The 144,179-nt window shown below is 45.1% G+C and overlaps 1 long non-coding RNA gene across 1 annotated transcript; it reads right to left on the bottom strand.

Annotated features, from left to right (window-relative positions):
• Positions 1 to 80,174: 80,174 nt before the first annotated feature.
• Positions 80,175 to 128,154, bottom strand: LOC132542542 (uncharacterized). The gene is made up of 2 exons (XR_009553542.1): positions 128,004 to 128,154; positions 80,175 to 80,364 (listed from the first exon to the last, which is right to left on the bottom strand). It is a non-coding gene; the product is annotated as an uncharacterized LOC132542542 (long non-coding RNA).
• Between the last annotated feature and the right edge of the window lie 16,025 nt (positions 128,155 to 144,179).

Below are 144,179 nucleotides of genomic sequence, written 5' to 3'. Positions count from 1 at the left end.
GAAAGAGTCACCTACAGAGGAAAATCCATAAGATTAGCTGCAGATTTCTCCACACAATCACAACCAGAAGAGAATGGCAATATATATCGGACACTCAATGAGAAAGGCTTTCAACCAAGACAACTGTGTCCTGCTAGACTGTCATTCAGACTAGGTGGAGGCATAAAAACCTTCTCAGACAAACAACAGTTGAAGCAATCAGCTATCATCAAGCCTGACCTACAAGAAGTTCTGAAAGGTCTCTTATAAACAATCACATAATAAACATGTCACATATATCAGAACACTCTACAATTTTTAAATAGTGGCGTTAAAATATCTTCATTCTATAATATCAATAAATGTCAATGGCCTGAACTCACCTATTAAAAGGCATAGAGTAGGAAGATGGATCACAAAACACAACATAACCATATGTTGTTTGCAGGAATCTCACCTTGCTCAACAAGATAAACACAGACTCAAAGTGAAAGAATGGAAAACTACCATACAAGCCAATGGATCACCAAAAAAAGGCAGGTACTGCTATTTTCAATCTGACATAATAGACCTTAAAACAAGTAAAATTTTAAAAGATAGGGATGGACATTATTTAATTCTCAGAGGATCAGTCAAGAGGTCTTAATGATTATTAACATCTATGCACCCAATGAGAGGCCATCTAAATACATCAGACATCTACTAAAATGGCTACAGCAATAAATTAACAGCAACACAGTAATAGTAGGGGATTTCAACACCCCTTGGATTTTAGACTAGAAACTATCAAATACTTAGAGGAAAATATTGGCCGAACTCTTTTTCATCTAAATTTTAAAGACACCCTCAATTAAATAAATCCAATTTAAAAAATAAAGTTGTACAATAAACACAAAGCAGAACTTGGATTGGGTCTGGCATATTGAACCAAAATAAAGGACTCTGGGATAGAGGAGGGAAGGTTCTGGTCCTCAAACATGATGACAGAGGACCTAAAGGGGCATTGAATTGTTATATGGAAAACTGAGAAATGTGAACAAGGGTAGATGGCATAATGGTTATGCAAAGAGACTCTTATTCCTAAGGCTCCAAAGTCCCAGGTTTCTACCCCATCTTGGATGGAGCTCAAAGATATCGTGTTAAGTGAGATAAATCAGAAACAAAAGGATGAATATGGGATGATCTCACTCATAGGCAGAATTTGAAAAACAAGATCAAAATGGAAAGAACTTGAACTGGAACTCGTGTATTGCACCAAAGAAAAAGACTCTGGGGTGGGGGGATGTTAGAGGAGGACCTAGTGAGGGTAGTACTGTTATGTGGAAATTATTGTATTTTACTGTTGACTATAAACCATTAATCCCCCATAAAGAATTTTAAATAAATAAATAATCTATACCAGCTGTCTCCTTGGTCCAAAATGCTCTCTTTCCATCTCTTTATTCTTTCCCTCCAGTGGGTTTCAAACATCACCCCTCAGAAAGGTCGATCAGACAATCAAAGTGAGAGCCTCGGTTTCTCCCCACCATGTCCTCTCTGCTTCCCTGGCTTGGAATTTCATCATCTGGCACTCTGTTGTTCATTCCTTTGTTCATATGCCTAATGAGGGCTCCGTGAGGACCATCTCCTGAACTGGCTATAGACTGAGTCCCTAGTTCTAAACAGAGTGTCTGTGCATAGTAGGTCTTTCTGAGAGATGTTGTCACTGGCCTCCACTCCCTCTCCTTTTCCTGTACTGCTGGTCTTGAACTTGGCGGTGTCTTCTCCCTGTGGTGTCCTCTCCCTACTGGTAGGCACCTGCCTCTTCATTTGAGTTTGACAACATTAAGAAGGAGGAGGGGGTGGGGGCCTGCCAGCTTTAGGCAGAGAAGTCCAGTAGTCTTGTATGTCTTGCTGGCTCTTTCACTTTCTGCTAGGCCAGGCTATGGGCAGGCTGTCACAGTCTAGCCCACTGACTCAGAGGAGGAGACGCAAAACAGACTCCCCAGATCAGCTGGCCCACCAAACTGTCAACACAATCAGCTGTCCATGTTAGGACACTCAGTTTCCAGGGTGCCTTGTTAATGGAGTCGTTCTCTCTTCCTGTAAAATAAAGGGGCTCTGTGCTGGTTTGAGCATCTCTGTCCCTCCAGACTGTGGCATTTCTTCCACTATGAGGGCTCTGGGATTTTTCTGTCCTGCCCTCTCCTCTGCTTTGCCACAGTCCTCATGAATAACCATGTAGCATCCACTTTCATAAGGCCAACTTCATGACTCCTGAGAGCTCCACTTTCAAGGCTGCCTCTTTGTTGCTACTGCCTCTTCTCCAGTGCTTCACCTAGGCCCCAGGGCATGGATGGCCGAAAACCCTAGCTGAGTTCTGATATGCAAATCAGAGGGCCTGCAGGCAGCCCCAGGAAGAGCCTCACCTTTGCCAGGCCAGGAAAACTTGCCCCACAGCCCAGGCAAGCCCCAGGAAGAGGGACAGGCTAGATTTGCAGGAATGCAGGAAGTGAGACTGGAGGGAGTCAGGATCTGAAGTCAGGCCGTGCTAGGCCTGAAGGAAACCTGAGAGATTGTCTGGAGCCAACTCTCACCTAAGACATGAGGAAAGGATGCACAAGGGAGTAAATAGACTTGCCCAATCAACCAGTGTTTACTGAATTCAACAGCCAGCCCTGTGCTCATTTCTCTGCCCCCTGCTGGTCACAGGTGGGACAGCATAGGCAAAGGTTTAGAGGCTGGAATGGGGTCTATTAGATATGTCAATTCCTGTGTTGGGAGAGCTGCTGGGTACCAAGTCATGGGCTGATTAAGCACTCACTTTGTACAAGTTCTATGCTAGTGACCACCAGCTCAGTAGCAGATGGAATAAAGGCTCTGACTGAAATAAAATAAATAAAATATTAAAGAAAGAGGTATGGGGAGTCAGGCAGTAGTGCAGCGGGTTAAGTGCAGGTGGTGCAAAGCTCAAGGACCAGCAAAGAATCCTGGTTTGAGCCCCTGGCTCCCCACCTATAGAGGGGTCACTTCACAAGTGGTGAAGCAGGTCTGCAGGTGTCTACCTGTCTCTCCTCCTCTCTGTCTTCCTCTCTCCTCTCTCCATTTCTTTCTGTCCTATCTAACAATGATGACATCAATAACAACAACAATAATAACTACAGCAACAATAAAAAACAACAAGGGCAACAAAAGGGAAAATAAAAAAATATAAAAAAATTTTTTAAAATAAAGAGAGGTATGAAAAAAAGAACACAAGAGAACAGTAGACTGTAGAAGCCCCTTGAGTATAGGATGGAGATGAACTATCCAGGAAGAGGTAGAGAGATGGCTAAGTGACCACATGACTTGGAGTGTGAGAGAAGAGAGGGCCTCACAGAGTTCAGAATGGCTGTCAACAAGACAGGCCTTCAGCTTCAGATAGAGAGAGAAATCAAAGCACTGCTCAGCTCTGGCTTATGGTGGTGCTGGGGATTGAACTTGGGATCTCAGAGCCTCAGGCACGAAAAATCTTTTTCATAACTACTATGCTATCTTCCAGCCACCCTCCCCCCTTTTTTCTGTCTTTTTCTTCTCTGTCTTTCCCCTGCACCTCTGCGTCTCTATGTACCCCTTTTCCTTCCTCTTGTGAATGTCCCTGGCTCAGCCCCCCACTTCTCTCCTCCTTTGCACTGGTGCCCTGTGTTCTCTGAGACTCCATGGTCTTTCTCTCGTTCATGTTTTCTTGTTTTCTTCTTTCTCTGTGTTTCTATGCCACTGGGGCGATACTATCACTCTCTGGAACTCTATCCTTTACTACAAACCTGTCTCCTCATGCCCCCAATACCTCCCCCAGAACCTCCATTCCATATTTCTGTCCAATCCCCACACCCAAAGCCTCTCCACCCTCCCACCCACTCCCACCCCACCCCACCCCCAGCTCTGTTCTCTGCCAATTACAATTACAAGTGTGTCTGCTGAAGTAGTTCAGCTCTTCTCCCATGATGGGTAACAAGAGGCTGCGTGTTTGCAGCCACTGACGGGAAATACTGAATTGCTTTTCAGCAAAGAAAGACAAGCACCTCCTCAGTTTATAAATATTAATTATAGGCACCCGCTAATGAGAGAACAGGGAGGTTGTTGGCTGTGATCTCTGATTGTTTGACTAATCCTAGAGATAGTTCAAACAAGACAGTTACTACCTGACAGGAAGGGGAATTAGGGTGCCATAGTCCTTGCATAAGCATCGTTGGAAGTCAGAAAGAGACACGGACTCTCAGAGGATACTGAGACCTTGGGTCAAAAGTCCTTCCTCTCAGAGCCTCAGTTTCCCCTCATGTGCAAGAATGCCTTACCACTTCTATCCTATGTGGTATGGAAATCCACTCTGGGATGGGGTCAGGCTGATCTTTTCAGAACATCTGCCCAACTAAGATCATGGGCCAACAGAGATAAAGGAGGCCCCGAGAGTTACAGGCAGCAAGAGCTGTCTCTTTTAGAAACTTGGGATGATCCAAAGGTCTGGCCTAATTTAAGTCAACTCATATCCAGGGAAAACCCTGATTTGAAGCAAAAAAATTTTTGTTTTTCAAATTTAATTTTTTTAGTTTGATTTATTTATGTGTCTCTGGAATTTCACTGCTCTGGGCTGACTTTCTCAGATAGTAAGAAGGCAGAGTCATAAAGAGAGAGAAAAGGGAAAGATACCATAGCACCAAAGCACCCTCCCATGCCTGAGTGTGTGGGGGGGGGTGGGGAGAAGTGGGGGGAGTTTGAGCAGCTCAAACCAGGCCTGCCATGACAACACAGGCACCTCCCAGCTGAGCTATGCTATCTTGTCATCCCGAGGCAGTCTTGAGCAGGAACCAAAATGTACCCCACTCTGCAAGTCAGGCTTCCCAGACTAACCACTGGCTGGGCAAGCTTTCCCACACCCTTGGTTTGGCTTTTGGCAAAATGGGAGTGGGGGTGGGGAGCTAAATGCAGCTCTTTTTTTTTTTTAATTGCCACCAGGGTTATTTCTGGGGCTAGGTGCCTGCACTATGAATCCACCACTCCTGGAAGCCATGGTTTCCCCCACCCTTTTCTTTTTATTTGATACAACCATGAGAAATTGAGAGGTGACAGGATGATAGAGATACAGAAAGACACCTGCAGTGCTTGCTTCACCACTCAAGAAGCTTCCCCCCTGCAGGTTGGGTGCAGGGGCTCAAACCCAGGTCCTTGTGTGTGGTGCTGTGTATGCTCAGTCAGGTACATTGGATCAACCTTCCCGTGGTGCATCCCATGAGTACCCATTCATTAGGGGAACTGACGATCCTTCCTAGCCGACTGAATCCACATGGATCCCAGTCACTTTCAAAGCCAGCAACAAGCAGCTCCTGACAGCTTTCAACCTGACGCTGTTGACTGGCTATGGAAGAAGGGCAAACGCTAGAAGAAGAAGAAGAAGTCAGGTGCACCATCACCCAGCCCTCTACACAGCTCTTCTTGATGCCAGGGGCAAGAGTCAATCTAAACCAACTCTGAGAAGACCCAGCCTGGCTATACGTATTGCATTCCAACAATTGCCTAATCATTGAGCCCATGTTGCAGTTCAATAGCTGTTGGCGTTGTTACATGCAGAACAGAGAAATAAATACCCACGTATAGCTGGAAAGAAGGGGTGACAGTGGAGGACGGGCAACAACTGGAATAAGGAATGTCAACTTCAGAGAGGACCCTTGTCAAAAAAATAATAATAAGTAGGCTAGTCCTTCTAGAATATATATTTCCTACAAACCCCCTCTCCTCTGGGGAGATCTTTACATTGGAAAGACACTCAGCCATTTATCATCCCTTGAAAACACAGTTCAACTCGCAGCCAGCGTGAAATGTGTGCTGCTTGTGTGACGGAAACAAAAGCGAGTGAGGCCGCCAGGTCTCTGAGCACCGTCACCAGGCTCCCAGCCCCGTGAGCCTGTAACTCCTCTGAAGGGTACAAAGGCCCAGGCAGCATCCTCTGCTCACCACCATGCCCATCCCTCATCACCGTGGAGCCCAGGCCGGGCCTCTGGAAGGTGCCAACACATGTTTAGTCACTGAGTCCTTAAAGGAGTGTTCTTCACAGTCACAGCTGTGTTCCTGATGGTCACTTCATTCCCAACAGTTCCAAGAGCAGAATCCTAGTTTCAAGTACTGGCTCCCCAACCTGTAAATGATTTTCTGCACCTCAGTTTTCCAGCCTACAGAATGAGCCTACTATTTCCTGAGTTCTGTACACATGTTGACCATCATGTATTAATAACTGCCTCCTGCTGTGCCTCTTCCCAATATTTCTGAAGGTGGTTTATTCCACCAATTCCACTTGGAGGCAGATGAGGAGGGAGCACCAGGCTGCTCCTTCCCTGCTGCAGTGCTGGCTGCCTTCTGTGACTGTCCATAGGGGGCTGAGAGAGGGAGCTTGGCCCTCATAAAGCCAGAGGCTGGATGGGAGCCACCCCCACTGTGCTCTCCCCCACCCGACCCCCAAGACCTTGGTCTGTGGAAAGGCCCAGCAGACCCATCCTGGCTGACCCTGAACAAGGAAAGGGATAAAAGCCTAGGGCTCAGCCTTGCCCCAGGCTCTGCACTTCCCAGCACAGTCCTGCCACAATCCCACAGGGTTTGGGAGATGGGGATTCTCCACTGGCTTAAGAAAGCCCGCATTCTGGGGGTCGGGTGGTGGCACACCTGGTTGAGTGCACATGCTACAATGCACAGGGACCCAGGTTCGAGCCCCCAGCCCCCACCTATAGGGAGAAAACGTCACATGTGGTGAAGTAGTGCTGCAGGTGTCTCTTTGTCTCTCTCCCTCTCTGTCATCCCCTTCCTTCTCAACACCTGGCTGTTTCTATCCAATAAACAGATAATGATAATGAAAAAAAAAAAAGAAATCCCACATTCTGAGTGTCCCCACTACCCCCCTCCCCCTGTGAGGTGCTTCTCTTCAAGTCCAAGTAGAGCCTCTGGCTGGTCCAGGGGGAGCCATGGCTGAGCTTCCACTGCAGTCAAAGCTGCCAACAGGAAGAGGAAGAACTGGCTTCAGACTCACCTCTGCACTTTCTCTGCACTATGGCACTGCCAGCCTTAAGGGCCTGAGCTCATGTCAGACCTTCTCCAGCACCTTTGATGGCAGCGAGTCTTGCTCAAAGGCTAAAACATGAGCCCATTTTCAGACTGGGCTGCTTGAGGCTCCAGCCCTCTTTCCCCTGAGACCTTCCAGACGCTTTTCCTCCAGAAGTGAGTGACATGAGCAAAATCTCTGTGTGCAGCCCCTTCACACCTGTGCTCTCGCCCCTCTTCCCGCCTTCCAGCCCTTCTACCCCCACACCTCAACTGCACAAGACATAGAGGAGAAGCGCTCCTGCATCCACCAAAGCCCTCACAGCTCCCTTTAAAGATTTCCAAGAAAATTTCCCTACAGATTGAAAAAGAGGCTGAGCACCAAACATGCCAATTTTCTACCTGACTTCATCCAACTGGCATTCACTGAGCAAACACCCATGCTGTTAATAGTTAATCACTGGTGCCATGAGTAGCCCACATCTTGACCCCTTGGAGCCTCGGTTGCTTCATCTGTAAAATAGGAAGAATGATTGAGTGCACCTCTGAAGACAAGTAAGGAGCAATGAGTGGACCCACATGAATAGTTTAGCTGAATGCTTGTCACACACACACAGAGAAAGTGAACCACTGGTGATAACTGGTTGCCCCCCACCACCAACACCACCATACACTGAATACGCGCTAAGCGCCAAACCCTGGAGTCATGCAGATGAATCGAATCTACATTCTCACTCCACATGAATAAATAAAAAATACCAATATACTGGGATATGTTTGCATACTAAAAGAATATACACTTTGCAAGAAGACCTGGGATGGAGGTAGTGTGGAACTCAGGCATCTTTGGAAGGACCCGGAAGACTGAATAGAAGCTCAGTAGGAGATCAAAATAGAAAAGGCATTGTAAGCAGATGTTCTGCATGTGCAAAAACCCAAATCCAGAAGCAGCAAGGGTCATGGAGAAGGAGAGGACCAGAGACAGGGCAGGGTGGGTGGCTGGAGGTAGGTCACTGACAGGTGAGCCTGCCAGAGGCAGTGGTGCCAGCAGGGTTGGATGAAGGAGAGGACCACGATCACACTTGAATCTTAAGCTGCCTGCACTTTCAAGCCTGCAGGGTTTATATAACTTTTCTCTTTCTTCTCTAGCATTTATCAAGCTTGGAAATTTTAGAGCAAGCACTTTCCCTTATTTCTATTCAACCTGAAAACGGCAGTCGAATCCAGCTTGCTTCATATTGAAATGCAGGTGGCCTGTGCAACAGTGTTGCTAAAATTACCAAAACTAACCACAGCCAGGGAAGGACCATTATCGGAAACAGATTTTATTACCATGGAAACCAGTAGATAATGCCAAGTCCAGTCTTATTTTTTTCTCCTAAAAGAGAGACAAGGAGAGAGAAAAAGAGAAGCAGAGAAAGCAGCAGGAGAGGGGAAACTATTGAAAAGAAGTGAGAAGACCTACGCGGACAGAGCTGGGAATGGGACTGAAGCTTCTGGGCCACACATGCCTCTGGCCCAGCTATCCCTACTCTCAGCTAACATTCCCAAAACTCACACTATGTGTTGCAGGCTACCGGGAAGCAGCCAGAAAGGTTTTGTCAACATGGTTTCTGCTGCTGGTGAGAAATGCAATGCAAAAGAGGCTGACAGGCACATCTGACGGGCAGCCCTGGTGGTCTCTAGGGCAAGTAGCCCAAGTGGACTTAAGATTAGAGACCTCACTTTAGATACAGATTCTGCCTGGGTGACCTTGGACAAGGTCACAGAAAGTCTCCAAGCCTCCATTTTATTTTTCACGTATTTCAAGAGCCTTCCCAGTTGGCTGTGAAGATACCCAGATACAGTGTAGCTCTAGAAGGCTGTGGACATAGAAATCCCTGCAGGGCCAGGAATGACCACCCTTCTGTCTTACTTCCTGATTTAAAAAGCTCCTTCTGCCTTTCACTGAGCTTCCTGACCCCCTACCCCAATCTCTATAACCTAAAAGTCTACTGTGGAGGGTTCTGAATGGAGGAGGAGGGTATAGGAAAGAGGGGAGGGCAGTGAGGGGGTGTCAGCCGGGTTCAAATGAACCATCCACCAGCTCAGGCAGGGGGAAAAATAAACCAAGGACAAAAGGGGAATACAGTAGACAAAATGAGTATTTCCCAGAGACACCCCCCCCCCAGGAAAGGGCCACCTATAAGAGCTGTAGGATTCTGGGGGAGGAGTAGGATGATTTTGCTACTGAAGTGTATAGTTAGGGGGCAGAGAGAGGAAGGCAGTCGAAAGGAAGCCACAGAATATACCAGGAATGGAGATCCAGTGGCATAATCAGTTAGTGCGCTGTACTTAAACAGAATATACCAGGGGAAAAAAAGGCATAACAACATACATACAGACCCAAATGTTATCATACCTTTGCAACTCAAGGTGGGCAGGTACCACCTGGGAGCCTATGAGAAACACAGGGTCTGCCCCTGATCTCCTGGTGATTCCGTTGTCTGTTCAAGCTTCAGTGATGCTGGTCTCAGCCTTCTGTGCATCTCAGTTTTCCCATCTATACATCTAACCTCTCAGCCACACAAGACTCTTAGCAAGATTCTTTCTTAAATAACCAATGCCATCATGTGAATGGATCCCCTTGGATAAGTGAAGGCACCATAGGACTGTAAGAGATTATTATTATACACAGGGAGCATAGCCTCCCAGGGTAACAAGGCACTTTCATAACAAAATGGCTTGACTCGACTATTCTCTTAAAAAATGCTGCTCCCCAGCCAGCATTTTCCTGTCAGTGCGCTTCTTCTTGTAGCTGCATATTAAATCTCCATCCCATCAGCACTTGACTGAATTTGTAGAAACAAAATGGAAGGGGGAACTCAGGCATGAATTAGCAGTTTAAGACAGGAATGAGATTACAATAAAATCCCCACTCTCTCCATCCATCAAAATGTAATAAGAATAGAAAACTAATGTGAAAATATCAACATGACCTATTGCTTTGAGCCTGTCATCACCATCCCTTATGATGGAGCCTCGTGGGACAGGAGCAGCTCATTTCTCTGTGAGCATCACGCCTTCAGCAGGAGACACAAATGTGTCCAAGACAGGCTACCCACATGGGCAGACCCCTCCTGGTGACACAGGAAGGGACCAGAGAACATGTGGTTCCCTAATGTGGCAAGTCACAGTGAAGGAGACTGGAGCTGAGGTGGCTTGAGTGGATGGGTGCTTTGTGTTGCTTTCAGCTCTGTCTGAAGGTGGAGAGGCCCCAGTGCTGTCAGGGAATTATAGCTGCTGTTCTAGAATATGTCCAGAGAAGGGCATTTCCTATGTTCCAGATGTCTCCAGCAGCCTCTGTTCCTGGGGTGGCAGTAGCGATGGCAATCCCAGGAACCAGCCTTATATCCTGGCTGTGGGCAACCTGTCCACTGTGTGGGCACCACAGAAGACAGAACAGGTTCCTGGGGGGAGCACTACCACTACCATCAGTCCCTATATGTGTGGGTGAGGAGTAGTGGCTTGCTTAAGGACATACAGCAAGTGAAAATTAGACTCCAAGTCTGCTTTGCATGGCACCCATTGTCAAATGTGCAGTTCAGAGAGCTGAACTTGGGTTGAAGGTATACAAAATACGATTGATGTCTTCTATTCGTGAGGAACCCATGCCTTTGCTCCCTTCCTGAGTTTATTCTCCAACTCCCCACTTCCACTCTACACAGGCCACCCCTACATACTATCACTCCATGAAAGCATTGGATTGATTTTTTTTCAACTAGAGGCTTTGAACATTCTTTTCCTCTCTCACCCTGGAACACTTTCCCACTTGCTATTCAATGGGGCAACTCCCCTGCTCTTCAAGTCACACTCAAAAATATCATCTCCTCAAAGCAGACGTCCTAGATATACCTATACCCTCTTCTCCATTTCAGTGCCCTTGGTTAGTGCTCCTGCCATTTATTTTTCAGTAGCAATTACATCACTGTTAGTCTTAGTATTTACTGCATCACCCCCATAGGATTGCAAGCTACAAAATGATAGGATCACACTGCTATTATATTCTCCAGCACATTTGGCATTCATTCATTCATTCATTCATTCAGGAATTTTACTGAGCACCTCCCCTATGCCAGACACTGTTTGTTTGCCTGGTGTTATGGAAGCCTCACTCTAGAGGAACAATACATGCAATAAGATGACATGTGTCCAGGGGTGATGAATACAAGAAAGAAAGAAAAGCAAGATGCACTGACTTTTTAGGAAGCAATTTTGAGTAGGTAATCATTGAGCAGTACCTGGGCAGGGTCACACTGGTCCTTTAGGGAACTGCATTCCATACTGGAGAACCAGTAGCTATTAATGCCCTGAGGCTGGAGTGTGTTTGCAGTGTCCCCACAGTTTGGCCAGACGGAACAATGGAAGGGAAGCTCAGGGAAGCAGCCCATTAATGAGAATTTTGAACTCTACCTTGTGTGGAAGGGGAAACTGTTGAAGGGTTGGAGGCAGCGAAGTGACAAGATTTGGTTTCAGTTCTTAAAGGAGAAATCCACGTGCTATACAGAAGGCATAATAGGAGATGAGACAATGGCAAAGGCCTGGGGTAATTGCACAGAGGTTCACACAACAAACTTTCATGCCTGGGGTCCCAGGGGCCCAGGTTCAGTTCCTGACATCACTATAAGTCAGAGCTAAGCAGTGCTCTGGTTTAAAAAATAAAAATAAAAAGCTCTAGGCCCATCATATCTGGCTGGGAATCCCAGGATTCCTTGACCAGGGCCCCGGATGATGAGATGGCCTGATAGTGACCAAAAGGGTCATCATTAATGTGTGTCAGTCTCTTGCCCTTATCCAGTTTTCATAGTCCTTACTTTATCTGATGCAGCTGGACTTAGAGTGATTGAGGGAAATGAAATAGGAAGTAAGTGAGAAAGATTTCTATGTCTAAGTAGAAACTATTTGATTAAGTACTTTATGTTGTCTTTCTTTAGGTCTTTCTACTTGCTTGCTGCACTTACTGAGTCACAGGAGACTATTGCACACTTTTATTTTAAGGTCTCTATTTTCCCCTAACTTATGGATATATGTGCACGTGTGCCCTATCTCATGTGCCCTGGCCTATATCTAGGTTCTATAACACTGCCCAGAGTTATGCCACCCGAAATGGAACTTAGGAGTCCTATGAGCTAAGAAAGGTCTCACCTGAGTACTGGAGCTAGAGAGTTGACATCCTAAGCCTGGCATCTCTGGACATAGTCCAAAGTGGAATATGTCAGGGTGGCACTGGCTGCATTGACTTGGTTGAGCTCAGCAGATGCAGTATCAAATGGTATGGACCAAAAGAAGCATGAAGGAAAACAACCAAAGCTCCAGAGTTTCCATAAAAGACCTTACCATGATTTATGTCATTTAACGCTATTTACAAATACCTACATCTCATATACTGACAAGACTGGTTGCTCCTGTTCTCCCTGGTCTAAGATTATAGGCAATTTAATATTTAAAAAAGTTATTAACACAGATATGGTGGGCCTAGACCTCCAAAACATCACTTTCTCCACCATCACTGGTCATCTCCATCAGGAACAACATCATAAACCTTCTTGTGGGCCTCCGTAGGACCTTGTCCTCAACGTAAAACAATAATGGTAGAAATTGCCCCCCTCTGCAAACAGAGGCTAGGTCAACATACTCTGCCACTTGAGGAAGACTGGTCCTGAAATGAGTTTACCAGTAGAGATGCAGAGTTTGCACAGACTCCTGTGCTAAGTATGGATAGGCATGGGTCCTAGGTCAGATTGATGGAGTTTACAGTTAGCAGTATTTGTATAATTTCCCCATATTTTGGAGCTACTCTCTGCCCTGATCCAGCTTTTTAGTCTTATTTCCAACTCTGACACCATCTCCCTAAACAATATCTATAGCCCACATGCACACTAGCTGTTGGAATCAGGCAAAAATCAGTAAAGTCATAGACCCCCTTGGGATGTACCCAAAACAGACTTCCTAACTTCTTCCAACATGAAGAAACCAAACCTCACCTGCTCCCTTCTTACCTTTAGGTTCCTGATTACTAAACAATTTGTTCTGCTTTATATCTTAAAGCTTTTCAGCCACCAAGTTGCAGATGCTACCATGACACCAACCTGATCTCTAGGCAGACAATCTCATCAAAATGTCCTGGAATCCCACCTTTCCAGAGCCCTGCCCCACTAGGGAAAGACAGAGTATGGCTGGGAGTATGGATTGACCTACCAATGCCCATGTTCAGTGGAGAAGCAACTACAGAAGCCAGACCTTCCACCCTCTATCCCAAAATGGTCCTGGGTCCATACTCCCAGAGGGATAAAGAATGGGGAGACTTCCAATGGAGGGAATGGCATGTGGAACTCTGGTGGTAGTTGTATGGAATTTTACCCCTCTTATCCCACAGTCTTGTCAGTCATTATTAAATCACTAATAAAATAAATAAATAAAAAGTCTGGACCAGTAATAGATGGTGGGGGCTTAGGCTGGGAGAGTAGCAGTGGAAGTGGTAAGTGTGGGTTCCAAATGTATTCTGAACATTTACTCTACTAGTGAGTCAACCTGGCTCACTAGTAGAGTAAATGTGGCATCAGCAAGAAAAGAGCAAAGTCAGTGGATGACACTAAGAATATTGCCCTGAGCAACTGGAAAAATGGATTTGACATAAACCAATAAATTGTCTTTTATTCTAAGCTTGTTTGAGTTTTATCACTTGAAGTTAAGAAAAAAAAAAACTTCATTACTACTGAGACTGGTGGGTCAGAGGTAGCAGGATAGAGAGTGGAGAGGGGAAAAGATGGAGGAGCCAAGGGAAGAGGCCCCTTCAGATACAACAGGGCAGTGGGGTCTCAAGACAGAAAAAAGAGGGGGATTTACCCCCAGGGACTTTGGAGTTTGACAGCCTCATCTTGAGACACACAGGCTCAGGCTAGTATAAGAGACGTCTCCTCTTTAACATCTTGAATTTCAGTTGCCAGCTGCTAGAATTATGGGATCAGAGAGAGTTCTGGGATGGAAACCAATCATAGTTATTGTGTGTTTCATGCCTTCAATGTAGTAGCAAGTACTGGGCTAACTAGCCCCAACCTCATCAGATTAGTATGTCTGTTTCCATTGTACAGAAAAGGAAACACAGTTTCAGTGAAGCCATGGGGCTTATCCAAAACCACACAATTAAGTATACAGATTTGGCTCTATGGGTCATGTGAAACTTTCTCATATGTAATAAAATCATTCTTTATTTTTTACCTTTATTTATTTATTGGATTGAAACAGCCAGAAATGAAATGGGAGGGAATAATAGAGAGGTTGAGAGACAGACACCTGCAGCGCTGCTTCACCACTCATAAAGCTTTCTCCCTGCAGATGAGGATGGGGGTGGCTAGAACTCAGGTCCTTGTGCATTGTTACATGTCTACTCAACCAGGTGTGCCACCACCCAGCCCCCTGAAATCAATCTTTAAAAAAGGTATATAAGGACAAGATCTGGCTGGGCTAGTGGCTCTTTCTGTGGACTAGGAAAAAAGGTATATAAGGGAGTCAGGTGGTAGCGCAGCCGGTTAAGCATACGTAGAGCAAAGTGCAAAGACCGGTGTAAGGATCCCAGTTCGAGCCCCCGGCTCCCCACCTGCAGGGGAGTCACTTTACAGGTGATGAAGCATGTCTGCAGGTGTCTCTATTTCTCTCCCCCCTCTGTCTTCCCCTTCTCTCTCCATTTCTCTCTGTCCTATCCAACAACGATGACATCAGTAACAACAACAATAATAACTACAACAATAAAACAACAAGGGCAACAAAAGGGAATAAATAAATAAATATTTTAAAATATATATTTATTTTTTAAAAAAAGGTATATAAAAAGCAAAAGAGCTTTTGAGTGGTCAGGGAGATGGTACCATGACTAAAGTGCAGGATGGATAAGCATGAGCCCTGTGTTCAATCTCTGGCATTGCCTTTCTCTGTCACTAATAAACAAAGGTGGATCCTGAGATCCACGCCTAGTTCTGCCACCTGCTCCCCACATGAACTTGAGTAAGTCATCTTCTCACTCAGGGCTCAGCTTTCCTACCGGGAAATGCCAAGATTGAGCTTGATGACCACCTCAACTCTCTAACTCTTGTTCCTCCTATTGGGGCTTCAGAGTACCCCCAGGCCATCTGAAGGAATAATTCTAGCATATATGTTGAGTACCTACTATATAAAGCACCTTCTCCTGGAAGAAACCAGAGTAATGGTGGGCTGTGGGCTTTCCATGGCCTGATGCAGATCCCAGGGTGCACCCTCAGAGGAATTCCAGTATGTGGGGGCTGGGAGCACAGGGCTACAACAGACAGCTCCGCCAGCAGAGTCTGGGGAGCCAAGCCCAGCTCTGTGCATGAACTGCTCCCAGCATATGCTCTGTATTTCATACATCATTTGCAAAGAACTGCAGCCATTTCACACAGTCTCTTCCTGCTCCAAGGATAGTTGGGCCTTGGCTTCTGCCATTTCTGATCCAGCTTCTGTTCTTTCTACTATCCCCTTTTGCTGCCTCCCTCCCCCCCACATGCAAGCACATTATTTTCCTGGACGTGTGGGAGATCCACCTTGAAGTAAACTGAGCCATTTGCCACTGGATGGAGCTGACAATGTCAAGTGTGTGTCTTCTGTCTTCCCTCTTTCAGTTTCCCAACCCTTCCTGCTGGGTCCCTGACTGATGGAAGACAGGGAGCGGTCAGGGAAACTCTGTGTGTGTGTGTGTGTGTGTGTGTGTGTGTGTGTGTGTGTGTGTGTGTGTGTGTGTGTGGTGTCTGGGTCTTGGAGTGGTCAGGGAAACAGTGTGTGTGTGTGTGTTTGTGTGTGTGTGTGTGTGTGTGTGTGTGTGTGTGCGCGCATGTGTTGTCGTTAAAGTTTCAGGGGTGCCAGCAGGCCAGGCTAGCGTCGCAGTGGTAGACAGAGACAGACTCGGGGACACACGGCTGGGCTGGGAAGCTGTATATCTTTATTCACGAACAGGAAAATCACCACACCATGTGCTTCCCCATGTTTCTTCCTCCACTGCTGCTGCTGGGACTCTGGACGTCCTTAGCATACGGGGCGGGGAGAAAGAGGGACACGAAACTAGCAAGGACCAAACCATTTCTCTCAGAGGTAGGGGGAAGGGGGCCAAGCCAACACGAAGAATACCAACATATTCCCCCTTTTCTTTTTAACTAAATGACCACAGTAACAGGGGTGTGGGGTAAATAGAAACCTATATCATACATGCATTTTCAAAAAAAAGAAACTGGCACAAACATGGAGAAACATGTCAGCGGGCAACAAGAACCAGTGTGCTGCCAAGGGAAGGCCTGAGGGGGCCATTTTTGGCCTCTGTGGGCAAAACTTTATCAGCTTAAAAAAAAAAACATTTCCTGCCTCTGGGGGACGTACTTGCCTCAACGGGCATTTTCTAGCATGAGGGGAGGGTGAGGCCTAGAGTCCCAAGGCATGGCTGCAGTCAGTCTTTGAGAAACCCAGCAGCATAAAGGGAAGCCGCTAGTTTTGTGTAAAGTGTCCGAGGTGTACCAGTGAGTCTGATAGAAGTCCAAAGCAGATGTCCACTGAAGAATTTCCAGGGGGTGAATTGTTGTACGTCTGTCTCAATGGGGAATGTCAGCCATCAGAATTCTGCTTTTCTGTAGAGAACTTGACAGCTGCAATTCACTTACTTATGAAACAAAACTTGTAGCAGGTTAGAAGTTTACCACAATTGATAACTCTATCACAATTAGAAGTCTTTTTTGGAATGATTTTAAGGTTGTTTAAAGTTTAAACAATAGAATGTGAAAAGGTAGACATAAGAATCAAGGAAAGAAAACCTCAGGCATGAGAATCATTAGCATAGCCATTGTGTAATCTACCATTTCTAATAGAGAAGGTAATCGAGAGTTTTACATATCAACAAGTCTATCTAACCTTTTGTTACACCCATTCAAGATGGAGACACACCCTAGGTGTGCACAGGTTTTGTTTAGACCAACTTGGTTAAAATATATTGATTTTTAACTAATTTTTTACCTCAGACTTTAAATGTAAGTTAATTTTATCTTTATGAGAATTACGTTGAAAACCTTTTTCATTTAACTTTGTCTGGTAAGAATTTAGCCTTAAAGTTACATTTTTAACCTTAAAGTTACTGTTTACCAAACTTTAAACACACACATAAACATGGTCTTTAATACACAAGGAGAGAAACTTTTGTTACAAAGACATGTCATTTTTAAACACGAATTTAGATCTGTACTGTCTTAGTTGTTGTTGGGGGGGTCACCATCCGGAGGTGCAGCTCCACTTCTAGGAATTGCAGGTTGCTATCTCTGCACGAATCTCTGCGTACTCCAGCTTGTCTGCCTTCAGACCGGAGCTGAGGATCTCAGCCAGGGGGCCCAGTTTCGGCAGGGAGCCCACGGTCTCCGGGTGGTCCAGGATCTGTCCAGACTTCATAGCACGAGGTTGGGCGGGCCAGCCATGCAGAAGGCGTGGGCCGAGGTGCCCCAGGGTGGCGGCCATAATAGGCCGCCGCGACCCTACCCCACGGCCCTGCCATGTCTGCTGCCCTGCTCCCAGCAACCGAGCAGTGTGGAGGGAGCCCAAGCCCAATGCCCCGCGCCACGCGGCGGAAAGCTGGCTCATGCGGGCTGGTGTTGGGCTCCTGCGGGCTGGCGTTGGGCAGAAACCACAGAGTGGTCCAGAGATAAATGTTACAGAAACAGCAAAACAGTCTCATGAAGAAAGGGCAGAGGCCTTTAGAGATCTCTTCACAAGCAGAAGAGAAGGCCATACTACATAGGTAGCCAAATTGTCTTCACTTATCTGAGAGATGCGCAGGTCAGGTTCACGTGGGCACCATTTGTTGTTAATGTCTCGGGGGCGCCAGCAGGCCGGGCTAGCGTCGCGGTGGTAGACAGAGACAGACTCGGGGACACACGGCTGGGCTGGGAAGCTGTATATCTTTATTCACGAACGGGCAAATCACCACACCATGTGCTTCCCCATGTTTCTTCCTCCACTGCTGCTGCTGGGACTCTGGACGTCCTTAGCATAGGGGGCGGGGAGAAAGAGGGACACGAAACTAGCAAGGACCAAACCATTTCTCTCAGAGGTAGGGGGAAGGGGGCCAAACCAACACGAAGAATACCAACAGTGTGTGTGTGTGGTCTGGGTCTTGGAGTGGTCAGGTAAACGGTGTGTGTGTGTGTGTGTGTGTGTGTGTGTGTGTGTGTGTGTGTGTGTGTGTGTGTGTGTGTGTGTGGTCTGGGTCTTGGAGGATGTGTCCAACAAAGCTCAAACAGTGGTGGGAGGTCTGCATGGGGGAGGGACACTGAGCAGTGAGCACTAGGGTACCAGGCACAGGAGGGGGCACTGAGCACTGATAGAAATGCTGCAGTGGGGCAATGCAGATTCAGCCAGAGGTGGGCATCTGAAGGGAGCTGCTGCCATGCAGTAATGTGGAAAGATGTTGCAAGCACATGGATTTGTCCTTTAAGACCAGAAACCAAATTATGTCACTCCTCTGGCTCTAACCCTCCAAAGACTTACCCTCTCACACAGAGTCCATTGCTTTGCTAGGTCATGTCAGCCAGTGCATCACTATGGCACAAGAGCTGGGGCATTTTAGTGAAGCCACTGCCAGGAAGCCACTTTTAGTGGGTACTGTGTAAACAGGGTAAACCAGGACTGGGTGGTGACACACTTAGTTGAATGTTCACATTACAGTGTGCAAGGACCCAGGTTCAAGCCTCCAGTCCCCACCTGCAGGGGGGAATATTCACAAGTGGTGAAACAGGGTGTGGGTCTCTTTATTTCTCACTCTTTCTCTCTCTCTCTCTCTTTTTTTTCCCTCCAGGGTTATTTCTGGGCTCGGTGCCTGCACCATGAATCCACCGCTCCTGGAGGCCATTTTTCCCCCTTTTTGTTGCCCTTGTTGTAGCCTCGCTGTGGTTATTATTATTGCCATTGTTGATGTTGTTCATTGTTGGACAGGACAGAGAGAAATGGAGAGAGGAGGGGAAGACAGAGAGGGGGAGAAAAAGATAGACACCTGCAGACCTGCTTCACCGCCTGTGAAGTGACTCCCCTGCAGGTGGGGAGCTGGGGGCTCGAACCGGGATCCTTACGCCGGTCCCTGCGCTTTGCGCCACATGCGCTTAACCCACTGCACCACCGCCCTACCCCCCCCTTTATAAATATATATATATCTTCCTCTCTTTCTCCCTCATCCTTCTCAACTTCTGTCTCTATCCAAAATAAATAAATAATTTTTAATGAAAAGGTAAACCTACTATAACAATGATGAGATAAACAAGGGCAACAAAAGGGAAAAAACAAAAAATTAAAATTAAAAACAAAGGTAAACCTATGCCTTGTTCATGGTTATCTCCTGGGCTTGACACATAGCAGGCATTCAGTGCATAGTTGATAAGCATGGGGGTAGTTGAACTGAGTGAGTAACACAGTACCTAATACACTATGTATTGGGACCTGGTGTTACAGGTCCTACCCAGTGCTATTCCCAAGGCAGGCTCAAGACTTCAGGAAATAGAGATGCAGAGGAAATGGGCCAAAAGAGCCAGTAGAGAAACCAAGCACATCTCTTGTGGCTGGTTCTGTCTCTCCATCATTCACTCTCTGGTTTTGTGGTTAAAAAGATAATAAATAGGATCCTTTTTCCATATCAGGTCCCTCTCATGAAGCTAGAGCTTCCCAGAGTGCAACTTGTTATCTCCTGTTACCCTTCCCTACCTGGGCCAGCATCAATGCCTGGGGGAAAGTGAACTCTCTCAGCTTCCATTCACCCACCACTCCTACACTTGATCTTAGCCAAAAGGCCCAGAAGCGATCACCCACCACTTATAATCCTTATGGGCCTCCATAGCCATGGAACCTCTGGTGCTAGTGTCAGACTCTATCCTGACAGAACTCACACAACCGCTTCCCTCTTCTGAGACACTCACTGAAACCCAAACCCTAGGAGAACCAAGATGGTAGGAGAGCCTTCTCTCTGTGTTTCAAGCACACTGTGAATTCTTGCTGTTTCGTAATTCATACAACCCCTGAAGTCACCATGAAGCCACCTTGTGCTGGGTGCCCAGTTTAACATTCAGTCTCCACAGTGGTCAGGTTAATAAGTCTCCACTCTTGGGACACTGACATCCTAGTAGAGAGGAAAGACTGTAACCAATCAAGATGAAGAAATGAGAGTCTATCCAATGTGTTAAACACAACAAAGGAAAAACAAAGGTGACCTCAGTCCCATTGCTCCCCTCGACTGTGCTCTGGGCTCTGGGCTTAGGACACTAACCCTCAGCCCTGCAGACTGTATGAACCCTGTGGACTGATCTGAGAGCTTCCAGCCAGGCCCAAACCACAATGAAACCCAACAGGAAGTGAGCCTTCTGGGGCACAATGAGTAGGCATTTCTTCTCTGCTCTAATTGTGACCAAGCCCTCTCTGGTGCCAGCTCCAGCTGTCCTCAGGCTCTGGCAGCAGCCTTTCCTCCAGGGCCATCTCAAGCTCCCCACAGTCATAGTCTCTGGGCCCCCTCATCCTTTGTCTTCCCTCTTTCAGTTTCCCAACCCTTCCTGCTGGGTCCCTGACTGATGCAGACAAATGTGACAAAAGGTTCTGGAAGATGGGGAGTGGTCAGAGAAACAGGTTCCAGCCTGGGCTGTTCAAGGACAAAACACGTGGTGAGTGTGGTTGGGATATGATGAGTGGGGAGAAGAAAAGAAGAAGTCTAGGGTGGGAGGGTAACTGTTTAAGAATCAGCTCAGCACAGCACAGGCATCACTCAGTCAGAAGGGACCCCACACCCTCAGCTATGAAGAGCTGTCATACCTGGTAGAACAAGTGTCATAGGTGATCTCAGAGGTGGGCAGCGTAAAGACAGGGTTGTGCTTACAGTTTACTAAAGGGACTCTATGTAGGAGGGTGCAGAGCTCTGGGACAGTAGAAATCCCAACAACAGGACGAGGAGATGGCACTCTGGTACAAGGTACATTGTACAGAGAGGATGGCCTGGAAAGAAGTTGGGGCCTTCCATGGAGGAGTACATCCACGCTGCCATTGCCCTCTGGGGAGTGTCCCAGCAGAATCAGCACCCACCTTCTCCCTCTTTCTGCATCCTAGTCCCCAGCTCTTGAAACCCACTGGCCAGAAGCACTGAGGAGCCAGAAGTCATGCTAATAGATCACCCTACACAGACCTTGAACAGTGTAGACAAGAGTGAAGCGTGGATTTTAAGAAGCAAATGGGAACTGGCCAGCTCTCCCTTTGATTATGCAAAAACTTTGAAAGCCAAGAGAAGAGATCTGGCTTACAGTCCAAGCACAGTGGTAAAATACTAGAATTAAGAGTGATAGACTCTCACTTACTGCCTTTACCTCCATTCACAGAGAGGTGATAGAACAGGCTCTGCTCCTGAAAGCCTGGAGCAGACACCTTCTGGGAGCCTTGTGTGATGGTAGCTGGAGGCAGGAGCCAGTTAAGAGCACATCCTGGAGATGAAGAACCTTGATCAAGCCGCTGGCAGGCTAAGAATCCCTAAGACCTGCCTGCAGCCTACAGGAGGCAAACCTGGATCCCAGGGGTTCCACACAGGGCGACACTCTGAATGGGATGGAATCTGGTTTCCCTTCATGAAGGAAGCAACCCTAGAAAGTCAAAAAATGTCCAAGGTTTTCCTTAGAGGTCACTGCAGAGACAGAGTGTGGGCCCAATCTCAGAACCTTCACCAGGGCTTGCACAATGGTTCCAGGCTGGAAAAATGGCTCAATGACCTAGAGAACTGCCTTGCACACCTGAGGCTCCAGATGTTCTACTTTATGCCAGAGCTGGCAAAGTTCTTCTTCTCTCTCTCTATCTTTTTAAAATATTTTTATTTATTTTATTATTGGATAGAGACAGAGATAAACTGAGAGGGGGAGGGGAGAGATAGAGAGGGAGAAACAGAGAGATACGTGCAGCCCTGCTTCACCTCTCATGAAGCTTCCCCCCTGCAGGTGGGGACCAGGGGCTTGAACCTGGATCCTTGTACACTGTAATGTGTGCACTTAACCAGGTGCGCCACCTCCTGGCCCTCCCTTTCTATCTCTATCTCATAAAAACAAATGATAAATCTTTAACATAAAAGAGAAGGGTGCAGAAGAAAAAGGACTGTGTGTACTGATTGCAGGAGTGAGTAAGGGACAACATTATGACAAACTGTAGACCCATTGGCCCCTGATGGGTCCCTTGAGTGTTTGGAGTTTACAATCCCAAGAGTCCACAGAACTTCTAGAAGGACCTGAGGCCTGAAGGCCAAAGTCATGAACATCCCTATCCTAGCACACAGAAGCCCAACGTTAAAATCATAGCCTGCATGCAACAGGTGCACAAAAATAGTTTCAGGAGAGAGAGATAGAGAGAGGTGATATCTAACTGATCCCTCAGGGATTCCCTTCCTACCATACATATGGAGGTACTGCTCTGTATCACTGAATCCTTTTTCACATTCTCTCACCTAGAGCCTGAGCCAGGTATTATTATGCTCACTTAACAGAAGAAAAAAACTGAGGCTCAGAAGAACCACATCCTTTGCCCCCAGTGCTGCAACTGAGTTGACCAACAGTTAAGGCAGGAAGCAGGTCCAGTTCTGTGATAGTCGGAACTCCACCACCAGATTTCCCAACAAAGGGGCAAAGAATAAAGCCCCAAATCTGGGTTCCCTCTGCAGATGTTGGGGTCCATGAAGAGAGCTCAGTTCCTGTTCCAGCCTCACTAGGCAGGGGCTGGGTCCTACCTGATTCATGCCTTTAATCAGGGACAGAGAGGTGGCAGCAACTTCCTAAAGAACACACAGACCCTTATTAAAAGTAAGCCAGGGCCGGGTGGTGGCACACCTGGTTGAACACACATGTTACAATGCTCAAGGACCTGAGTTCGAGCCCCTGGTCCCCATCTGCAGGGGGAAAACTTTGCAAGTGGTGAAGCTGTGCTGCAGGTTTCTCTCTGTCTCTCTCCTTCTCTATCACCCCTCCCTCTCAATTTCTGGCTATTTCTATTCAATAAATAAAAATAATAAAAAAGATATCTGACCCATTTAAATTAAGCCATTGCTTTAATAACCACAGAGTGGAGGTGACTATTGTTGGAAGCTGAGGGCTCTCAGTAGTCCTGTGGAGTTGTTGACCTGGGCACTGCACCACCACACCCAGACATCCCTGGTGCCCTACCCCCTCCTTCCCCAGGGCCACACTGAGTGGGGCAGCTGGCTTAGCAGGTGCCCCAAAAACCAGTTCCCCAGGGAAAAATATGATTCCTTGGGGCACTTTTAACAAGCATGTCCACAAGGATTCTTGCTGCAGTCTCAGAGATGGAGTTGGAAAAAAAATACATATACATATATATATGGCTTGCCAATTATATCTTAGATTCTGTGAAAACTATAAAATGTATGAGGAGGGCACTGAAATGTTGGTGGTTGGTCTGCTTGTACACACACATATACACAGATGTAAAGCTATACCCTGGAATCTTACGATTTTATAAACTATTGTGGAACCGCTAATAATAATAATAATAATTTACATTTAAAAAAACAGTTCAGAAAAGTCACATTGTTTGCCCAGAATACCACAGCAGCTAGAGGAGACATGGGAATTTGAACCCAGGTCCATACAGCCTTTCCACTCTGTTGCATGACCTCATTGGACTTATGTGGGCCATTCCTGGCACAAATTCAACATTTGGGCAGATGTACTTAGCAGTGTCATTCACTGGCCTGTGATTTGGGGCAAATGGCTTCACCAATTTATGCCTTTGGTTCTGCATCTGTCATATGGGATATTAGGCAGAGAAATGAGAAAAATAATGTGAAATTGCTCTATGAAATACAAAGCAGGGTACAAAATTGGGGACCTGGATAAATTTGAGCTAAACCTAGAGCTGTGGGGGAAAGACAGATACTAGCTGAGGTAAGGGCAGGGGTTGGGGAGCCACAGAGAAGCAGGGGTGTGGGGTGTGGCCTGGGCAAGAATAAAGACCTCCCAGCAGTAGAAAAGTATGTTTTGAGGAGAGAGCCCAGATTCAGGGCAGTGGTGTCCAAGTTCAGGGAAACAGAGGCACTCTGTTTGAACCACAGGAGCCAGACCTAGGGGAATCCTAGCAGCAAGAATCAGAAGACCACACTTTTCCAGTACAAAAGAAATGTTCAGAGCTGTACAGAGAAATAAAAATAGGAGAGGAGAGAAATAAATGAAGAAACGAAGGAAGGAAAGAAGGAAGGATGGAAGGAAGGAAGAAAGGAAGAATGGATGGATGGATGGATGGATGGATGGATGGACAGAAAGTGAAGGAAAGGAAAAAGGAAAAGAAAAATGGAAAGGAAAGGAGGAAAGAAAAAAGAAAGGAAAGAAGAAGGAAAAAAGAAAGGAAGATCACCACCCCTAAAAACATCTAAGGAGGAGTTAGGTGACCATGTTTTAGAGGGGAAGATGTTAGATCCCTGGCAAAGGCTGGACTCAAGGCCAAAAGCCCTTGACACTTGCAGGGTATGATTCCATAGCTCTGCAATCTCTGCTGTCATCAGAATGCCCAGCCCAGAGCCACAGACAACAGAACCTTGAACTAGACATTAGAGGTCAGTAGGCCCAAGCCCAACTCAGTGTCTTCCATTTCCTCTGAACCTACATGTAGCAGATGAACCAAAAAGTCATTTCCCCTAAGGACTGGATGAATGGCTACCTCCTGCCAAACTCTCAGGAGATGTCTCAGCATCTACAGAATCACATAGTTCTCCCCTGAGATTTCCCCAAACTGGGATAAAAAGAGACACTCCTCCAAAATATGATACTCTTCATACTGGGATATACCTGAGGTGCTACTGCAGGGCACCACATAGAGAAAGAGAGAGAGAGACAGAGAGAGACAGAGAGAGACAGAGACCTAACAGGCACAGCCCCAGCCCTGGTCCCGGCCCCAGCCCCAGCCCCGGCCCCAGCCCCTGTCCCAGCCCCGGCAGGTGTGTTTAGAAAAGTACATCCCAAGTCTCACCCTGTACATATTCCCCAACTCAATTACAGGCTCAATTTTCTTTTCTGTTTAATCCCCAGATCAATATGTGTTCATACATATTTAATCGGGAGGCTGTTTTTATTAGAGTGGGGATTAGTTTTACATCTTTCTCCCCACCGCTTAGAAGACATCCACCACTCACAAAGAAGACAATTTGATTAATGACGAAAAAGCCCTGCCCGGTCCACCAGCCAAGTCAGAGGAGCTGAGAGCCTACACCAGAGTCCAGGGCTGGGGTCCTGCTGCCTCCTAGCTGCTCTTCTCTGGGGTCATACCCGCATTCTACCCTTCACCCCCAAGTTCTTCTGAAGGCTTCTGCCCAGAGGCCCTTCAGACCTGCCTATTGCCACCGACCAGCTAAGGTATCAGGAGAAAGAAGGCTAGCTGCCTTTTAGAGGTCAGAGAGGGGAGGTTACCCACAGCCTTGCCTTCCAGAAGTAATAGATTTCTCCTTCCAACTCCAATTCAAGGCTGAGCAGAATAAATTATCACCCTTTCACCACATAATCACTGTCACATACGGCCCCAGCTGCCATCTGCTTCTCACCAGAATCCCCCACCTAGCCAAGCTGGGAGGGAGGAGAGCACTCGTGGTCCTGGAGGTCACCGTGCTGGCCCGAGAAGGACAAGGGGAAGGACACCTGGGGTCTGGGACACAAGAGGAAGCTGGACAATGTTCTCAGACCCATCACCACTAAAGCAGTGCTAGAAGAGGAGTCAATGGATGGGCAAGGTGCCAAACACTGGGTACATGTCACTTCTTCCTACCTCATTCCATCTCTAAGAGATAGAGCCACCTCCTCCCATCTATATTTCACAGAGGAGGAAACTGAGGTACAGGGATCTCACAAATAGGAATCACATGTGCTGTACAGGGGAGGGGGAGGGAGAAGGGAGGCAAGAATGCAGGCCTTCAGAGCCCATGCTCTTAGTCTTTGTGTTTTGTTTCATTTAATATTTTATTTATATATTTATTATTTATTGGAGAGAAATTGAGAGGGCAGAGGGTGATTGAAAGGGAGAGAGACAGAGGGACACCTGCAGTGCTGCTTCATCACTTATGAAGCTCCCCCTCCACTGCAGGTGGGGACCGGGGACTTGAACCTGGGTCCTTGTGCATGGTAATGTGTGCACTCTACCAGGTGCATCACTGTCTGTCCCCCATTTTTGTTTTTGATAGAGAAAGAGCAATTGAGAGGGAAAAGAGAGATAGAGAGGGAGAGAGAAAGACACTTGCAACCTGCTACAATGCTTATGATGCTTCCCACTGTGGGTAGGTTACCAGGAGGCTTGAACCTGGGTCCTTGTGCATGGTAATGTGTGAGCTCTACCAGGTACACCATCTCCTGTCCATTCCTGTGGTCTTAGTTGTCTGCTGCACTGCTGCCATCCATCCTAACTTTCCCCTCCTCAACACTAGCAGGGAACCCTGTAAGGTGATGGCTAGAGGCAACAATATTTGGAAAGGAGTTGTCACTGGTAGGAAACCAGCAGCTCCAGCAGACACTGAAGACTGTGGGTGGGTTCAGTGGTTCAGCCCCTGGCTGCCACCTCTCTCCTCTATCACACTGTCAACTTGGGGTGGGGGGGTAGGCGGGGGCACCTGTATGTACCTCCACCTGCTCTGAGCTCTGAGCTCGGATCTGGCCAGCATGGATGCACAAAGTCAAGCCTGATCCCTCCTACATTTATGGCTGATGTGGACAGGCTTGCAGGCAAGACTGGCAACAAACCATGACTCCTATGGAGGCACATTAGAGAGGGAATCCAAGAGAGGGGGACTCTGCCTGCTATCCTCATCCCATCCTGAGCCTCTATCCCTTCATGTTCCCGCAGCCCAGCCTTCAGAAAATGCCCACAGCATAGTCTGGAATTGCCTTGTGCCTCTTGTTCCCAGAAGGCCCCTCTCCCCAAACATTCATACACCATTTGCAGTGATTTGATTGCAGAGATCAGGTCTGTCTTATTCCCAGCTGGAGCTTACTCATCTCCGTTTTAGAGAACAGAGATTGCAGGAGAAGAAAGTGAGCAAGTAGGACAGAAGGAGACTGAGAGGGAGAAAAGGAGAGAAGGTGGAATGAGAGAAATAACAGCACAAGGAAGGAGAAGCAAAGAGAAAGAAAAGAAGCTGAACCACTTTGGAAAGCAAACACACACACACATACACACACCCCAAAGGCTCTCTGTTTTCCTCCCTCTTTGGGCTGACATTTGGCCTGACCCCCACAAATCAGCAGGGTGATAGCATTTGGTGGCCAACTGCAGAAGGAAAGAGTTAAGTATTTTGAGGATTTCCTCAAGTGGGCAAATGTCAACTGAATTGACCCATTCACAAAAGCCAGACTTGACAAGGGACTGGAATGGAGCCCCTCAGAGAGTCCTGACCCCCTTGTGCTTAGGGACCAGCAGAGCAGCTCCAGAAGCTAGTGCTTCTCCTGCAAGTGTCTTTTCCAGGTGGGTTCTGGGGACTCCACTAGCAAGGGCCCCAGGAGGAGGGCTCCAAATCACTGGGGTTGTGTCATGTGGTGCAGTCAGTCTTTGCTCACTCTAACCATTTGGCTGTTTGTGTTTGATGATGGGATTCATTCCTGAACAAAACAGATAACATAGGCAATGTGATTTCTCATTTAGCTGTCAGATCGGGGTAAAAAATGTGTGCGAGAGAAAACTCAAGGGGGAAAAAATTAGATAATGATAAATTGTGACTGAGCACTCCAAAGGAACACAAGGCATTCTCCCCCCACCCCACCGTCGTGTTGTGCCCACTGTCACTTAATTTGAAAATATTCTAAGTGTGCAGGGCCTCTCCTTGGTACTCTGAGGCTCTGAGATGTGCCTGGTTCCCTTCTGCCCACCCTCTCCTGTCCTCCACTGATGCAGCAGGGCACCAGGCTTGGGCAGAAATACTAGCCAAGATGCCCTCCTGCCACCCCCTGCAACAACACCTCTCACTACCCCCCACCCCCAGAGGTCTTTGTCCTGCAGACATTACAGTGTTAATACAATGCCCATTCTCATGAGGAAGGAAAAACAGGGAAAAAATAATAATGTTTTTACCGTGACAGGCATTGACTTTGCCTGCTTCTAAAAAGGACTTGCTTTGCTGACTGGGACATTGCCAAATGTACAGAAGCAATAAACTGAAATAAGAAGGTGTCCACGACTAGATGCTGTATGGGTACCCCCAGCAGAGAATCAGAGCAAAGTTCATCTCTGGAGTGACTTCTCATACCACACAAGGACCAGTTGGAGAACTGGCAGCCTGTGGAGCATCCTGGGAGGCAGGAATACTGCCCTTTCCCCAAGAACAGCCTGGGAACTCACTTCTTTACCTGATAATCTCTAAGTTGCTTGTTGAATGAAAATGCATGGGGTCTGAGCACAGACTGTGGGACATGGTGAATTTTAGGAAACCAGTCTGCTTGAGTGTGTGTCTGTGGCCCCTGGACACTAGCAAGTGCAGACCACAGGGCTTCTCCTCTCTGCTGCTTCTGTATTCATCTGTGGATGCAAGGCTGGCCTGGACCACTCAGGAAACTGTTACCAGGGACTGCCTGCTAAGTCACTTAGGGAACACCTCACATGCCAGCCAAGCAGCTCAGAACCTCCTAGAGAAGAAGAGATCAGGATCTGCTCACTCAGTGAAAGAGGAAGAATGTCCACATCTTTACCTAAAGGAATACCAGGGGTGAACCTATATGGAGACTGGATTGGGTGGGCATAGATAACATAATAGTTATGCAGACTCTTATGCTTGAAGCTCTAAAGTCCCAGGTTCAATCCCTTACACCACCACAAGCCAGAGCTGAGCAGTGCTCTGGAGGGAGGGGGGGGGGAAGAGACTAGATATAATGACCTCAGACCAGCTTTAGAGAGTGACAATTGCCATCCCCACTTCAGAACTGGGGAAACCAAGGCCGGGAAAGGTAGACTAAGTTGTCAGAAAGCCAAGGGCTATGCTTGCTCTCTTTATTATACCAATATCTGGTCTAGTACTTTGCTCTTAACTGACTCTCCAAAATATCTCTGGGTTCAGTCCACACCCCTCCATCCTCACCCTGATCCAGGCCAGCCTGACCCATCCCTGAAGTTGCTACAGCAGTGCCCTTGCTGCTTCTCTGCCTCCAGTCTAGTCTCTTAAGAGCAAAGTGTTATTTCATAGGAAGATGTGAAACTAAACACCTGTGACAACGATCTTGAAAATCAACACTTTCCCAATCACTGTTTCTAATGCAGTGTTGCAGTGTTACATCTCCCACCCAATCAAACCCCTCAAAGTTTCCTCAGGTGAGATCGGCCTTTTTGTAGAACCATTCAAGTGCCTGCACAGTCCCTGCTCACCTGTATCATCAGCATTGCTACATTGTTTTTTTAAATATTTTGTTTATGTTTCTTTTGCTGGATAGAAACCGAAATCAAGAAGGAAAAGGGAGACAGAGAGACAGAGAGAAATTGAGAAAGGATAAGAGATAGGGAGGGAGGGAGGGAGGAAGGGAAAGAGAGAGAGAGAGTCCACCAGCACTATATCACCATTTATGAAGCTCCCTTCCTGCAGGTGGAGACTGGGGGCTTGAACCCAGGTCCTTGCACATGCTAACATATGTGCTCAACCGGGTGTGCTATCACCCCTGTCATTACCACTTTCCTGCTTCTGCTCCAGTCCCAGCCATCTGGAACACACTAGTCCCCCTAGAGGCAGGTTCTCTTAGCTTCTTGCCCTTTATACATGCTCTTCCCTCTGCCAGGTGCACTTTCTTTTCTCCCTTTATTTTGGTCCTACTGGGGATCCCTAAGGAGTCAACTTCTTCAGAGGCTTTCTCTGACCCCCTCCCTGGGCCAGGGATATTTCCCACCTGCCTTCTGCTCTTCCACGGCCTCCTATACCTCCTACACCACAGTCTTCTGAAACCACCAATGTGCTATCTGGGACCCTGACTGACTGACCATTCACATAAACCAAAGACTATACCTGTCTTATTGACCACTGCATTCTTGAGTACCCAGATCCAGTCCTGGAACACAGTAGGCTTTCAAGAACTCTTTGTTGGACAAAAGAGTGAATGAGTGAGTGAGTGAGTGAGTGAGCGAGCGAGCGAGTGAGTGAGCGAGTGAGCGAGTGAGTGAGTGAGTGAGGAGTGACAGAATGAATGATGTGGCCAGAGTGAGCTCCCCTCTGCCGTATATCCAAATGTATAAAAAGCAGAGGCAAGTCCATCAATAAGGCGAGTGCTCACTGCTCACAGCCTGTCCTTGGCTGGGAGTTGGGTGATGGATTTCCGGAGGTGATGCATGGGAGCGTGAGGAGGGCGGAGTGGACGCATGGAAGAATAGAATATAGATTTCTATAGATTAATCATTTGTCATTCCTGCCACTCGGCACACTCATGCACCCACCCTCCTTCCCTGCTCAGATTCCCCCCTCCCCTGGAGGAGCACAGCTCATGCTGCCCTTGGAGCAGGCAGTAGAAACATGCATACTCACAGTACACACACCCAGCAATACAGACGCACTCACAGGGTCATCGTAGAGCTTACACACCACAAACACCCTCTAATAGACATTTTCAGACACATGCTCTGCAATGAATCTTAATTCATTACTAGCTAGAACTCACACACAGTGGTGCACACCTGCTCGGAGACATACCAAGACAAGCACACAAGATACTGTTACACATGCAAAGAAAGCAGCACTTGCACACAAGAGAAACTCACACAAGGAGCACACACTTACACATTAAGAGAAGTGCACACTTTCTGTAACACACTGATGCACACAGAAGTACACACACACTCCTCTCAATGCCTTCACCATTTTCATTTTGTTCTCAAGTACCCATAATATATATTTCAGAATCCTGAGTCTCTCTGGGACTGAGTCTGGGGTCCTAAGCCCTCCTTTGCTCTAGGGGAGAATTCAGACACTGGTAATCTGACCTTTGCTCTAAGCAGCTCTTTCTCTGAAGTGCTTTGCCACCATGTGAGTCTAGCACTGTGCCCACTGTTTTTTTATTGCCACCAGGGTTATTGCTGGGGCTCGGTGCTGGCACTATGACTCCACCACCGCCAGAAGCCATTTATTCCTTATTTTTTTCTTTTATTTGACAGTATGGAGATGAAATTGAGAGGGGAGGGGAAGATAGAGAGGGAGAGAGAAAGATAGACACCTGCAGACCTGCTTTACTGCTCTTGGAGAGTCACCTCTGCAGGTAAATACTGGGTTCTCGATGCCAAGTCCTTGTGCATGTTGATGTGTGCATTTAATCAGGTGGGCCACCGCTGGTCCCCCTGTGCCCATGTTTTGTTGTGTTAAAACCCCCACAACAAAGGTGCAGGACAGAAGGAGTGGCCAGGTGGGCTTTGAGTGAAGAACTAAAGACTAGTTGGTGCACATCATTTCATGTGTGCCCTGTGAACTGCTTCCAGGTTTATTCAGTTACTAAGGAGGACCTGCCTGGAAAGGAGACAGGCTCTCTTTCATCCCAAATGAAGGAGGAAGAGTTCCAACCTAGTCTCCCCATGATTTCCCTCTGATTAGTATTGGGAAGATAAGAGTCAAAGGAACTTCTCTTCCCCTTAACATCCTGAAGACGTGCACCTACCCTCTTTCCTTTTCCTGGTATCCCCAGAGCTTCAAGTCAAGGTACCTCCTCACCCCTCTACCCTAAAACCTCCCAAATTCCCCCTCCAAATTCTTCCTAGGGTCCAAAATCCAGAGTCTGCAAGCATATCCCCGAATTTTAGCACCACTCTGAGGCATTCAGAGAGGAAGTTAGAGGTGGGTGGGCACCAGATTGCAGGGGCAATGAGTTGGGCTGCAGGGTATTCCTCAATGCACCACACTGGACTCATGCTGGCCTCAGTTTATTGTAAACTCTGTTCCCTCCTTGGTGAGTCCTTGCACACCATCATTTCTGTAGAAGCCAGGAAGGGGAAGAGAGTGGCACCACATGCCACTGCCTTTGATCTCAGTCACATTCAAGTGATTCCAGCATCCAGCTGCCTCTCTTTCTCTTCCCATCTCCCTTTGAAGTGCTGGAGTGAAGATGACTGTAGATTATAGCCATTTCAGCTACCTGAAGTGAGACTTTCTCAGTCTGCCTCCCTTTCCCTGTTAGCCTGTTTGCTCTGTCTCTGGGGAGCCATGAAACTCTTGCTCCAATTGAGCCACTCACAAGTTTCTGCCTCCCCCCCCCCCACAAACACACACAAGTCTGGATTTTTGTGCAGAAATATCCCAACATCTCTCCACCTGCCATGCTCCTGAAAGACAGCTTCCCAGTGACCTTACTGACAAGGACTCCTGGAAGCATGGAGCTGAGCATCCCTGGGAAAAGCACTATGGTTCCCAAGAACCATACAAGGAGCTCTCCGTGGTGCTGAAGTCAGGATTCACACCACTGTCAACTGAGAATTAAAAATCAATCCTATACATTATGGTTTGGTCAGTACACACTGAGAAGAAGATAGCCAGCAGTTCTCTTCCCTTGCTGTGGGAATGGGATAGGGCATTTGTTTCATTTGTATGTGTGTTTGCAGGAGGTAGTACTCACACTTGCATGATTTCATTGCTCTGGAGCCAACTTTTTGTTTCTTTTTATTTCAGAGAGGCACTGCCCCCACCATCTGTGGAGCTTTCTTCAATGTCATGGTATCCCCATGAGGAGTCAGGACCTGAACTGCACAGTAAAGCATTTACACCACCAGGTGAGTTATCTCCCTGTCTTCTCCTCCCTTGTTATTTATTCATTATTTATTTATTCTATTTATTTTGGAGAAATAAATAAATTAGAGATAAAAAGAGAAGGGGAGACAGCAAGAGATAGGGAAAGATTGGCAGCTGCAGAACTGCTTCAACACTACCCTGCAGGTAAGGGCCAGGGGGACTTGAACAGGGGATTTTGCCCACTGTAACATGTGCATTCTACCAAAGGTGCCACTACCCAGCCCTCTCTCCTCCCATGTTGTCACAACTGTGTTTTCCTTTAGGAAATTGCCTCTCCCCATCCTTCTCAAGGATCTGTTTTGGATACTGATCTCCTCTCTATAGCCATTCCCTCACCTTCTCTGGAGTTCAAATATTCCAGGATTATTCTGTCAGTAGACAAGAGAATGGACTTTTCAAAGCACAGGTCATGCCATCCCACTGCTGTTAACTCTCAGTGGTTTTCCACTGCTCCTATAACACAGACTAAACTCCTCAACTTAGACTAAACTCCTCAACTTTTTGGCATACAGGCCCTGCCTGCGTGGATCCCAACCCACCATCATGGGCCCACCTCATTGTCCTTTTGAAGACCTCTGACTGTCACTTGGTCCTTCCCTGGGGTAATCTTTATTCACATTCTATCCTGCCCTTCTTAATCTAATGCCTTCACCATCCAGAGCTCAGCTCACATGTTGCCATCTTCTGGATGTCTTTCATGGCCTCACAATACTGGTTAGGTCCTCCTAAGACCTAGGTGGAATTGTTTTCCTTTCCTTTGAAGTGCTTGCCTTGACCTTAATTAATCACTCATCTATGTGACTATTTGACTAACATCTTCCTTGCATACCCATTAGACTCTAAGGTCCAAGAGAATACAGCCTTTGTGTATTTTTCTTCAGTCATCACTAGACTAACACAATGTCCAGACCTTCATGGGCATTTGAAGTATTTATTGGATAAGGGAATGAATGAACTAATGAATTAATCATTTGAGAAAACATTACTTGCTGTAGGTTGGGAGGAGCTGGTAACCCCCACCAGGTAGATCATCTCACCCTCTCATTTTATCAGCCCAAAGATCAATTTAATTTCTAACAGGAAGGAAGGTAGGTAGGAAGGAAGGAAGGAAAGGAGGAAGGAAGGATGGGAGGGAGAGAAGGAGGGAGGGAGGGAAGGAGGGAGGCAGAACAGAAGGAAGGGGGCTCCTTCTCATAGTCTACACTCCAACTGTTCAGAATAGTATCATTGAATGTCAAGAGCATAGGGCCAGGCTGCAGTGAAGACTCCAGTCCTGATCTGAGAGGTCCACACTTTATGGAGTGAAACACAGTGACTGCAGAAAGGCCTGGGTTAGTGACCCATAGGGTGTCACATATCAGCCATCTTTCCTTACTCAGTTTAAATAAACCATCTTTGGGTGATGGTGATTTGGTGTCGGTTAGGTGTGCTGACACCTGCCTTAGAGAGATGTCAAACTGCTTCCCTATGACAACATCTGTCTTGTGAAAACAGTTCCTAAGAATACTAAGTTCCTAAGAATACACTTTGTCTAGAACCAAGGCCAAAGGAATAAGTAGGCCAGGAAATTATCAGAATCCTCATCAGATGGTGTGTCGCTAGATGAGGTCAGAACCTGGATATCCAAACTTTTGGCTTCAAATCTCATATTCACTCTCCCAATCAGGACCTGAGCTGCCCTCTGAAGACCCCTGTTCCTAGCCCTAAGCCCAGACCCCAGTGTCTTCATTCTGCAGAGCCCAGCACAAGGCCTTGGGCTGTTTCCCCACCCCTTTGAAGGTGGCAATGGCATCAACTCATGCCTCAGGCCCCACCCACATGCATAGCACATGTCCAGCCCTGCTCTTCTATTTTGCTAGAAATTAAGAGGTACTTTTCTTGATTAGTCACCCATGCCTCACTAAAACCTGAGAAAGAACCTCCTTCTTGTCTCCCAGCCCTCTCCTCTGAATGCCAGTTCAAAGGGAAGAAGGAAAAAACCACACACACACACACACACACACACACACACACACACATACCCTTGCCGCTCCAGGCATTTTAATGAATTTCAGCCTTCAGGGAGAACGACGGCTATGTTAATGGTGCTGGTGAAAAATGAGGGGAGGAACAGTGAAGCAAATTTCTTTTTATTGACTTTTAGTGAGCTATTTAATCCAAACAGCTCATTATCTGCAATATAAATATACTATATAATGGATTTTGCAATAAGAACAATTAGTTTTGCAATTAGCATGAGAATAAGCTCTCCCCAACTGCAGAGGAAGCAAGGCCCAGACATTTGGAGGCTGGGGAGAGGCTGTGGGAGGAGAAGTCAGAAATCAGCCCTCCAGGTGGGGAGGGAAGCCCCACCTCTACCCCATCCCTGCTTCTCAGAGGAGCGCGAGATCTGCAGAAATTTTGCAGGGCTGGAAAACAGCTTCATTGGTGGGCTTTCTGCAGATCTGGACTCAAGGCTGAGGTCCATCACTCACAAGCTGTGCAACCCCAGGCAACTCACTTAAACTCTCTGAGACTCATGATATGCCATATTCAAAGGTAGGCATCATGCTAGTACCTTCCCATGGAGTTGTTAGCAGATGACAAGTGGGGGTCAGGGCTGGGGGATGCATCCATCCCTGGCAGAGGAAGTCCTCTTGCAAGGTGTTGAGCTGGAATTTCCTTGTTTCTTCTTGGCTCACCTCCAGGGAGGAAGGAATCATGTCTTGTCTTACCTCCCATGGAATCTCAGCCCCTGGATGGTGCATATAGTGGCCACTTCATAAATACGTGCTGAATAAACATTGCTAAACAGATGAAACTCAACGGCTGCTCCACTCTGAGCCTTGTATATAGTAGGCACTTCATAAACATTCTCTGAATAGATGTTACTAAGCAAATGAGATTCCATGCTTGCTTCCCTCCTGCCAGGTGGTATCTGCCTTTCAGATGAGCCCAGCAACAGAGGCCAGACAGTTAAAAGAGCACCCTCTATAGGCTGCATTTCTTGACTGTCTCCATGCTAGTTTTTCCAGTACACTATAACCCAGAGGCAAAGGCAGATATTCAAGAGAAGCACTTTAGATGGTGTTCCCGGGGAATGGGGCGGTAGCACAGCGGGTTAAGCACATGTGGTGCGAAGTGCAAGGACCGGCGCACACGTGGTGCAAAGCACAAGGACCTGGGTAAGGATCCCAGTTCAAGCCCTAGGCTCCCTGACTGCAGGGGAGTCACTTCACAAGCGGTGAAGCAGGTCTGCAGGTGTCTATCTTCCTCTCCCCCCATCTTTCCCTCCTCTCTCTACTTCTCTCTGTCCTATCCAACAACGATGACAACAATAATAATTACAACAATAAAACAGGGGCAACAAAAAGGAATAAGTAATTTTTTAAAAAAAGAATTTATAAGTTTAAGTAGATGGTGTTCCGAAGACAAGAAGAAGAAAGGTATGAGGGGCTGGAGGGATAGCATAATAGTTATGTAAAATACTTTCATGCCTGAGGCTCCAAGGTCCCAAGTTCAACCCCCAGCTTAGTAGTGTTCTGGTTTTTTTTTTTTTTAAAAAGCATCAGAATTTTCCAAGAGTCCCAAATACAGCTGAGTGCAGCAGCTAAGTCACAAACTCTCAAGCAGATATCCTGGTTTGCATCCAGAACCTCCATGTCGAAGTCCTATGACAATGACAAGCTCCCTGGCCTCTTTAGCCTCAATTGTCTCATCTGTAAAATGGGAATAACAGTCATTACTAAGTCCTTAGAGCCTGGGGAGAATCAGATGAGACACCCATGGGAGGTACCTGTCACACAGTATGTTGCATCTGAGACAGAACCATCAGACAGCAGGCTCACCTTGGCACATTTCACATGTGCAAGGTCACGTCAACCTCACGCTTCTCTGAGGCTGGATTAGGTAGTGCACAGGTGAGAAAGTTGAGGTCCAGGTGAGGAGCCTTGTTCAAGGTCATGCTGCTGGAAAGTGGTGGAAGCAGGATCCAACCTGGTGCCTCCCTGAGCTCCCACCCCTGCCCTGGGGCTGCATGAGATTCAGGGGTGGGGGGTTGGGGACCAACTGCAAGGAAAGAAGCCACCAGTTCTCCAGCTGGAGTCTGCAAAAGTTCTTCCTAGCCCCTGGGGGGACAGTGTCCATGTGGCTGGAGCGGGACTTGTGTGAAGGAAGGGAGGGGGCACTGTTTGCTCTGAGCCCCTGGATTCTCCTGGAGTCAATGCCAGGAACAATCTAAGCAGTGACACAAGATCTCCTGATGTTGGGCTGAGGCTGATGTGACCTTCAGTCCCCCATGAAGCACGGATGTCCCTGACCTATGCATAGCACATGGGTGAGGAAGGCTCAGCTCTGACCCTACTTGAGAAGGAGGGTCACATGAGGATATGCCCCAAAAAGGGACAAGGACCCCCAAAGGCAGGGAATCACCAAAAGGCTGATGGAAGTCTCTCTAAACTAACAGGCAGAAGCACTGATCCTAGAGGCTCCCTGTCCAAGGTTAAGTCCCAGATCCGTCGTTTGTCTGCTCCTTGACCTTGGATTGTCACATGTTCTTTCTAAGCATCAGTTTCCTCATCTGTAAAGATGAAATAATGGTAAAACCCCACCTCTCTATACCAACTAGAGCAGGGGAAACATCAGGTGCAGATCCCAGCATCCATCAAATAGAAGCTCCCCTTATCAGGGGGTGTCTGCTTTCCAATCTGAGATGGGTCAGGAGATAACTCACCCTGCTGGGTGGACACCTCCCCACAAAGCCCTGGGTCCAAACTCTGGCAACACATGGGAATCACCATGACATCGGGGAAAGCTCAATCGATGGCAGTCATACTGTGGGCCAGAATCAAATGCTGCCCAAGGCATGACAGAACCATGTATCCACAAGGCCCTGGTGCTGCAGAATGAAGTAAAATAAAATATAGTAAAATAGGAGGCTTTTGGGAAAGCCCTGGAACAGAGCAAAATCCAGGCATGTTGCAGAGGGCACCCCGCCCTCTCTGGTCTGTTTCCCCATCTGAAAGGCAGGGCCCTTCCCCATCACTGCCCTTGGCCTGGCTTCTCACCTGCAGCATCCCCCAGAACTGCCTCGCCTGGTGTCCTGGCTGGCCAGGTGGCCCTCCTCCAGGAGAGCAGAACGAAGTGCTGTTAGTCACAGTGTGGAGAGGTGCAATCCATCCGGGAGGCCAGCGGGACTCGGGAGAGGTCATCTCCATTACAAACTGGCTGTGATTAAGCCATTACTTACCGTAATGGGATCCTTTCAGTCCGAGGTGATGCCTGCCACAGCCGATAAGGCGGGGATGGCCACTGCAGCCCTGGCAGGCTGTAATAACACAAGCTCTCCCCTCGGTGACAGGTTCAAGCTCTCACGCTCATTGGAAAGTCCATTTTCCAGCACAACTGGGTACACTTCCCCGTGACAAATGCCTGTTCGCTTTTAATCTGTTGCAAACTGAAGAGGCCCAAAGGAAGCACTCCATCACGAAAGGAATGTTTTCATAAGCCTGCTCTTCCAGGGCCTCTTTGTGAGGGTGGTGCTTGAACAGGGAATCTGTGCTTTTGTGGGGGGCGGGGGGCTCAGGAGGGCACAGAGCTGAACTGAGGAGGAAGGGGAGGGGTGAGTCTCAGCATTTTGACTGGGGAGGGCTCACACATATATGTACAGGCTTGAGGAAGAGGTGGGTTGTGCTGCAAGTCCTTTGTGTGTGCATGTAGTGTGTGTGTCAGAGAGAGAGAGAGAGATGGAGCAAGAGAGGCTGTAACTATCTACCATATGCAAGAAAGGATAAGTTGAAGGTGGTGCACCCAGGCTCATCGCTCCATTTTCCGCAATAGCCAAAACCTGAAAGCAACCTAAATACTCACCAGTAGAGGACTGGATACAAGTTATGGGGCATAGACTTACTAGAGTACCACACAGCAATAAAAAACATAATACTGGGGCCTGAACGGTGGCACATCTGGTTAAGTGCACATATTACCAAACACAAGGACCTAGTTTAAGCCCTCAGTCGGCACCTGCAGGGGAGAAGCTTCACCAGTGGGGAAGCAGTGCTACAGGTGTCTTTCTCTCTCTCTTTTACTCTCGCTCAGCCTCTCTATCCTCCTTCCCTCTCAATTTCTCTCTGTCCCGTCAAATTAAATAAATAAAATTCAAAATATATTCTTTTAAAAGATAATACTGTGTCTTTCAGGACAAAATGGATAGAACTGGAGGTGATTATGCTTAGTGAAGTCAGCAAAGAAATGAAAGATGACTACTGGATGGTTTCACTCATATGTGGAATCTAGAGAATTGAAACACATGAATGCACAAATAATAATAACAACAACAACAGTGATGGTGATGATAACATAGCCAACTTATCTGTAAGACCTTGGGAGAACTATGGTGGGAATTCTTGGGAGAAGGGGAGGCATAGAACGTTGGTGGTGCTATATTTCTGTTATCTTACAGTCTTATAAATTGATATTAAATCACTAATTTAAAAAAAAAACTTTTAAAAAAAGATAAGTTCCAGTGTGAGGCAGCTGTTACTCCATAGCTATGCCTCTGGAAGGGCAACAACAACAACAAAAGATAACTTGCAGGTGGAGGCTATTCAGATATGTGTACCAGGCAAGAAAAAAAAAATCAGGTATGTGTTCTTGGTGCATGTGTTTGTGTGCTTGAACCCCTGTGCACATGATGGAGAGTGTGTTTGTGAGAGCACTTGTGTGTTTACATGAAAAGAGATAAACTGGGGACTGGATAGGACCAGCTTCTTCTCTTGGAGGGATGGGTAAGGGCGTCCAATGCTTAGAGTCGATGCCAAAGTTGTCCCCAACACCTGGGAGGTGCCTGAGAGGCTGAGGAGCCACACTGAGCCCCGTGGGATGGCGTGAAGGGGTTCAGAAGCCAGAACCCCCCAGCCCCTCAGTATAGATTCTGGGTATGAGTCAAGGTCTCAGGATGGGGACTAGCTGAGCAGGAACACTCAATTCCAAGTTGAGGCCAGAGATTTTGAGGGCCACGTGCATATGAGGGTGGTGGAGGGGGGAAGGAGCACAGAAGCTTCAAGGACAGAGCAGAGGACACTGGAGACATAGGGGGCCTGCAACCAGCCCAGGACTCAGGGCTGCAGAGAGCCAGCCAGAAAGCCGGAAGTGGTGACCTTATGCTCAGAAGTGACTAAAATAGACCTTGAAACCTGGGGTCCCTGCTTTTCTGCTTTTTTGAGGAAGACAACAGCAGAGGCTGACAGCAACGAGGAAGAAATGTGAAGTGAGTCTCCAGCACTTGACTCTGCACCAGGCTCCATGTAACCACTTGTATTAACACAACTAGGTGCTTGGCCCACCATGTGAGTCAGGTCCTAGGACACTGGACCTTCTAAGTCTTCTTTGTTGAGCACCCACCAAACTCATGACTGGCACCATTTATTCTGATCACCCACACGGTTATTACAATAGCCATTCTGTCAACACGTTTATGTGCTTCACACACATGACCTGATAGTAAACAGAAATTAATAGTGACAACAGGGACTTATTGCACCCTTCGTGTGAGTTGCCCGTGGTCAGGCACAAGCTTGGCAGAAGTCTGTGACAATAGGGAGACTTCCCTGAGGACACCAGGGGACAGAAAGGGCAGCCAAGAGCCCCAGGGAGAAAACTAAGAAGCAGAAGACCTGGCATCACACTGGAGCCTGTCTCCAGGAAGCACCCCCAAAACAAGTCCCCAACAAGGACCTCTCTGGTCCCATCTCCCCTCCAGAAGCCTCGCATGGGGTGCACAAAACTCGGTGCTTGGGGAAGCTTCTTCACTGGCTGAGGGAAACAAGGCAAAACTCACTAGACCCTCAGGTCCTCATGTCAAGAGAACAACATGAAATAGGAGAGCGCCAAAATGAACCTCCCTGTCACTCACATCTGAAAGCATGCTGCTGGGGCCAGGCAGTAATGCAGCAGGTTAAGCACACATAGTACCAAGCACGAGGACCCACAAAAGGATCCGGTTCGAGCCCCTGGCTCCCCACCCGCAGGGGAGTCGCTTTACAAGCAGTGAAGCAGGTCTGCAGGTGTCTTACTTTCTCTCCCCCTTTCTGTCTTCCCCTACTCTCTTGATGCCTCTCTGCCCTACCTAACAACAACAACAATAACAGCAACAACAACCATGGGAAAATGATGGCCATGTTGCACATTGTCGGGCTGGAGTAGTGGCCCTGCCTGTGGACTCTGAGACAGAAAGTGATGGCCACCAGGAGCAATGGATTCTTAGTGTACGCACTAAGCCCCAGCGATAACCCTGGAAGCGAAAGAAAGAAGGAAAGAAAGAAAGAAAGAAAGAAAGGAAGGAAGGAAGGAAGGAAGTGAGGAAGGAAAGAAGGAAGGAAGCTGCAACAGTACAAACAGCAGCACCTGTAACGCATTTCACTGTCCCAGGCAACCTCCTGCCCAAAGTCAACAACAGTGAGGGGATGTCAGAGCTGGGGTGTAGCTTCCTCCCACTACCCCCTCCCCCAGAGACCGCAGGTTAGGAACCAGTGTGCAGTTTCTGTTGTTGTTGTTGTTTTGTTTGTTTTTCAGTTCCACGTAGTATATATACATTGGTGGAAATGTATGTCTCCATCTTCTGCTGAATATTCAGTATTTTTATCATTTTATTGGGTCTCATGGTTTACAGTGTAGTTCTTGGCACATGGGCACAATTTCTCATCTCCCCGTGACATATATCTGCAAAACACCTTTATCCCCTAACTTAGATCCGTTCTCACCAGGACCACTCAGCCTATTTTTGAAAAAGAGACTTGTGCAAAAGAAATAGGCAGGAAAAGCTGAGGATGGAGAGGAGGTGCAAGCCTGAGTAAGGAATGGTGACCTAGAGGGTAGGGCTCTGCTCAGAGGGGCACAACCTCTGCCAGGTGTGACCAAGGCAGGAGCTTCCTCACAGCAGTTACGCTGCTGAACAGGAAGAAAGGGGCCTGGATTGAGTGGACTGCCCACGTACCAGGCACTATGCCAGACCCACCACTGCTACCCCATTTCACACACACTGGTATCCAGCCTCCCAGAGAGGATGCTGCAGCTCAGGGCTGGAGTTGGTTTGCCTGAGATTTGACAGCTCATCTGCAGGCAGACAGCCGGGGCAGTCAGGTCTGCCAGTCTTTTTCCTGATCACTATCTCCCTCCATGCGATTGGTGTTCAGCCCTACTTTGAGTCTCACCGATAAGTTTGAGGCCCCACAAAAGGAACCTGAGACTTGTTTGCCTGGGAACCAAGGGCCTGTGTCTGTAGCCTCTTCCCTGTCCCTCCCCAAAGTGCTAGCCTGAGGCCTTCTCCCTGCTCTCAGAGGGAACTAGTGGCTCCTCCTGGCCTTTGCTGAGACCTCTCCTTTGTTGCCTTGGGGCTGGCTGCTGGAGAACAAATGCCCCAGATTGGATCAGGAGAAATCCTCTCTCCCTCTTCATCCTGTCACCACTGGACTTCTGCTCTCTCCAGTACATCTTCCAGGGGAAAGGATCCAAACCCAAGTGCCTGGGACTCCTCCCTGAGAGGTGGCCCGTTCCCCAGGTCCTGGAATTGTCCTAGACCCCCCTCAGCAGGTACTGAGCTTACTTCCAAAAAGGAGAAGGAACAGGTGACTGGCGTGGAAAGTAAACAGAGAAAGTAAACTTGTGGCACCCAGCAAATGGCTCCACGGGTGAAGCACGTGCCTGCTCATGTGCAGGAGGGACCCGGGGTCTGATTCATGATGCCACGTAGGAGCACGTGGACAACACCCAGGGAGCTCCAGGGGTGAGAGAGCAGTGCTGTGTGTCTCTCCCTTGAACTCTTTTCCTCTCTCTTGCTTTTCCTTTCTCTCAAAGCATAAAATAAAAATTGGGTTGACCAGGGTAAAACTCGGACTCGGGGTGGCATATTACACCAAAGCAAGGGACTCTAGGGAGGAAATGGATACAAGAGCTGGGGGGAGAGGGGGCTTGAGGTCCTTGATGGGAAGGGAGCAAGACTATTGAGCAGATACTTGTTATATAGAACAGGGACACCATACACATGTATAGACAAGTGTGCTGTAATTCACTAACTCCCCCCAATAAAATTTTTTTTATATTTATTTTATTTATTTATTCCCTTTTGTTGCCCTTGTTGTTTTATTGTTGTAGTTATTATTGTTGTTGTTGGATAGGACAGAGAGAAATGGAGAGAGGGAGGGGAAGACAGAGAGGAGGAGAGAAAGATAGATACCTGCAAACCGCTTCACCGCCTGTGAAGCGACTCCCCTGCAGGTGGGGAGCCGGGGTTCGAACCGGGATCCTTATGCTGGTCCAATAAAATATTTTACATATATAATTTGGATTGAGGAAGTGGCACGGCGGTATCACCTATGTGTGAGGCCCTGGGTTCATTCTCAGGCACCACACTGGTCACCATGATCAACATCTCCCGTTCACTCTTCCTAGCTCAGATTGAGCATCTCTTCCTCAGAGAAGCCACCAGCACTCTCACTGTCCCCCTGAGAATGCAACATAATTGACAATGAACCTATAAGCAGCATCACACCATGTTGGCAGTGTGTCTCCTCTCCAAGGCTGTACAGACCATGGAGAAGGGAACTGTTCTAAGCCTGCTCCTGGTGTTGGTGAGGCAATAAGTGTCTGATGAATGAAAGAGTGCATGCATGCTCTGGACAGGGTTGGGCAAACTCCCCCAGGCTCCTACAGCCACCCTGAGTGCAATATCCCATTGGCCGGCCTGTAACCCTTCACCACCTCAAGCCCACAGCCCAAGAGCTAAACACGGCCCAGCAGAGATTTCAAGTAAGTGATCTGATACAGAAAAATCAACATACTCATTTCTTGTGAGGAATAGAAATAGGCTGGGAAGACAGTAGTACACCAATAGCACACCAGACATTCATGCTGAGGGTCAGAGGCCCCAGATTCAATCCTGGCACCATAACCTAGAGCTGAGCAGTTATCTGGCAGTTATCTTCTTTCCCTCTCCCCTCCCCCTCCACTCACTCATTATAATAAATAAACTGTTTTTAGAGAGAGAAATATAAGCAGGAGACAGTTTATCCAATAGAGTGTATATTTTACCATATGCAGGTACCTGGATCCAAAACCCCAGCACCATGTGGAAACACCACATACAGAACCAGGGAAGCTCCATGAACAGTCAAGTATTGCCATGGTGCCTCTTGTCTCTCTTCCAGTTCCTATCTAAAAGTATAAGAGAGAAGGAAAGAAAGAAAGGAAGGAAGAGAGAAAGGAAGGAAGGAAGGGAGAAAGAAAGAAAGAAAGAAAGAAAGAAAGAAAGAAAGAAAGAAAGAAAAAAGTCTTCCAGGAGCAGTGGAATCATGTATTCATGATGCCCCAGCAAACAGTGAATTGATTTAAAAGATGAGGAAGACCTGACAATTCAAAACCGCCTTGCCACCTGGCAACAAGCCTGTGTCCCAGTAACTGGGTCTCAGGTGTCCAGAGGGCCAACCGCCCCCCACCACCACACACACACACACACATATACACACACACACACACACACACACACACACACACACACACACTCCCCATTCTGTTTCTCTCATCTCCCTCCCTTCCCTGGACACTGTAGAGATGTGAGCCTTGCCCTATTTTGTATCACCCTGCCCTTTTGAGGTCAGCATATACCCTGCATGGTATATGCCTGGCACAGGGCAGAGAACAATTTATTCTGGCTGAATGAATGGATGAATGAATTAATTAATATAAATCAGAGCAGAAGAGAACTACAGAAAGTGGTGAGACTAAGTGAAGCCAGCCTGGGTGTACAGAGAAGCAAGTCTCCCGAAGGAATGGGTTCACCAGATTAGATGCTCTTTAAGGATTAGTCAAGAAAAGATGATTGTGTGTACGAAACACTTTAAATTTTGTCTCATTAGCAGCTGTGATGCTTGTCATGCTTACAGGCGGGTGTAGTAAGTGGGTTAATCTCACTGAACTGGTTTAATAAATAGAAAGTCGGTTTTCTAAAAACTTCCAGGCTATGACTTGGCTCAAGAAAGCGGCCTGGGCCTCTACTGCCACCTTGTGATGAGGAGTATATATTGCAGGAAAAGTATTCTGAAAGGGAAACCCTGCCTGGAGTGACACAGAAATGTTTTCTGACAGAGGACCTCCTAGGAAAACAATCTTAACTGAGAGTAGCCATAAAATGAAACAGAACTACTTACTTAAAAAACAGAAATTATATTTGGTACAATTCAAGATGCAAGTACTGAGTATTCAAGATACCTGAGAAAGGTGACGTAAGATTGCCCAACCCTCAACAGCACAAATCTATAATCAGGACATATATGAATAACCAATCCTAACATGAAACAGAAACCTAGAAACACTGATATTTGTCAGGCCAAGAATCAAGCACAGGGCCTTAGGCATGAAATTCCTGTGCTTTACTGTTTCACTGAGACGCCAGGTTTATCACTGGGACACAGTGCCTGCACAACAAATCCACCACTCTTTTTTTTTTGGAGGGGGGGATTCAAGACAGAGAGAGAAAAAGAGACACCTGCTGCACTGCTTCACCATTTGTGACGTTTCCCCCATGCAGGTGAGGACTAGGAACTTGAACCCAAGACCCTATCTATGGTAATATGTTCACCACCTGGGCCCCATGACAATCTTCTGAAGTCAGTTCTGCCACTACCTCACTCTTTGGATGAGGAAACAGGCTTAAAAATGTGAAAACACAAAAAAATAAAATAAAAACATAAAAATAAAAATGTGAAGTCACAGGCCCATAGTCATCAAGAGCTAGTGATTGGCAGGAGAAAAGACTAGTGTCTGGAGTAAGGCGACTCTAGAATGTGCCATTTTTGTTAGCTCCAACCTGTTATAGCCTCAGGATGGATTCTTTGAGATTCTAGAACCCACTCAAAATAAGCCTCTCCCCTCCTGAGATCTTGGCAGGTCTCTGGAAGGTCCAACAGACACAAGTTTTCCCCTGTCCTTCCTGACCCTTTCCCAGGCTTTGCAGTACACCACTCCCTACTTCCAGCAGCCAGGCCTTATCTGCAAGGGACACTGGCCGCCTGTCCTGAGCCCAGAGCCTGACCCATTGTCATCTGTCTCCTGAGTCAATAGCACATCTGGACAGCGTGGAGACTTGTTTGCTGTTCACAGTATGGACCTGCATATCCTGGAGAGAAATACAAAAGCATAATTGTCCCCAGATAGGCTTGTATTATTTGTGAGATAAAACAATACACAGTCTTTGTGTTTAAGGGGGGAAAAAAAAGGAAAAGAAATTGCTGAAACAAAAAATTTCCAGTTCACACACTTTTGAAATGAGGGAAATAAGTAAACACTATTTCCAAAATCTATGTTCACTGGGAAGCCTCTTTTTATTATATTTATGCAAAAACATGAGCCAAATCTCATTCTCTGCCATCATAAAACACATTCGATAATAAAATGCAAACACTGTTTGCAAAGAATTACAGGGGATCAAGTTCTGGCCTATTGTGAAGAATAGTTTAAAATTAAGAGTTTTAAGCTTCATGTATCCCAATTTTATTTTGCAATAATCCATGCCTTTAACTTACCCTGTTTATATTTGCTCCGAATAATGTAGCCAAAAAATCCACTGAACATTGATTGTGAAAAGGGTAACTCATTATCTGCTTTTGTCCAAAAATAACAGAAGAAAGGAGGAAGGTGTTTGCTTGTGCTCTCACAGTTCTCCGAAAATATTTGCTTTCAGACATTGTGCAATATTGTGAAGTATGCATATTTCTACATGGGAGCTATGTAATGTTTTAAAAAGATACCGAGGGAGTCGGGCGGTGGCGCAGTGGGTTAAGCACACGTGGCACAAAGCGCAGGGACCCGAGTAAGGATCCCGGTTCGAGCCCCCGGCTCCCCACCTGCAGGGGAGTCGCTTCACGGGCGGTGAAGCAGGTCTGCAGGTGTCTATCTTTCTCTCCCCTCTCTCTCTGTCTTCCCCTCCTCTCTCCATTTCTCTCTGTCCTATCCAACAACAAAGCAACGTCAACAATGGCAATAGTGACCGCAACGAGGCTGCAACAACTAGGGCAACAAAAAGGGGGGAAAATGGCCTCCAGGAGCAGTGGATTCATGGTGCAGGCACCGAGCCCAGCAATAACCCTGGAGGAAAAAAAAAAAAAAAAAAGATACCGAAAGGTGCAGAGGAAAAGAGACTAAAGGAGGTTTGCATCGGTAAACCCAGCCATAGGCCTAATCCACACCTGAGGAATTCTGGGATATCGACTCCTGGGAGCATTTACATGAAGGGCCTACAAGGAGGACACTGGGTGATTGCTACAAGGATCTTACATACTACGCCCCCCAAGGCCATGAAAAGAGTATAAAGATGACCCCCACCACCATCACCCTGATGTTAAAGGGGACACTCAGGGAAGGATGGTAGTAACAGAAAAGGCACCCTAAGCCAAAGGAGGGGGCCTACTTAGTGAAATCAAGAGCCCCCTGTACATAGTAGAAAAGTAACTAAGCATAAGGGGCTACCAGGAAAAGTTCAAGTCCCAGCCCCATCTAGTAGGTAGTCTTGGAATAGAATTAACAGTAGGCTCAGGGGTTAGACAGGCCTAGAGTAGGGTCAACTGCTTTGCCATGTACGAATCCCCTAGTTTGAGCCTAGTCCCTACTGCATTGAGTAAGTGTCGGTGCTGTGATTTAAACCCCCTGGGACTTGTAACATGCCCCCACCCCTCCCAAAGGCCCAGAGGTTTCCTCTCCTATCTAGCTCAAGAAAGGGAAGCATTTGAGACTAGCATTCCCTGCCTGCCAACGACTTCCACTCCCGTTTCTATTCTTACATCCTTGCCTTCCCTTCTCTCTCTTCATCCATCTTGCACACTGTTTCTCTTCCCATTACTGCCAACAGTCACATTAAAACTCTCTGACCTTTATGTAGCTTTTTTTCTTTGCTCTTCTCCAGAACACTTTTTCTTACATGAATGCTTAAACTGGGCTGCACACACCCAGGGGGGCTCCAGAGCCTCCATGAGCCACAGCCACATGAACAACATGGCCCATCTTGCTAGCATGCACTTACCCAATGGTGAGTAACTTAGAACACTGCTTTTGTGTTAAAAGAGAGAGAGAGAGAGAAAGGGAGGGAGGGAGGGAGAAAGAACATGGATAGATTATGGAGCAGAATGTGAAATGTACATAAATTTTAAGTTGTAGTAAGGCTTCAAATGAATTGCCAGCTTGTGGCAGGCTGCTTTAAGCTATACCCTAAAACCCCCAGGGTGCCTCTTTACTTTTTTTTTCAAGGTCTTGCATTGGTGAAAAGTTGGAGAAACTCTGAATTATTTTATCACATAAAATCCTCAGAAAAATCCTTTAAAAGGCATGAAAGCTTTAGAGATGGGAGAATGGGGACTCAGAGAGGCTGAGTAACTTGTCCCCAAGTCACCCAGCAAGCAGGTGGCAGAGCCTAAATGTTATCTGGGTATCTTCCCCCACCTCCTTTGTTGGTCTCCAGGGCTTCACCATTCTGAGTTGACTTTCAGATAGAAATAGACAAGGGAAAGAGAGAGAGAAAGACAGAGAGAGACCACAGCACCAAAGCTTCCTTCAGTGCAGTGGGGGCCAGGATCAAACCTAGTAACCCCAAGTCCAGTGGTTATTTCACACCAAAGTACTGCCAGTCAGATGTCTCCAGACACTGAGCAAAAGGGTCTGCTCACAGATAGCGGTGGGCCCAGGGGTGGGGATGACACCTTATAAGTCTATGAAGTCTTCTCCCACAACTGTGGCTTCAAATGTCTGTCAAGATGTTATTTCAGACTGACAAAGCCAAATGATTGCAATTCTAGTGTCACCTGGAAAAGTCACTATCAGTTCTGGAATCTCCAGCCTCAGAGTCTACCAGCAGGGTTCTCTCTGGTAAGATCCAAAGTTCAAGGTGCAGACACTGGGGGACACAGGCATCCCTGACCCTTTCTCAGTGCCTGTTGCTGCCAGGGCAAGAGCTCTAGCTCCCAGGCCTCTGGGACCTCAGCTTCAGCTGCTAATGGGTGAACAGAGGCTGGATTTGAATGCAGGTAGGACTGCCTCCTAACCTCACACCTTTCCCACACAGCCACCCTGCCCAAGCTTATGAAAGGGGCCCAGCATTCAAGCCCAGTCCCTCCAAAAGGAAAGCCATAAGGTGGGCCTGTGCCTCCTTGGGTCCTAGCATAGTGCAGCAGGGGTTACTCCAGTGCCCAGGAGTTCAAGAGTCAGAGCCACATGGGATCAAATCCCAGTTTTCCACTCACCATGACCTTAGGTATATTATTTCCCAGGTCTGTGCCTTCATTGCCTCATCTGTAAGTGAGGATGTGAGGTATGCTGAACTTACAGCACTGAGGAGAGGACTCAGTGGGTTAGTTCAGGGAAGGCGCTTCAAGGAGAGCCCCATCATGTGAGATGTCAGTGCATAAAAATGAGGGCAAAGGTGAATATTGGCCCCAGATCAAATTGATGGGGTTTACAGTTAACATTTACATACTTTCCCCATATTTGGGAGCTACTCTCTTCTCTGATCCAGCTTTCTAGTCCTTTTCCAACTATGACACCATCTCCCCAGACAATACCCTGGGCCCACCTGAATATTAGATGTCAGGCAAAAACTAGTAAAGTGCTGGGTCCCTTGGCATATACCTAAAACAGACCTACTAGCTTTTTCCAAAACGGAGACCCCAAATCTTGATCTGCAATATTCTTGCCTTTAGGTTCATGATTAGTCAACAAATTGTTCTGCTTTATCTTAACTCTCTTTCAGCCACCAGGTTCCAGATGTTACCATGATACCAACCAGACTTCCCTGGGCAGATGACCACACCAATGTATCCTGGAGCTCCACCTCCCCAGAGCCCTACCCCACTAGGGAAAGAGCAAGACAGGCTGGGAGTATGGATCCACCTGCCAGTGCCCATGTTCAATGGGGAAGCAATTACAGAAGCCAGACCTTCCACCTTCTGCACCCCATAATGATCCTGGATCTATGCTCCCAAACGGATAAAGAATAGGAAAGCTTTCAAGGGAGGAGATGGAGTATGGAGTTCTGGTGGTGGGAAATATACCCCTCTTATTTTATGGTCTTGTTGATATTTCCATATTATAAGTAAAAAATTTAAAAAGGGTGATGGGGTGACCACCCCAAAAACCATACACCCCCCTCCTCACGCCTTGCAGTGGTGCATATGATTGGTAGGAAGGATGAGAGCCACACAATCCATCCCATTTCTGCCTCTTCCTGTGTGGGAATGAAACAACTACCTTGCTGTTTGCTTGTAGCTGGTGGCAAAGTGGGAGTCTTTCCAGGGCCCCTCGTGGGGGCTTGTCCCTTGAGACACCCTGCTGCACAGCCTCCAGGCCCCATCCTGGCATTCTGTCAACAACTGTTTGCTGTTCATCTCCTCTGAGCCAGGTAGTGGATCTGTGCACAAGGATCTTGGGGTCCACTAGACAGATGGTAAATAGCCATCATGGACCACAAGTGGTGGTATGTGGTAGGAAGGACATTAGCCCAAAGGAAGGGGATCAAGATGGGAAAGGGGTCTTTGATAAGCTGGATAAAATAGGTCTCACTTGAGCAAGGGTAGATAGCATAATGGTCATACAAACAGACTCTCATGCCTGAGGCTCCAAAGTCCCGGGTTCAATCCCCTGCACTGCAGCTGAGCAGTGCTCTGGTTTAAAAAAAAAAAAAAGAGAGAGAGAGATCTCACCAAAAATAAACAGAAGTGTTTCTCATCTATAGATCACATTGGGCCACTTTATATATCTGAGCACAGTGGTATGGCTAGCTGCGGCGGCGGGGGAGGGGGGTTGGGGGGTCATTGCATTGTGGTCATCCACGTGATCCAAGCAGAGGAAGATGCGAGTATAGCCTAAGAGGGCACTCTGGTGTCAGCAGATTATAGAACATGGCGGCTTGGTGAAACAGCTCACTTGGATAGAGCACTGCTTTGCCACGTTGGAGTCCAGCCCCCATCACACTGAAGGAAGCTTTGGTGCTGTGGCCTCTTTCACTCTCTCCCTACCTCTCTGCCTTCTCTGTCTCTAGCTTTAAAAACAGAAAAAGAAAAAGAAAAAGGGAGGAAGTGCAAGAAGAGTATTTCATAAGTCCACTCAGGTTTCAGAGGAGGAGCTGAGTTGGTAGGCCGTGGGTCCACAGCACTTCACAAAGCAAGGCCAACTGCAAAGGCTAGCCTCCAAGGCAGAGGCTTTGCAGAAATGGCTTGAGGCAAGAGGAATCCCAAATTGCAGGCAGGCAGAGTAAATGTTAACAGTAAGGAAGTCACCTTCGAATTGGATCACTCAGCTTTCCAAATGGTAAGATTGTAGTCCAAATTTAAATTTTCCAACATAAGCTCACTGTTAGAATCCATCAATGAGTCGTATCAAGATATGGGAGTGTTATCGCATATTACATGCATTGATGGGAGTATTACAACTGCAAATAATTCTAATCAATAAAAAAAACATTAGAACCTTGAAAGTACTATCCTTAGTACTGTAATAGTATAAGCTATTTGTTAAGACATAAAGAAGCAAGCCATTCATTGTCTAAATGAAGTGTTTCTAGCAGAGGAGTCAGAATGTGCAAAGGATCTGAGAATAGAATGAGCCAAGTATTGTGACTTTCATTCTTAGTGTGACATGATCTGTTGTTCTTTAAAACAAACAAAATGGTGACTGTCAGTCAAGCCCATCCAGCGTAAATATCCAAGAATCTAGAGGTTTGATTCACTTTACCCAAGGTCAAACTTTGACCTGACAATCCTATTGAAACAGGAAAAAAAAAAATAGCTGACTTAGCTGCTCAATGTGGGTATACTTTTGTTTGTTTACCAGAGTACTGCTCAGCTCTGATTTATGGGGATTGGTTTATGGTTTATGGTTGGGGATTGAACCTGAGATTGGAGCCTCAGGAAAGAAAACCATTTGCATACCATTATGCTGTCTCTCCAGCCCATTGATGTAAGAGTTCTGTTTTTGCTTTTTGGGTTTTGTTTGTTTGTTTGTTTGTTTGGGGTATGGGTCTATCTGCCAACACCCATGTCTAGTGGAGAAGCAATTACAGGAGCCAGACCTTCCATCTTCTACACCACAGAAAGAATTTTGGTCCATACTCTCAAAGAGGTAAATGTTAGGGAAAGATGACCAGAGGGTTCTGAACAAGGAAAGTGTTGGGATATTGTACAGATGTGGTTGAACAAACCACCATATTTCCATGTGAGTATTATTATTTACATATCAATCTTCTGCCTTGTTTTAAAAATGACTCCTCTGCCACCACATTACCACCTCAGGGTATCGCCCATTCCTGCACAAGCTAAAACTCTAGCAACCATTGCTATGGAAGCTTTCGACCTTCCCAGAATGCCTTGTTTTTTCCACCCCCTTTCCTAGCCAATCCCGTTCCGGACTTGCCACTTCCGTCCTTACCCTATAAATCCCGCTGCTGCTCCTGGTTTCATCCCTCTTTCTCTTCCGTGTCCCGACCTGGAGAAGGGCTGGAGTACATAGCGGGAGGCGGCCATTTTGTTAGCTCCACATGGCTTAAACCCGCTGTGCTCGCACCCAACTCTGGGGTGTCTGCATCAATAAAGAATTGTATTACCATGCCACCATGAGTTCCTGGTCTCCTCTCTCCCACAACGTGCAACCTGACATCTGGTGCCTAAACATAATTCTTTCCTAAGAAAGAATAAAGATTTCAGGGAGCAGGCAGTGGTGCACCTGGTAGAGTGCACACATTACCATGCACAAAGGGGGCGTGGGGAAAGGAAAGATACTCAGAAGTAATAAGTGTGACTTAGAAAGGAAGAGAAGGCAAGACCATAGGGGGATAAAATGGGCAAATATATAGAAATGTAGCAAGATAGTTATAGAAATAATAATCAATCTATATTTGTGATCTTGGGAGAACTAATGCAGTTTTTTTTCTTTATTGGGGGATTAATGTTTTATAGTTGACAGTAAATATAATAGTTTGTACATGCATAACATTTCCCAGTTTTCCACATAACAATACAACTCCCATTAGGTCCTCTGCCATCATGTTCCGGGACCTGAATCCTCCTCCCCCACACCCCACTCACCCCAGTTTTTTCATTTATTTTGGTACAATACACTGACTCCAGTCCATGTTCTAATTAATGCAGGAGGGAATGGGGACACAGAACGCTGGTATTGGGAAAGGTGTGGAATTATACCCCTGTTATCTTATAATTTTGTAAATAATATTAAATTACTAGTATTTTTTAAAATAATACTGTTTTTATTACTAGAAAGAAGAAAATCCATGAATGAACACAGCCTTTTTTGTACACTGAACAGTTGGTTGCATTCATGTACAGATCACAGAAGCGGGTAACTTTAACATGGTTAGTAGAAAATGGAAAAATCAAAGGAAAATAAGTTTAAAAGAAACACAGGAAAGAGTACATTCCTCTAAATCAGCCTTCACAAACTGCTTCGGGGCACCCTGGAGGGTCCTGTGAAATGCCAGCTTGCCAATGTTTCCAAGGCAGGAATGGCCCCACCCACTGAGGCAGCCACGGAGCCTCTGGCAATGCTACCACTACTCAGAGCTGGCAGGAAGGTGCCCCTGGATTCATTCCTCATCTCTGTGCCTGCTTTGATTCCCCCAAATTCTGGGGGGTAGGGAGTATTTTCCCCAATGCACAGACAGTAACACTGACTACTAGAGAAAAGAGGACTATGCTGAAGACATAAGTTTTACAACATCTTGAAGTTGGAATTTGGCCATTTCTAGAAATGTGTGAGATCTTGGTGAAGAGTGAAAAGATTGGCAGGAGATCAGAAATGAAGTGAAGTCTTAAAGAGAGGAATGCAGCAGGGTGGTATTTGTAGAGGTACTATGTGTTGAGGCACAAGGCATCTGTCTCTGTGCCTCATGTAGTCTTGGTGATTACTGTATAGACAAGGGCTGTTCACCCTATACTCAGACTGAGGAGACTGAAGCTCACAGGGTTGACAGAGCTGCCCAAGCTCAGCCTCTAGCAGAGCCTAGATTCCAAGCCAGGTGTGTCAGGCTTCACAGCTCACAACTGTTGCAACATCTGGTCATGGCACCTGGTGTGGTGAAACCAGCCTGTCCTGGGATGTCTCCACCTATCTCCAGTGATTTGCTGTGTGACCTTGCCCTCACTCTTGTTCCCCACTCTCAGCCTCAGTTTCCTCTTCCTTAAAATGAGGTGACCTCTAAATCCCCCTGGACAGTGAGCCTCAAGGTTGATGAGAATAAAATATGTACCAAGACTGGTCCTCTGGTGGACTGGCAGGTAACTCAACAGTAGAGTACAGGACTTGCATGCTTGATGTCCCTAGTTCAAAAACACCACCTGTGCTAGAGTGGTGCTCTCGTATCTATCTTGCTGTCTCTCTGTCATTAAGAACATAATTCTTTCCTAAGAAAGAACCATGATTTCGGGAGCAGGCAGTGGTGCACCTGGCAGAGTGTACACATTACCATGCACAAAGATCCTGATTCAAGCACCTAGTCCCCACCTGCACGGAGGAAGTTTCAAGAGCAGTGAAGCAGTGCTGCAGGTGTATTTCTCTTTCTCTGTCTCTATCTCCCTCTTTTCCCTCTATTTCTGTCCTATTTTTTTTAAATATTGATTTATTTATTCCCTTTAGTTGCCCTTGTTGTTTTATTATTGTAATTATTGTTGATGTCGCTATTGTTGGATAGGACAGAGAGAAATGGAGAGAGGAGGGGAAGACAGAGAGGGGGAGAGAAAGACAGACACCTGCAGACCTGATTCACTGCCTGTGAAGCGACTCCCCTGCAGGTGGGGAGCTAGGGGCTCGAACCAGGATCCTTAAGTCAGTCCTTGTGCTTTGTGCCACCTGCGCTTAACCCACTGCGCTAGCACCCGACTCCATTTCTGTCCTATATTAAAAGAAAGAAAACAAAAATGAGGGGGATGATCACCAGGATCAGTAGATTCATCATGCAGGCAACAAGCCCCAGTGATGACCCTAGTAGCAATAAATAAAAAATAAAATAAAATAAAATAAAATAAGACTCCTGAGCTGGGCAGCCCATGAGAGAGGGTACCAAAATCAGTAGGGTTACATCTATGTCCCAAATGCCCCCTCACAATTCCGTTAGCCTGACTCTGTTTAAACTCATAGAGACTTTCTCCTTGCAGAGTTCTCTGCCTTCAGCCTCTCCCTCTCCCTCTCCCTGCTGCCACATCTGCTTGCACCAAGCCCAGCCCCCCGAGCTCATCAATTCTTCTTGCCATAGCCCCATTGTCTCTATCTCATCTCTCCCAGATTCATGTTCTGCCTTATGCTCCCTTAACTGCACTCTTGCCCCATTTCTTCCCTCCAAGGATCTTCCATGACAGTGTCCAGAGGGAGCTGTATTAGATCTGATCTTTTGCATGCTCCAACACCCTCAGTGGCCCCCAAAGGCCTACAGGATAAATCCTTCAGCATGACATTTCACATCCAAAGCCCCTCAAGACCTGGTTCTAATCAGCAGCAATCGATTAATTTCCATCGCCTCCCTCTTCCTCCTCCTCCTCACTCTCAGCTACATGTCAGTCATGTGTTCTACTTTTCCACCTGACTGCTCTTTCTGCTATTGTTCTAGTCTGGAATCTTCACTCCTCTTCACTCTCCGCCCTGATCTGAGTCAAACGTCTTCCCCTAAACATCCCAGAGAGGTCAAATCCTCCCCTTCTCTCTGTTCCCATGCATTTGTTTTAAAGCACTTCATATGAACTATGATTTATTCAATTCCATATCTTAAGCACCTGCCATTGAGCCTGACATTTGGAATGGATGTAGATGCATATTTGATGAATGAACAGAAGTTTGGCATCTCATTCTCTTGTGGGTCAGGAATTTGTTTTTGTCTAGATTGTCAAGTTACCCAAGAAAGCTCTGTCCATCACCCAAACCCCACTACCCAGCCAAACCACACTACCCACACAAATGATATTTCTCAGTGGCCCCTGTGCCTGTGTCTAGGCATCCTGCCAGCTTGGTGCCCAGAAAGGTGTGGGGGGTGTGTGTGTGTGTGTGTGTGTGTGTGTGTGTGTGTGTGTGTGTGTGTGTGTGTCCCAAGAGAACACTGAGCCTCTCTCCTATCCTTTATCCACCTCCAACCATAAGGTCCTCAGTCCAGGGGCATATTCTTGGTCCTAGGATAGTCATGTTCAATCACACTTTTTCCAGATGAAGGACATGTGCTGGACGTGAGCAGCTGCCACAACTAGTTCTTTGAGACACAACATACATCTGCGTATTAAGGGGGAAGCATAAGAAATACTATCTGAAAAAGTAATGGTCAGCTCAGAAGTGAAATCAGTATAGCACGTCAGATGACAAGGCAGAACTGCAGACACAGCTAAGAGAGAGATGCCAGGGACTGCTGTAACATCAGAAGAAGTAAGGATAGAGTCTTTTTGTGGAGTGCAATTCTGTGCTGCTGGAGAAAGTGTGAACAGCTGCCCACCAAAATGCTATAGGACCTCTTTGTAGATTATTAAGATTTTGGATTATTATAACAAATGTCTTTAAGTCTGTCTGACTTTTTGCTTTTGTATAAGTATGTGTTTTTATGCTTGTGAATAAAATACTGTGCTTTTTGTACTGAAAGAAGAGAATGAGGATAGAGAAAAGAGGCAAGAACAAATAAATCAGAGCCCAGGAGGCTATTCAGAGAGTAAAGCGTGTGTTTTCCAAACCTGTGATTCTGGGATTGTTCCCTGGCTACTTACACACACACACACACACACACACACACACACACACACACACACACACCATCAGAAACAAATGAAGTAAAAAAAAAAATACCCAACTGTCTCCAGCTATTAACTGAGGCAAATAAAGCTGCTTCAAATCCTCATGTAAAGAGGGAGGAAGGAAGGAAGGAAGGAAGGAAGGAAGGAAGGAAGGAAGGAAGGAAGGAAGGAAGGAAGTCGGTCTAAAGAGACCTGCTGAATTCGTCCTACAAACACAAATACACATGAGGTGCTCATTGCTCACGGAAGACCCCCAATCTTAGTGCTACCACCACTTTAGTCTCTAATCTCCTGCTTCCAGACCACTCAGAGTATAACACTCAGATCTTCTTCCAGATTACAGCCCCTGACTTTGGCTGAGAAGTCAGAGAGGTCAAGTCTAAAGGCTCAGACCAACCTGCTCTGTTCATCTTACTCTGAGAAAACACAGTGCCCATCCTTGGTGCCCATAAGGGAGCCTCACGCAGAGACACTACACCAACAACTAGTTTGGGCATCTGGAAGATAGCACAGCAGTAGCACCTAGGGCTTGCATGCCAGAGGACCCACATTTGATTCCCAGCACCATCAATAGCCAGAGATAAGCAGTGCTTTCTGGTAAAAAAAAAAAAAATTTTTTTTACAATGACCAACCAGCTTGACACCATCTGAAGATGCATTCCCTTGTGACATGTGGTGGTAGGGCTGAGGAAACAGCATAATGGTTATGCAAAAAGCCTCTCATGCCTGAGGCTCTGAGGTACTAGGTTCAATCCCCAGCAACATCATAAGCCAGAGCTGAACAATGCTCTGATAAAATTAAGTAAAATAAAATAAAATAAACATGATGGGAATGGTCATGATAATAGCTCAACTGATACAGCTCAGGACTTGCATGCCTGAGACTCCAGGTTCAACCCCTGACGCTAGAGTGGTCCTCTGACCTCTCTCTCTTACATATGTGAGACTATCTCATATAAAATCAATAAATCTTTTTTTTAGGGAGGCGGTGCTAGCCCACAATGTCAGGTTTGATTGATTAAAGCCTTTCTGTGACTCTGCAGGGTAAAGAGCTGCTGGTCCTGGCCCTTCTCCTAGGGGAAGTGTTGGATTGATGGACTATTTAATTTCCCTAGTGCCTCTGTTTCCTCATCTGTAAAATAAGGCTAATAGTCACACAGATGTCACAGAACTTTTGCAAAGTCTGGAACCAATCATACATGTAGAGCAATGAACACAGTGCCCGGCACACAGCGGACACTCAATGGATTGTAGCTCTTACTGTGGTTGGCAGGTCTACTCCTGCCCTGCAGTGGGACAGTCACAGACATGTAGGAAACAATAGCTGTCTCTCTAACAGCAAGAGCCTGGGGAGCCCTCATTCATTCCCACTACATGGCTGGCAATGCCTGAGGGATTCTGATGGAGCAAAATTGACTGGGATTCTGCATGGGGGAAAAGAACTGCATTTGTCAGGGGAGGGTTGTTGCACAAGAGAAATATGAAAGGCTCCTTCCAGTTAATCCTCTTCCCTCCTTGAGAACATCCAACCTTATTAAAAATATAATGAGGAGTATGCTTCCCATCTCCATCATGGCTGGCTAGAAAGTAGAAGACACCAAGGCAAAAGAGAAGGAAAGAAGAAAGGAAGAAAGCCATCCATTACGGTTGCTTCCCCAGATGACTGAAAGGAGCTCCATAGAGAGAAGCTGCCTGCGTGTTACAATGCACAAGGACCAGGGTTCAAGCTCCCAGTCCCCAGCTGCAGGGGGGAAGCTTCAAAAAGGTGAAATAGTGCTGCAAGTGTCTCCCTCTCTACCTCCCCTTTCCCTTCAATTTCTGGCTACCTCTATCCAATAATGAATAAATAAAAGTAATAACATTAAAGAGAGGGAGGGAGAGAGAGAAGCTGACTATATGGTGAACAGCGAGAATCAGCTGCCTGGAGCCCTTGCATGTCCCAGATGTCTGGGAGGGCTTTGTGGTTCTGATCACCCTAAATGTCCCAATCTGTAGCTCTAAACAAAAAGCCACATAGATGTTTTCAGCACACACTGCCCAGTCCCATCTATGGATTCAAATTAGTTTTATTTTCCAGTCCACAAGTCTGTGTGGATGTGGCTAGGGAAATGACTTAGCATTTCACTCCAGTAGAATGCTGGATTTGCATGCCAGAGGTCCCAGGTTCAATTCCCAGCACTACAAATACCAGATGAAAGATATTTTGTGCTCTCTTGCTCTCTGTCTCTCTCAATAAATAAAATAAATCTTCTTTGGAGCCATGTGGTGATGAAGATACATTACCATGTTCAAGGACCCAGGTTCAAACTCTCAGTCCCCACCTGCAGGGAAGAGGCTTCAGGAGTGGTGAAGCAGTGCTGCAGGTGTCTCTATTTCTCTCTTCTCTATTCCCACTCTTCTTTCAATTTTTATCTATCCTATCAAGTTAGGGAAAAAAAGGAGGAAGGGAGGGAGGAAAGGAGGAAGGAAGGGAGGGAGGGAGGAAAACTTAAAGAAGAAGAAGAAGAAGAAGAAGAAGAAGAAGAAGAAGAAGAAGAAGAAGAAGAAGAAGAAGAAGAAGAAGAAGAAGGAAAGGAGGGGCCAGGTGGTAGTGCACCTGGTTAAACACACATGTTACAATGCTCAAGGATCCAGGGTCAAGCCACTGGTCTGCACCTGCAGGAGGAAAAGCTTCACAAGTGGCGAAGCAGTGCTGCAAGTATTTCTCTATCTCTCTCCTTCTTTCTCCCCTGTTCCTCTCAATTTCTCTCTGTCTCTATCCAACAAATAAATAAATAAATAAATGGAAAGGAAAAAATGGCTGCCAGGAACAGCGGATATGTAGTGTAGGCACTGAGCCCTAGTGATAACCCTGGTGACAAGAAAAAATAAAAATAAATCTTCTTTTAAAAATCAGTGTAGGGCACGGAAGATAGCATAATGGTTGTGCAAAGAGACTCTCGTGTCTGAAGCCCCAAAGTCCCAGGTTCAATCCTGCATACCACCACAAGCCAGAGCTGAGCAGTGCTCTGGTAGAGAGAGAGAAAGAGAGAGAGAGAGACAGAGAGGAATTAGCACAGATGCCTGTTGCATGCCAGAAGAGACTCAGAGATAAAACTAATACAACCCCTTTAGTCTGTGGGGTGTGGGGTGTGCACAGATAAATCCAAGACGTGTTGATCCATCATCATTCTTCTCTCAAAAACTCTTCAGGGGCTCCCTGTTGCCTCCATTGAGAATAACCAAATGCCTGCCATCAACCATGCCTCACCCGTTGGCCTGGCTGTCCCCTTCCTCTGTCCCCAATCTGACTTCCCTTCCTGCTCCAGCAATGCTGAATGCCTACTTGACCAAGTCTTTGGGTCTATGCCCACACTCTGCTCTTCTCCATTTGACAAACATCTATACCTCCTTTGATACCCTGTTCAAATGACCCCTGTTCAAAGGCCTTCTCAAGCAAATCCAGGAAGTCTCTTTTACTTCTGTGTTCCCAGAATATTGCAAATGGCTATTTCAGTAGATCTCATACTATTTATAAGTTTATCTTTCCCAGCAAGCTATGAGTTCTTTGAAGGCAAGGTTCAAAGTTCTAACAGTACCTAGCACACAGTATAATTCAATCCATGTCAATCTAATAAAATGTATATGGACAGTAAATATAGGAAACATCCTGCAGCTGGGGAAATAGCACAGCTGGTAGAGTACAGGACTCAGATGCCTGAGGCTCCTGGTTCAATTCTTGGTGCTGCATGTGCAGGGCACCTGTCTTTGCCATCACACAGACAGGTTCAAACCCCCACACCAGATGGAAGAAACCAAGGCACAGGGGGCAGCTGTCTCTCCTTCTCTGACTGTCTCTATCTGAATGAAAAAGTAGCCCAGAAGCAGTGAAGCTGAGCGTACATAAGATCCCATCTCACCAAAATAAATAAACTGATCTTTAGGAAATAAAACTTAATATTTTTTTAAAAAAATTAAAAAGAAAAGTCCACAACCTACCTCATGACAAGAGAAAAGCAAATAGTAACAAATATAGAATGCCATTTTCATGCACTGGAGTAGCAAAAATTGTAAAAGATTGGCATATTTAATTCTGGCAAAGACATGAGGGTTTGAGTTGGTAAAAATAGGAAATTGCTATAACCTTTTGGAAATAAATATATTCATAGTTCTCATCTGCCATTAGTATGTACCAGTGTGCATGTGTATATTAGCCTGAATCCTAGTGTGTGTGTGTATATTAGCCTGAATTCCAGTGTGCATGTATATATTAGCCTGAATCCCAGTGTGCATGTATATGTTAGCCTGAATCCCAGTGTGCGTGTGTATATTAGCCTGAATCCCATTGTGCGTGTATATATTAGCCTGAATCCCAGTGTGCGTGTGTATATTAGCCTGAATCCCAGTGTGCATGTGAATATTAGCCTGAATTCCAGTGTGCGTGTGTATATTAGCCTGAATCCCAGTGTGCATGTGAATATTAGTCTGAATCCCAGTGTGCATGTGTATATTAGCCTGAATCATATGGAAAGAGCAGGACAAAATCAACAGTATTTGCCAGAGAGAGGAGCAAGACTAGGCAGGCAGTAAAAGTGGAAAGACCCAACTCTTCTTTTGTTTGCCTTTTAAAATGAATAGGCATTTCTTATCTAGTTTAAAAATTTAAGTCGATAGTAACATAAAGGAAGCAATGCCCAACATGCCATGGAAAATAAAAGAGGAAAAATTACCCAAGCTTGGGAAGAAGAAAATCAGGGAAGACTTCATGGAAGAAATATTGTCTTTTGCAGGGAGGAGGTGCCTGTGAAATTATATCTTTCCCAGCAGACTCTGCTTTTCTTTTCCAATATCAAATAGAGGGAAACAAAAGAGAGGAAAAGGAGTGGTGGGAACAGGGGGGTCCCTAAGCACTGCTCTACTCCTCGTGAAAATTCTTCTGTCCATGGTGCTCTGGTGCAGTGACAGGAGCTCAAACCTAGGTCCTCTAGATAAACACCTGGGAAAATATATACTTTACACATGGTAAAATATATTCCTGCCAGGTGACTTATCTCCCAGTAAGATTAATTGACAGTGATTGATTGATTGATTGATTGATTGATTGATTGAGAGGATGGAAAGAGAGAGACCAGAGCACGGAAGCTTCTCTGGGCAGAGAACCTCACCAGTGTGTCCTGGAACCCCACCTCCCCAGATCCCTAGCCCACTAGGGAAAGATAGAAACAGGCTGGGAATACAGATTGCCCTCTCAATGCTCATGTCCAGCAGAGAAGCAATTACAGAAGGCATATTTTCCATTTTTCTACTCCCCATAAAGATCTTTGGTCTATACTACCAGAGGGCTAAAGAATAGGGAAGCGTCAAATGGAGGGGAGGAGATATGGAACTCTAGTGGTGTGAATTGTATGGAATTGTACCCCTCTTATACCACAGTCTTGTCAGTCATTATTAAATCCCTAATAAAAAATTATTTTAAAAGGAGTGTCTGAAAGGTGCCAGACTATTAAGTGGGGAAAGCAGAGTCTCTTCAACAAATGGTGTTGGAAAAAATGAGTTGAACCATGTGGAAGAATGAAACTAGACCACTATATTTCACCAAATACAAAAGTAAATTCCAAGTGGATGTTAGACCAGAAACTATCAGATAGTTAGAGGAAAACATTGGCAGAACTCTTTCCTGCATAAATTTTAAATACATCTTCAGTGAAATGAATCTAATTACAAAGAAGACTAAGGAAAGTATAAACCTATGGGACTACATCAAATTAAAAAGCTTCTGCACAGCAAAAGAAACCACTACCCAAACAAAGAGACCCCTCACAGAATGGGAGAAGATCTTTGCATGTCATACATCAGACAAGAGCTTAATAACCAAAATATATAAAGAGCTTGCCAAAGTCAACCACAAGAAAACAAATAACCCCATCCAAAAATGGGGAGAGGTCATGGACAGAATATTCACCACAGAAAAGATCCAAAAGGCCAAGAAACACATGAAAAAATGTTCCAAGTCTTTGATTGTCAGAGAAATGCTAATAAAGACAACAATGAGATACCACTTCACTCCTGTGGGAATGTCATACATCAGAAAAGGTAACAGCAGCAAATGCTGGAGAGGGTGTGGGGTCAAAGGAACCCTCCTACACTGCTGGTGGGAATGTCAATTGGTCTAATCTCTGTGAAGAACAGTCTGGAGAACTCTCCGAAGGCTAGAAATGGACCTACCCTATGATCCTGCAATTCCTCTACTGGGGATATATCCTAAGGAACCCAACATATCCATCCAAAAAGATCTGAGTACACATATGTTCTTGGCAGCAGAATTTGTAATAGCCAAAATCTGGAAGCAACCCAGGTGTCCAACAACAGATGAGTGGCTGAGCAATTTGTGATACATATATACATACATACATATATATATATAATGGGATACTATTCAGCTGGGTGAGGGGGGAGAATATATGTCGAAAAAGGATGACAGAGGACCTAGTGGGGGTTGTATTGTTATATGAAAAACTGGGAAATATTTTGCATGTACAAACTATTGTATTTACTGTCAAATGTAAAACATTAATTCCCCAATAAAGAAATTTTTTTAAAAAGTGCACTACCCAAAAAAGGAGTGTCTGTAGAAGATTTCACTGCAGCTGAACCCCCAAAACCTCTGGCTAAAAGTTCTAGACCTTTGTACATGCTCATACTGCTCCCAAACCCCAGAGTTGCAAAAATCAGTTCCATTCCAAGACAGTCACGGTCAAGGGCAGTTAAGGACCTGCAGTCTGTCCATGAGTTTCCCCAGAGGAGCAAAACAAGAGGAAGGGAGATGTCAACATTGCCTTTCTCTCTCCATGGCTCCACTGTTTACAGAGATGGAGTCCATGCTCTGGTTGTTCTGTGGAGCAAGCCTCTTTCTATTTCCTTGGCCATTAACTTCACTAAATTCACCCCAACCTGTCTCTAGGGAAAACTAATTTAATCAGAGCCACATGCTAGAGCTGGCACTAGTCCAGTGGTAAATTAGAGCCATGAGGCTAGACCCAGGGAAAGGTTTGAGATAAATATACAAATGCTAAGTACAAGAATACTGGTCCAGGACCAGGCACACTCAGTTGAGCACACATCTTACCATGTGCAAGGACCCAAATTCAAGTCCCCAGTCCTCACCTGCAGAAGGGAAGCTTCATGAATGGTAAAGTAGTGTTAAAGGTGTCTCTCTCCCTCACTAATGCCCTCCCTTCTCAATTTCTCTCTACACTATCAACTAAAAGGAAAAAATGTCCACCAGAAGTGGTGGATTCATCACAAAGGCACCAACCCCACTGATAACCCTGGTGGCAATAAAATTTAAAATTAAAAAAGTGCCAGGCTAGCTTTGCGGGCGGGAGAGAGAGACAACCAGGGACTCATGGCTGAGTGGTACACAGTTCAGTCTTTATTCATGTGGAACACAGCACAATCTAAGCTATCTCTAATCACAATCCTGTCCTTATATATCCTGAGGCGGAAGAGGATGTACGTAGGATAGGAGGTGAGGAGAAGGAAAAAGCGTACAAAACAATGAGGATTAAACCAATGCCCTGGAGGCAGGGTGGTGCTTAGTTAACAGTGGTTATGTAAATAGAATACAGTGTTAAGCAGGGGGGATTAAACCAATGAAACAGAAGGGGTCTTATAAGCAGAATTTAAAAGCAAACCAACAAAAAAGAATATTGGTTCTTCAAAGACTCTCTCTCATCACTTTTCTAACAAAGGCCTCATACTGGGCTCTGGGCGAGAGGAAAAGCTGAGACCCAGCTCCTGGCCTTAGTGCAGCCCTTTGTCATAGGGATTCCAAAAACCTGCACCAAAATCCACCCAGACAAGGATGGTGTGGCACACAGGGAGGAGGGGGACCAAGGGCCATTTCACAAAGAAGAGGAGATGTGAACTGGGCTTTGAAATGTGAACAGGAGTTTGATGTTAAGAAAGGGAAGCCTGACACTTCAAGAATAGGAGTGGCACAGGTAAATCTGTGGCATCTGGACTTACTAGTGAGGCTGGAACTTGAAAGAGGAGATGGGAGGGGTGGGGGAGACAGCATGTTTATACAAAAAGACACTGATGCCTGAGGCTCCAAAGCCCTCAGTTCAGTTCCCCACACCACTACAAGCCAGAGATGAGCAGTGATCTACTTAAAATAAAATAAAAAGATTTGAGAGGTGGAGATCAGGGTGCAGGGGCAGCAGAGGAAAAGTTGGTTAGGACCAGATGGTAACAAAGTTTGTAAAGCAAAATATAACTGGGTTTCTTAGCTGTCACCCAGCAGGTGTATGACTCTTGAAAGATGACTACAAGAAGCACTATCTCTGGAGGGAGAGATGAATGGATAAGAGAAGACAAGATAAGAGATGAGACTTTCACTTAGATCTTCTGGGGTATATGGGGTTACAGCAAATACATTGTACTGTTAGATTTTTAAGTATTTTTTAAACTTTGTCTTGGCTCACATTGAAAATAATTGGCTATAGCTGCCATTCACTGAGGACTTACCCTAAGGACTCTATGCACATTCTCCTGCTTCATCTTCACACTAACCCTCTGAGAAATGGACTAGTATCCAATTTCCATGGGATGAGAAAAACTGAAAGTCTTCAAGCTAAAGCAATGCTGAAGGCCACACATACTCAAGGTCACACGTCTTCCAGATAAACAAATAGGCAAATGAGCCAAAATTTGAACCTGAATCTGAAGACACCTAACACATCCTTCTAACACTCTGGTCCACAGTCTCCTGGCAACAGACAAGACAGGGAGGTCAGTTGGTCACTTTCACAGATGCTGTAAGGCCAGGAGACAAAGTAAATATTCAGGACAATAGAGCCAATTCAAACCAGCTGGTAGGCTTATACCCTGGGCACCAGGCCAGCAAGCCAGAATGCAATGTATCGGGTGCAGCTGTCTTCTTCTTCTTCTAGCGTTTGCCCTTCTTCTGTAGCCAGTCAACAGCATCAGGTTGAGCCTGATGTAAAGTTTCAAGACCTCCTTTAAATCTGGAGAGGTGGCAGTCGTTGACTATGTGGGTCATAGTCTGTCTGGAGCCGCAGGGGCAGTTCGGGTCGTCTCTGGCTCCCCAGCGATGGAACATAGCGGCGCACCGGCCATGGCCTGTTCGATAGCGATTGAGGAGGGCCCAATCATAACGTACTAGGTCAAAGCCGGGTTGACGCTTGCAGGAGTCTGTGATGAGGTGTTTGTTCTTTACCTCAGCTGACTGCCAACTCTGTTTCCAAGAGTCTGGAACAGAGAAGTTCAGTGTAGGCGTAGGGGACCAGATTGGGTGACGAGACGTCAAGCGTTGAACAGGATGGGCGAAGATATCCGCATATATTGGCAGGTCCGGTCGAGCGTAGACATGGGAAATGAACTTAGATGATGCCGCATCCCGACGAATATCTGGCAGGGCGATGTTGCTAAGAACTGGCAGCCATGGAACCGGGGTGGAACGGATGGTTCCAGAAATTATCCTCATGGAGGAATATAATTTGGAATCGACCAAGTGGACATGGGGGCTACAGAACCATACTGGGGCACAGTATTCTGTAGTGGAATAGCATAATGCCAGAGATGATGATCGTAGTGTAGAATCGTTCGCGCCCCATGAGGAGCTGGCCAGTCTTGCAATGATGTTATTCCTCGCGCCCACCTTTGCTGCAGTTTTTATGAGATGTTCGTGAAATGACAGAGTGCGATCGAGAGTAACGCCAAGATAGACTGGCTGGGCTTCATGCCGGATTCTCGTATTGTCAAGCTGCACATTAAGCTCACGCGAGGCCGAGGCATGGTGTAGATGGAAAACAGATGATACCGTTTTTGCAGTGCTAGGGATTAGTTGCCATTTTTTACAGTAATCAGATATCAGAGACATGTCTTTCGTGAGTGTTTCCTCAAGGATGTCGAACTTGGATGCCTGAGTTGCACAGCAGATGTCATCGGCGTAGATGAACTTCCTTGAAGAAGTTTCTGGGAGGTCATTGATGTAAATATTAAATAGCGTAGGAGCCAGAACAGAGCCCTGGGGGAGGCCGCTTGAGACAAGTCTCCATCTGCTAGACTTGTCACCCACATGCACCCGGAATCTTCTGTTTTGGAGAAGAAACGATATAGTGTTGGCCACCCATGGAGGCAGGCATCTTGAGATCTTGACTAGGAGACCACGATGCCAGACCGTGTCATAGGCTGTTGTGAGATCAACAAAGACAGCACCAGTCTTTAAATTCTTCTGGAATCCATTTTCAATGTAAGTTGAGAGGGCCAGGACTTGTTCGCAGGTAGATCTTCCTGGGCGGAAACCAGCTTGGGCGGGTGATAGGAATTTCTCTGTAAGAGGAGAAATTCGTGACAGAAGCAGCCTCTCAAGGAGTTTGTAACACACTGAGAGGAGAGAAATTGGTCTATAGCTGGCGGCCAGTGTTGGGTCTTTCTTTGGTTTCAAGACTGCTATTATCTTCGCACGACGCCAAATTTTGGGCATAGATTGGGATTCCAAGATGTGGGACAGGAATGTAGTGAGCCACTTCTTTGCCGCGGGGCCTAAGTTAAGAATGAGTTCTGGGGTGATATTATCATAGCCAGCAGCCGTTCCCGGGTGCAGCTGTAAAGCCCACCAAAACTTTGCCCAAGGACAGGTGGGAGATATGTGCTAGATTCAAGACTTGCTCATCCTAGTTTTCCAGAAGCTGGTCCTGGAAATTCAGGCTAAGACCCTCATCCTATCAGAAGTAGGAGACCATTGACTGACTGGAGGTGAGGGGCACTCTAGGTTGATGATAGTCCACTACCTCTGGGGACTGTTGGGTCTCCCTGTCCCTTTCATCCTTATCACAATGCCACTTGTTTCTCCTCTGGTGACCTGGAGAGCCAAGGTTCATCCCTGAAACACCCTAATCTGGAGACAAAGTTGAGGCTCATGGTGAACAGGAAAGATCATTGTATAAATTTTAAAAACTGTGCTGAGTTAGTGGTTTCTTAAAAGCTTTTTTAAGCTGCAGAGCCTTCACTTTTAACTAAAATCTTATCTAGAACTCCATGTGTTAAATAGGTAAGAGGAGGGTCTCTGGTGAAACCCTCCTTACTGGTCTTTCAACAACCCCTCAGGTCCTGGCGAGGTCTGTCAAGGACCAGCAGATCAGCAGGACACAGGGTGAAGCCCACTGAGTTGGATATCTTTGAAAGGTCCTCTGGCCAGAAATACTCTGACCTTTCTTTCCTAAGGAATAATCATAGAGCTAACACATATTTAGCACTAACTTCACACCAGGCACTAAACTTGAGTTTGACACAAATTTTTTTCATTTAATTTTCATCTTAAGGCTATGAAATAGGTCTTATCATGTGGCACCGTCCAACTGCCTACCAGACTGTCCTCCCCTTCCTGCTGAAATGAGGCTAAACACATAGCTAGACTACATTTCCCAGATTCCTTTGAGACAAAGTCATGTGACCAAGTTGCCTCAGCTTTCCAGCAAATGTGCCACTCCAAGCAGGGTTCTCTATAGGAACGAGAGAGTGTATCCCATCCACCCACCTCCCACCCCCCCATCTCCCCAGTGTTCTCCTTACTCTCGGCCTTTTGGCAGCAATCAAGACCACAGGTGTCAGTGTGAAAGCCTAGTGTTGAAATGAGTTTGGAATCCTGAATTGACCCAGCGAGCCCTGCTGGCCTGGGAGTCAATCCTTCCTCCTGCGCTATTGCAGAGTGAATGTCTCCAGCAGTCTTGGAGCTCCTCATATGCCCATTTCTCAGAGAAGGAAAGCCGAGGTTAAGTAACTTTCTAAGATCATTCAGCAGCAGAATCTAGAGTAGTTCAGTCTGATTCTAAAGTCCTTTCCCTCAAAACATCACACCACCATCACCCAGTTACTATACAATTCTGTAATGCCACACATAATATCTTCAGTAAGGTGAGACGACAAGTAATCTGTGGTACATCCATACGGTGGAATATTATTCAGTGATAAAAAGAAAAGAACTGTCAAGTCATGAAAAGATCCAGAAGAATGTTAAGAGTGAAAAGAAGCCAGTCTAAAAGGGTTACTTACAATATGGTTCTGGAAAAGGCAAAAGCCATAAAGATAGTTTTTGTACAGTGGGGAATGGGAGAAGGAAGAGAAGCAAATAAGTAGAATACATAGAACTTCAAAGGCAGTGTAGTTACTCCATTGATACTATAAAGGTGACACTTTACCAAAATCTACAGCTTACAAAACACAAAGAGTGAGCTCTACTATAAGTCAGAACTTTATAAGAGATTTCTGTACTTTCTGATCCTGTGTTCTGTAAACCTAATAGTGTGATTTAAAATATAGTCCTAATGACCCTGGGTCCATACTCCCATGGGGATAAAGAATAGGAAAGCTATCAGGGGAGGAGATGGGATACAGAGTTCTCGTGGTGGGAGCTGTGTGGAGCTGTACCCCTCTTATCCTATAGTTTTTTGTCAGTGTTTCCTTTTTATAAATAAAATTTTTTAAAGAATTATAATTTCATATAAATATATATATATATATATATATATATATATATATATATATAGTAGTGGCCCAGGAAGTGGTGCAATGGATAGAGTTGGACCTTGAAATGTGAGGTTCTGAGTTTGATCCCTGGCATTTCATGTGCGAGTGATGCTCTGGTATGCCCTCCCTCCACCACCACCTCTTTCCTAAATTAGTTAATTATTTATTGACAAAGTTGATTAATGTAAGCATATATGTTTAAAAAAACATATACAAATAGCTTTTTGCTGTTGTTGCATGGGCTTCACTGCTCTGCATCATCTTTTTCAGATAGAAAGAGATGGGGTGTGGGGGGAGACGGCAAAGCACTGAAGCCTCTCCCAGCGCCATGGTGGCTGACTCAGATCTGAGTTGTACACATGGCAAAGCAGGCACCTTCTCAAGTGAGCTATCTCGTTTCAACATAATCTCATGTATGAAAAGATATACGGTGCCATGTACCCACTTTGGCCAACACTCATTTCATCACCCCCAACAATCTGTGATGTCTGCAGACATTGTGCACCTGTATGTAGCTCGTCACTTCCACCTTTTTCGGACAGAGAAACTGAGACACAAAGGAAGGCAAGGAGCTTGCCCAAGCCAGTACAAAACTCCCATTTGTTTGCTTTCTACTACCTTCCCTCTCTAAGACCTACTTCCCCCACCTCAGGGATAGACACCCTCACCATGGCAAGGTGTTGGCTTCCCTGCCACAGAAGAACCTGCAGGTCACAGCATGCCTGGCCCGTGGGGACATGGTAAAAGCTCACAGTAGTCCCCTGGAGAGGCCTCAAGGTCACCTTGCAGCCCAGACTCCTGTATTCCATGTACTGTGCTCCTTCATTTTCAGAACACCTGTTCAGAACCTAAGGATCATAAAACCCTGTGCCTCTCCAACCCCAACGCACAAAAGCATATACCCTTCCACTTTGTCACTGGCCCTTCAGACAGATAGACTGACTGATATCCGTGAGACATGCTGCCCTTCAGCACTTACACAAGCTAGTATTTCTCACCAAGAACTGAGGGTCATTTGGGGACACTTTTTTTTTTCCTGGAGATTGTTGAGATCTCCTTCAAAATGCATAACCACACCTGCACATTAGCACAAGGCATCGCTTTCCCTGCTCTCTGTAACCCCTGGAGGGAAACTGAAGGAATGTATCAAATTCTTAATTTAAGGAAAAATCCCTGGCGCCCGCATGTGGTGAAAATGCTATTTCCTATGTTGGAGGTGTTAGAAGAAAGTGCTGCCTGAAAACTACTGATCTGACTGCAGTTTCTGAGATGCTGGGCCTCCCTGCGGAAGAAATAGGACCCGGTCCAGCTTTGGTGTTCAAAGGACATAAATGCAGTTCAGGGATGGTGTGATGTCTGGCTGTCGGGGCTGTGGACTACCCATTACCTTCTAACAGGGTGAGATGATTCCAGACCTACTGAGTTTCATTAAGAGTGTAGATCCCATTCTGCTGCAAGTGGCAAGAATAGTACCAGGTCCCCAGTGGGCAGCCTTGAAAGAGGCCACTGCTTCTTTCAAGCCCCCAGATAAGCAGCCCCCTTCTTCTTGAAGTTTCTTTCAAGGCCCTGGGATCAGACAGGCCCCACCCACCACTGCCTGGTTGTATAGTCTAGAGCAGGCTCCCTAATATCTCAGACCTTCCAAACAACAGTGGCTACTACCTTCCTTTTACCTTCCAATCCCATGAGGCCTCTTCTCTCACCAATTCTATTTACTTATTTAATTGTTTGTTTGTTTATTCCCTATGAGACAGAAAGAGAAAGTTTCACATGAGAGAGAGCAAGAGAAAGGAAGAAAAGCTCCAGTCCATGAGGTGCCAGGGATCAAACTGGGAGTTTCAGACGTGTTAAGTCCTGAACTCTACCAGTTGAGCTATTTCCCCGGTTACTCTCAGTTCAATTCTAACCGTGGTGGTCTTCACCAGGGAAGCTGAAGGTGAATCAAATAGACTTAGTACACATCACGGCAGGATAGTTTTGAACTCAGGGATGTCCTGGCAACTCTGGGATATATGCAGAGGAAGCTCTATCTTGTAAGGGGACTCGTTTTGAGTCACTCCAAAGAAAAAAACCTAAGGAAGACAGTGTAGGCCTTACACAGTAAGACAATCCTTTTTCCAGCCATAACATCATCTCCCCAGACAATAACTTGGATCCACCTGCATATCAGATGTCAGGTTCAAAAAAAAAAAACTAATATAGTCATGGGCCCTTTGGAATATAACTAAAATATGCCTAATATCTACAAAATGGAAACCCCCAAATTTTCATCTGAACTATTCCAGCCTTTAGGTTCATGATTAGTCAACTTTTTTTTTTTGGCTTTATATGTTAACTCTTTTTTCAGCCACCAGGTTCCAAATGCTAAGATGATGCCAACCGGACTTCCCTGGGCAGAGGACCCCACCAATGTGTCCTAGAGCCCTGCTTCCCCAGAGCCCCGCCCCACCAAGGAAAGAGAGAGACAAGCTGGGAGTATGGGTTGACCTGTTAATGCCCATGTTCAGTGGGGAAGCAATTACAGAAGCCAGACCTTCCACCTTCTGCACCCCATAATGATCCTGGGTCCATACTCCCACGGGATTAAAAATAGGAAATCTATCAGGAGAGGGGATGGGATATGGAGTTCTGGCGGTGGGAACTGTGTGGAGTTGTATCCCTCATCCTGTGTTTTTTTGTAGGTGTTTCCTTCTTATAAATAAAAATTTTTAAAAAAAAGACAGAGCTGAGCTTCATCCTAGTCCCCCAACCTAGCAGCTGAGTTCAGACAAGTTCCTAAGCAGCTCTAAACCTCAACTTCTCTGTCTTTAAAGCAGAGGCAGGTAGTGATGCACCTAGGAGAGCACATACGTTACCATATGCAAAGACACAGGTTCAGGCCTCAGTCCCCACCTGCAGATGAGGAATCTTCATGAGCAGTGAAGCAGTACTGCAGATGTCTATTTCTGTCTATCTCCCCACCTCTTCTCAATTTCTCTGTCTCTATAAAAAGAGAGAGAGAGAGAGAGAGAGATGGAAGGAAGGAAAAAAGGAAGAAAATGGCTGTCATGAGTGGTGGATTCATCATGCAGATAACAAGCCCCAGCAATAGCCCTGGTGGTAATAAGAGACTCAAATTAAAAAATTAAGACAAAAATTATATATATATATATATATATATATAGTAAACTATTGTATTTTACTGTTGACTATAAACCATTAATCCCCTAATAAAGAAATAAAATTTTAAAAAATTATCTGTATACATACATATATTCCAAATAATTTTCATCCCCTAGAACTGCATATACCAGAGTAGTACTATGATCTCTCTCTCTCTCTTTCTGCCTCATACAAAATAAATAAAATAATTTTTAAATATCTATACCATTTGACTCTGTGTGAACTTTTCCCAAGAAAGTAATCTGTAATATGCCCAGACATATAAATATAATACCAGGACTTGTTATTCTAATAGAAAAAAGAAAATAATTGAACTGCCCAACAATAGAGGAATGATTAAATAAATTAGGGCGCATCCAAAAGATAGGACACTTTTGTTTCCATTAATCTTGTCTTCAAAAAAAGCCACACATTCAAATATAACACAGGGCTTTTTTGATAATTATCCTTTAGAAAGGAGAAAATCTCTTTAAATTCAAGTTCTTTAACAAATAGTCTTCTATTAAGCACATTTGTTCTTAGTTACTTCATTTTAAACAACAAAGTACTGTTTGGGGAAATCACATTAGCTCTCTCTGATCTCAATCAATGCTAGTTTGGCATGTTTCAAGAGGTCACCTGCTGGAATTGGCAAAAAAAAAAGAAGGCAAATAAATTTAACAGAGATTTAGTGATTATTCTGGAGGTTACAACCTCACAATTGCAAGTGTTTGTTGTCATTGTAAACAAGCCTTTAAAGATCACTTTCAGAAGCAATATAGTAAGTGCTTATATTGTAGAGATCACTAATACACAGTCAGGGAAAAAAATAAAAAGACCGTCCTAATATTATGCAAATAGGTGTTTGTGGCATGGAAAACAATTTCCAGAGACAATATTGTACACAGATTTTTTTAAGTGTTACATTTCCGTCTCAGACAAGTTAGACCAAAATGGAAATGACTAGAGTCTGGGCAAGCCTGATGGGTAATTCACAAAGCAACTCTAAGCATGATGAAAGTACAGGTGTCAAAGATTCTGGTAAATTAAATTTTAAAAATGTAAGCATGAAAAAGACTAATGTAACATATCTCACCTTGTATATAGTTTCAAATATCTAGGTATACTTTTATAAATTAAGCGCCATGTGTATTTGATGACTTCTCTAAATACACTTATTCAAGTAGGTCCCCAAACTTTGTATTAAATTTGGGAAAATGGGACCTTAATTCTTGGCTACCCTATATTTCGACCCATATGGTACAGACTGATAAGAGAAAAACTCTATGGAGTAAAGAGAAAACATAGATTTAAGCTGAGGAGGTAGCATAGTGGTTATACAAGGAGACTTTCCTTTTTATTTATTTTTTATTTATAAAATGGAAATATTGGCGGGACTACAGGATAAGAGGGGTACATTTCCACACAAGGCCCACCTCCAGAGCTCCATATCCAGTCCCCTCCCTTGATAGCTTTGTTGATAGGTCTCTTTGTTTGGGTGATGGTTTCTTTTGCTGTGCAAAAGAAAGACTATATCAATTTGATATAGTCCCATTGATTTGTTTCTATTTTAGTCTTTCTTGCAGTTGGATTTGTATCATCAAAGATGTCCTTAACGTTTAGGTGGGAAAGTGTTCCAGCAGTGTTTTCCTCTAAGTATTTGATAGTTTCTCGTCTAACATCCATGTCCTTGATCCATTTGGAGTTGACTTTTGTTTCTATTGAGATAAAGTGGTTCAGTTTCATTATTCTGCATATTTCAACCCACAAGGAGACTTTCATACCTGAAGCTAAAAGGCCCAAGGTTCAACCCCCTATACCAACATGAACCAGAGCTGAATTGTGCTCTAGTTTAAAAACAAAATTTTAAACATGTAGTGTGGCTGTGTGTGTGTAATTCAAGTGTTATAGTGGAGTTTGAATGTTGTTTGCATGCACACAACTATAGACAAAGAACACACAAAAAAATGTGAAGTAGAAGGCGGAGCCAAGATGATTACTTGGAGGCAGCTGCTGGCTTGAGCTCCAACAACGACTGGATAGGGTAGGATACTGGGCCATCAGCAGGACGGTGAATAAGGGGTCCTAAGTGTGACACCAAGGAACGGTCCTATAGTGCAATTTTTAGTTAGAAAATGGAGGGAAAAGAAAGGAAATCTTTTGATTATTTCTGAAATGCACCTCTCCCCCCTACCCCATAACCAGACCCCAAGGGCTGGAGAGCTGCTACTAGCAGGCTCCCCACTGAGCTTTTTTCTTTACCAAGATTCCTGGCTCACTAGGAGTGTCATTCCAATCCTTTTCCTTTTTGATTTCTTTCTCTTTTTTGTTTTTTGTTTTTTGTTTTGTTTTCTAAGTGGCTGGAGCTCTGTTTAAGTGACAAACTATCTGACCAATCAGAGCCTCATCCCTGCCTGGGAAAGACTACCTGGAAGTCTTTCTTTTTTTTAACAATTGGCTGTCTTTGCTCAGGCTGCCTGAGCCAATCTTGAGCCGTCCAAGCTGCAGACTATTAAGGTTTTTTTACTCTATTCTATTTTATTATTACTATTACATATACATGTGTCCGGCAAACGCTAGAAGAAGAATACATGTGTCCCTTTACCCTTCTCCTTCTTCAGGTTGACCAAAATTAACTGTTATTGTTTTTTCCATTGCTAGGTGACTGAGTGTTCTATCCATTGTGAGAGGAACTTGTTTCACTCTACCTCTTCCCTCCACTTTCCTCTCCTTTTCCCCTCCTCCTAGCTAATTTTTTTTAAAAAACACCTCTTTCCTTTCACTGTTCTTTTTTTTTTTTTCTCGTTCTTGTCTTCTTTTCTTCCTTCCTCCTTCTGCTTTCTGAATTCACTGATACTCATTTGTGAATTATTTGGGGGAAGAAATCTGACACAGAGTGGACTCTCTATGTGTGTGTCTCTTCTCTACTTCCCTTTCTCCTTTTGCTATCCCTAGAATTTACAGTGGACAGTAGATTTGCATAATTGTCTAGTCTTGCTTTCCCTTTTTCCCTTTCTCTTTCTTTCTCATTTGTACTTGGTTGCTATTTTATCTTGGACTGGAGGCGTTGTTTGGCTAACTGGTATTGGTTAAACTACATCAATCCTTGTTTCAGTTACTATTGTTGTAATTTCTGAGGTTGAGGACTGCATTTGTCATAAAGGTATTTAGTATAGTGTGGCTTGTACTCAAAACACAACAACTTAAGAACAACAGAACGGAAAAATAAAAAACACATCAATAAAAAAAATGGTTAAATCAAGAGCAAATAAAACTGCCACTACAATAAATCAAGACAGGAGCCCAGAAGAAACTCTAAGTCAGTCCAAAGTAACCATAGATAAGAAAAGTATGCAAGCAATAGTAAACCTAATAGTACAGAAATGAAGACAACTATGGAGGAAAGGGCTATCAGAAATAAGGAAACAACAGATAAGACCCTCAAGGAAAATACTAGCTACCTCGAGGTAATTAGAGAACTGAAAGCTGAAATAGCTGAACTAAAAGGTCAATTAGCAGAATAAGCTAATACTGAACTGAAGAAAGAAGCTGAGGGAAAGGAAAGCAGACTAATAGAAGCAGAAAACAGAATTAGCCAAACAGAGGATGAGCTAGAGAAAACTAAGAAAGAGGTAAAAGAAAAAGACGAGTATGGGATGATCCCACTCATAAACAGAAGTTGAGAAAGAATAACAGAAACAGAAACTCAAAGCAGTATCTGACTAAATTTGCAGTAGGGCACCAAAGTAAAAACCCTGGGTGGAGGGTGAGGGTGGATGTTCAGCTTCATGGGGGGGTGAGGGGGATGGGACACAGTCTTCTGGTGGTGGGAATGGTGTTTATGTACACTCCTATTAATTTGTAGCCATATAAATCACTATTTAAGTAATTTGAGAGGGGAAAAACTGATTGAATGTCTTAAATGTTTTAAATCACAGACTGAGTCCTTTTAATACATAGACTGAGTCTTTGATATGTTGACTCTCCCAAAAGCTTAGTCCAGGGAGAACAAAAGCAACTGGTGGCATAGCTATATGCAAATAATGTCAAAGGACATAAAATAAGGTGTCTATGATACAGCAAATCCTAACAAAGGGATTTTTCAAAGTTAACCTAATTGCCAAACAATGTGATTATTGAAATGACTATCTATTGTCTTCTGAAACCCTAAGACAACAGGAATCCCCAGCTTCCTCTATAGAGTTTATGTTTCTCCCAGTCCTGAAACCTCTGGGATGGGGCTCATTTCCCTGTATGCTTCTTTCAAGTCATACCAAATGATATTGCATCTGCCAATTCCAACCTAATCAATGCAATGACTACCACCTCAGCATGCTACACCTCAGACTGCATACAGAGACGTCAGACATGGAATGCCAACCCTTCACCCTCAGGAAGGGTGAGACCTTTCCTTTCATAGGATTCTCTAATTACATTCCAGGAGGTTCACTTCCTAACAAAGTCTTAAAACCTAAATATAGGCCAGGTCCCATTAGATAGAGCATATGTTCACATGTATCCATAAATTAGGGCAAGATATATACCTGAAAGAAAAAATATACAATAGTCTGTAGTGAGTCAGTATCAAGTTAATAATGAAATAGCATCCACTTAGACTTAGATACCCTCCTCACCTACTTCCTATTACAGTTCTCTCACTCACTCCAAAGCTAACCTTATCAAAGCAAAGACTGCAAAAGCTGAATAAGGGCAAGAGACTGGCATACTTTAATGATTTCTCTTTAGTCACTATCAGGACATGCCACCATCTGGGGCCCTAATCGGGGAATCCTGAGATTCCCAAACAGACTTGATGGGCCTAGAACTCAAATACATCCCTCTCTCCATTATTACTGGTCATCTCTATCAGGAACAACAAAATAGACTCCTTTGTGGGCCCCCATAAAACCCTGCCCTCAACTTGTGTGGGGAGCCGCATGTGCCCTCAAGGTTGCTATTGGCATGACCAGAGTCTTTGTTCACAGATGGCCTTGCTTAAAAGTTAAGCTCCTGCTTCTTTACACCTTAGAGTCTTTGTTCACAGATAAGATAAGTTCCTGTCTCCCAATTCCACCTCCCCATGAATCACCCAGGACCTTCCAGATAACAGCTGGAACACAACATGACAACACACAACTTCAATCAACAGCCCCCAGCTGCTAACTTCCCCCTTGCCCTGGCCTTAAAAACAGCATCTTTGGTGCTAATAAACAGACTTGATCAGAATCTTGACTTGTCTCATTTCTCTCGCGTGTCTTGTCCCCTTCCCTCTCCCTTCTTTCCTTGTCCTCACTCCCTCTCCTAGGTTAACCCACGTTGAAGGTCCCACGGGACGGGACAAACTTGGATCAACAATGGTAGAGAATGTTCCATCCTCTGAAGGGAGGATGGACAACATACTCTATGCTACACCTGAGGAAGATGGGTAGATATTGGGGCAGCTTGGAATGTTCCTACTCATGACCACAGAATGTGAGCTCAGATCTATAGGGATGCAGAGGTCACATAGGCTCCTAAGCTGAATATGGGCCCCAGATCACATCAAATTGTTGGGATTCACAGTCAATATTTATACCCCCTTTCCCATGTTAGGGAGTTACTCTCTTCCCTGATCCAGCTTTCTGGTCCTTTCCCCAGCCATGACATCATCTCCCCGGACAATAACTTGGATCCACCTGCATATCAGATTTCAGGCTCAGGCAAAGAAAAAAAAAAAAAAAAGCACTAGTATAGCTACAGGCCCTTTGAAATATAACTAAAATGTGTCTACTAGCTATCTACAAAATGCAGGACCCCCCAATGACTCACCTGCACTATTCCAGCCTTTAGGTCCATGATTAGTAAACAATTTGTTTGGCTTTGTATGTTAACTCTATTTTCAGCCACCAGGTTTCCAGATGCTAGCAGGATGCGACCAGACTTCCCTGGACAGACAACCCCACCAATGTGCCTTGGAACTCCACTTCCCCAGAGCTCTTCCCCACTAGGGAAAGAGAGAGACAGGCTGGGAGTATGGATCGACCTGTCAATGCCCATGTTCAGCGGGGAAGCAATTACAGAAGCCAGACTTTCCACCTTCTGCAACCTACAATGATCTTGGGTCCATACTCCCAGAGGGTTAAAGAATAGGAAAGCTATCAGGGGAAGGGATATGGAGGTCTGGTGGTAGGAATTGTGTGAAGTTGTACCCCTCTTATCCTATGGTTTTGTCAATGTTTCCTTTTCATAAATAAATTTTTTTTAAAAAATGTGAAGTATACTATACCAAAATGTTAGCTATGACATGATTTGACATAATTTTTTTTTCTGATAACTAAGGTTATGTGGCTTTTCAATTTTTTCCTTAGATGTATTAATTTAATTTTAACCATGAGAAATAAGAGTTTTAAAGCTTTTGTAAAAGTGCCTTCTTTCTTAAATTCTCTCTTGGGACTATTAGAATACCTTTGTCCCACTTAATTCCATAGATTTTCTAGAAACTGCAAATATGGCCAAAGGGATTTTAACATAGGAAGGTATGCCTAACACAATAATGAGAGCAAATAAAAGCAGATTACTAAGCAATGTCATTCAAATATATATATATGTGTGTGTGTGTGTGTATATATATATATATATATATATATCATAATTCCTCCTGTGAAAGAAGATAGAAGAAAAAGAGGAGCAGAAATAGGGATATATATGTATGTGTGTGTGTGTGTGTGTGTGTTTCTGTATACATAACAGTTGGTCCAGAAGGAAACCTCAAACCAACAGCCCTCCAGGATGAAAAAATTCTTTACTCTCCTGTGTTGTTTGTTTCTTTATTTAGGCAGCACCTGTTTATTAAAAGGATGTAATCAGGTTTTTGCTGATTCTGCTGGAATGGGGGAATGCTGAGAATGAGTCCTATCCATTTACATGGCTTCCCTACTCTGCAAAAGAAGATGAATTTAGCCAGTATTTATTTCCCAAGACCCTCCCAAGCTGCCTTGGGGTTTTAGCCTGTGGGGTAAGAAGGAATGTGCAATCACAGCCGTGAGCAACAATGTGTGACTCTAACCCCCATCTGCTGTTACAGGACTTCCCAATCTAAAGAGGCAGCCATGAAGACAGAGTGAAAGCCCTCTGAGCCAGGCACTGTGTCCCTGTGCTTTGTGTGTCAGGCAAGGAAGCCTTTACCATGACCTTCTGCCTAGTTACAAGTGAATAGGCTGAGGCCCTCACAGGGTATGTTCCCCAGCTGACCAGTGACAGAGCACTCCATCATCTTCTCCGAGATGGGAGAGAGGACAAAGAGCATGCCCACCCCCGAGCTGTGACCCCTGGGTCCTTGCTTAGGCAGCAAGCATCCTGGGATGTGCCATGTTGTCTGGCCTTAATGCTGACTTACCACCCTTAGGTAGCAGCAGTGTGAGTGGTCAGGGTTGAGGAGAGCCCGACCTTGGCTGCCTCAGAGCTCTACATTGGGCCTGTCTTTTAAATGAGACACTAGGTGTACACACACACACAACCTTCCCTCCATCTCCCTACCCCCACGCCTCTCTATACCACACACCCCCACCCTACCCATCTCCTGCCTGTATGTACCAAAGCACAGGGCAGAAGCAACACACGCACAGACACACACCATCTTCTGTCCCACATTCCTGGAGTCACACATTAATAAAATATAACCTCCTTCCCAATCCCTAGCCCTCCATCAGACCGAAGTCCTGTCTTCAGTCACTTTGCCCCAAATCAGCTGAGGGTTGTAACAGATGTCTCAGTGCTATCAGGAAAAGGTCAGAGAAATGTGCAGTGATGTGCCCTACAGGGGCTGGGGCTTGAGCTGATGATTCCCTTTGGAAACAAGGGGAAAACCTAAGAGCTTCTGGGAAGCAACATCCATTTTTCCTCTCATATTTTACCTCCTCCTCCTTGGGCTCCCTTTTGATCTTGTTTTCAAGCCAGAGAGGAACATTTCCACGTTGACTTCGGCTTGATTATAACTGACTCTGAACCTTCCCAGTGATTAAAGTAGCCACAAGGGGATGTTCTCCAGAGATCTGTGCTGCAGGTTGAATAATTCAAGGCATCCCTTCCAGAAGGCAGAGAAACCTAGGAGACAAAAAATCAGAGAACAGCAAACTTCTTCTTAAAGAAAAGAAATGAACCATCTCCCCCATGCTGGCTACACAGTAAGTAGTCGATAAACGTTAGTTAATTTTGATTGACATTAGCACTCAAACAGAAATCAGGTGAGGAAATGGCACTGAGCTGGAGGGGCTGGAGAATGCTGGGTGCTTCCAGCTAAAGCTGGGACAAATGAGGTAACTGGCTTCCCCCGCCCTCCTTCCAGCACAAGATGCTCCAGAGCTTCTAGCGTTTCTCCTCTGGTGTTTCCCTGGATTGGGAGGGAGTGTAGGTGAGGACAGTGGAGGATGGGATGGGATGGGATGAATGCTGCCTGTTTAGCCTGTGGGACTGAAGGTGAGCCCGACAAAGAGGAGCTACTTCCGGCGTTCAAAAGACCTATTCTTACAAATGACTCTGAAACTTCAGGTCTGGACTGGACTGCCTTGGTACTCACATGGTGGGTTTGACATGATGAGGAAGCAGAGTAGGCTTGCTCTCCACTTCTTTCTGCTTCCTGGCGCAAAGTGTGTGTATGTATGTATGTAGGGTAGGGGTTAAAAGGTGGGGTTAAGAAGCAGTAGTGAAGCAGAACCAGCAGAACCAGGTCATCTGCCCCAAGCAGACTGTTCAAAACTTGACATCTTATCAAAGGTCATGATGATGGCAGGGGCTTGTTGCCACCTCCAAATGAGGGCCAGAAGGGCCAGTGAAATAGTCCTTTGGATAATGCGCTGCTTTGCCACACACATCCAGTTTCTATAGTCCTCACCACATTGGTGGAAGCTTTGGTGCTATGGTCTCTTCCACTCCCTCTCTGCCTCTCTGCCTCTGTCTCTATCTAATAGATAGATAGATAGATAGATAGATAGATAGATAGATAGATAGATAGATAGATAGATAGATAGATAGGAACCAGAGGGAAACACTCCCTAGGAAGTAGAGTTGAAGAGTCTTGGATCTGAGAGTCTGTAACCCTTGGCAAGTCAGCATAACCAAGGAGGACTTCAGGGGAAGGACAGACCTTCCAAACATCAAGTAGAGTTTGAAACTCTTACAATCAGGGACTAATTACATCATGGCTGCCTTCCGAGCCACAGGCTGTGCTATCTGGATGGCTTGGGTTTTAAAAACTTCCTACCTAGGGGGCAGGTGGTGGTGCACCTGGTTAAGCACACATAGTACAGTGCTCAAGGATCTGGCTTCAAGCCCCTACTCTCCACCTGCAGGGGACACTTCATGAGCAGTGAAGCAGGTCTGCTGGGGGAGGGTTCAGGTCCTGGAATATGATGGCAGAGGAGGACCTAGTGGGGTTTGAACTGTTATGTGGAAAACTGAGAAGTGTTACACATGTACAGACTATTGTATTTTACTGTCAACCATAAACCATTAATCCCCCAATAAAGAAATTATTTTTTAAAGGAAAAATCAGTTAGTTGCCAGGAGCAGTGGATTCATAGCACAGAGACTGAGCTCCAACAATAACCCTGGAGACAAAAAAAAAAAAACACGCACCTTCCTACCAAGACTGGTCTAATGTGAACCATACATGCACAGTGGGATACTCTAACCTAAGATGGCTCTGGAATCCTCCTATCCAATCCCTTGTGTTACAGACACTAAAGACCAGAGAGAATGAATTGACCAAGGCCACACAACTATTTAGAAGCTGCAGAGAGGAGAGAACTAGGATCCCTTATCCTCACGTCCTTGTGCCCAGTTCCCAGGATTGAAGACATAGGGAAAAGGGAGAGAGGGAGAGAAAGAGAGAGGTGGGGGAGGAGGTGGGGAAAGAACAGGGAAAGAGGGGTAAACACAGAAAGAAACATAGGCAGAGACAGAGAGAAGGCAGGCAGAGAGACTGAGACTCAGGTCCAGTGAGTGAGTCCACATCCTCACCTTTGGACAGGGACTCTGCCTGGTGTATTGTCAGCACCCCTCTGAGCTGGAGTCCCAGCTGCTGCCTTCACTCCCTGAGCATGCACAGTCAGCATCCACAGAGCCAATTCATCTACCTGTGCTTTAATGAGCATCAGATGCTGCAACCGGGGACCAGGAGGCCCAGAAAATTCCAATTTCAAGCCCACTCTTTATAGTCAATTAGCATCACAACCCTACACCCAGGAGAGAGCAAGGGCCTAGGAGCCACCAAGTCAGCAGCGGAGACCTTTACTGGCCTGGGCTGGACAAGAGACTATATGCTCCAGCAATGATAATGTCTTCACTCCTGAAGGAAACGGGCCCTAATGTTGGTCTGGAATAAGAGGAAGAGCTCCAACATCTCTGGACAGAACAGACCTCCATGGAATGGGCTTTCTTTGCCTCCAGACACTGCACCCTAGAATCACTCAAGATAGTGAGTAGATTAACTCAGAAAAGGTTCACTAGGTCAGCTGTACCACATACACTGTGCTGTCTGCCCAGCCCGCCTTTTCCAGTAGCCCCTCACCTTCTCCCCCAGCAGTGGGCGCCCCCTACCCCTTAGAGAATTACAAATGACCACAATGGGTCCACCCTGTGGCCAGTGAAGAACTGGGCTAGCAGTGGGTGTTTTCTCTAAGAGAGACCAGTCAGATTCCCTTCCATGAGGGAAATGTAACTGTGGTGGAGAGATATATAGACAAGAAGGCAGCATCTCTGGACTTCCAAAACTGAGAGACCTGCAGGAAAGGGAGGTCTCTTTCTCCCATCCCAGAGAATCAAGGAAGCAAAAGAGTTCTAGCTTCAAGGCAAAAAACATAAAGTGAAAAGGAACAGAGGTGAATGACTGAAAGTCTAGGGAAACCCAGAATTGATTCTCCTGGGCTCACAGGCACCTGGGCACTGTTTTCTGCTGATTTTTCTTTCTGGCTGGAACACCATCGGGTGCTTCCACTTCCAGTCCTTGGGTGGTATTTGGAATGCAGGGTCGTCACACTGGACAGACCTGGGGTGGCTCTATTCCCTGTGAACAAAACCAAGCAGAGGGTGCTCCCATCTCCGTGATGGGGGGAGGGGGGAGGCAGCATCTCTCTACTCCTCTGTTCAGCATGCCCCACTCCATTCATCCTGAGCAGCCATGACACTTGGTCGATTCACAGGAAGCCTCCCATTTGGTAAGACCCCAGTGTTTGTCCAAAATTGTTTTCATAAAGCCTTATCATTCTCACTTCCCCTAATTTCTCCAGAGCAGGAGTTTCATTCTCAGTCTTCTACATCTGCTTTTATCCCTTTTTTCCCCAGGCTCCCACCGTACCTCACACAGAAGCCACAGAGAGCTGCCTAAGACACAGATCTGACCTTCCCCCCACACACACAGACCTCCCCACCCCACCACCATCACCCCACACACACACCCTAAGCAAGACTTCCCTGACTCCCCTAAACTATAGGAAAGAGTCCACACCCCAGGGAGGAGCACTGAATCCTCCATGTTCGGCCAACCTGGCTCCTGCCTCCACACTGCAGACAGCATCAGTCACACACAAGCACCAGCTCTCACCAAGCCACACTTTGGTGATGCTGCTCCTTGAGGTGGTGGTGCCTTTGTCACTAGGCCACAGCAGGCAGTTTTGGGTTCAAATCCCAATTCTGCCCACTCGTCTATAACCATGAAATATCCCCCTTGAGGGCCAGACAGTGATGCATTTAGCTGAATACACATGTTATCAACCACAAGAACCAGAGTTCAAGCTCCCGCTCCCCACCTGCAGGGAGCCGTGGAGCAGTTGTCTCTCTTTCTCTCTCACTCTACATATCTCCTCCTACTTTCTCAATTTCTATGTCCTATCAAATAAAAGAAAGGGTGGAGAAGGAAAAGATGGCTGCTGGGAGCCATGGATTCATCATGCAGTCACCAAGCTCCAGCAATAATCCTGGTAGCAATATAAAAAGGAAAAGAAAAAAGAAAGAAAGAAAGAAAGAAAGAAAGAGAGAAAGAAAGAAAGAAAGAAAGAAAGAATGAAAGAAGGGAGGGAGGGAGGGAGGGAGGGAGGGAGGGAGGGAGGGAGGGAGGAAGGAAGGAAGGAAGGAAGGAAGGAAGGAAGGAAGGAAGGAAGGACCTCCTTTCCTCTTTGAGCCTTTGTTACCTCAACTACAAATTGATAAAAGCAGCCAGTCTGGAGGCCTGTGGAGATAATTGGAAGTAATGAAGGTAAAGCAAGCAGCATGTGCAGTATGCAGGCGTCTACTGTGTGCTTCCTAGGACTGTACTCCCACAGACCCAGAACATTCCTGCTCACTCATCTAAACCCAATTTAAATGGCAGCACATCCACAAAGCCTTTCTGATTCCCCAGCCACTCCAGACATTCACAGAGCTCCCGCCAATGACCTCCTACCCTGGCTTAGGCATCTCTTGTTTCTGTGTATGTCTCCCCACAAGATCATCATCTGTGTCCAGCTCTCTCTCATCACGCTTGTGTCTGAGCTCTGCCAGGGCAAGGACTAGGTCTGACTTTTCTCCTCAGCTCCCAGTACAACCCTGGCATGTAAAAGAGATCCATAGATGTCTAATTAAATCACATTGAATTATTCAAAGCTTATTGAATTCTCTCATTCAGCCTACTCTCCATCCCACCCAGCTTTTACAAGTTGGACATCCCCTCCATCAATAACAATAATAGTAATAGGAACCTTATCGATCACAGCTCATGTTCAAGGCACTTTTCAAGTGAGTTTCTCATAAGTGACTTTAATCTTACAACCACCTTAAGAAGTAGGTCCTGTTACTAGTCTTGTTTTCCAAAGGTGGCAACTGAGGCTTGGAACATTATTTATAAAATCAGAGTCAAGCAGCCACATTCTCTGGGAGGTTGCACAGTAGTTAAAGTAATGGACTTGTGTGCATGAGGTCCTGAGTTCAATCCCTGGTATCACTGATGCACTGATGTTCTCTCTCTCTCCTCTCTCTCTTTCATGCTAATAAATCAATTACTCTTTTTGAGTCAGACAGTCAGGAATGTAGAGGAGTGAGATTCAAGCCCATGTGTTCTGTTTTCAGCACATCTTTTAGCTTTTTATTTTCAAATCATTTTAGATTTAGGAAGATGATACAGAGTTCCCAGATGCCTTCTACCCAGCCTCCTCTAAGGTTAATGGCTCATGTAACTATAGTATGCTTAATGAGATTTAAGAGGAACATCGAACCAGAAATATTGACTCAAATGCAGATATTATTTGAATGCCTCATTTTTCCCACTAGTGCCCCTTCCCATTCCCGGATCTAATCCAGCATTCCGCACTGCAGTGAGTCGGGGCATCACCTTAGTCTCCTCTAGCCTATGACCCGGTCTCTGCCTGTCACAAGCCTGACATTTTTGGAGAGCAGCAGGCAGGTCTTGTATAAAACGGTCCTCAGCTAGGGGCTATCTGGTGATTTTCAGTCTAGGGTTTTAGACTCAGGGTAGCACCCCACAGAGGCACTGTGCCCACCTGCTCTCAACACCCTGTTGGCATGGACCACTTGGCTTCCCATTGCAGAGCTCATATTTTTGCTGCATTTGTCTGTAACCACCACTCTTCACTTCTCAAGCAACCTCGGGGGTGCTGAAATAAAATTGTGTCTAGCCAGGCAGGGTGTTCAGAGAGATGAGAGCTCTGGGGAACCTGACGGGCTATGGGGAACCTGGAGTTGCTCAAAGCAAGACCAAAGTGTCCTTTGTGAACACAGCATCCAGAGCTACCCTGTGCCTGGAAAATCAGGTTTCCCTGGATGTCAGGACCCACAGGCAGCAGGGGAAAACAGCACTCCAGGCAGGGCATCGGCACCAGAAATGTCAGCAGAGACGGGATCTAAATAAGAAAGCAATGCTTGAGGCTGGGTAGTTGGTCACCCAGTAGAACACTCGTGTTATCAAGGGGACCTGGCTTCAAGCCACCCAAGCAGGACTTATAAAGAGAAAGCCAGGGGGGCGGGCTGTAGCGCAGCGGGTTAAGTGCACATGACACAAAGCTCATGGACTGGTGTAAGGATCCCAGTTTGAGCCCCCGGTTCCCCACCTGTGGGGGTGTTGCTTCACAAACAGTAAAGCAGGTCTGTGAGTGTCTATCTTTCTGTCCCCTTCTCTGTTTTCCCCTCCTCTCTCGATTTCTCTCTGTACTATCCAACAAAAATGACAGCAGTAGCAACAATAATAATAATAACAACAATGATAAACAACAAGGGCAACAAAGGGAAAAAATATCCTCCAGAAGCAGTGAATTTGTAATTGTGTGTGCTTAACCAGGTGTGCCACAGCCTGGCCCCAGGAGCAGTGAATTCATAGTGAGGCACTGAACCTCAGAGATAACCCTGGAGGAAAAAAAACAAAAGAGAGAGAGAGAGAGAGAGAACCAGCTGTGCCCAGACTTGAGACTGAGATGTATGTGGCGACCCAACTTTTAGGGTCTGATGAGTCATATAGTTTGGTTTTTTTCTCCTCAAAACAGTAGGGAGTTCAGACTTGTCTTCTTTCTTTTTTTCTTTCCTTCTTTCTTTACTTCTGATAGAGAGAAACTGAGAGGAGAAAGGGGGAGATAGAGAAGGGAGGTTGAGAGTGGTGGCACACCTGGCTGAGCTCATATGTTCAATGTGTAAGGACCCAGGTTTGAGTCCCGGTTCCCACCTGCATGGGAAAACTTTGCAAGTGGTAAAGCAGGGCTACAAGTGTCTCTCTTTCTCTCTGTCTCCCCCTTCCCTCTTGATTTCTGGCTGTCTCTATCCAATAAATAAATAAAGATGATAAAATGTTTTAAAGAGGGAAAGGGGAACAACTTGATGGTTATGCAAAAGACTTTCATGTCTGAGGCTCTGAAGTCCCAGATTCATTTCCAGCACTACCATAAGCCATAGCTGAGCAGTTCTCTCTCTCTCATTCTCTCTCTCTCTCTCTTCTTCCTTTCTCAAATGGGAAAAATAGATAGATAGATAGATAGATAGATAGATAGATAGATATATAGATAGATATAGAGATAATAGTCGACCCATATCTGTGACCTTGGGAAAACCACTACATTTCACTACTAGTGAAGCCTCTCCCCTGCAGATGTAGGCTGTGGGCTTGAACCCAGGTCTTCAAGCATAGTGACATGTGCTCAACCAGGTGCACCACCACCTGGTCCCCTGATCTCTTTATATACCAAGGACTCATATTGGGTTCATTCCCAGACATGCACACAAACACACACACACACAAACACTATGAAGCTGTAACTGTTTGCCTATGTCCAGGGGCACTGCTCTTCAAATAAGCGGGAGATGGGGGTCCCCTGAGCCTTGTCCATCAAACATGGCCCAGTAGGGAGCTTAACAAAGCAGCCGGCAATCTGCAGTCACTTTTACCTGGCCTTCAGGGACCGCAGAGAACCAGCAGCTGGCAGAAAAGGCTTTCTGCAGCAGATTACATGATTTCTACTTTTTTTTTTTTTGCCTCATCCTGCAGAAAACTGGGAACAGAGCTTATCTGTTTTCTTTTGCATTCCTTCAAAGTCAAAAGAAGACACCTAGGAGTTTGGTACAGTACATAGAACAATGATTTCTCAACCATGAAGTCAAAGGTTCAATGCCTGGCATTACATATGCCAGAGTGGTGTTCTGATATTCTCTCTCTCTCTCTCTCTCTCTCTCTCTCTCTCTTTCTCTTTCTCTCCCTCTCTCTCTCTCTCTGTCTCTCTCTCCTCTCTCTCTCTCCCCTCTCTCTCTCCTCTCTCTCCCTTTCTCTCCCTCTCATTATTAAATAAATCTAAAAGTAAAACTGGGGTCCAGCGGTAGCGCAATAGGTTAAATGCACATGGCGCAAAGCGTAGACTGGAGTAAGGATCTGGGTTCAACCTGGCTCCCCACCTGCAGGGAGGTGTCACTTCACAAGCAGTGAAGCAGGTGTCTGTCTTTTTCTCCTGCTGGGCTAGCGTGAGGGTGTTTCTTCCCAGGCACGTGCTCTCTGGGTTGGAGAGAACTCGACCGGAGCCAACCTGGGCTACTGCTTACTCAGCGAAAGGGGAGAGAGAGATCAGGAACTCGTTGCTGAGTGGGAATGCAATGTCTTTATTGATCAGAGACAATGCTTTTATATATTTTGAACCAGAAGTGGCAAGTCTGAAAAGGAAATGGCTAGGAAAGGGGATGGAGAAAAGGAAAGAGCAGGAAGGTAGAAAGCTTCTGTAGCAACTGTTGAGAAGATTTTAACCAGTGGGATTAATTAATACCCTGCAGGCAGGGTGGGTCTCAGGAAAAACAATGATTATGTAAATAGACCATAGTATTAGCAATGGAGGATGGAGCAGAAGGGGGGGAGGCTGGCTTAAGGCCCGACATCTCCCTCTCTCTGTCTTCCCGTCCTCTCTCCATTTCTCTCTGTCCTATCCAACAACAACACCAATAACGACAATAATAATAACCACAACAACAATAAAACAACAAAGGCAACAAAAAGTGGGGAAAAAAATCGGAGTCGGGTGGTAGTGCAGCGGGGTAAGCGCACACCATGCAAAGAGCAAGGACCAGCCTAAGGATCTTGGTTGAGCCCCTGGCTCCCCATCTGCAGGGGAGTCACTTCACAAATGGTGAAGCAGGTCTGCAGGTGTCTATCTTTCTCTCCCCCTCTCTGTCTTCCCCTCCTCTCTCCATTTCTCTCTGTCCTAGCCAACAACAATGACATCAGTAACAACAACAACAATAATAACTACAACAATAAAATAACAAGGGCAGCAAAAGGGAATTAATTAATTAATTAATTAATGCATTTTTTAAAAAGTAAAACCAAAAGAAGTAAAAATGACTCCAGTCTTCCCATGTCATGCACAGTCTCCCCAGTATACAGTGGTCCCACATCTGGGTCCCCAGCAGTAATGCTCTAGACAACAAAGTGTATACTATGATCATTTCATCCACACAATGGACACACTCTCTGCCCTCCACTCCACCATGTCGCCATGGGCCCCCTTCTTCATACCTCCTGGGCCCTGCTGATAGAACTTCCGCCACCCAAGTCTCCAGAAATCAGATGCAGCTGTCATCACTGCTGCCACCCTCCCCAGAGTCCCTGATTCTTCACTCCTGAGTCAGAGTCCAGGCTGGCTGTGTTTTTTTGGTCCCAGCTTCTTCCCTGACTACAATGGAATCTTGGGAGATGAGTTTTAGACATGCTACTAAGAATATTCCACCAATACTCAAAAACTACAGGAGTTTTCAAACTTGGGAAAGGTGGTTCTGCTACTAGGAGAGTCACAAGTAGAGTGTGTTCATAGAACCGAACTCCTAGTGCCCATTTCTCTCCTTGTCAAGATTCTCAGCTTTCTTAGGGTTTGTTTTTTAGAGCACAGCTCAGCTCTGGCATATGGTGATGCTGGTGATTGAACCTGGGACGTCAGAACCTCAGCCATGAAAATCTGGTGCACTACTATTTCTAGATCTCCCTGGCCCAAAATTCTTGGGTTTGGGGTTTGTTTTTTTTTTAAGATTTTTTAAAAGCTTATTTATTTAATTTGATAGAACAGAAAGAAATTGATAGGAAAGGGGTACAGATAAGTGGGGGGGGGCTGCAACACTGCTTCACCACTTGTGAAGCTTTCCCCCATGCAGGTAGGGACCAGGAGACTTGAACTCAGGTCCTTGTGCATAGTGTCATGTGCACTTAACAAGTTGCACCACTTCCTGACCCCTCTCTTGGTTTTAAGAAACAGAAATGTGGGCTGGGGAAATAGCATGACAGTTACACAAAAAAGACTTTCGTGCCAGAGGTACCAAAGGTCCCAGTCAATCACCAGCACCACCAAAAGCCAGAACTAAGCGGTGCTCTGGTAAGAAGAGAGAAGATAATAAAAAGGAAAGAAAAAAAATTATGAGGCAGAGAGAAGAGAAAGAAAGAGATAAAGAGGAAAAGGAAAGGCATAGTTCAGTGGTAGAGCAAACACTTTGTGTATACAAGGTCCTGAGTTCCATTCCTGGAACCGCCCTCCCACCCCACCCCACCCCGCAAAAAAAAAAAAAAAAAAAAAAAAAAAGAATGGCAAGATAGTGTCTCACAGCAGTAAACTAAATTAAAAGGTACTCTCTGTACCCTGCCACCACCACCCCCCAACATTTGTCCCCAGAGTTCCTGCCCCCTTAGTTGTGATCCCATATCTCAGGAGGCAACCAGGTCTGCCCCCAGCAAGAAGTTCAGCTTTCCCCTTAAAGCCTATCTGCACTCCTGTCCCCAGCAAAGATGGAAAAGCTGTCTGTCCCCTGGAAATCTGCTGCATCTTATGAGACCCTTTCCTGGACTCCCCAGCCCAGCAAACCCTGCTTGACAGCAGCGGCTACCAGCAGAGGCCAATGCTCTGTGTCCAAGCTCACCTGGAGTAGCGCCTGCCCGCCAACGCTCCCTCCTGTCTCTCCTTGTCCTTACTAAGTCTAGGTAGAGGCTGGAAGAGAGCCACCCAGGGAGACATGCTAAAATTAGACCACAGTGAGAGCAGGGTGACTAAAGCTCCCCTGCCTCCCTCCCCCGCCTCTCTCTCTCACACACACACACAACCATGATTAATGGAGGACACAGCACACCAGCCATCTCCTCCTAGAAATTAAGATAGAACCTTCAGGGAAGAGGACCTACCCATGTTATATAATCACACACTTGAGACATTGAGCCCCCACCCCACCCCCTCCCCATCATCAAAAGAAAAGAATAATAATAATAATTAAACTGGTCTATTTATGGTTCTGAAAATCAGCAGTTCCGGGCCACACCTGCTAGGGTCGAGCTGAGCTTGGGAAAGACACAGCGAGACGTCCCCAAGTCTGCCCAACTGCAGCAGGCAAGACGCAGGAGCTGCCAGCTCCCCCCTTGTGGGAGAACACAAGGACTATTTAGAACAGCTCACTGATGGGGTCAAGGAGAGGAAGCCAGAGAGTCTGAAGGGCATTGAGAGTCCTGAAACCCAGCCGGCAGCCCAGGCTCATCACTCAGCATAAGTCACACAGATTTATTTATATTTTGCACAAAAGAGGGAAATTACTTAGCCTTAGGGATCAATTCTTCAATGTTTCTAACATGGCAATAAATTTATTTCACCATCTCACCATCCCCTCTTTTCCCTTTTCCGCTTCTCACAGCTTAAAGAAATAGCTACGCTCTGGGAGCACAAACATTACCATACACAAGGATCCTGGTTCAAGCCCCACCCCATTTCCCACCTGCAGGGAGCAAGCTTCATGAGCTTTCTCTGCCTCTATCTCCCCCACTCCTCAATTTATCTATCCTATCAAATAAATGAATTAAGTAAACAAAATAATAAGAAAGAAAAGGAAGGAAGGAAAGAAGGAAGGTAGGAAGGAAGGAAGGAAGGAAGGAAGGAAGGAAGGAAGAAAGGAAGGAAGGAAGGAAGGAAAGAAGGAAGGGAGGGAGGAAGGGAGAGAGGGAAAGAGGGAAAGAGAGAGGCTCATGATGTGGGAGATGGCACAGTGGATAAGGCATTGGGCTCTCAAGCTCCTAGGAGGTCCCAAGTTCAATCCCCAACAGCACATGTACCAGAGTGATGTCTGGTTTCTTCTCTCTCTTCTCTTATCTTTCTCATTAATAAATAAATAAAATCTTTAAAAAGAGAGAGGGAGGCCACACTCTGGGGAGCCATGGGGACAGAGACTATGGACAGAAAACCACAAGGCAAAGAAGCCATTCTCTGGGCAGCCTGACTTTGAGGGGTCAACTCTGGGCTTGGAGTCAGGTGAGCTGGGTTCCCTGCTGTCATTTTTGTATGGTGGGAGCCACCCTGATCGAGTCAGTGATAAATGTTTCTTTTTTAATCCACTGCTCCCAGCAGCCACTTTTTCCCCCACTTTTTTTTATTTGATAAGCCAGAGAGAAATTGATAGGGGAAGGAGAGAAAGAGAGAGAGAAAGAAAGAGACCTGCAGATCTGTCCCACTGCTCATGAAGAATCCCTGCTGCAGGAAAAAAGTGGTGGCTTGAACCAGGATCCTTGCACTGATCTTTGTACATAACAATATATGCCTTTAACTGGGTGCATCACTGCCTGGCCCCTGAGAGAGCACTGCTTCTTACTCCCAGGCTCCACCATACTGGTGTAAGAACCAATCAATACCAGATAGACTCAGGCTTCCAGTTCAGCTTCCAATATATCAACCTGATTGAAGGAAGATGAACTGTAATCAGAGCTGATGGTGTAACCCCTCACTTCTCTCCCACCCAAGCTACATAGCTTTGATGCTACAGAGACATCATCTCTCAAGAGAAGGTACACCCAGGTCACTTCCCAAGGCCAGAGATGACTTGGAGCTTCTCCCTCTGCAGGGACAGGGTAAGTCTGAAGTGTTTGTCAGAGCTCTGCCCTATTGCACCTGGAAACTAGAGAAGGCTCCAGCAGGTGTGATGAATGGGCCCCAGGCCCATCACCCCTCTCCACCAGGCTGATATGTGAGCTGTGCAAACACAAATGCAGGCTAATGCAAGACTGAAATGGAAAAGCATGATGGGGAGGGGGGAGCTGGGAGGAGGCTACCTCTCTGGAGATAAGGGCCAGGATATGACAGGAGACCTTCCTTCCAGGAGATGCTTGGAGAGTGGTAGAATGGTCCAGAGAGATGGAGCAAGCTAGATGAAGACAAGGAAGCAAGCAGGTGCAAGGAGACCATGGTGAGGAGATGTGCAGGGGGCACATGAGGGAAATAAGAGAGAAAGCCATGCTTTAAGTTCTATGCCAAGTGGCTCCTCTTCTAGGATAATAACCTCTAGCTATGCTTCTGCCTCCCCCTAGTAGTCACTGACTAACCAATGATCTTCCTGAATGGTTCCTGCATGGAAACGTCCAAATCCAGCCCCAGACTAGCAAAACAGCTCACTTGGATAGTGCACTGCCTTGCCATGTGCATGGGCCAGATTTGAGCCCAGCACCCACCACACTAGAAGAAACTTCAGTTCTGTGCTGTCTTTCTCTCTATCTATCTCTCTATCTCTATCTTTATCTCTCTCCATCTGAAAAATGAAAATCCAGTTCAGGTGTTTCCCTTTCCTAATTAGGATATTCTCTTAAGACCATCCTCCAAACTGTTGTCACCCCACTGCCTCAGAACCTCAGAACAGTTTGTCCTTTGGGGAAGCACCTTGTATCCTGGCCCTACTACACCACCATCATTTTTTTTTAAATTTTTTACTAATGGTGGAAAAATAAGCATGGCATATGTTAGCAACAGAATACCACTCAGAAATAAAAAGGAACCAATTTCTTGTATATACAACATGCATCTCAAAAATAAGAACTTAAATTAAAGAAGCATATATTGTGTGAGAGTAGAGTTCTATGACAGGCAGATCTGATCTATGGTGACAGAAGTCAGAACAATAATTTCCTATGGGGACAAGGGCACTGACTGGAAAGGTGAAGGCAGAACTTGGGATGATTTTCTCATCCTGTGAAAATGCCCTGGGTCTACACTGCCCAGCAGAGTAGCCACTAGCCATCTGTGCCTATTTTTTTTAAGGCTGTTGTGTTGATTAACAAGAAAGCAGCAGAGGACTAGAGAATTACTTGGTATATGCAGTATTAACCAGCAAACTTTGAGCTTGCCTCATGTTTGCAAGTCCTGCTCTCTACCACTTCAAGCCTCCCTGGACCACCAAATGCGACTTGTAAGCTCTAGAAATGTGACTTTGTCAGAGTGAAAATGTGCTCAAAGTAAAAGGTACTGTAACTGTAAGTATAGAATGTTGGTTTTTCAAGTCAGCAAAAAAAAAAATGAAAACTCTTTTATTAATGAATTATGTTACCTGAATGTTGAAGCAATTGTAGATGAAGTAAGCATTGTTAAAAATAAGTCTCCCTATTTCATTTTTCTTTTTTTTAAATAAGGCTACAAGAAATTTTTTTAGCAGCCCAGGTGGCTGTGCACCAGTTGAGTGCACATATTACTGTGTGCAAGGATTTCAGTTCAAGCCCCTAGTCCCCATCTGCAGGGAAGAAGTTTCACAAGTGGTGAAGCAGGTTTGCAGGTGTGTATCTTTTCTCTCTCTCTCTCTCTCTCTCTCTCTTTCTTTTTACCTCTCTCTCTCCCCTCTCAATTTCTCTCCATCCTTATCAAAAAAAGAAAAAGAGAGAGAAAGAGGGAAAAAATGACCACCAACATTGGTGGGTTCACAGTGCAGGCACTGAGTCCCAGCAATAACCATGACAGCAATAAAAAAAAAATTTAAGAAAAATTTTAATTACCTGTTTGGCTCATATTATATTTCTGTGAGACAGCAAGTACTATGATAGTTTGATTTTATTTTGCACTGGTTTCTCTTATCTCGATGGGACCTCTCACATATGCAATTTCACCAGCCCAGGTTGACTTTTTCAGATAGAGAGAAGCAAAAATATACAGAGACAGAGAGAAGGAGAGATGCTATAGCAAGGAATCTGTAGTGCTATGCTACTCCTGTGTGGTATGTGGTCAGAAGCAAAGGCTCCAACCTGAGTCGTTTGTATGGCAAGGCAGGTGAACGATCTCACTGGCCTCCACCGTAAACCAATTAAGGTATTAGTGACCTAGGGGTTGCACATTTGTCAGAACTCATCAGAACACACTCATAAATTCTGTGAATTTCACTACACATATACTGTGCTCAGTGGCTACAATCAGAATACACTTTCTCAGACTGTGAGACTCAGAAGACTAAGCTCTGCCATTATTCTTCACTGGTTAAAACCAGCAATTTCCTTGCTAAAGAGACTGCTTTTAAGACTACGTTTCGGGGAGTCGGGCAGTAGCGCAGCACGTTGGTTGCCAAGCACAAGGACAGGGGTAGGGATCCCGGTTCGAGCCCCTAACTCCCCACTTGCAGGGGAGTCACTTCACAGGTGGTGAAGCAGATCTGCAGGTGTCTATTTTTCTCTCCCCCTCTCTGTCTTCCCCTCCTCTCTCCATTTCTCTCTATCCTTCACAGGTGGTGAAGCAGATCTGCAGGTGTCTATTTTTCTCTCCCCCTCTCTGTCTTCCCCTCCTCTCTCCATTTCTCTCTATCCTATCCAACAAAAACGGTGTCAACGACAACAACCATAATAACTACAACAACAATAAAAAAACAAGGGCAACAAAAGGGAAAATAAATTTTTTTTAAAAGACTGTACATTTTGGGGCTAGGCAGCAGAACACCTGGTTGAGTGCACACATTACCATGTGCAAGGGCCCAGGTTCAAGCCCCTGCTCCCCAGCTACAAGGGGAGGAGTTTCATGAGCAGTGAAGCAGGTCTACAGGTATCTATTTTTCTCTCTCCCTCTCTGTATCCCCTCTCAATTTCTCTCTGCCCTACTAAATAAAATAGAAATAAAAAAAGGGGGGAAAGTGGCTGCCAGTAGTGGGTTCATAGTGCCAGCACTAAGCTTCAGCAATAACCCCAGTGAAAAGAAAAATTAAAAATTAAATCAAATTTAAAACCATACATCTGTAACATTTAAGTCAAGCTACAGCAGGTTTTAATAGTTCTGTGTGGGGAAGGAACAAATATAAAGCTCCTTCTTTTATCTGTTCCCATTAACCTTCAAACTTCAGGTTTTCTAAAGTGGAGTTAACCTACTTAACCATAGATTGGGTGGAATATATATATAATTTAGTGATTACCTACTGTGCGCTGACAGTCACTGAACTCGGTGTGGGTAATATCGTACTATAAATTAAAAAAATAAATAACAGACTCAGCCCTTATTCACTCTGGTCAAAGAAACAAACTTGAATCAAATAATTTGTAACTCCTTCCTGAGTTTCACACTGTGAGGCAGGAGCTACATTTAGAGATCTTGTCCTTGTCACAGCCCAACTCAGAGAGCCGAACATGCTAAGTGCTCAGTGAATTCAGATACACTGAAGTACTGAAGCATTTACTGAAACAGTTAATCAGCCTGCCCAGAGAGTGTTGCAGTCTTTGAGTCAGACTCACTAATATATTAGAAACTGTATCTTTTTTATAGAATTTACAAGGATGGAATAATTCAGTCTAGTCTCATTTTGACATCTCTTTTTGAGATACAATCCTAGTAGAAGTTATAGAAGTTTTAGTTAAATACTCTGAGCCTTTTGGGTAAATATTGTGAGAAAGACAATGGTTAAAATTAATCTAAGAAAATGGATTTTCTTGTTGCCTGAAAGGTGGTGCAGTAGATAAAATACTGGACTCTCAAACATGAGGCCCCAGTTCAATCCCCAGTATCGTATATGCCAGAGTGATGCTCTAACTCTCTACGCTTACACAACAATAAAGATACAAATCACTTTTAAATAAAGTAGATTTTTCTAATTTTAAATTGGAAGCACAGAACTTTGGTAATGAGTGCAGTATGAAACTATGCCTCTCCCTCACACCTATGGATATCTAATCTTTGATAACTGGGCCCAAAGTATTAAATGGAGGAAGGAGGCTCTCTTCAATAAATGGTGCTTGGAAAACTGGGTTGAAACATGCAGAAGAATGAAACTGAACCACATCATCTCACCAGAAACAAAAATAACTCCAAATGGACCAAGGACATGGATGTTAGACCGGAAAATATCAAATACTTAGAGGAAAACATTGGTGGAACACTTTCCCACCTAAACCTCAAGGACAGCTTTGACGAAACAAACCCAGTTCCAAGGAAGACTAAAGCAGAAACAAATCAATGGGACTACATCAAATTAAAAAGCTTCTGCACAGCCAAAGAAACTATCACACAAACAAGGAGACCCCTCACAGAATGGGAAAAGATCTTCACATGACAGAATTCAGACAAGAGACTAATAACCAAAATATACAAAGAACTCAGCAAACTTAGCACAAAAAAGCAAATGACCCCATCCAAAAATGGGCAGAGAATATGAACAGAATATTCACTACAGAAGAGATCCAAAAGGCTAACAAACACATGAAAAATTGCTCCAGGTCACTGATTGTCAGAGAAACGCAAATAAAGACAACTTTGAGATACCACCTCACCCCTGTGAGAGTAGCATACATCAAAAAGGACAGCAGCAACAAATGCTGGAGAGGCTGTGGGGACAGAGGAACCCTTCTGCACTGCTGGTGGGAATGTAAATTGGTCCAATCTCTGCGGAGAGCAGTCTGGAGAACTATTATAAGGCTAGACATGGACCTTCCTTATGACTCAATAATACCTCTCTTAGGGATATACCCCAAGGACTCCATAACACCCAACCAAAAAGATACGTGTACACCTATGTTCATAGCAGCACAATTCATAATAGCTAGAACCTGGAAGCAATCCAGGTGTCCAACAATAGATGAGTGGCTGAGAAAGCTGTGGTATATATACACAGTGGAATACTATGCAGCTACTAAGAACAATGAACCCACCTTCTCTGACCCGTCTTGGATGGAGCTACAAGGAATTATGTTAAGTGAGCTAAGTCAGAAAGATAAAGATGAGTATGGGATGATCCCACTCATCAACAGACGTTGAGAAAAAAGAACAGAAAGGGAAACTAAAAGCAGGATTTGACTGAATCTGGAGATGGGCACCAAAGTGTTGGTATGCTTCTAAATTATGCTTCTAAGACCCCTTCTGTTTCATTGGTTTAATCCCCGCTGCTTAACACTGTATTCTATTTACATAACCACTGTTAACTAAGCACAACCCTGCCTCCAGGGCATTGGTTTAATCCTCACTGTTTTGCATGCTTTTTCCTTCTCCCCACCCCCTATCCTACATACATCCTCTTCGAACCTGACACTTCCACCTCAGGATATATAAGGACAGGATTGTGATTAGAGATAGCTTAAATTGTGCTGCGTTCCACATGAATAAAGACTGAACTGCATACCACTCAGCCATGAGTCCCTGGTCATCTCTCTCTCCCGCCCGCAAAGCTGGCCTGGCACCAAAGTAAAAACCCTGGGGTGGAGGGGGAGGGTGGATGTTCAGCTTCCCGGGGTTGGGGGAGGGAGCGGGGATAGGATGGGACACAGTCTTTTGGTGGTGGGAATGGTGTTTATGTACACTCCTATTAATTTGTAGTCATATAAATCACTAATTAATATGAGAGGGGAAAAATTGATTGTATGTCTCAAATTTTTTAAAGCACAGAATAAGTCTTTTTAATATATAGGCTGAGTCTTGATATGTTGATTCTCTTAAAAGCCTAGACCAGGGAGAACAGAAGCAACCGGTGGCACAGCGACATACATAATGTCAAAGCACATAAATTATGGTGATGTTGTGTATGATACGGCAAATCCTAACAAAGGGATTTTTCAAAGTTAACCCAATTGCCAAATAATGTGATTATCACAATAGCCTCCTGCTTCCTCTATAGAGCCTATATTTCCCCCAGTCATGGAACATCTAGGGCAGGGCTCACTTTCCTACATGCTTCTCTCAATTCATACCAAATGATATTGCATCTGCTGATCCCAACCTAATCAACGCAACGAGTACCACCTCAGCATGCTTCACTTCAGACTGTGTCCAGAGACATCAGGTGTGGAATGTCAACCCGTTACCCTCATTACTTGGGTGAGACCTTTCCTTTCATAGTATTCTCTAATTTCATTCCAGGCAGTTCACTTCCTAACAAAGTCCCAAAACCTAGACATAGACCAGATCCCATGAGATAGAGTATATGTTCACATGTATCCATAAATTAGGGCAAAATATATACCTGAAAGCAAAAGTACACAGTAGTCTGCAGTGAGTCAGTATGAAGTTCATAATGAAATAATATCTAATTAGACTTAGATACACTCCTCACTTACTTCCTAGTACAGTTCTCTCACTCAGTCCAAAGCTAACCTTAGCAAAGCAAGGACTGCAAAAGCTGAATAAGGGCAAGAGACTGGCATACTTTAACAAGGACTCTTTAGTCACTATCAGGCCACCCCATCACCTGGGGCCCTATTTGGGGAGTCCTGAGATTCCCAAACAGACATGATGGGCCTAGACCTCAAATAAATCCCTCTCTCCATTATTACAGGTCATCTCTATCAGGAACAACAAAATAGATCCCTTTATGGGCCCCCTATAGGACCTTGCCCTCAACTTGGATCAACAACGGTAGAGAATGTTCCATCCTATGAAAGGAGGATGGACAATATACTCTATGCTACACCTGAGGAACATGGGTAAATATTGGGACAACTTGGAATGTTCCTACTCATGACCACAGATTGTGAGCTCAGATCTATAAGGATGCAGAGGTCACATAGGCTCCTAAGCTGAATATGGGCCCCAGAGCAAATCAAATTGATGGGGTTTACGGTCAACAATATTTATACACCTTTCTCATATTAGGGAGCTACTACTATCTTCCCTGATCCAGATTTCTGTTCCTTTTCCAGCCATGACATCATCTCCCCAAACAATAACTTGGATCCACCTGCATATCAGATTTCAGGCTCAAGGGAAAAAAAAAAAGAAAAGAAAAGAAAGAAAAAAAAACTAGTATAGCCACAGGCCCTTTGGAATATAAAATAGGCCTACTAGCTATCTACAAAATAGAGGAACCCCCCAGCTCTTCATCTGCACTATTCCAGCCTTTAGGTTCATGATTGTTCAACAATTTGTTTGGCTTTGTATGTTAACTCTATTTTCAACCACCAGGTTCCAGATGCTAGCATGATGCTGACCAGACTTCCCTGAACAGACAACCACACCAATATGTCCTGGAGCTCTGCTTCCGCAGAGCCCCACCCCACTAGGGAAAAAGAGAGGCAGGCTGGGAGTATGGATTGACCTGTCAACGCCCATGTTCAGCAGGGAAGCAATTACAGAAGCCAGACCTTCCACCTTCTGCACCCCACAATGATCTTGGGTCCATACTCCCAGAGGGTTAAAGAATAGGAAAGCTATCGGGGGTGGGGATGGGATACAGAGTTCTGGTGGTGGGACTTGTGTAGAGCTGTACCCCTCTTATCCTATGGTTTTGTCAATGTTTCCTTTTTATAAATAAAAAAATAAAAGAAAAAAAATTTTAAAAGAAAGAAACTATGCCTCTGTGACCTTATAATCTTGTAAAGCACTATTAAAATCACTAATGACAAATTATAGCAAATTTTAAAAATATCAAAGTGTATGTTACATGGACTACTTGGTTTTCTAAGAGATTGTGAAGGTAAAGTAAGTTAGGAAAGATTCCACAGAACAGATGTTCCCCACCAAGGCGAGAGCATTCATATAAACGTTTTAGGAAAGGCTTGAAAACAGATCCCAGTTTTCTTTCCAAGATCCTTAGGCCTTTAGACAGAATTTACTCCTTGCCTGCAAACTTAGAGCCCTCTCACCACAAACTCTACTTCCAGACATCTTGGGACTAAAAGAGAGCCACTTGAGTAGCCCCTGTTTGCTGATGAGGTCTTAAAGAAAGCCACCCCATGACCTGGTGGAAGTCACTCAAATGTGTGGATCCATTAGGGACCACTGGAGTGAAAAATCTACCTTGCAGCAGCTGCAGGAAGAACTTCTATATTAATTCATTTTAGAGCAATTTGTCGACTTTTACTCTGAGATGAGCATATGCAAGGTCCAGGGGTCCAGAAAACAGGGAAGTCAGGCCAGGTCCTGTCGGGCTGCACCGCGAAGGAGAGAGAGGAGATCGAAATGGAGAGGAAACACAAATCTTTATTCATGCAGGCACCTTTCAGTTGGGTTAGAGGACAGCGGTTCCGGCCATGTGGCGCTAGCAAAATGGCCACCTCCCTCTACGTGTAGCAACCCTTCTCTGTGTCGGGTTGCCTAGGTGAAAAGGGGCAAAGAGAGACCAGACCCGCAGCAGCAGCAGGCTTCATAGGATAAAAACCGGAAGTGGAAGTCCGGACAGGATTGCTCGGGGAAGGCACTCCAGGAAGAGTTTCAACTCTCTCGGGAATTGACAATACCCTGAGGGGACAACATGGTGGAACAAGGCACTGTGGGAATATAGTTTCAACTCTTGTGGAAATTGACAATATCCTGAGGGGACAACATGGTGGATGTGACCGCATCTGCACAATTTCCCAACAAGGTCCCTGCCTTCAGGGGTTCCAGAATCTAGTGGTAGGGGTATAATGAGCAAGGTTATTGGCAAAGCACAGGCTTGAAAGTCCCAAAGAAGGGGATCACGAGGTGGTGTGTTCAGATGCATGCATGCACACGTTACAACAGGCAAGGACCCTAGTTCAAGCCTCCAGTTCCCACCTGCAGTTCACAAGCAGTGTTGCAGGTGTCTTTCTGTCTCTCTCCCTCTATTTTCCCCTCTCCACTTGATTCTTCTCTGGCTCTATCCAGTAAGTAAAGCTTTAAAATAATAATAATAATAATAAGGCCCAAAGAGAGTATTGAGGGAGGATGGAGAATGGTGAGATTCCTTTAGCTTAGGTAAAACTCAACCCAATTCCTTAGCATCTCCTCTATGCCCAGCAGTGTGGCGCCTTTGCACACACCTCAGGAGGGCCCCCTGCTTCCTGCACACACCTCACCTTCACAGCGGCCAAGAAGTTATTTAACATTATAAAACAGATCAGTCTCTCTCCTAGTTAAAGCATTTTCAATGACATTCAATTGTACTGAGACTAAAAATCAAACATCTCAGTATGGCTAGTGACTGGTATGGTTAGTAGTGTGGGCCCAGCTTACATCTGAATGAATAAATGAATGGTTATTGAGGCTGCACTTGAGCCAGTCTTTGGAGGAGGGCTAGAATCTCAAAAGCAGATAGAAGGAACCACACTAATTACAGGCCTAAAAAGTAGCCTAAGCTGGAGCTTATCAGAGCACAATGCCCAGACCAACAGTATCAGTATCATCTGTGAGCTCAGATCTACAGGGATGCAGAGGTCACATAGGCTCCTAAGCTAATTATGGGCCCCAGATCACATCAGATTGATGGGGTTTACAGTCAACAATATTTATATCCCTTTCCCATATTTGGGAGCTACTCTCTTCCCTGATCCAGCTTTCTGGTCCTTTTTCCAGCCATAACATCATCTTCCCAGACAATAACTTGGGTCCAACTGCATATCAGATTTCAGGCTCAGGGAAGAAAGAAAAAAGAAAAAAAAAAAAAAACTAGTATAGCCATAGGCCCTTTGGAATATAACTAAAATAGGCCTACTAGCTATCTACAAAATGGAGGACCCCCCCCCCAACTCTTCATCTGCACTATTCCAGCCCTTAGGTCTATGATTGATCAAAAATTTGTTTGGCTTTGTATGTTAACTCTATTTTCAGCCACCAGGTTCCAGATGCTAGCAAGCATGATGCCAACCAGACTTCCCTGGACAGACAACTCCACTAATATGTCCTGGAGCTCTGCTTCTGCAGAGCCCCACCCCACTAGGGAAAAAGAGGGGCAGGTTGGGAGTATGGATCAACCTGTCAAATGTTCAGCGGGGAAGCAATTACAGAAGCCAGACCTTCAACCTTCTGCATCCCACAATGATCTTGGGTCCATACTCCCAGAGGGATAAAGAATAGGAAAGCTATCGGGGAAGGGGATGGGATACGGAGTTCTGGTGGTGGGAATTGTGTGGAGTTGCACCCTTCTTATCCTATGGTTTTGTCAATGTCTCCTTTTTATAAGTAAATCAAAATAAAATAAATTAAATTAAATTAAAAAGAAATGCATGTTCCAGGAGTCAGGCAGTCGCGTAGTGCGTTAAGCGCAGGTGGTGCAAAGTGCAAGGACCAGCATAAGGATCCTGGTTGGAACCCCTGGCTCCCACCTGCAAAGGAGTCACTTCACAAGCTGTGAAGCAGGTCTGCAAGTATCTATCTTTCTCTCCCCCTCTCTGTCTTCCCCTCCTCTCTCCATTTCTCTCTGTCCTATCCAACAATAACAACATCAATAACAACAACAATAAAATAACAAGGGCAACAAAAGGAAATAAATAAATAAATATTAAAAGAAGTGCATGTTCCTAGGCTTTATTAAACTAGGATCTTCTGGGTTGGTGAAAACAACAAGAAACCTGTGTTTTCATAATCTCCTTGAATAACTGTACTACAGACTAAGGTTTAAAAAACCCCTGGCCTAACACAGCAGTCAGAACATTTCTTTCTATAAAAGATAACTACAGAAAGTGTTTTTAGTTCCAGATGCAACTATGATTTCACCCTGACTTCCCAGGCAGATGACCTCACCAATGCTTCCTGGAACCTCACCTCTCTAGAGCCCTGTCCCTTTAGGGAAAGAAACTGGCTTAGGGTATGGATCAATCCACCAATGTCCATGTCCAGTAAAGAAGCAATTACAGAAGCCATAACTCCTACATTCTGCACCCCAAAAAGAATTTTGGTCCATATCCTCAGAGGAGTAAAAGATAGAGGAAATAAATCAGAGGGCTTTGTGCCCCTATTCCACCAGGACCTGAAGTGTTTGCCACCAGGAATCTTGTTTTTGTATCAAAAATGAAAGGGAAGCAAATCTGGAAAACATCAGAGGAAGCCTAAGAGTGAAGAGAAAAAAAGAGGAAAGACACCTGGAAGTAGTAATAGGTATAGGGGTGACTTAGAAAGAAAGTAAAGGCAAAACCATTGAAAACATAGGGAGGGGAAAAGTGTAGATAGGTAGATAGATATAGATAGATAGATAGATAGATAGATAGGCAGATAGATATAGATATATACATATATAGAAAATTACAGAATCTCGGAAGTCGGGTGGTAGCGCAGAGGGTTAAGCACATGTGTCACAAAGCGCAAGGACTTGCTTAAGGATCCCAGTTCGAACCCCCAGCTCCCTACCTGCCAGGGAGTCGCTTCACAGGTGGTGAAGCAGGTCTGCAGGTGTCTATCTTTCTCTCCCCCTCTCTGTCTTCCCCTCCTCTCTCCATTTCTCTCTGTCCTATCCAACAATGATGACATCAACAATAATAACTACAACAACAATAAAAAAACAAGGGCAACAAAAAGGAAATAAATAAATATTTTAAAAAGAAAGAAAGAAAGAAAGAAAGAAAGAAAGAAAGAAAGAAAGAAAGAAAGAAAGTCACAGAATCAGCCCATATCAGTGACCTTGAGAGAACTACTGCAGTTTCCGGTGCAGGAGATGGGGACCCAGAACTCTGGTGGTGGGAACTGTATGGAATCACACTGCTATCATCTTACAGTTTTGTAAATTAATGTTCACTAATGAAAAATATACATTGATGAAAAGAAAGTATTTTTAAACTTTACTGACCATCCAGTCCACAATTCAACATCACTGCTATAGCTTGAAAGCAAGCACTGACCAGTCCAGGACCCCTGGGCCCAGTGCCCTGAGGAATCTGCAAGTCCTTCGCTCTAGCAACTGGTCTGAGTTCTGGTTCTTGATGCTTTCCAAGAAGTTCATGTTCTTGCCAATTTCCCGTCTCCTTTCATCTCTCCTCTCTTTCACTATTTGCAGAGAACTAGCCACAGAGGAATCTGCCAGCATTAGGAAGATGAATGAGGCCTTGGCTCCTAAGGGTGGATGGAACCCATCTAGGGTGACTGGATTCTTGGAAGTTTGTTTTGTTGTTATTGTTGTTTTTATTGTTTTCTTGTTTTGTTTTTATTAGTTTGTTTTCTAGCATCAGACTTAGCAATGGGGCTGGTGCCTCCATGACAAATTCATCACTCCTCGTGGCCTTTTTTTCTTTCTCTTTCTTTCTACCTCTCTTTCTTTCTTTCTTTCTTTCTTTCTCTCTTTCTTTTTCAGTAGAAACAGAGATATATTGAGAGGGAGAAGGGAGACATAGAGAGAGAGAGAGAAGAGACACTTGCTGCACAGCGTCATCATTCATGAAGCTTCGCCCCTGCAGGTGGGTACGAGGGGCATGAACCCCGGTCCTTGCACCGGATAATTTGTGTGCTCTGTCAGGTGTACTGCTACCCAGCCCTCTTTGAGGTTTGTTATGAAAGACAAGAGTATTGCTCAGCTTTGGCATATGGTGGTACTGGAGATTAAACCTGGAGCCTCTGGGGCCTCAGGTACGGCAGTTCCATCTTCTAAAACTGAGCAATTTCTCCAGTCTTCTGCATCCTTTGAGACCACCAGACCCCATATCTAGCTCTCATTTGATTGATTCAATTTGAGGAGGAGCAATGGGGCTGCTACAGCCCATGATGATAAGTTGCGGGCTCTGGCTTCAGGAAGCACCACATCAAAGACCACGAAAGGCTGTCATGGGGGAAGCCAGTCATCAGGGAGACCTACCTCCTGCCTACTATCCCAGCTTATACAGCAGTTGCTCCTCCTGGATGCCTACTCCCTTCAGAGAAGGCCACCCCTGGCCCCACCTGGCTGCCCCCACATGGCTTTGCCATGTCCTTGCATCTGTTTGGAAAGCATCTTTGGCCTGGAAGATGGGGGTGTGGGGAGGAGGGCAGGAGGCCTCAGTTGAGCTAAGCTGATCACATTATGGATTGGGTCTTTATTTCATCTGTGAAGTGTTTTGATATCGTCTTGGGAGAAGAGGGAGAAGTGGCCTGGGGAGGAGCCAGGCAACAAGAGGAAAAGAGGGTGTCAGGAAGGGACCTCAGGAGATAAAACAGATGACAGCTCTGGAGAAAAGGCTGATGAGAAAATGTTGTTGGCTGGCCCCAGGAATTCATTGCTCCAAAAGAATAATTTGATATGCCCCAGGCGCTTTCAGAAAGTGCTTTCTTCCTCCCTCTCCAGGGAAGCCTGCACCTTCCTAGGAGACAGTATTCTAGGACCAGGTCACCATGTGGGCCAGAAGAGAACAAAGGGGCAGAGGGGAACTACACTAGTGCCTGCTGCCCAGAGATGATGCCAGAAAGAGGGCGCCTCCATGGCCCCCCGGTTTTCCCTGAGAAAGCATCTCCCCAGTTCCAGGAACCTTCCCGGCATGGTGTCTGTGCCACTCAGCCTTCCCCAAAGTCATGGCCACTTTCATGCCCCAGTTACTGCAGAAATTGCATGAGTTTATCTCTGCAAAGCAAACCTGCAACAAAAGGCATTCTGTTGACTGGAAGGAGAGACCTCCTGGGCTGGAAAGGTGGAGACCCCAGGGGTTTTCTGAACCAGCTGTAGCCAGAGACAAAGAGGCCCCCCTTGGCTTTCCTGCCAGTTGTAGATTCTCTTTAATTTGATAATTTTTGAGATAGCAGGGAAGCTCTTAGCTCCCTCCTCACAAGGACAGGTTTGAATGAAACCAAATCAACTTCTAGTATAGTTTCAATCACCTGCCTGAAAGGTTTGATTTGATGCTCTGTTCAGGAAAATGGAATTCAGTATTCATCCAAAAAAAAAAAAAAAAAAGCACATTCTTCCCACACACACACACACAAAAAAAAAACACCTATTTTGCATGTTATTAAATAATAGCAGCATTCCTTATCCCCCAGGAAGTATGCATGCATTGAAAAGTTGTTGTTTAGAGGTTTAGAGTCCAGGAGATGATAAAGCCCAGAACTTGCATGCAAGAGATTTCAGGTTCAATCCTAGCACCCCCAACAACCAGAGCAGAACAGTGCTCTGATATACAAAAAAAAGAAAACAAAAGAAAAGAAAAGAAAAAAAGATGGGGAGGTAAAGGAGAGTGAAGGAGGAAACAGCATAATGGTGATGCAAAAAAGATTTTCGTGCCCCAGGCTCCAAAGTTTCACATTCAATCACCAGCACCACCGGAAGCCAGAGCTAAATAGTACTTTGGCCCCCATAGGACCTTGCCCTCAACTGGGATCAACAATGGTAGAGAATGTTCCATCCTCTGGAAGGAGGATGGACAACATACTCTATACTACACCCGAGGAAGATGGGTCAATACTGGGGCAGCTTGGAATGTTCCTACTCATGACCACAGAATATGAGCTGAGATCTACAGGGATACAGAGGTCACATAGGCTTCTAAACTGAATAGGGGCCCCAGATCACATCAAATCAATGGGGTTTACAGTCAACAATATTTATACCCTTTTCCCATATTAGGGAGATACTCTCTTCCCTGATCCAGCTTTCTGTCCCTTTTCCAGCCATGACATCATCTCCCCAGAAAATAACTTGAATCCACTGGAATATCAGATTTCAGGCTCAGGGGCAAAAAGAAAAAAAACTAGTAAAAGCCACAGGCCCTTTGGAATTTAACTACAATATGCCTACTAGCTATTTACAAGATGGAGGACCTCACCCCAACTCTTCATCTGCACTATTCCAGCCCTTAGGTCCATGATTGGTCAACAATTTGTTTGGCTTTATATGTTAACTCTATTTTCAGCCACCAGGTTCCAGATGCTAGCTAGCATGATGCCAACCAGACTTCCCTGGACAGACAACCACACCAGTGTGTCCTAGAGCTCCACTTCCCCAGAGCCCTTTCCTACTAGGGAAAGAGAAAGATGGGCTGGGAATATGGATTGACCTGTCAATGCCCATGTTCAGCAAGGAAGCAATTACAGAAGCCAGACCTTCCACCTTCTGCATCCCACAATGACCTTGGGTCCATACTCCCACAGGGTTAAAGAATAGGAAAGCTATCAGGAAAGGGAATGGGATTCGGAGTTCTGGTAGTGGGAATTGTGCGAAGTTGTACCCCTCTTATCCTATGGTTTTGTCAATGTTTCCTTTTTGTAAATTAAAAAATTTAATTAAAAAAATAGTACTTTGGTAAAAAGCAAAAAAGAAAGAGAAAAGAGGAAAGTCACAACTTATCTTGACAATTGTGGTTTTTTAAATATTTTATTTATTATACATAGACAAAGATAAATTGAGAGGGAAGGAAAGATAGAGAGGGAGAGAGAAAGAGAGAGACCTGCAGCACTGCCTCACCAGTCTTGCATCTTTTCCCCTGCAGGTAGGGACCGGGGGCTTCAGCCTGGGTCCTTGAGCATTGTAACGTATATGCTCTACTGGGTCCGTTGCCGCCCAGCCACCTTGGTAATTGTATTTTTATCCTTTTTATGACTCAGTTGGCAGATGTCACACGTGGCATTTGATTTCTCCCTAAGGCAGAACAGACCTGTGTTAGAAGCAACAGTGGGGGAATCTAGTCAGGCACCAGGGTGATTTTAGTTTCAAAAAAAAATCCAGTCATTCTGAACTGGCCATTGTGTCCTCCCCACGGGAGACACAGCCTTGGCTGAGCATCAAATCTAAAATCAGTCCTGAGGCACAGAAGGCAGCACAGTGGGTAAAGGATAGGATTCTCAAGCATGAGGTCCCCAGTTTGATCTCTGGCATCCAATGTGCCAGAGTAATGTTCTGTTTCTCTTAAGTAAGTGAAGCCAGTCCTCTCATGCTATTGTCTAGTTACACTGTTCTTTTCCCTCATGGCACTTAGTTTCCTTTTGTCAATTTAAGACTTTTTTTGTTTTTGTTTGATTGTCACCAGGGTTATCGCTAGGGCTCAGTGCTGGCACTACAAATCTACTACTCCTGGTGACAATTTTTTCTTTTCTTTTTTTGAATTTTGATTGGACAAAGAGAAACTGAGAGGAGAGGGGAAGGCAGAGAGGGAGAGTAAAAAAAAAAAAAAAAAAGATACTACAGACCAGCTTCACAGATGGAGAGTGTGGAGACTCAAACCACTCAGGCCTCTTGTCTGTTTAGTTAACCAACACTGATTACAGAAGATTTATATGTGCCAAGCACTATTCTTAATGCTTGACCAGTATAAACTCATTTCACCCATATAAGAACCCTGTGAGTTGAGTAAGGAAAAGAACATACTGGTTATACAAAAGAGATTCTCATGCCTAAGGCTCCGAAATCCCATGTTCAATTACCCTCCACCACCATAAACCAGAGCTGAGAGGAGAGGTGCTGTGGTAAAAAAGAAAGAAAGAAAGAAAGAAAGAAAGAAAGAAAGAAAGAAAGAAAGAAAGAAAAGAAGAGAAAGGAAAGGGAAAGAAAAGAAAAGAAAAGAAAAGAAAAGAAAAGAAAAGAAAAGAAAAGAAAAGAAACTGTGAGAGAAGTGCTATTGCTAATCCCACTTTACAGATGGCAAAGCTGAGGCACAGAAGATCCAGGACTTGCCCGTGATCACTACCGCTGGTAGGCAGCAGAGTCAGGTTTCAATCTGTGTGCTTCCTAAGGCTCAAGCTTAGGTCTATTTGTTCACCATCTAGCACATTCTAGGTGTTTGAGAAAGTTACTGAGCAGGTGGAGTAGACAGCATAATAATTATGCAAACAGACTCTCATGCCTGAGGCTCCAAAGTCCCAGGTCCAATCCCCCGCAACACCATAAACCAGGGCAGTGCTCTGATTAAAAAAGGAAGGAAGAAAGATAGAAAGAAAGAAAGAAAGAAAGAAAGAAAGAAAGAAAGAAAGAAAGAAAGGAAGAAAGAGAGAGAGAAAGGAAGGAAGGAAGGAAGGAAGGAAGGAGGAGAAACGGTTACTAGACCTATACATGAATGATGGGATCCAGGATGACTGGCATAGCCTCAAACTGCCACCAAAGAGCCCTGCTGGGACCAAGCAGAGCCCAGCTCCCACTGTAAGGAACACACACACACACAGGAACACACACACACACACACACACACACACACACACACACACCTGGCCCTTCGGTGCCCTGGGCTGGAGTCCTCCTGGAGTCTGAGCTTTGAGAGAATCCTAGAGCCAGGCTTGAGCTCTTGCTGGGATCTGAAGAAACAGGAGCCCCTGCTTTCTTTCCTATATATATTGTTGTTTAGCCAGAGCACCACTCCAGTACACACAGTGGCAGAGGTCAAACCGAGAACCTCAGGCTCTCCTGTTTGAGCTATTTCCCCAGCAGCCCCTGCTTCCCTGGGACTCCTCTGCCCCCTCCGCCTCTGAAGCTGGAGACTGCGATTAATTATGCCGTGTAATTAGATAAAGAATATTCATTTTTCATTAATGACAGTAAACTCTGGCTGGGTGGCAGAGTTCCTTATGTTTTAATTAAGCGGGGCTCCTGAAAGCCGCGTGGCTCCTTCGCGAGTGCTCCCTCGTCTAATGAACAGTCACTTAGAATTTTAAGGAGTGAAGGATTCCTCTCCCCCCCCAAGTTAATTACCTCAAAATTAGCTTAATCACAGTTCATTTAAACTTATCTAAACAACAGTGCAAGGCGTTCCAGGGAACAGAGGCTCTGGCTTTACTTGTTAAGACTCAAGAAAGAAACAATAACACAAAGGTGCCCTGTGGTAGGGAAAGGTGAACTCTTCATCCAGCAGCTGGGCGAGGGCAGAGTCAGAAAGGTCAGTGCATCAGAGCTGAGATGCCAGTGAGGACAGCCAACCCCTTCGGTAGCCAACATCCTATCTATGGCCACCTGGGCTCCTGGGGGCTGTGGGGCTGTGAGATGCCCCCCCCCCCCCCGCTGCTCTCAGAGGAAAAAGGAGTCTCGATTGCCTAGGGTCCCGATTGCCCCAGTCCAAGCACCCCACACTGTCCCACTCACTCTCAAGTCAGGTGGTACCCGGAAGTTAGAGCAACTCTGATCCCTTCCTGCTGCACAGGACCAGCCTAGAGTGACTTTCAAAGGAGGTGACCAAGTCCTGGAGAAGCACAGACTGGCTAAGGAGGATGGGAAGGGAATCTAGGATTCTATCTGCAGCTTCGTGCATACACAGCTCATATCCAGCATGAGCCTGGCACCCAGTGGGTGCTCAGTGTGTATTTAGTAAATAAATGAATGACTGGCTGTGTGGCCCTCAGATGTAGAGCCAGGATCAATAGTGAAACTAGCAGGGTTTGAGCTCTCCGCAGGAACAGGACAGTCCAGGTCCCCAAAGGACAGTTATAGAGGCCTCCATGGGTGCAGGGCACTGGGATAAGTCTTTAGCATAGAGTATCTCCTTTGAAACTCACAGCAGTGGTCCAGGAGGTGGTGTAGTGGATGAAGCATTGGACCCTCAAGCATGAGGTCCCAAGTTTCATCCCCAGCAGCACATGTGTGATGTCTAATTCTTTCTCTCTCTCCTCTTATCTGTCTCATTAATAAATAAATAAAATATTTAAAAAATCAAAAAGACTCACAGCAGCCCTGCAGTATCAGAACATTCTTTTCCTCAATTCAAAGGTGGGAAAACTAGCATAAAGTGGTGACCAAATTTACCCAAGGTCACACTAGTGATCAGCCACAGGATTTCAACAGTCAGGACCCAGAGTCTCTGGAAGAAGGAGTAAGATGCAGAGAATGTAAACAGCAGATAGAAGCTTGAGGTTCTGAGGATGCTGGTGAGTGATGCCCTGTATTGAAACAGGAAAGAGGAAAGACTTCGGCATGGTGGATAGAGCATTGAAACCTCAAGTATGAGGTCCTGAGTTTGATCCCTGGCATAGCATATGCCAGAGTGATATTCTAGTATTCTCTTTCTCCTCTCCCCACTCCTGTCACTTTATTTCTCTCTCTCATAAGTAAGTAAATAAATAAATAAACAAATAAAGCTTTAAAGACAGGGAGAGAAAGAAAGAGAGAGAGAGAGAGACTGTGACTTCCAGACTCCCATTGTGTTAGAGGCTGGAAGGGTTTGGGGCATCAGGCATGTGTTTCTACATGCCCTGCAGATACTGCCTAGTCACACTGACTAGTGTGGAATGGTGATGGAGCTCTACAGGAGGTCATGGACACACAGGGACAGGGCAGGGTGGCACAAGGCTGCATGTCCCCTCTCCATCCTCTCCCGCCCTCCCCTCCCACACCCCTTGTAGCAGCCAGGGACCTCCTGAGTGGAGGAGGCTAGGAAAGTATTTATCTGCATCCTCTGTTCCACACAATTGCCTTTCCTTTGCCAACTCCCCGTAGGGGTTTGAATGCAAGAAAAGCTGGGGAGGGGTGTGGAGCCATCATAAAAGACTTCCAAAAATAAGAGGCCCCCACCTCAACTCCCAGCTGTGGAGATAAATAGTTCTGGCAGTCCCCCCACCACCACTCCCCACCAGTCCCCTCTGCCCAATCCCAGGCTGCTCTGGTTCACCAAAGACCCTCAGCTCCTGGCATGGGTCCAGAACTTCTCAGTCGTTACCTGTCCCCTCTTCCATCCCCTCCCCCCAGGAGAGGTGGCACCACTGCCAACACCATGTAATTCCAACTGTCACTGCCCTAATTACACCCCACAGTCCTCCCGCCAGCACCAAGCACCCCGCGCTGCCTGCATAATAGGCCTGTTTTTTAAAGACACTCTCTCCTTTCACAGCTGCCTTTTGAAGGCGAACAATCTCACACAATGTCGTTTAATGACAGCACGGCTTGGCGCTTCCCAGCCCCCCAGCCCTCTTCTCCCTCTCCCTCTCTCAGATTTTTTTTAACTTGATAATCATCATAATTGCCATAATCATCCAGGAGTTAAGAGAAGGTGCCTAGGACATTTCAATCAATTATGGAATGACCTAATAAAAGGTCAAGATGGTCTATGTGAGGAGGCGGCTGCCAGGAGGGGCGGCCAAGAAACAGTGCAGGCAACAGTGACATGCAGCTGACAATTTGGGACCAGAACCACTTCCTCTCCACTCCTCAGAACAAAGAGCAAGGTCAGATCCTCCAAGGAAAATCCAAGACCCCACATTCCCAAACCTCAGAGCTAGTAGAAAGCCCTCCTCCCCAGCCCAAACTCTCCACAAGATTTAGCAAGAATGAAGTCAGTACAAAAACAGAAAGGTGAACCACAAAGTAGAATTTGGGCAGGGTTTGGTTTATTACATTAAGCAAATAAATCCAAGGGGGTGGGGGTATGGGCATGCCTCAGGACCTGGTGTATGATGGTAGAGGAAGACAGATGTAGGCTGGGAGCTAAGAGTGTTTTGGGTTTGGTTTTGATTTGACTTGTTTTTTGTACTTAAACCTTTCATTTCTGATTTTATTAGTGTTTTATCTTTTTCGTTCTCTTTTTTATTAGTGATTTAATAATGATTAACAATACTGTAGGATGAGAAGGGTACAATTCTATATAATTCCCACCATCAGAGTTCTGTATTCCACCCCCTCCATTGGAAGGGTCCCTATTCTTTATCCCTCTAGGAGTATGGACCAAAGATCTTACGGGGTACAGATGGTGCTTCTCCACTGAGCATAATCATTGACAGGTTGATCCAAGGGGCAAGTGTTTTATAAACACCTAACATGGTAAGATGAGAATTTTCACCCCTGTGTCAACAATTGTACTTAACCGCAAACCTTTAATACTCCAATTTAAAAAAGAGGGAGAAAAACAAAGTACAGGCAGTAGAAACCAGGTGCTTGGATTTGAGATCCAACTGAGTCCTTCTCTTGGGTCCTCTTTAATCTCTCCAAGCCTGAGGGTTAGGACAGTTCACCCATTAGAGAATTCTAGGCTGCATAAAAATAAATGAGTGGATGAATACTTTCTACATAAGGTGCTTGGCATGGTGCTGGCTTATAGCAAGCACCATGTTGCTTGGTGGTAGCATTTCCCCAGACACCTCATTCAGCGCCTTACACTGTGGAGATGCTCAGTCAGTGAGTGTCAGGTGGAGAATAGGTGTGCAGCTCCCAGCTCTGAGAGTGTGGTGCCTGGTGAACACTTACATGGAAGTTAATAGGATCTCTGTCACCACTACAAGGCCCTCCTCACTGCTCAGATGAAATGGAGAGACCATGGTTGGTGCTTCAGAAATGTCCCACAGAACTGAGGTGCCTGGGGTTCATGCCCGTCCTCCTGACCTCAAGACCACACAGAAGTGACCAGCAAAGTCACTGGTTACAAAGATGTTTGATAAAATCCTAGTGTAACCACTCAACACACACACACACACACACACACACACACACACACACTCACACTCACAAGACCTGGAGTCATTCTTCTGTTGGGGCCTCCTAGGAGCCACTCTGAGAAGATACTGAACCATCTGCCACTAGTCCCAGAGGTTTGGAGAAAGCCCATGAGTGGGAGGAAGGAAGGAACAAGTGGGAACAGGTGGTGCCTCTCAGTGCCCAAGCTGCCTCTCTAGCAGGGGAAAGTGAGTTCAAGCCCCACCACAGCCCACGTGGTGGACATAACCCCAGTATCAGCAGGAGCTGTCAACCCAGAGCTGGAAATGACAGGGGTCACCAGGTCTCAGATAGAAGGGGGAAAGGGAACCTCATCAAAGCAAGGACTGCAAAAGCAAAGGGCAAGAGACTGACATACTTTAACGATGACTCTTTAGTCACCATCAGGCCATTCCACCAGCTGGGCCCTAATTGGGGAGTCCTGAGATTCCCAAACAGACTTGATGGGCCTAGAACTCGAATAAATCCCTCTCTCTATTGTTACCGGTCATCTCTATCAGGAACAACACAACAGACCCTTTTGTGGGCCCCCATAGGACCTTGTCCTCAACTTGGATCAACAATAGTAGAGAATGTTCCATCATCTGAAGGGAGGATGGACAATATACTCTATGCTACACCTGAGGAAGATGGGTCCTGATATTGGGGCAGCTTGGAACGTTCCTACTTATGACCACAGAATGTGAACTCAGATCTACAGGGATGCAGAGGTCACATAGGCTCCTAAGCTGATTATGGGCCCCAGATCACATAAAATCGATGGGGTTTACAATCAACTATATTTATACACTTTTCCCATATCAGGGAGCTACTCTCTTCCCTGATCCAGCTTTCTGGTCATTCTGCCAGCCATGACATCATCTCCCCAGACATAATTAGGATCTGCCTGCATATCAGATTTCAGGCTCAGGCAAAAAAAATAATAAAAAATAAAAAGCCACTAGTATAGACACAGGCCCTTTGGAATATAACTAAAATATGCCTATTATCTACCTATAAAACAGAACCCCCTCCCAACTCTTCATCTGCACTATTCCAGCCTTTAGGCCCATGATTGTGCAACAATTTGTTTGGCTTTGCTAACTCTCTTTTCAACCACCAGGTTCCAGATGCTAGTGTGATGCCAACCAGACTTCCCTGGACAGACAACCCCACCAATGTGTCCTGGAGCTCTGCTTCTCCAGACCCCTTCCCCACTAGGGAAAGAGATAGACAGCCTGGGAGTATGGATCGACCTGTCAATGCCCATGTTCAGCAGGGAAGCAATTACAGAAGCCAGACCTTTCACCTTCTGCAACCCACAAGGACCTTGGGTCCATACTCCCAGAGGGATAAAGAATAGGAAAGCTATCAGGGAAGGGGATGGGATACAGAGTTCTGGTGGTGGGAATTGTGTGAAGTTGTATCCCTCTTATCCTGTGGTTTTGTCAATGTTTCCTTTTTATAAATAAAAAATTTTTTTAAAAACTACAATCGTAGTGGACCCTAGGAAAATGCATAGGATGGACTTCTGAGCTTCTTTCCACCCCAAGATCCCTGTTATCTGCTCTACTCCTACTTTTGTTTTCTGTTAATCATTTTATCCTGCTTTGTATCTTGCCACCTTTCAGCCACCAAGTTGCAGATGCTGTCATGATTCCATGTTAACATCCCTGGGCAGATAACCTCACCAGTGCATCTTGGAACTATGGCTCCAGAGCCCTACCCCACTAAGGAAAGACAGAAACAGGTTGGGTGTATGGATCAAATAGCCAACACCTATGTTCAGTGGAGAAGCAGAAGTAATTATAGCAGCCAGAACTCCTACCTTCTGGACCCCCAAAATAATTAATGATAAGGGGAAGATAACAAGAGGCCTTTGAACGCCAACTCCATCAGGAGCCCGAGAGAGGGGAGCAAAAAGAGAGGGACATTTGGATGTAGTAATAAATGTATGTGTGACTTGGAAAGGAAGAGAAGATGGGACCTCTAAAAATGGACAAGTATATACAAATATGGACAGATAGTTGCAGAAATAATATAGTTAACCCATATCTGCCACCTTAGGAGAACTGCTGTAGCTTACAGTAGAGGGACAGTGGATCCAGAACTCTAGTGGGGAAACAGTGCAGAGTTTTATCCCTGTTATCTTATAATTTTGTAAATCAATATTGAATCACTAATAAAAATTAAAAAAACATTTTAAAAAGAAGGGGAGGGAAGGGGAGGAGAGTAAAATAAAACTGCAGTCTCACAGCTGGTTAAGAGCACATAGTGCAAAGTGCAAGGACCAGCATAAGGATCCCGGTTTGAGTCCCCGGCTCCCCACCTGCAAAGGGGTAGCTTCACAAGCAGTGAAGCAGGTCTGCAGATGTCTATCTTTCTCTCCCCCCTCTCCTTCTTTCTCTCCTTTCTCAGTTTCTCTCTGTCCTGTCCAACAATGACAGCAGTAGCAACAATGATAAACAACAAGGGTAACAAAAGGGAAAAAATTAGCCTTCAGGAGCAGTGGATTCATAGTGCAGGCACAGAGCCCCAGTGATAACCCTGAAGGCAAAAAATAAAACAAAATAAAATAAAATAAGAAAAAAGAAAAGAAAGGAAAAGGAATGCTCCTGCACTGCTGAAGGGAATGTAAATTGGTCCATCCCCTATGGGAAGCAGACTGGAGAACTCTCAGCAGGCTACAAGTGGACCTACTTTATAACCCTGCAATTCCTCTCCTTGGGATAAATCATAAGGAACCAAACACTCCCCTTCAAAAAGATCTGTGTATACCTATGTTCATAGCAGCACAATTTGTAATAGCCAAAACCTAGAAGCAATCCAGGTGTCCAACAAAAGATGAGTGACTGAACAAGTTGTAGCATATATACATAATGGAATACTACTCAGCTATTTAAAATGGTGAATTCACATTCTTTGCCTCATCTTGGGTGGAGCTTGAAAACATCATGTTAAGTGAGATAAATCAGAAAGAGAAGGATGAGTATGGGATGATCTCAGCCATAGACAGGAGTTGAAAAATAAGAACAGAAGGGAAAACACAAAGCAGAACTTGTACTGGGTCTGGTATATTGCATCAAAGTAAAAGACTCCGGGATAAGGGGGAGTGTTCAGGTCCTGGAACATGATGGCAGAGGAGGACCTAGTGGGGGTTGAATTGTTATGTGAAAAACTAAGAAATGGTATGCATGTACAAACTACTATATTTTACTGTCAACTGTAAACCATTTATCCCACAATAAAGAAAATTTTAAGAAAGAAAGAAATAAAAGAGAGGAGAGAAAAGAAAGAGATTCTATTCTCTATATTCCTCTTGGGTCCCCTTCAAAGCATCAGATGAAGCACATGGAGTGAGTACTGTCTTGAAGAGCAGAGGAAATCATATTTCTGCAGACATTCTTGGCTTGGTGTAGTAATTAAGCACTCAGAAAGAGAGATATCTGGTGCAAACAGCTTCTAGACTGCCTGCCCCATCACTCTTCACTAGGATCTGCTCCTCTCCACCTGATAGGGGGCTCCTGGCAAGCATGATTCTGTCCCTTCTTCACACCAGACAGCATTGTTGGGGGCTCTGAGGAGAGGTGTCTCACCCTGTCAAGCCAATCCATCATTCTGCAAGGAGCTTGGTATGAGAACAGAGGGAGTTCCTGCTCCTTCTGAGGCAACTGGCACTGTTCCGTGCAATTCCTGAGGCTGCCAGGGGCCAAGTTCTTTGGCTTGTGGGCCAGAAAGGCAAAGGCTGCAGGTCTGCAGAGGAGGGACAGATTAAGGCAGGATCCTGGGGTCCTAGCAGGGAAGCCACCTCCCTCCAGGAACACAGAGCGCACCGTGTGGCTGGGCTTCTTTGAGCGGGGAGTTCCAGTCCTTTTCTCAAAGCTCTATTTTGCTTGCTGCTGTCTCCCTCTGACACTACTAATCCTAAATTCCATCATTAATTTATGAGCACCATATACCCTGGTTTCCTGTGCATCGCATTTTCAGAACCAAAATGGGAAGGGGAAGGAAGAGGGTTTCTTTTGGTTTCTTTTTTTTATTTATTTATAAAAAGAAAACATTGAAAAAAACTATAAGATAACAGGGATACAACTCCACACAATTCCCACCACCAGAACTCCATGTCCCATCCCCTCCCCTGATAGCTTTTCTATTCTTTATCCCTCTGGGAGTATGGACCTAGGGTCATTATGGTCATTATGGGGTACAGAAGGTGGAAGGTCTGGCTTGTGTAATTGCTTCCCTAATGAACATGGGCATTGACAGGTTGATCCATACTCCCAGCCTGTCTGTCTCTTTCCCTAGTGGGGCAGGGTTCTGAGGAAGCAGAGCTCCAGGACACATTGGTGGGGTCATCTTTCCAGGGAAGTCCGGTTGTCATCATGCTAGCATCTAGAACCTGGTGGCTGAAAGAGTTAACATATAAAGCCAAACAAATTGATGATTAATCATGAACCTAAAGGCTGGAATAGTGCAGATGAAGATTTGGGGGTCTCCATTTTGTAGATAGTTAGTAGTACTATTTTAGTTATATATCAAAGGGCCCATAACTACACTAGGTTTTTGTTTGTTTGTTTGTTTGTTTGTTTGTTTCTGAGCTTGACATCTGATACGCAGGTGGATCTAAGTTATTGTCTGGGGAGATGATGTCATGGCTGGAAAAAGGGCTAGAAAGCTGGATCAGGAAAGAGAGTAGCTCCCAAATATGGGAAAGGTGTATAAATCCTTCAGCCTCATTACTCAGGAAGAAGCTTTCTTATGTAATCTGGATGAATTTCTCTGCCCCCAAGCAGCCAGGTCCTGCCTTCTCAGTTCCACATTCTAAGAAGCAGCCTGGCTGTGAAAGGCAATTAAAAAGGAATTCCAATCTTTACTTGAATCTCCAAAAGCACTAGAAGAAGGATCCGGCTGAAACCCTGCAGACTCTTAAAAGCCCCTTTTCTCTTTTCTCTTTTCTCTTCCTTTCCCCAGAGTCACACATCCTCCAAACCTTATAAACCTTACCCCGGCACTCGCAGAAATCTCTAGATTCTACCCACCCCCCACCCCCACCCCCGTCTCTTTCTCAGCAGCTCATCAGGTACATGGTTAAGGCTTTGGGCTCTTATGTTTTCTCCATTTCTCCCTTGCCTCCATTTTCCAGCACAAAGGAAAATCCAGAAAGGGACTTAGCAGCTAGAAACCTTGACCCTTTGCCACTCCATCTTTCCTGCCTGTCTACTGATGTCCTGGTTCTGACGCACAGAATCCTAAAGGCTGATTGAAGAGGAAGGGGAAGTGGACTGTGGTTGGGACAAGGTTGGGCAGGCTGGGGACATCATAGGACTTTCTGTCTCTGCCCTACCCTTAACAACCCCAGAGATATGATTCTGTAAGGGGAGAAAGGACACTTCCCCCTACCCCTTGGGGTTCTTCTCAGAGAGGTCCAGCAATCAAATTAACATCAGACAGATTTGTAGGAGGGGAAAAAAAACCTTAATTACATGTGTTAGATGTGCAAAGAGGCTCTACATGGATATAGAGTCTAAGGATGATGGAGCCCAATGAGGATCTACATCCTGGGCTAAAGGTGAGGGAGAGGGCTTGAGGCTTCAAGGAAACAGAAGGGAGACTCATATGGTGATGACAGGGGAACTCATGACATGGACCTGAGGCTTTGTAATTACTCCCCCCACACACACCGCCCAGTGTCAATAGATACATTTCTGTGATTGAAAAGTTACTTTCAGGGGCCAGGTGTTGGCACACCCGGTAAAAAACATTTAGTATGAAGTGCAAGGACCCGCACAAGAATCCAGGTTCAAGCCCCCAGATCCCCCCCCTGCAATGGGGCCACTTCACAAGTGGTAAAATAAGTCTGCAAGTGTTTATCTTTCTCTCTCTCTCTCTCTCTGTCTACCCCTTCCCTCTCAACTTCACTCTTTCCTATCCAGTAACATGGGGAAAAAATGGTTGCTAGGAGCAGTGGGTTTGTAGTGCTGGCACCAAGCCTCAGCAATAACCCTGGAGGAAAAAAAAAAAGAAAGAGAGAGTTAAACCCAGTTTTAAAAAAAATTCTGAATTCTGGGAAATACCCCTAGTTTTCATTCTTCTAGGCAGTTTAAGGAGAAGTGAAAGTTTCTTGTAAAACAACAAGTCTTCAATTTACCTCAAATGAAAATCATCTGCAGGCCAAATGGCGTGACTTGGGCACGTCTCTTTGGGCATCTCGGAGAGACCTAGCTTTCAGTTCTGGAGCGGCTCGCAGCTCTTGCCTTCACCTCTGCTTAGGGTGTATAAACCCAGAGCCCTTGAGTCCCCTTCACCCTGCAACCTTGAGACACAGATGCCAGGGTTATACCTCTCACCTCCACTAGTCTTCACTGAGTGACCTGCTTATTTCCTGACCCCTCAGACATACAACCAGCTCTCTGACATGTCAGTACAGTGATGACATACAAGAACTGTGCACAGCACAGCAGCTAAGCTGCAAGCATCTCATCTCGCATTACCTCTCAGTTCCAGCAGATGGTCAGTGCACACTATTCCAGCATTTTTACCAATGTATTTGGACTTTATTGTGCATCCCATGGCATGACTTATTTCCTCTATTGTTATTATAGTACAGTACATAGTACACTACTGAATAAACATTTAAAACTATTTTTAGGAGGCTGGGGAAATAGCATAATAGTTATGCAAAATAACATTCCTGCCTGAGGCTCTGAGGTTTCTAGGTTCAATGCCCAATACCACCATAAGCCAGAGCTGAGCAATGCTCTAGGGGGAAAAAAAAACACTATATTTTAAGTGTTACAAACTATGTAAAGATGACAGTAAGCTATCTAGAAAAGGATGACAAATCCACTACCAGTCCAGGGCATTGTGCCTGTGATGCCAGTAAGAGCAGGCTCATTTGGTGACAAATTTGTTTATCAACCTGTTTTCAGGACCAGAGCCTAGTCACTAAATGAGGACTACCAGTTTGCACATTCAGATTCTCACAGATCTCTAGTGCTCCTTCCTTCCTGCAGACCATTGGCCATCCATTTCATGTTAAATTTTTCAGGTCTTCAAATAGATATTTGAAAAACACCTCATACAAAATTAGGCACTCTAGGTGGCTTTGGATAGAATTGACAATTCAAATCCATATGTGTAAATTGCTGATAGGAATGTAAAATAGTGTAGCCACAATGGAAAACAACTTGACGGTTCCTCAAAAAGTTAAACACAGAGTCATCATATGACTCAACATTCCCACTAGGTAGAAATCCCCCCAAGAGTTGAAAAATAGGTGCTTTCACCAAAGAAGAGATATAAAAAGCCAACAGACATAGGAAAAAATGTCCCAAGTCACTGATTCTCAGAGAAATGCAAAAAAAAAAAAAAGACAACAATGAGATACCACTTCACTCCTGTGAGAATGTCATACATCAGAAAATGCTGGAGAGGGTGTGGGGACAAAGAACCCCTCCTGCACTGCTAGTGGGAATATAAATTGATCCAACCCCTGTGGAGAGCCATCTGGAGATCCTCAGAAGGCTAGAAGTGGACCTACCCTGTGACTTGCAATTCCTCTCCTGGGGATATAGCCTAAGGAACCCAGCATACCCATTCTCCCAGTCCTGGAATTTTGCCTGTATTTCTTGATGCCTCTTCTCTTGGTCCCTTAACCTGTGATACTGCCTCTGCTGACCTCAACTACACCAATGCAACCGGTGCCACCATGTCACATTATGTTGCTACTGCCTTTTCAATTCAGATTATATCCAGAGACACCAAGCCGGAAATGTCAACCTTCCAACTCAAATAATCTGGTGAGACCTTTCTTAACACTTGGGACTACCTATTTCCATTTCAAATGGTGCACTCTCTAACAAAGTTACAGACCCTAGATATAGACTAGGACCTAGGGTACTAGGTACATGTACACACACACCCATAAATTAGAAGCAACTAAAAAGTACTCAATAGTTTTCTGTGAGTAGACTTAGACCTAATAATCACGGAAAGCAAGTAGAAAGGCTTAAAGAAGGCACTATAAATAGTCTAATCCAGTATTGACTACTTAGACCTAGACACCCTCCTCTCATAACCCCCTACTTCACTTCCCTTAATCACTCTACTCAAATAATTACATAGAAGAAAATGAGATGTATCTCCTAATCTATTCTGACAGGACCAGCATTATTGTCAGCCCCTGATAGCCTGTAGGAGAAACACTGTACACAATTGGCCAAGAGATATACTGGCAAAAAATACATATAAACTAAAAAATATACATATATATATATAAACTAAAAAAAATACATATAAACTAAAGGACAGTTACTGTCCCTATGACAACCTTAATCTGAATCATCAAACAAATAAATGCAGTTAAACTTAAGGTTAACTTAGATCCCACTAAAATCCTAGGTGTGTTTCCTCCATAACTTGAAGCCACACCCCACAAACCTAATACCAGTTTTGATATAGCAAATAGCACTCAACATTTTAAATACTGGGAGAAAGTCTAAGCTCGTCAGATAAAGAAATTACTACAAAAGCCGGAAAAGGAAAAGAAACCGGCTTGCTTAGTGATAGCCTTTTTGGCCAATACCAGGCCACCCCATCATCTGGGCCCCTAGTCAGGGGATCCTAGGATTCCCACATAGATATGATGGGCCTAATAGATTCCCTCCCTCCGGCATCACTAGTCACTGGTTACTTCCATCAGGAACATCTTCATGAGCCCTCCTGTGGGTGTCTCCAGGACCTTGCCCTCACAGTAGAGCAGCAATAGTAAGGACTGACACACTCTGCAAAGGGAGACTGGGTCATCTTTCTCTGCCACTCAAGGAAGATTGGTCCTAAATTGAGTGGAGCCTAGAATATTCCCAGCTGTAACTAAGGGGCTGTGAGCTCAGACTAAGACTAGGTTACACAGGCTCTTATGCTAAATGTGAATATATATGGGCCCTGGGTCAGACCAATGGAGTAAACAGTTAATTGGATTTATATACTTTCTTCAAGTTTGGGGACTACTCTCTGCCCTAATCCAGCTTTCTAGCCCTATTCTCAACTCTGACTACATCTTCCCAGACATTGTTTTTAGTCTATCTGCATGTTTACTACCAAGCTCAAACAAAAATTACTAAAGTCATAGGCCCCTAGGAACATACCTAAAATATATTTCTTAGCTTCCCTCTCCCATAAAATTCCTATTCTCATCTATTCTACTCCTACTTTTGGTTCCTATTTATTGTTCAATTTTATTGTTTTGTCTTGCTTTGTATCTTGCCTCCTTTTAGTCACCAAGTTGCAGATGTTACTATGATTTCATCCTGAACTCCCTGGACAGATGACTTCACCAATGTGTCCTGGAACCTCACCTCTCTAGAGACCTACCCTACTAGGGAAAAATAGAAACAAGATGTGGGTATGGATCAACCTGCCAACATCCATGTTCAGCAGAGAAGCAGTTACAGAAGCCAGAACACCCACCTTCTGCACACCTAAAAGAATGCTAGTCCATACCCCAAAAGGGGGAGCAATATTAGGGAAAGATGACCAGAGGGCTCTGAGCTCCAATTCCATCAACCCCAAGTCCCAAAGACAGAAGAGAAAAAAAGAACAATCAGAAGTATCAATAGTTATAGGTGTGACTTAGAAAGAAAGGGAAGTCAGGATTGTTGGGAAAAATTGGGCAAATATGTATAAATATAGTTATAGAAATAATATTCAACCCATATTTATGACCTCAGGAGAACTACTGCAGTTTTCAATGGAGGGAACAGGGATACAGAACTCTGGTGGTGAGAATAGTGTGGAAATATACCCCTGTTGCCTCATAATTTTGTAATTAGTGATAAAAAAAAAAAGGAAAGAAAAACAGATACTCAAATACTTCTATGTAAATAAGGGCTAGTCACAATGTCCAAAAAGTAGACATAACCTTGGAGGCCAGATGGTGACACACCCAGTTAAGCACTTAGTACTATGCACAAGGATCAGAGTCTGAGCCCCTGCTCCCCACCTGTAGTGTGGATACTTCCCTCTATATCCCCCCTCCTATCTCAATTTCTCTCTGTCCTATCAAATAAAATGAAAAAAAAAAAAAGTAAAAAATTGCCACCAGGAAAGGTAGATTTATAGTGCTGGAACTGAGCCCCAGCAAAAAGCAAATAGAAATAACCAAATGTCCACTAATAGATAATGGATATATATACAATTTGTGGTGTTTCTATAAATGGAATATACATGGGGTGGTGGCGCACCTGGTTGAGTGCAGATGTTATAAATGCTCCCACCTGCAGGGGGAAAGCTTTTTGAGTAGTGAAGCAATGCTACAAGTGTCTCTGTCTATCTACCTATCTATCTATCTATCTCCCCCTTCCTTCTATCTAATAAGTAAAGATATATATACATGTATATCCATCCATGAAAAGTATAAAAATACTGCCACACACTACAGCATGAATGAACCTTGAAAGTGTTGTTTACCACTTTCTGTTGGTATGCATTGTATTCAATAAAAAAAAACCAGACACAAAAGATCACACGTTGTGTAATTCTGTTTGTATAAAATATCCAGAAGTGGTAGGTCTAAAGAGAGAAAAAGTAGTGGTTTCCAGGAGGGGCTGAAGGGAGGAAAGGATAGGGACAAACTGATCCGTAGGTTTTGTTTATTTGTTTATTTGTTGCCTCCAGGGTTATCACTGTGGCTCAGTACCAGCACTATGAATCCACTGCTCCTGGAGTCTATTTTTCCCATTTTGTTGCCCTTGTTGCAGTTGTCATTGTTATTGTTGTTATAACTATTGTTGTTGTTGGATAGGACAGAGAGAAATGGAGAGAGGAGGGGAAGACAGAGAGGAAGGGAGAAAGATAGACACCTGCAGACCTGCTTCACCACTTGTGAAGTGACTCCCCTGCAGGTGGGGAGCTGGGAGTTCCTATGCTGGTCTTTGTGCTTTGTACCATGTGCACTTAACCCGCTGCGCATTGCAAATGCACTAACTGCCAAGGAATTATTATTTTTTGTTACGTGAATTCCATCTCAATAAATGTTATAAAAAAGGGACAGTCTGGGTGGAGGGGACAGTCTAAACTCCTCTGCATCAAGCAACACTCTTGCTTCCTTTGTCCACTGTATGGTTACCTCTCTCTGGATGTGGGTCTATCAAGGGCGAGGAGTGTGTGTATGTCCTTCATCTCCTGGTCCCCAGGACCCAGTATAAGTTCAAGTCAGCATATGGTTGGAACAGCCGTAAGTGCAGGCCCTGGAGCCAAGCTGCATGGGCTCACAGACTCCACCACTATTTTCTGTGTGACCCAAGGCTTGTCACTTCAACTCTCTGAATTGCAGTTTTGTCACCTGAAGAACACAGCTAATAATGAAATGTATCTTTTTAATATTTTATTTTAAGAAGCTATATACAGAGAGGGAGAGGCAGAGGGGAAGGGAGGGAGAAAGAGGGGGGAAGAGAGAGGGTAAGCACTGTTCATCTCTGGCTTATGGTGGTGCTAGGAATTGAACCTGGGATCTTGGAGCCTCAGTCATGATAGTCTTTTGCAGAATCATTATGCTGTCTCCCCAGCCCAAGATACAAATGTCTTAATATGTAGGAATTAAGAGATAAGAGCTTACTTAGCACAGGCATAGCATACAGTGAGAGCTCAGTTACAGGCTACCTATTTAGTAGTGTTACTGCTTCTAGTATTACTGCTTTCACCCTCATTGACTGCTGAACCTCTGATTCTACAACATCAGAGACTCTTCTATCAGAAGAGCTTCATTTTGGCTCAGAGAAGTTAAGAGACGTGAGTGAGACCACACAACCGGTAGGAGACTTACCAAGTCTAGAAAGCAAATTTCCTATATCAGCTTCCCTGCTGCACCTTCCTCTGAATTCTCTCTCATTCACTTGCTCTTTCTGACTTCAGACCATACATTATCTAGTTTTTTTTTTTTGCTCAACTTCATCAAGTGTGGATGTGTGGCAGCATGTGCTTGTGTTTGTGTGCAGAAGCATACAGATGTGCAAACTGCTGGGCTGGGCTGTGTGTGCCTTTCTGTGCACATGAAGGAAGGAGTGTGGACTTGATTTGGGGAGTGTCTCCACATGTATTGTGGACTGGCATGCAGGTGGGTGCAAGTATGTACCTCTGCAAAGGTGGAAAATTGTGGGTGCCTGTGAGAAGGTTTGCTGTATTCATATAGGTGGGCACAATTGTTTGGGGGGGTTCTTCCTCAGCATGATGGAAAGACCACTGAAGGCAGGATTGTGTCCTGGGCTTCTAGGTCTCCTCACTGCACTTGGCCCAGTGCCAGCCATGTAATGTGGTGTAGAAGGGGGTATGTGCCCGGGGAGCTGGAGAGGATTTCCACCTCTTCAGCAGTCTCTGCTACTAAGCTCAGCAATTATATGAGGCACTCCCATGGGGCCCCATACAGCTGGGCCAGCCTTGCCTTGCCTGAATCAGGCAGTAAGTACAAAACAGCTGGTTGGAGTCCTCCCCAGGGGGCAAGCTGAAGTGGGTGCCCTGAGATAGACCCCCAGCCTAAGGGTGGTTGCTTAAGCGGCAGTAAAAGAAACAAAAGATGAAATACATCAGCTATTGGCAGCAGTAAAGAGAGTGAAATTGCTCAGCAGAAAGCCACACACTATCCATCATCAGGCCCTTCTGCACTTCAGCTGCTGAAGCAAGAGGGTTTTTTAATGCCCTCCAATTCATTTGCATTTGCACTGCCACTCTTTTATAGTATCAGGGGTTGCCAAGAAGATCTGAGTGATTTTTTTAAAGATGTTGATAAACCATTTCCACCAGGGAATAAAAGTTTCTTTGGGGGGAGGGGGAGAGAAAGGAAAAGAAAATTTTCCAAAATAATGCATTCCCTCTGCAGAGTTATGGGTAAGTGATTCTGCAGATGTATTGGCCCCATAAAACTGAGCAAGGAGTTTGGCCCAAAAGTGCTCTGTGCTGGAAGAAATGAGCAGTTCATTCATTTTGCAACTGAATTGAGACCTAAAACTTTGCAGTCACTCAAAGTTTCAGGGACAGCCTGCAAATTTGCATGCAGCCAGAGCTTGTGACCCCTGTGACACATATACACTGCCAAAGTCCCCATGCCTTACTGCTTCCTCCAGGAAGCCTCATTACCTTTGAAAGTGTAAAAGTTAATGATTCAGCATATGAGCTTCTTCTTCCCTTCCAGGGATCTGAGAGCCTAGGCAAGTAATCAGGTGTGACCAGCACACTACCTGGTAGAAACTCACCTTTACCTTCTTGGCAATACTTGACTAAGCACTATCACAAGGCCTAGTTTTATAACCAAACTCTGACTTGAAGACATCAGAAGTGACTTCCACTTCTGCAACCTGGCCTTCAATCTCTGCAACAACCAAATGAACATATTAACTTAAATGTCTGGTTTGCTAAAGGAGCCAGATCTTATCATCCCCGTGGTACAGGCAACTGAGGCTCAGAGAATGGGGTTGTTTATCTAAGCCCACAAACATAGTGAAAGAAGAGGCAGTGCTCTGATAAAATGAAAAAAAAAAAAAAAAAAAAAAGAATACAACATCAAGACAGGAAAAGAAAACAAGTAAAAAAAGATCAGGAGATACTTAGCCCATCTGGGACAACTCCTCCCATGGCAGAAGTCTGGGTGCTGTACTGTAGGACTGCCCAGTCTCTGATTCTCCGTGAAGGTGCCAGGACTCTGTTTTCAGAGCTCCACGTGGGTAAGGGAGAGCAAGAAAGTGCCTGCGGACTGCTCACATCCCAGCCTCTCAACCTGGATGTGGGAGTCCCACCCAGATGGAATCTCCACACAGTGCTGGCTTAGGGGAGCCCACGTGGATCTACCTAGACACTGTCACTCTGATAATCGTGTACACTCCTCCAGATTCAGAGGCATGAGCCTGGTCACTCCCATTTTGCTGCCTGCTGAGCCTCCAGACACTCAGTCCATTGCTCCAGACTCCAGACTGCAAGACCACAAAGCACCCAAGGCAGAGCTGCATTTTCTATATTGATGGAAACTCCATTGGCCCACATCATTGAGGATTACACTGTCCCCGTACACCTACCTTTTGGATTCTGCTAAGAAAATTACTCCTGGGGCGTCTCACAGCAAGCAGAGGATGTCCAGGTGTGCACACACCAGACTCTGAGATTGTCATGGAAGAGTCTCAGATGCGAAGGAGCTCTATCTGCAGGATCCAGAAGCTCTCCAGGCCCATGCCACTGAAAAGACACAAGGAAGATGTATGCTTCCATTAGTTGAGCCAGGAGCTTCCAGTGGAAATCACAACCCCACCCCATACCTGATTGCCTGCTCCTGCATACAAAAGGCGACTTGAAAAATCTGTTACAGCGTTGGTCCGCCCACCAGCCCACAGAGAGGAGGTACTCAGGAAACCCTCCAGGAGCCTGCAGGCTGGGTGACCTCCTGACTCCATGTGTTTGGCCCGGAGCTGTGCTCCTAGTTTCAGAGGCCTGCTGTCTACAGACTGGATATTACCTGGAAAGAAGGACCTTCACACTTCACAAACTAATTGACCTCATGATGTACTTGGAAAAAATGTTTCACATCAGAAGTCACGACAATCAAAGTACTCTATGAACCCTAGAAGCTTCATCTTCTGCATGGAAATCTTGACACTGGTGTGGTCATCACTCCTAGAAAACCTTCAGACATAAGGCAAAAACTCCACAGACATAAGGCAAACACAATGCTTATGTGAGATATAGTTTCCTGTCTCTTTGCCTGTCCTCTAATGACATAAGTATGCTATGCAGGAAAGTCAGGAAGGCTGGCTTGAAGCTGAATGCCAGCCTCAGGGCCTTGGAGAAAGCGTGGTCAGCACAAGGGCCCTGAGCAGCAGCACCTGGGGACTCATGCCTGGAATTTGCAGGGGGAAAGAAGTCTCAATTCCCCTCTGAACTACACAATAAGTATAATAGTGACAAGAATAAAGCAATGAGGGAGTCAGCAGTAGTGCAGCAGATAAAGCGCATATGGTGAGAAGCTCAAGGACCGGCATAAGGATCCCAGTTCGAGCCCCCAGCTCCCCACCTGCAGGGGGTCACTTCACAAGTGGTGAAGCAGGTCTGCAGGTGTCTGTCTTTCTCTCCTCCTCTCTCCATTTCTCTCTGTCCTACCCAACAACAACAACATCAATAACAACAACAATAATAACTATAACAATAAAAAAACAAGGGCAACAAAAGGGAAATAGATTTTTAAAAAATTTTTTAAGAATAAAGCAATGAAAATAAAAAAGGAAAAGAAGAAGAGCCAGTGCTTTCTGTCCCTGAGGCAGTAGCTTCCTCCTTCCTCTTGTCTACACTTAGTGGACACAGGGCTCTATGTCAGACTGTTGCCCACTGTTCCTGGAACTAAGGTGCAGGACAGAAGGGATGATGTCAGGACATCCCAGTCCTCCTGAAATGACTGTGCCTCTCCAAAATACCTCCTGAAGGACAGAGCATAAACTCCCACATTTAATCCCTAGTGAGGAAGTATAGATCCCTCTCAGTTCAAGAGTTTTTTTTTTTTTCATTTTGATTTTGTTGTTGTTTTTCCATCAGTGTTATTGCTGAAGCTCAGTGCCAGCACTATGAACCCATCGCCATTTTATTCCTTTTTAGGTTTTTTTTGTTTGTTTGTTTGTTCTTTATATTTCATTTGATAGGACAGAAAGAAATTGAGAGGTGAGGGGAGATATAAAGGGAGAGAAAAAGACAGACACCTGCAGACCTGCTTCACTACCTGTGAAGTGTTCCCCCTGCGGATGGAAAGCAGGGCCTCAAACCCAGGTTCTTACACACAGTAACATGTGCTCAACCAAGTGCACCACCACTCGGCCCCTGATTTATTTCATTTTTATGCAGTGCCAGGGACACAAGCCAGGGCCTCATGCATAAGCTCTGACACTAACCTGCCTCCTCAGACCATTTTTTGTAAAAAAAAAAAAAAAAAGGGAGAGAAAGTGACTGTTTCACCATCCATGGAGTCCCACAAATTTTTGTCTTTGCTGCTCTTGTAGTACTGGGGATCATACCCAGGACTTCATGATTGGAAGGAATATATTCTACCAGCTGACCCTAACCTTGCTGGCCACTCTAAGTTTAATCTTTCTAATTATTGAAGACACTCATACATGAAAACACAGTAGACAGCTTCTCCATGTGTTGTTCTGACCAGTTCCAGAAAGATTCCTTTGCCCCTAGAGTAACTGTCCCAACCCTTTCATCCTACTGAACAGTTCTACCAATAAGTCAGGGCACTAAAGGAGCACATTTATTTACTTGTTTGTTTGCTTGTTAAGTGTGTGTGTGTGTGTGTGTGTGTGTGTGTGAGAGAGAGAGAGAGAGAGAGAGAGAGAGAGAGAGAAAGAGAGAGATTAATAGTGGTTTACAAGATTGGAAGACTGCAGGTTATAGTTCCAGACTGAACCCACTACCAAAGCTCTGTGTCCCACCCTTGAAGGAGTACATTTAACTCACAACTGTCTGCTTCATCTTGGTCAGCTACCCAAACAAGCAGGATGGGGTTCTTACAATACAAGACTCTCCAAAAGGTGGGGAAGTTTAGAGCACCCATAATGGGCAGCTGGGTATCTAATTCTGGTGGGATGGGAGAGACTGGAATAGGGAGCAGGATAACAAGACAAGAGCCACCAGCATCTGATACCAGAAGCACCCAGTAATAATAGTCATTGCTCATTTTTTAAAATATATTTGATGGGGGGAGCCAGGAGATAGTGCATCTGGTAAAGTGTACACTATACAGTGCTCAAGGACCCAGGTTCAAGCCCCTGGTCTCCACTTGCAGGGGGAAAGCTTCACAAGCAGTGAAGCAATACTACAGATGTCTCTCTGTCTCTTTCATTCTCTATCTCCCCTACTCTTTGCCAGGCTGGCTAGCTTCGCAGATGGGAGAGAGAGATGACCAGAGACTCATGGCTGAGTGGTATGCAGTTCAGTCTTTATTCACGTGGAATGCAGAGCAATCTAACTTAAGCTTTAATCACAATCCTGTCCTTATATATATACTCGCCAAGTAGGGTGGAAACAGGATGTGATGTAGAGAGGGTGAAGCAAAAAAAGACTGGTGGAAATCAGGGTGACTACGAGAGGGGGCGGAGCAAAAAAACATCATGAACCAGTGGGGATTAAACCAATGCCCTGCAGGCAGGGCGGTGCTTACTTAACAGTGGTTATGTAAATAGAATACAGTGTTAAGCAGAGGGGATTAAACCAATGAAACAAAAGGGGTTTTAGAAGCAGAATTAGAAGCATACCCCCACCTAATTCAACAAGATAAACACAGACTTAAAGTGAAAGGATGGAAAACTATCATACAAGCCAATGGCCCACAAAAAAGGACAGGAACAGCTATTCTCATATCTGACACCATAGACTTTAAAATAGATAAGATTAGAAAAGATAAGAATGGACACTACTTAATGCTCAGAGGACCAGTCAATCAAGAGGACTTAACAATTATTGACATCTATGCACCCAATGAGAAGCCATCAAACGTCTACTGAAAGAGCTACAGCAACATATTAACAGCAACACAGTCATAGAAGGGGACTTCAACACCCCACTCTCTCAACTTGACAGATCATCCAGGCAGAAAATCAATAAAGACATAAGGGAGCTAAATGAAGAGATAGATAAACTAGAACTATTAGACATTTTCAGAGTCATTCATCCCAAGAAACTGGAATACACATTTTACTCAAATCCACATGGGTCATTCTCAAGGACAGACCATATGTTAGTCCACAAAGACAGCATCAGCAAATTCAAGAGCATTGAAATCATCCCAAGCATCTTCTCAGACCACAGTGGAATGAAACTAACACTTAACAATCAACAAAAGATTAGTAATAGTCCCAAAATGTGGAAACTCAACAGTACACTTCTTAACAACCTCTGGGTCAAAGAGGAAATCAAAGAAGAAATCAAAATGTTTCGAGAGTTTAATGAAAATGAAGACACAAGCTATCAAAATATTTGGGACACAGCTAAGGCAGTACTGAGAGGGAAGTTCATAGCTATACAAGCACACATTAGGAAACAAGAAAAAGCACAAATAAACAGCCTGATTGCACATCTTAAAGACCTAGAAGTAGAAGAACAAAGGAACCCTAAAGCAACCAGAAGGACAGAAATCACTAAAGTTAGGGCAGAAATAAATAGCATTGAGAATAAGAAAACCATACAAAAGATCAACAAAAGTAAATGTTGGTTCTTTGAAAGAGTGAACAAAATCAACAAACCTTTAGCCAGACTCACAAAACAAAAATGGGAGAAGACCCAAATAAATCGGATAGTAAATGAAAGAGGAGATATCACAACAGACACCGTAGAAATTCAACATATTATGCGAGGCTTCTATGAACAACTATACGCCACCAAGCTAGAGAACCTGGAAGAAATGGAAGATTTCCTAGATACCTACCAACTTCCAAAACTAAGTAAAGAGGAAGTGGATAACATGAACAGGCTCATCACAACTAATGAAATTGAAACAGTTATCAAAAATCTCCCCAAAAATAAAAGTCCTGGACCAGATGGTTTTACAAATGAATTCTACAAAACCTTCAAAGAAGAATACCTCTACTTTTAAAAGTCTTCCAGAAGATTGAAGACACTGGAATACTCCCTGCCAGCTTCTATGAAGCTAACATCACTCTGATACCAAAAGCAGACAGGGACACAACCAAAAAAGAAAACTACAGACCAATATCTCTGATGAACATAGATGCGAAAATACTGAACAAAATTCTAGCCAACCGTATACAGCAGTATATTAAAAAGATTGTTTATCATAACCAAGTGGGGTTTATCCCAGGCATGCAAGGTTGGTTTAATATACGTAAATCAATAAATGTGATCCACCACATCAACAAAAGCAAGACCAAAAACCACATGGTCATATCAATAGATGTAAAGAAAGCCTTTGACAAAACCCAACCTTTATGAACAAAACACTACAAAAAAATGGGAATAGATGGAAAATTCCTGAAGATAGTGGAGTCTATATCTAGCAAACCTACAGCCAACATCATACTCAATGGTGAAAAACTGGAAGCATTTCAACTCAGATCAGGTACTAGACAGGGATGCCCACTGTCACCATTACTATTCAACATAGTGTTGGAAGCTCTTGCCATAGCAATCAGGCAGGAGAAAGGAATTAAAGGGATACAGATTGGAAGAGAAGAAGTCAAACTCTCCCTATTTGCAGATGACATGATAGTATACATAGAAAAACCTAAGGAATCCAGCAAGAAGCTTTTGGAAATCATCAGGAAATACAGTAAGGTGCCAGACTACAAAATTAACATCCAAAAGTCAGTGGCATTCCCCTATGCAAACACTAAGTTAGAAGATGAAAGCCAGAAATCAAATCCTCTTACTATAGCAACAAAAACAATAAAATATCTAGAAGTAAACCTAACCAAAGAAGTGAAAGACTTGTATACTGAAAATTATGAGTCACTACTCAAGGAAATTGAAAAAGACACAAAGAAGTGGAAAGATATTCCATGTTCATGGGTTAGTAGAATTAACATCATCAGAATGAATATACTACCCAGAGCCATCTACAAATTTAATCCCCATCAAGATCCCAATCACATTTTTTAGGAGAATAGAACAAATGCTACAAATGTTTATCTGGAACCAGAAAAGACCTAGAATTGCCAAAACAATCATGAGGAAAAAGAACAGAACCGGAGGCATCACACTCCCAGATCTCAAACTGTATTATAGGGCCACTGTCATCAAAACTGTTTGGTACTGGAACATGAATAGACACACTGACTAGTGGACTAGAATTGAGAGCCCAGAAGTGAGCCCCCACACCTATGGACATCTAGTCTTTGACAAAGGGGCTCAGACTATTAAATGGGGAAAGCAGAGTGTCTTCAACAAATGGTGTTGGAAAAAATGGGTTGAAACATGCAGAAGAATGAAACTGAACCACTGTATTTCACCAAATACAAAAGTAAATTCCAAGTGGATCAAGTACTTGGATGTTAGACCACAAACTATCAGATACTTAGAAGAAAATATTGGCAGAACTCTTTTCCGCATAAATTGTAAAGACATCTTCAATGAAACGAATCCAATTACAAAGAAGACTAAGGCAAGCATAAACCTATGGGACTACATCAAATTAAAAAGCTTCTTCACAGCAAAAGAAACCACTAAAAGAGACCCCTCACAGAATGGGAGAAGATCTTTACATGCCATTATATCAGACAAGAGTTTAATAACCAACATATATAAAGAGCTTGCCAAACTCAACAACAAGACAACAAATAACCCCATCCAAAAATGGGGGGAGGACATGAACAGAATATTCACCACAGAAGAGATCCAAAAGGCCGAGAAACACATGAAAAAAATGCTCCAAGTCTCTGATTGTCAGAGAAATGCAAATAAAGACAACAATGAGATACCACTTCACTCCTGTGAGAATGTCATACATCAGAAAAGGTAACAGCAGCAAATGTTGGAGAGGGTGTGGGGTCAAAGGAACCCTCCTACACTTGCTGGTGGGAATGTCAATTGGTCCAACCTCTGTGGAGAACGGTCTGGAGAACTCTCCAAAGGCTAGAAATGGACCTACCCTATGATCCTGCAATTCCTCTCCTGGGGATATATCCTAAGGAACCCAACATATCCATCCAAAAAAATCTGTGTACACAGATTTTTTTGGCAGCACAATTTGTAATAGCCAAAACCTGGAAGCAACCCAGGTGTCCAACAACACATGAGTGGCTGAGCAAGTTGTGGTATATATACACAATGGAATACTACTCAGCTGTAAAAAATGGTGACTTCACCGTTTTCAGCCAATCTTGGATGGACCTTGAAAAAAATCATGTTGAGTGAAATAAGTCAGAAACAGAAGGATAAATATGGGATGATCTCACTCTCAGGCAGAAGGTGAAAAACAAGATCAGAAAAAAAAACAGAAGTAGAACCTGAAATGGAATTGGCATATTGCACCAAAGTAAAAGACTCTGGGGTGGGTGGGTGGGGAGAATACAGGTCCATGAAGGATGATAAATGACATAGTGGGGGTTGTATTGTTAAATGGGAAACTGGGGAATGTTATTCATGTACAAACTATTGTACTTACTATTGAATGTAAAACATTAATTCCCCAATTAAAAAAATAAAACAATTTAAAAAAATAAAATAAAAGTGATGAGAAGGCACAAAAAAATAGAAGCATACCAACAACCCCTCTCAATTTCTCTGTCTCTATCCAATAATAAAATTAAATAATTAAATATATTTTATTTGTATTGTTCTGTTTTAATGAGGAAGAGACAGATACACAGACCAGAGCACTGCTCAGCTCTGGTTTATGGTAGTGCTAGGAACTGAACCTAGGATTTGGAGTCTCAGGTATGCAAGTCTTTTTGCATAGTCACTATGCTAGCTCTCCTGCCCTGGTCATTGCTCATTTAGTGCTTCCTATGCTCCATCATTGACTTCAATGACTCCTTCTTCTCCTTCTCCTTCTTCCTCTCCTCCTTCCCCTTCTTCTTTTTAAGGGCATGAAGTTACATTTATTTCTTGTCAACAGTTTCAGGTTGATTCCTGCCAGGCCTGAACCTTCATCATTGACCTTTACAACATTGTGTAAGGATATCTTTTCTAATCATCCCCATTTTGGAAAAATAATAATAATAATAATGAAACTGAGACTCAGATAGTTCCAGTGTCCAAAGTCACACAGTTAACAGTAACAGCAGGACCAGTAGTTTACTCCCCCTTCAATGCTGTACTTCTATCAGCTTGGTACACATCATGTCATAAGAGCATATGTTGTGATGCATTGGATTGACCTTCTCGGGGTGCATCCCGTGAGTACCCATTCATTGGGGAAACTGACGATCCTTTCTAGCCAGCTGAATCCACATGGATCCCAGTCACTTTCAAAGCCAGCAACAAGCAGCTCCTGACAGCTTTCAGCCTGACCTGTTGACTGGCTACGGAAGAAGGGCAAACGCTAGAAGAAGAAGCATATGTTGTGGTAGATGTTAGTGCCTGTCCACAGCCTCTGAGAAGCAACAGCTTGCTGGAGGGCTGTAGTCATCTGTCCCCTGAACTCCTTCCCTCAGCATCATTTTATTTTGTTTGTTTTATCTTAATTTGTTCTGTTTTGTTTTGTAGCACCAGTGAAAGGATGTAAGTCCTCACACATGTGTAGTAGCCCTGAGTGTCCCCTTAGCCCATTTATTTATTTATTTATTTATTTATTTATTTATTTATCTATTTATTTATTTATTTTGAAAGATGGAGAGGGGAGAGGAGAGGAAGAGAGGAGTTACAGGCAGAGAGATGATTCACATGCCATTTCACCATCCACAGAGCTCCCGGCGCCATTCGTGGTACTCCCATGTGGCACCAGAGCCCCATATGTGGGAACTTGCACGTTCTTTGAGGTGAGCTACCCTCCAGCCCTCTCCCCCATGAGTCAGTCCTCTCAAGCACAACCTTCCCTTCTATACACAGACTGCTCTATGCCTTCGGTATCCCAAGGCAACCTAGGAGGCAAACTCAGCTTCTCTCAATGGGCCTCATATCTCATGACTCACCCACCTCCTGGAGGTCCCCTCCTGGCTCAATTACTCTCTCTGTCACTTCCCACTTCTATTGCAAAGAAGGGCAGTTACCCTGACAGACACAGGTCCTAGGATGGGATCTTCCACCACCCACCTGAGAGAGGATCAGAAAACAGTCTGAGTAGCATCTGGGGAGAAACCTGGCCCACTTCCTAGCTTGTCTGCTTGGGCAAATGGCTTCCACTTAAATCCTCTGTTTCCTCTTATGAAAGCTCCCATCTGTCAGCCACAGGGCCCAGAGGTAGATAAGAGCTGGCTGTTACCTGTGAGGGGCTGAGAGTTTAACAGCAAGACACACATATGATAAGACAATTAAAATAATCCAATAAGTCTCTGGGAGGGAAATGCAGGAAACAGAAAGAGCACCAAGGAGAACGCAATTGGGTAATTAATAATGATAGGTACTGTTTATTGATTATCTTTAATGTGCAGGCATTTTACTTACATGAGTTCATCCAATCCTGCTACTGAAGTTTCCAGAAAGCCATTATTATCATCATGCTTAAAGAAGAAAAAATAGATTTGGAGAAGTAATAGAACTTTCTCCAAGCTTTAACCAGAATGTTCCTGGATTTCCAACCCTCATATTTGAACACTAATAACACAGTCTCACCCCTGGTCTCCTTCCAGTGGTATCTTCATTTACTTGAGTTCCCCCCATCGTCCCAGAGAGTGGCTAGAGTAAAGTAATCTCTCTGTGCCCTCCTTTGGTTCACCTGTCAAGTGGAGATGGTGATAATAAAATCCTCCACAAGGGGTTAGTTGTACTAAATACTTAACAGAGATAATATATGAAAAGGTTCAGCACAGGATCTAACACAATCAGAGTTTTAGCCACCTATCCCCTGCACTCCTTCCCTGAGAACCATTTTGTTTTGTTTTATCCTATTTTACCTTGTTTCATAGTACCAGTGAAAGAATAAAAGTCCTCACACATGTGTGGTACCCCTGAGTAGTCTCCTCAGCCCAATTTTTTTTTGATGGTATGTTCTTCTTGGTAATAATAGCTTTATTTTTATCTATAAGGGCACCATCTTACCATGAGTTCATGGACCACTTTAGATCCATTGAGCTGTCAAATGATACAGATTAGAACCACCTGAATAGACTCAGCTGTCAAAGGTGAGCCTTCCACTCCCCTCCCACTCAAACAGTTCTTCCTCCAACCCCTCTGAGCAGGCTTTTCACAAGTCACCCCCATCCACAATGGGGAGACGGGAGGGTGAAGGTGTGGAGTGATTCCCAGCCTCCTCACTTCCTCACCTCATAGACCAAGATAGAGGAAGCAAAAGCTGCCTGGGAGAGACCAGTGGCAAAAGAGAAAGAGTCGATTTCTTCCGTGAGGGGCAAGGGGAGTGGTAGAAGGTTTGTCTGAAGCTCAAGTGAAAACACCCTTCTGATCCAGGAATTCTGGGCTTTGGCAGCTGTATTCTGGCCAGCTAAGAGACCCGTGTCAGAAACTGCCCATTCCTGGTGAATTTCAATGAGGTGCCCTTTCTGTAGGGAAGAGGAAAGCCATCATTTAAAAAGATGAAGGCAGCTTTTGCTTGGCAAGATATGACTGAGCAAATACAGCCACGGGGGACAGGAAGAGGAGGCTGGGAGAGAGGGGTGCTTTACCTACTGCGAGTTACATGCAATGCACATCAACACACTCCCACTCTGTTCCTTGTCTTGGGTTGGGTGCTAGGAAACAAGAGGCCATTGTCCCACAAGAAAATGGACAATTACTAAAAAAAAAAAAAAAAAAAAAAAAAAAGAGTGAAAGGGTAAAAGATAGAGATATGCAGGGGCCCGGTGGTGGCACACCTGGTTGAGCATACATGTTACAATGTACAAGGACCTGGGTTCAAATTCCTGGTCCCCACCTGCAGGGGAAAAGCTTTGCGAGTGGTAAAGCAGTGATACAGGTGTCTCTCTTCCTGTCTATGTCCCCCTTCCCTCTCAATTTCTGACTGTCTCTACCCAATGATAAATAAATATAATTACAGAGAGAGGTGCACAGGAGACTCAGTAGGAAGGGGGCAATGGCATCACACACCCAACCTGGGATGGGACTTCACTGAACTGCTTTGCGCTTTGAGAAGGGTCTTGGAAGAAGAGTCAGAGTTCATCAGGCAGAGAAAATGACTGGAGCTAAGGATAGAGGACTATACCCCAGCAGAAGGAACAGCATGATTTAGGACAAGGTTCTTTGTGCAAGTCCAGAATGTCCAGAAATGATGTGCTGTAAGAACTTAGAGGACAGAGGAGTGGTAGGAAACTAGAAAAGAAGCTGGGACTGGATGTAAAGGCTGCACATGTCATGGCAAACAATGTGGATTTCCTCTTGTAAAGGACTAAAGGAAGGACCTCCATAAGGGGACTGTTGTGAGGTATGGGTTGCTTGAAGCATGGAGCATGGTCTATAGGAGTTGTAAGAACAGGACAGTCTTGACATTACTAAACTAGAAGTCACGAGGGTCAGTGAAAGAGCTCACCTACATAGTGCGCTGCTTTGCCATGTGTGACCTAAGTTCAAACCCAGCTCCCACTGCATTGAAGGAAGCTTTTGTGATGTGGTCTCTCTCTCTCTCTCTCTCTCTCTCTCTCTCTCTCATTTTCTCTATTTTAGAAAGGGAGAGAGACACTGAGGCCAGAGCACTCCTCTGCTCAGCTCTGGCTTATGGTGGTGCTGAGGACTGAATCTTAGACATGGGTCTTTTGCATAACCATTATGCTATCTCCCCAGCCCTCTCCGCCACTACCACCATCTCTGTCTCTATCTCTGTCTCTCTCTCCCCTATGTCTCTACTTTAAAAATTAAAAATAAACTAGAGATCAATCACAAGGGTGTGATTTGGTATCCCTGGGTGAGACTGGGGGGAAGCAGAGGGTGGTAAGGATATTTTATCTGAATATTGGTGAATATAGGAGAACACAAGGAGGCCTAGGGCCATGCTCATTGTGCAGCTTGATCAGCCAGATGGACAGTGACTGAGGATTCTCCATGACCAACAAGAACTGGTGATATCCGAATGACATCTTAGAGACTCTCCTGGGAAACTCATGGAATCATCCAGGCTCTTCCCAACTACTAGAACACTGATGATAATGCCCAAGTGTTTGGAGGTCATGGCCTGAAATAGAAGCCATTTTTTAAAAGCTTTAAGAAAGGAGAGTCGGGAGGTAGCACAGAGGAGTTCCAGGCCAGCTGGGGTGTGGGGCTTGGGTTCCCAGACTGGCAGGAGGTGGGCTTAGAATCACAGTGATCCGATCCTCCTGCATCCAGGATGGCAAAAATATTTCATTGCCCATGACAACTCTGATGGATTGGTAGTGTCTACCTAAATTACTATTTGAAAAGGATTATAAGACCATATCTGGGCCCAGTGGAAAAGAAAGCTCTGATTGATTAGCACCATCTGTCATGGGTGCTGGGTTGTGGTGGGGGAGTACATTATTTCACACTTGTTTTTCCTGAGCTGTGTGCTTCGATACCCTGCCGAGAGTTACTGGATATGCCTGGTGCATCTCTCTTGATTAGCCCAGTCAACAGAGAGCAGCAGCTGCATATGAGGCTAAGCAGTCATGGCTGGGAGACATGAGGCTTTGCACCTCGACCTGGTGGAATCTAGTCCCAGTCTAGAACTGGTCCTTGATATCCAAATGACATCTTAGAGACTCTACTGGGAAACTCATGGAATCATCCAGGTTCTTCCCAACTACTAGAGCACTGATGATAATGCCCAAGTGTTCGGAGGTCATAGCCTGAGGTAGAAGCCATTTTTAAAAAGCTTTAAGAAAGGGGAGTTTGGGCAGTAGCGCAGTGGGTTAGGCACAAGTGGTACAAAGCATTGATGGACCAGCATATGGATCCCGGTTTGAGTCCCCAGCTCCCCACCTGCAGGGGAGTCGCTTCACAGGCAGTGAAGCAGGTCTGCAGGTGTCTATCTTTCTCTCCCCCTCTCTGTCTTCCCCTCCTCTCTCCATTTCTCTCTGTCCTATCCAACACAATGACATCAATAACAACAATAACAATAACTACAACAATAAAGAAACAGGGGCAACAAAAGGGAATAAATAAATAAAATAAATATAAAAAAAGAAAAGTTAAAAAAAATTTTAAGAAAATGCATGTTTCAGGTGAGAAGTGAGAATCTACCTGGAGCCACAGATGAGCTACAGGAGGACTGTAAGTAGCCCCCTTGGAATTATGTGAGAATTGTTCTAAGTATGTACACTTTTCTCAAAGAAGATCTTTAGTTTCTGTCAATCTCACAGAGAGATACATGGTCCAAAAGAAGGTTTTAATCACATCTTAAAATAAAAGAGAGTAATGAAACAAAAGAGAATTTTGCTGGGTAGAGGAAGGAAGTAAACTTCTGAGGGTAGAGCATCTGCCTAGCTAATTATTATAAATCAGTTAGCCTTAAAATATATATATATATATATATATATATATATATATATATATATATATATATATATATATATATATATATATATATATTAAGGGTTGGGCAGTAGCGCAGCGGGTTAAGCCCACATGGCACGAAGAGCAAGGACCAATGTAAGGATCCCAGTTTGAGCCCCCAGCTCCCCACCTGCAGGAGAGTCGCTTCACAGGCGGTGAAGCAGGTCTGCAGGTGTCTATCTTTCTCTCCCCCTCTCTGTCTTCCCCTCCTTCCTCCATTTCTCTCATCCTATCTGGCAACAACAGCATCAATAACAACAATAATAATAACCACAACAATGATAAAAACAACAAGGGCAACAAAAAAGGAAAATAAATAAATAAAATACTTTTAAAAAGAACCACATTTGGATTTCAACATGTATTTAATTAGGCTATAACCTTGAGAAAAATATTTAAACTCTCTGTGCTTCAGTTTCCTCATCTATTAAACAGAAACAATACTTTTTGGAGATTCTGTGAAGACCAAATGAGTTCATACACCTAAAATACTTAGAGTAATCCTGGAACATAATAAACACTAGCAGTTGGTCTTCAGAAAGCTAGGCAGAAATGGAGAATGGAGGTATAAGGCAAAGTTATGCAGAGGGGAGCAATGATCTGAAAGCAAAAAGGTGAGAAGTGGTGGCCTCAGCATCATCTTCCAAGATGTCAATGGTTCACCTAGTCTAGAGGAATCCACTGAGAGGAATGACCGGAGCTGGGCAACAATGATTTGGCTAGAGGCACAGGATGTGAGCAAGGTGCAGGGCAGATAAACTGATTGCTAGACATGACAGAGAATGTGTGCATAGGAGTTGCTGACAGGGGACCTGTAGTGTTGGTCTGCTTCTAATTCTGCTTCTAAGACCCCTTCTGTTTTGATCATCACGTTAGGTTCGCCTGCATTGCTTAACGCTGCAGTCTCTTTGCATAATCACTGCTTTACCTGAGACCCACCCTGCCTACAGGGCATTGGTTTAATCCTCACTGGTTAGATGCAAGCTTGATACTTCCTAGGGCTCGTGCTTTTTCCTTCTCCCCACCCCCTACGTACTTCCTCTTCCGACCTGACACTTCCACCTCAGGGGATACAAAGGACAGGATTTTCTAATAAAGAGAGATTAGATTGATTGCACTGCATTCTCGCTCATCAATAAAGATTGAACTGTGTTCCCAGCTCAGCCATGAGTCCCTGGTTGTCTGTCTCCTGCCTGTGAAGCTAGCCCGGAACTGTAGCTCAGGGAAGAGGTTTCAGTTGGGGGGATTTTGCTTAGGAAAGTCAGTTCTGCTCTGGCATGTGAGAAGAAACCACCCAAGTCCTCACCAGCCAGAGCTCCCACCCTCCTCCTCCTACGCTCAGGCTACTGACTCTAGATCCCTGCTATTGCCCTGTCCAGTTCCTATGGATACTGTGTGCATAGAGTCGCAGCATCATCCCTAGAGCAGCCCCCAAAGCTCCTGGCTTACTCTGCAAGATTGATTCTTAGAAAAAGGTTGAAAAGGAGGGACCAGGCGGTGGCCCACCTGGTTAAGCACACACATTAAAGTGCACAAGGACCCAGGTTCAAGCTCCTGGTCCCCACTTGCAAGTGGAAAGCTTCACAAGTGGTGAAGCAGAGCTGCAGGTGTCTCTGTCTCTCTCCCTCTCTACCTCTCCCTCCTCTTTCAATTGCTCTCTGTCTCTATCCAATAATAAATAGATAAAAATTAAAAAGAATAAAAGAAACTGGATACGGATTCTTTTCAGGAACATCCAGAGGATGCTTCAGATTTGCTAGTAAGAGGGGAAAGTGGCTGGATGAATAGAAAAAAGGGTTTGGCAACCTCAGAAAGCCAAGTGTTGAGTGGCCTGTCCCAAACGCTGCTTTTCCTAGCCCATGTCCCACCAAAACACCAAACATCAAATGTCTCTCTGTCCAAATCATAAATAACAGCAATGATAGCAACCAAAGCAGAGCACCAGGTGGTGGTACACTTGGTTGAGCACACCTGTTACTATTTGCAAGGACCTGGGGTCAAGCCCTCCAGGCCCCTCCTGCAGGGGGAAGCTTCATGAATGGTAAAGCAGTGTTATAGTTGTCATTTGTTCACTCTCTCTGTCTCCCTCTCCCCTCTCAGTTTCTCTCTGTCCTATCAAAGACAAGGGGGGAAAAAAGAACAAAAACAAAGGGGATAAAAGCATAGACTGCCTTAGTCAACTCTTCTCCTGATTTGTCACTCATGGAACAAGCAATACACCTTCTAGAAGGAACAATAAATCTGGCCTATGGCTGCATTAATACAGGCATGTTCATAATAACCTCTATCCACAAGCCAAATTATGTTGAAATCCATTACAAATTAAAAACAGCATGTCTCCTTGAAAGCATTCATGTCAGTTGCCATCTTGTTTCAAGGTGGCAGAGTGAAGACATCATCAAAGTGGCAATCTTGATCTTTTTGCTAGTTCCCAGATGTGCCAAAATAAGTCCATTTCTGCTAAATTTATCAGAGTGTTGACAGAAAAATGCCAAGCTGTCAATTGAAACAGAGACCTCACTTCACTTTTCAAAAATGAATGCATTCTGAAGAAGTGCTAGAGTGGAAATAGAGCAGGACTGAGAATCAGAAGACCTGGATTCCAGTTCTTGGCTTGGTCAGAAGTAATCAGGCAGACTTGGGAAGCCCCTGCACCCCCTAGATTTCAGACATCTCATTTATAACTTGAGGAGCTAGGACAAGATGATCTTGTGCTGAGAAAGAAGATAAAGCTTAACACTTCTGACTGTTCCCCCATGCAAATTCTCTGACTGAGTCATCCTCTCCTGCCCTTGTTCACACCCTCCAACTGTTCTGGAGGGGCAGTGTTATGAGCTGACTGGCCCTCTGCCTCCAATGATGGGTCATAAATAAGTGAACAGGGCAGGGCGGGGCAAAGGGAGGGATGGTCTGCAGCCCTCGGAGAGCTCATTAGTGGGAAAAGCTTCTCAACTTGTGACTTCTGATCTTCAGTCTTGATTCACTGAAGCAGTCACAGTGAAAGGAGAGGAAAAAGAGGAGCAGGGGAGATGTGTTGGTATGGGCATTGGGGACTTGAGGGGGTGGGAAGCGTGACTAGCTGAGAAATAAAGGTTCCCTCTAATTCAGGACAAATTTTGGCAGCCTGCTTATGTAAAGACCAG

This window comes from Erinaceus europaeus, chromosome 13 (genome assembly GCF_950295315.1).
Source record: "Erinaceus europaeus chromosome 13, mEriEur2.1, whole genome shotgun sequence".
In the NCBI taxonomy this organism is placed as follows: domain Eukaryota; kingdom Metazoa; phylum Chordata; class Mammalia; order Eulipotyphla; family Erinaceidae; genus Erinaceus; species Erinaceus europaeus.
This window is presented reverse-complemented; position numbering and strand designations above follow the sequence as displayed.